We start from the raw sequence: 121,896 nt of genomic DNA on the forward strand, positions 1-121,896 counted from the left end.
ACCAGCCCTGTCAACGGTCCAGCGGTGATAAATTATTTGAAGCTGCAATTCCATTTGCCTCAAATCGATTATCTCTATATAGTCCAGCGGATATGTGACAAAATATTGATGAATTGTGCACTTTTGCACAATGCAGCGTGAAACCTGGCACAGATGTATTATTCATGCCAGAAAATGTTTTAGATGTGGAGCCATCGCAAATTCACCCTTTTAGGGGCGTGGCATCCATTTTAAAAAGGGGCGGGACTCATCATGCCCGCAGTGAAAACGGTTGTTCCCGGCCCCACTTGTCACAAAAGCAGGAAACTTCACAAAGACTTAATTATATAGATTAAAAGTGTTTTCCAGATTCGGAGCCGGCACAAAAGTACCTTTTTGAGGGCGTGGCAGCCATTTAAAAAAAAAAGGGGGGGGTAATTATTATGCCCACCTTGGGAAAAATTGTGCCCACATTTCATGAACAAATAAAACGTCTCACAGACATTTATATTCATGAGGGAAACAAAATTCAGATGTGGAGCCATCTCGAACACACCCTTTTAGGGGCGTGGCAACCATATTAGAAAAAAGGGCGGGGTTAATTTCATTATGGCCACCATGGAAAAATTTGTTCCCACGTTCATAGAGAAATGAAACTTTCCACAGACATTGACATTCATGAGAAAAAAATTCCAGGTGTGGAGCCATCGCGAACACCCTTTTAGGGGCGTGGCAGCCATTTGAAAGGGGGGGCGGGGTTCTCATTATGCCCACCATGGGAAAAAATGTGCCCACATCTCATGAACAAATAAAACGTCCCACAGACATTTATATTCATGAGGGAAACAAAATTCAGATGTGGAGCCATCTCGAACACACCCTTTTAGGGCGTGGCAACCATATTAGAAAAAAGGGCGGGGTTTTCATTATGCCCACCATGGAAAAAGTTGTTCCCACGTTCATAGAGAAATAAAACTTTCCACAGACATTGACATTCACGAGAAAAAAAATCAGAAGTGGAGCCATCTCAAACACACCCTTTTAGGGGCGTGACAGCCATTATCGTAAAATGGGGGGGGGGTTTAGTCAAAATACCCCTATAAAAATGTTGTGCCTACCTTTCATACACGGATTAAACTCCACACAGATAATATATTCATGAGAATCTTTTTTTTTCTCGAATGTAAAGCCATCACAAACTTACCCTTTTAGAGGCGTGGCACCCATTTAAAAAAATGGGGGGTGCTACTAATCATTTGCCCACCATCAAAACTTGTGCCTACCTTTCATAAATGAATAAACTTCACACAAACTTGGTGAAAGAAAATAAATTAAGATGTGGAGCCGCCGCAAACTCGACCTTTTTAGAGGCGTTAGGGGCTATACTCACTGTGCCCACAATTGCAATTTGTATATTTTGTGGCTAATTTCTTATAATGTTGATTGGCCCATAGCCTCTATGTCATTATTTGGTAACACTATGACTTACACCAAAGAGCATGGGTAAGTACCGGTAGGCTAACCAGTTATAGGGTTCAACGTTCGTGTGTACATGCACCTATGTTATCATGCACATCTAAATTCCAGAGTGATTTCATAATTACAAATACACAGCACACAATGGCTGCCCCAAACTCTAACATTTATTATTTAAGGACCAAGGAAATCCTTTTTTAAAGGGGGGGGGGGGGGGAGGGGGATGTCATATGACACTTGGGGCGCTTTTTAAAAGAATTTATAATCACATTTTATGGCCATTTCAAAATTCTTCAATATACGTTAAATGTGAAGTAAAATATTGACTTTCAGTCCATTTTTTTTTCTTTATCTGTTGTCTTTTTCTCCTGGGGGGGGGGGGTGTTAAAATCCCACTACCCCCTACCCGTTGTGCCGCATTGACAGCAGATAGGGTCACAACACGATGTACTCTCCTCACAAAGTGGTGGACACGTCCACTATGACTTCACCTTCAATCAATCTGTGTACCCCCACCATACACCCCCTTAGTTCACGAAAAAATGGTATATCAATATCTCTGATGAGTGTTTTACCCCAACCAAATCCATCAAAACAAATCATTAGCCCTGACAACATTTTATACCTATACATGTTGCCACACTGCATATGCCTTTGGGTCTGTCAGAAAAAAAAAGGCATGGGAAACACATAATGTACTTGAAGAAGAATAGTCTTAAGACTAACTGAAGTACCCCAGTTAATACCCCAATTCAGAAATTGCTGCAGTTGAGAGGTTAACAATAATTTTACAGACGACAGAACCAGTAACTGGGTTAAAGGGAATATACATCATTTGCTTTTGCTGTAATTTTCAGAAATGAATGGAATTGGGGGGTTGGAAATATATAGCAAATATAGTCACACTGACTTTTTTGAGGTTTTGGGTTCGAAAATGCTATAAAAAGCAAGAAAAACAAGCGTTTTCCTGTAGTCTGGTTCCCTGACTCCATATAAGAAGAAACAGAGCAGTTTACATACATTGGGGAATTGTAAGGTCAGGGAACCAGTCTAGCTGGCCTGTACCCGTTCATAGGTGTGTAATCGATTGCAAACAAGTGCGATGGTCAAATGGGGCCAGTATTTGAAAAAAAAGCCAGTTTTTTCCCAACGCTGGTCGGCCGACCAGCATTGGAAATTGATACAAAAATACCACTTTTCTTGAAAATGACAGTATACCAGGTGCTATGATTTTTACAGGATGCTTTACACTGTCATTCACTAACAGTCCAGCAAGGTATTTCAAAATGAATTGGTAGTTTTATTTTTTGATATTTGCAAATGTTGTATTTTCCCTTTAATATAGATGAGGCAAGAATGCATAGTGTAAGAAAAAAGGGTTTGCTAACAGTCACTTCCAACTATAAAGGCGGTCCTATTATAAGAGCTATCTGATCTGATTTTATTATATGAAAAGCGGTCAAAATTTTCTATGGTGGGCATATTCAGTACCCCCCCCCCCCCCATTTTAAAAATGCATGCCGCGCCTCTAAAAGGGTAAGTTTGTGGCTTCACATTCGAAAAAAGGAAGATTTTCATGAATATATTGTCTGTGTGGAGTTTTATCCGTTTATGAAAGGTAGGCACAATTTTTTCAAGGGGCATCATGACTACCCCCTATTTTACTATGACTGCCACGCCCCTAAAAGGGTGCGATGGGTCCACGTCTGAATTTCTTCTCGTGAATATTAATGTCTGTGGGAATTAGCTTCATTCGTTTATGAGATGTGGGCACATTTTTTCATGGTGGGCATAATGAGAACCCCGCCCCCTTTTTTCAATATGGCTGCCACGCCCCTAAAAAGGGTGTGTTTGCGATGGCTCCACATCTGGAATTTTTTGTCTCATGAATGTCAATGTCTGTGGAAAGTTCCATTTCTCTATGAATGTGGGAACAATTTTTTAATGGTGGACATAATGAAAACCCCGCCCTTTTTTCTAATATGGGTGCCATGCCCCTAAAAGGGTGTGTTCGAGATGGCTCCATATCTGGAATTTTTTCCCATGAATATAAATGTCTGTGGGACGTTTTATTTGTTCATGAAATATGGGTACAATTTTTCCCAAGGTGGGCATAATAATTACTCCCCCCTTTTTTTAAATGGCTGCCATGCCCCCAAAAAGGTGCTTTTGTGGTAGCTCCACATCTAAAAAACACTTATAATCTATATAATTAAGTCTTTGTGAAGTTTCCTGCTTTTGCGACAAGTGGGAACAACCATTTTTACTGCGGGCATGATGAGTCCCCCCCCCCTTTTTTTGAATGGCTGCGACGCCCCTAACAGGGTAAATTTGCGATGGCTCCACATCTAAAACATTTTCTCGCATGAATATACATGTAAACATCTGTGCCAAGTTTCACGTTTTTATGCAAAAGTGCACCATTTTTTCACATGTCCACTAGACTAATAGAAGTTTGTCTTCTAGTTTATTTTTTGGGGACAATTATTTTTAAAAGGTTCACTGTGCACTTCGAAATAAAATAAAAAAAATCACGCCAAAATAAATCTTTCTTCTAACTATGTAACGGGTAGATAAACTCGTAATTTTATAAACGGGAGTGTTTAGAACTTGATAAAATTTCACTTTCTGTGAAATTTCAGTTAAAACTTTTGTTCTAGCTGGGCGCGCAGGCGAAAAATCAAAGTGCGCCACCTTAGGGGCCGCGCCACGTTAGGTAATTCAATCCATTCGAGTGGAGATTCACTCCCCCAGTCGGAAACTAGGGACTAGACGTTTTAGAGTGAGATTTCTTAAATCATATAAAGATCGAGTTTTCACTCGAGCTTCGACAGAAGTGGTTCATTTTTCAGACTATTTCAATCGAAAATGAGAGTGATTTTCACTCTAAAACGTCTAGTCCCTAGTTTCACTCTTTGGAAGGGAGAGAGTACATCAACAATAGTAGGCCTACCTATCGAACAGGGCTATGATTTCTCGTTTGATTCAAGTCCCCCCCCCCCAAAAAAAAAAATAACAAAACAAAAACCCAAAGATAGTAAGTGAATCATACCAGGCAAAAACAGGAAGAGTGCCCTGGCGAAACCACATTTCAATCCGATCCATCCGAGGGCGCTTCCTAAACGTTCCACGCCCACCGTTTCCTTGGTCACGACATCTATCAGAGTGTAAATGAAAGCCTGAAAAGCGCCGTAGATAAAGGCGTACGCCATGATCGGCCAGTAAGATTCCAACAACAGGTCGACGAGGAAGCAAGCCGAACTGCCAGTCACTGCTAGTCCCATCCACATGTTCGTTCCAATGAATTGATAGCCGCCAATGAAAGCGGTGACTAAATTTCCAAAGATCTTCCCTACACCAAACACAGAGACAAAGGCGGCGACATCGGCCAGGGAGAAAACCTTTGTATTGGTTGGTGTGAGCTGCGAAGTACACAATCCATGCCGTGGCTGCTACCGTGGTAAATAATGCCATCAACACGACCAGCCAGTATCCAGCAAAGGCAAAGAGATCAATATTGACAGCGTTTTTCATGGATGTCAAGACAGAGAGACACCTAAACTCTTCTCGTGCCGTCTTGTCTTCTGATGAAGTGCTGGTGACCATCTCATAGTCCCCATTGCGTTGGTTTGTCTCCGGGTGTTTCTTAAGCAGTGCCCCGCACACCGCGAGATGTAAGTGTATGGATCCGATAAGCATTAGGGCTCCTCGCCAACCATACACATCCATAAAGAACTGCGTTAACGGCGCAAGGATGACGAAAGACAAAGACGCGCCGATTCCACCAATCGCAAATGCTCTTGTATGTGACCTGGGGAAACATTCACCGACAAGTTCCCTCATAACAATGTTGCACACACCCACAGCAGGCCCTGTTTAATAAATAAACGAAAACTAATTAGACTTGCACATGAAGTAGCATCTATTGCAACCGCAAAACGTTGGAACCAGAAGTACAGCCTCGACTCCATGCGCGTGCGCGTTCCTCGCGCAAGGCAAGATGGGAAACAACATGACGCAGCAAGATCGTTCCCATGGAAACGAGTCTATTTAGTACGCGCTGCGCACACACGTTGGCGTGCGTGCCGCTTTGCAAACTTAATTTGTAAACCTTCACATCAGGCCACTTATTCAAGAGCAAAATTAATGGTTTTCAGTGAAAACGTTTGCTTAATTTTCTATTCATACAGATTCGAGTAAAATAATGCTTAAAAATTCAATGAAAATGCCCGGTTTTAGTCATACAAACTATGGTAATTTTGGGTACTTTTATGAACTGTTTTATATTAATTTTTCGCGATTAACATTAATAAATGTAAGTTTTTTGCGCGGAATTATTTTTGCTTTTATATTTTCGATGTTGCCCGAACCCAGCCATGAAATATAATAAGCAAATATTTGAAATATGAAGCATTTACTCCTTTTTATTCATATGAAACGAAGTAAACACTTATAGTATAGCAAATCCTAAAAGGTCAAAAGTAATTATTTTCAGATTTTAGCAAAATGGTTTTCAGTAAAAGCGTTTGCTTAATTTTCATTCATAAAAATGCGACTAAGTGCTTAAAATTGCTAGTAACAGGACATTTTTAAAATTGATTTTTTTCGCGATTAACATTAGCACATACAGGTAAAAAGACATACATCTGGCTCATTGCCTCATACACTCAACCAAAAAGAAAGTCCCCCCTTCCAATACTTTTTTGTCGAACTCAATAACTACTGAGCTCCTCTCGCTCAAATAACGACTAATCGTTTGGCCAAAAAGAGTGATAATGTGTACGAATGTATGCAATTTATGACAAATGATACGGAAAAAGTGCAACTTTTTTTTAGGTACATGTACCATTTGTCATAAGTTGTTTAATTTTGTACACATCATCACTGTTTTGGGCCAAACAAAGAGCATAGCTGGATTGCTAAGGAATTTCTGTACTGATCAGTCGTAATTTGAGCAAGATGTGCCCAGTAGTTTTTGAGTTAGACAAAAAAGTATTAAAGGGAATATACATGTACATCATTTGCTTTTGTTGTAATTTTCAGAAATGGATGGATTTGGGAGGTTAGTATTTTATAGCAAATATTGTTACACTGACTTTTTTGACGTTGTGGGTTCGTAGATGCTATAAAAACCAATAAAAACAATCATTTTCCTGTAGTCTGGTTCCCTGACTCCATTAAGATGAAACTGAGCAATATATAGACGTTGGGGAATTGTAAGGTCAGGGAACCAGTCTGGCTGGCTTGTACCCGTGCATAGGTGTGTAATCGCTGGCAAACAAATGCAGACTTAGAACTAAATATGGTCAATTGGGGCAAGTACATGTATTTGAAAAAAGCCAGGTTTTTCCAACGCTGGTCGGCCGACCAGCGTTGGAAATTGATACAAAATACCACTTTTCTTGAAAATGACAGTACACCAGGTGCCATGATTTTACAGGATGCTTTAGACTGTCATTCACTAACAGTCCAGCAAGATATTTCCTAAAAATTTGGTAGATTTATTTTTTGATGTTTGCAAATGTTGTATTTTCCCTTTAAGGGGGGACTTTCTTTTTTGGTTGAGTGTAGTTAAACAAATGCCAATGGAACGACCGTGTATAATCAAGCTCTGACACTGTCTTATAGTGAGGTACATTAGTAACAAAAATGCTAAGGATCGTTTAACAGTGGACAAAAGCACCATTTTTTTCACCAAATCATCTCCATGGTATACCTTTTCGAAAAAAAGACGGACGCAAACAATTGGATGATGGAAAGGGCATGTATGACGTCATTATGACGTCATCAGCTAATTATTACATGAAAAAATTTAAATTAATAATAATCTTCAGAACTGCAAGCATCTCAACAACAAATTTGTTATCAAATTAAAGGGGACAACAAGATCTTTCATTTGAGTGGTATGTCATTGGGATGGAATATAGTTGAGGGTGATCTTGTGGGTCAAAAAAACCTTTTTGGTCAAAAGACCTGGGTTTTTTTTTGGCTAAAATCATGGATTTTGGGTAGTCTCTTTGACACCTTGTTTTAACATGCAAACAGTATGTGGTATTGTGAGATGTTGTTTTTAAGTCAGAGAGAAAGGCTCAAATTCTATGCTTAAAGGGTTTTTGTAATTGATTATTAGTATCTTAAATGTTTAAACTTGTTCCAAAGATAAGCGGAAAAGTGAGGTACCTTAGTGATAAAATCGTGACACGGGTGAACAAAAGCACCATTTTCACACCAAAGCATCTCCATTGTTAACCTTTTCGAAAAAAAGGTAGGATGCAAAAAATTGGATGATGGGAAGGGCCAATTATGACATCATTATGACGTCATCGGCTAATTATTACACACTTATACATTAAAATTGAGATATTAGTTAGGAATAAGCCATGGATCTTTTTTTTACATTTAATATACGTTTCTGAGATCAAGGAAATCAGTGCAGTTGCCAATTTTGTTCTTAGGCTATCTTTAAAAGATTTAAATACAAATAGTTTGATAAAATGAGGGATGTTTCATATTTTAATGTATTAAATTAAACATGTATGTACATGTACATTTGACCCTCGCTCCTATCCCCTGTTGTGATCAATGATTCGTTAAAATGCAATGTCTTACGTCATGATTATCTCATAAATGATTACCTCAGGAATGATGCCACGAGGCATTATTTTCCACAAAAGTTTCTACTGTCCCTTCGGCTCCGTATTCTACATCAACTGGCAATGCATTTATTGCCCTAAACCCTTCAACATTAGCCAGGAATTGAGCATATACTTCTCCGGCGTTACAATTCAAACCTTTTTGTGGACAACGTAGTTTTTCTGGTGTAGTTTGCATGCAGATAATACAAGCAGTCCAAAACAGTTCACATAAGCAATAAAAAGGTAGAATGTTCAAACCAATTATACGTTCCAATGTTCCAAAATAATACGTTTTGTGGAAGTTTGTAAACTTGCAAAGGTATATTTTACGCAAGATGAATTATATCTACAATTTCTACAAAGACTTCTTTTCATTTTTACCAAAATCTCTAATAATTAATAAACAAGACTACAGATGAAGCTTTTTTTAAGATTATTTATTTGCACGATCTCAGTCGCAATCCAGTTTTGTGGAAAATAACAAGAAAGGATAAACTACTCACACAGTGGACCTTCAGAAATGTTCTGCTCGTGTCACACAGAAGATGATGTCTGATGGATACTTCAATAGGATAGACGGTCCATCAACGACAAGGATGGTGCATTTAATCGAGAAACACACTTGTGCTTGTGTATCATGGATAATTGTTTGTCTTTTTCAAGTCCCAAACTAAAAACCTTTACAAACTGCAGGACATGACTTGCTGCACTGGTATTGTGTTTGTAATGGTTACAGCCCGATAGTACGAAGGTTCTCTAGTCCGAAGGGTCATTAGTCCAAAGGTTCGTTAGTCCGAAGGTTCAATAGTCCGAAGGTTTGATCATCCGAAGGCTCGATAGTCCGAAGGTCCCATTAGTACGAAAATAGAATACGGTTAATTAATCCAAAGGTTCGATAGTCCGAATAGACGATAGGGTTCGATAGTCCGAATTGAGAAAAAGGTTCGATAGCCCGAATTGAGAATAAGGTTCGATTGTCCGAATGGGCAATACGGTTTGTCAGTATGACTCTTCCGACTATCGGACCTTACTGTTGATTCGGACTATCGGACCTTATTGTCGATTCGGACTATCGGACCTTACTGTTGATTCGGACTATCGGACCATCATAGAGTCTTTTCGGACTTTCGAACCTTATTGTCAATACGGACTATCGAACCTTCGGACTATTGAACCTTATTTTCAAGCCCGCTGGAACAAACTTTTGCCAGGGGGTGCTGGAATTTCTAAAGGACGGACAAAATTAATGTGAACGCGGAGCGCAAAGCCCTTACGGCGTGGCTTAAAGGGCCCCTAACAGTTTTGGAATATGGATGCTCTGTGGTGCAATATGAGGCGATTCCTGGCCACTTTCATATGACTTTTTTAGCAAACGTTTTTTGAGATTATAAAGACACTTTATTTCACTTTTTTGTTTAGAATATACTGTTGCTCTTATAACGTTTCTACTGTACTGAAAAGTCGAAAACCCTGTATTTTTTATCTCCATTCTTTGTTCCATTTAATTCTGGAAAAAGAATTGTATCATTATGCATGACATCGCATGTAAATATTATTGTTGCTAGGCTGCTTTCTTACATTTAGTAAATTCCGTCGTGTATGTTTTGTTTTATTTTTCGAGCTCTTACGGCGTGGGGCCACAGGGCCAGGGGCCTGCTTTAAGGCCCCTGAAAATGTTGGATTCTGGATGCACTGTGATGAAATATACTGAAGTATATACTTAAACTTATAAAACCTGAAAGGATGTTTTTTGGTTCAAGTTAAAACAAAATGGTTCCACTGGAAGCGGGTGAATTTCTGTTCATAAAAATATTCATATAGGCCTAAACGATGTAGCTCTTGATATATTTGCAGTGTTATTTGTTTGTTACAGGGAATGGCAAATATAAAAGACTAACAGAACAAATGCATCTTTATGTTTATGATTGGTAGGTGGCAAGTTTGCGGCTAGGCAAAGATTTATCGGTCTACTGAGTTTTTATAAGAAAAAATTTGCAGAGGGTAACACATGAGTAGCTTTTTTATTAAAACGAAACTACACTGGAATTAGTTTCAATGGAAGCCCGTCCCACTCCTATTAGGTTGGGATGTGTGTGAACCTTTCTATTTGTTAAGGTTGAGTACAGAATGCTAGCAATGCCAATGAAACTTTTAAATGAAAAGAAAAACCTTCGGGGGAAAGGTATGAACTTTGCCCCTATTGAAAGATCGAATGCAAAAAATCGTGGCAAGCATAATCAACTTTGCCACCATTGTCATGGCCGAGGTTATTTTTTTCGGGTCAAAGCTTCCATCAAGGCGGAAATATCATAGACAAGTCATGATTTTAGATTCATTGAGAAAAACAGGGGCGGCAGACCGGGGGGGGGGGGGGGGGGGGGGGCTGGGGGGCCATAAATGTGCCCCTGGAACAGTAAAGTGCCCCCCTAAAGATACAACAAAAATGCCTTTAAAGTATCTGAAAGTATATGAAAACCAAGTCCCAAAACCCATACAATACGGCCTGAAAATGGGCACATAATGCATATTTAGCATATATATAATCATTGGTTTTGAAGAGCGCTCCCTATGTTGGAAGATGGTCCCCCCCCCCCCACTATTTGATTTTACGGAGGCCAAGTGTCCGCTGAAAAAAACCTGTCGACATTTTTTAGCACGGATTTGCAAGTGCCCCTTTTTGGTTGTGCCCCCCCCCCCCCAGTTTCAAACCCGTTCCGTCGCCGCTGGAGAGAAATATCGATTTTGCACTGCCTGAAGATTTAGAAAATACCTCCTCCTGATATTTTACAGTGTTACTTTGTGCTAGACGTTCGAAGCGCCGCGCTTAGCAGCGGCAAAACTAGAAACGAACAAAACGAAGGAGATATTTGTAGAGCAAGTATAATGTATAGCGCAGCGGCGCAATTTCAACGTCGTAGAAGCATATTTCAGCACCCCAATCCAACAAGTTGGGGGTGCTGCAGCACCCACAGCACCCCCCGTTCCCGCGGGCTTGTTATTTTCGTTTCGGACTATTGAACCTTCGGACTGATTAACCTTATTCTCAATTCGGACTATCGAACCTTCGGATAAATAAACCTTCAGACTAATGAACCTTCGGATTAATGAACCTTCGGACTATTGCATCAAATGTTCGGATTAACGAAACTTATTTCATTTTCGGACTAACGAACCCCCTCTTATGGAAATTTTGTGCATTTGAACTATCGAACCTTCGGACTAAAGAACCTTCGGACTATTGGACCTTCGGACTATCGGGCGGCCCCCGTTTTTAATACATTGTTAAAGGACGTACCATCACCATTTCCGGCCACTCTGTTAATCCATTTCAGGTTACCACGTTCCTTTCTGTCTGGCTTCTAACCCATACCTCATTACCCGTAATATACAACACATATAAAAAATTTACGTCTTCCAGCTATAGTAAATGGTCGAAAACAAATTGATGTGGTAAAGACCAAATTCAAGGAGCCGCACAATTTCACACAATTTATCTTCTGCGTGACAAATACCGTCATTGTAGCACTTTTGTCCATAATCAAAAATGCTTAGATTTTTCAAGAAAATTTGAAAATAGTGACGTCACTGCAACAGCAAATCATTGTTACTTAAATGTCACTGATTATATCACTTTTCAATTCCCCGACCCTCAAAATGTCAAATTAATCACTTGGAATCTCAACACAACGCTTCACGACCTTATTTTCTACAATTAATTACTGTACGAGCTCGGTAGTATATTGTGACGTCATTATTACGTCATAAAGTACCCTTCCTGTCATCTGATTTTTTGCATCCTACCCTATTTTTGATCGTAACACATTGGCAAAGCTTTGGTGAAAAAAATGGTGCTTTTAAATACCATGTAACGATCCTTAGCATTTTTGTTACTAATGTAGCTCGCTATAAGATGCCTCACTTTTCTGCTTATCTTTGGAACAAGTTTAAACATATTTATGATACTCATAATCAATTACAAAAACTCTTTTGGCATAGAATTTGAACTTTTCTCTCTAACTTAAAAACAACATCTCACAATACCACATACTGTTTGCATGTTACAAAGTGTCAATGTGACTACCCAAAATCCATGATTTTAGCCTAAAAAACATGTCTTTTGACCAAAAAAGGTTTTTTTGACCCACAAAATCACCCTTAACTATATTCCATCCCATTGACATACCACTTAAATGAAAGATCTTGCTGTCCCCTTTAATTTGATAGTTCTGAAGATTATTATCAATTTATATTTTTTCATGTAATAATTAGCTGATGACGTCATAATGACGTCATACATGTCCTTCCCATCATCCAATTTTGTGCATCCGTCTTTTTTTCGAAAAGGTATACCATGGAGATGCTTTGATGAAAAAATTTGTGCTTTTGTCCACTGTGTCACGATTTTATCACTAAGGTACCCCACTATTAAAGGGAATAGCCTATACAACATTTGCAAACATCGAAAAATAAAACTACCAAGTTTTTTTGAAAAACCTTACAAGGATGTTGGTAAATGACAGTCTAAAGCATCCTGTAAAATTATGGCACCTGGTGTGAAGTCATTTTCAAGACAATGGTATTTTTGTATACATTTCCAACGGTGGTCGGCCGACCACCGTTGGAAAAACCTAACTATTTTTCAACTATTGCTCCAACTTTACACATTTTTCAATCCAAGTTTTGTTTGCTATTGGTTACATGTTCGTGAACGGGTGCAGGCCAGCTAGACCGGTTCCCTTACCTTACAATTTTCCGGCATCTATAAATTGATCCATTTTATCTTTAGTGGAGTCAAGGAACCAGACTACTTGAAAACTTTTGTTTTTTCTTGGTTTTTCCAGCATTTTCGAACACAAAACTTCAAACTTGTCTGTGAAACAATGTTTGATCTATTATACTAACCCCTCAAATAGTTCATTTCTGAAAATTACAGCAAAATCCAATGATGTACATTCCCTTTAACCCTAAAAGGGCGGAATCCACCCCCTCAACTTTTTTCGTGATAGCCTTGAAATTTTTTTTTTCGCGACCCGAGCTGTTATGACTTTTAGCCTCGATCCTTGCGCATCTTTTGATACCAAAAACATAAAAATCGGACAACGGGTTGCTGCGCAGCTACGCTACGCGTCGTGAAAACTGAACTTTTTCATTATACGTCGTTTACACAGAGCACAATTACCATTCATACATATGAATAATTAATTAGCCATAATTCCAAAACCCTTTGACCCATGAAATTTCTTGGGTATGTTCATGATGAGTTGCTCTATGCATGTACCGAGTTTCAAAATTTTTCGTCACTCGATGGCCAAGATTTTTTTTGTGAGGGGCGGAATGCCCCCCCCCCCCCTCTGAGAGATGGTCAAAATAACCCGGCCCTTTTAATTCACATGTTTAAACCAATGGTAATTAATTTACCTGTACAAAAGGCCAGGATACATGTCATCTGAACTAGACTGGACACAAAGGATGACAGGATGAGTGAAAAACCAACCAGCAAACCACTCACCACCACGACCAGTCTAACACCAAAGCGTCTTTTTATAGCAGGTGCGATGGGACCTTTAACATCAAAAGAAACCACTTCTGTAGTTATTGCTATGGCTATGCTATGGTCACGAGACAAATTTTTCCGAAACTTTGACAAATCAGAATAATATATTTTCGCGAATTACACTAGACCTAAAAAAAAGAGAAAAAATGTATTGGTATGAATTCGAAATGGGAATTAAAAATGGAGCACAATCTGGGACGAAATGCGAGTATTTTTTTCGGTGGAATGTAAATATTACAAGTGCTAAAGTAACTGTGAAAATTAACCTATAAAAACAGGGGACAAGGGTGGATCCAGAACACAATTTTTTTGGGGGGGGCCAAATGGTTTTTTTTTTATTCTAGATGCTCTGTGGTGCGATCTGAGGCAATTTCTGACCACTTTAACCAATGTTTTTTTGAGGAAAAGATGGTGGTGTACTCATTGCCTGCCTTTATTGCGATGTCACATAAAAAAAAAAATATTGGTCTCGTTTGGGGGGGGGGGCATGACCCCCTTTGGCCCCCCTGGATCCGCCCTTGCTAGGGGATGCGATGCATAATCCACCAATACTGCAGCACGCATACCTGTTAAATCGACGCTGCCATCAAAGATAGCGATCACCCATCCAACCAGCCACGTGTGACTGTTAAACTGGTCTTGTAGCGCAGGGAGCATCACAGCCAAACATTTCACAGTGCCCATCCAAGTAAACCACGAGGCAAAAGTCCCAAGGACTCCAACCCACCCATGGATGCCGCCATCCAAGTCAGACTCGCTAGATCGCATTTTCGTACTTCCGAGACTCACTATATTCGAGGTACGCAATTGTGTGAATTGATGTGATGTGTAGAATCTACATCAATACTAATAGAGAGGTCCAAACAGTGATCAGTAGATTTGACTCAAGTTAATTTATCGGACTTAAACTTTAGTCGGTAAAGCTGCCACACCCAGTGCCATCACAACAACCAGCCAGCATGTGCGCGCCTGGATGAGCTATTGGCGCTATGTACGGAAGTGTATTTTACGGAAGTGTATTTTACGGAAGTGTATTTAGGACTAGCCCGACTGCGTCTAGTCTGCCCGTACAGTACTATCGCAAGCTCTAGTCTGTATACCGTACTACCAGTGGCGTAGCCAGGAATTTTTCAGTGGGGGGGCTGCTGGGGGGGGGGGGGGGGCTGGAACATTTCATGGAGGGCGTCATGTAGGGGCGTCAATCGCTTCTCAAAAGTGGGGGGGGGGGGGGGGGGGGGGACATACCTTGATCAGAACTGATGCGAAGCGCGAAGCCCTTACGGCGTGGGGGTTCGGGGCCCGCTTCATGGGGGGCGTCATGTAGGGGCGTCAATCGCTTCTCAAAAGTGGGGGGGGGGGGGAACATACCTTGATCAGAACTGATGCGAAGCGCGAAGCCCTTACGGCGTGGGGGTTCGGGGCCCGCTTCATGGGGGGCGTCATGTAGGGGCGTCAATCGCTTCTCAAAAGTGGGGGGGGGGGGGACATACCTTGATCAGAACTGATGCGAAGCGCGAAGCCCTTACGGCGTGGGGGTTCGGGGCCCGCTTAAGGGCCCCGAAAAAAATTTGGATTCTAGACGTTCTGTGGTGTGATCTGCACAAGGGCGGATCCAGAACACAATTATTTTTGGGGGCCCAAAAATTTTTTGGACCCCCCAAAAAGTGGGTCAAAAAAATTACGGCGTGGGGTTCGGGGCCCGCTTTAAGGGCCCCGAAAAATTTTTGGATTCTAGATGCTCTGTGGTGCGATCTGAGGCAATTTCTGACCACTTTAACCGATGTTTTTTTTGAGGAAAAGATGGTGGTGTACTCATTGCGTGACTTTATTGCGATGTCACTTAAAAAAAAAAAAAAAATTGGTCTCGTTTTGGGGGGGGGGGGGGCATGGCCCCCTTTGGCCCCCCCCCGGATCCGCCCTTGGATCTGAAGCAATTTCTTACCACTTTCCTCCATGCTTTAACTAATATTTTCTAAGCAAAAGATAATTATTTGAACATCGTTTTCGAGGTTGGAGTCATTGAATCAGCTATCGGTATTCTGAGCTATAGGCGTGGGGTTCAAAAAAAATTTGGATTTTCGATGCTCGGTGGTGTGATCTGAGGCAATTTCTTACCACTTTAACCAATAATTATCTTAGCACAAAAGATAATAATTTAAACATAATTTTCGAGGTTTTCTCAGCTAAAGGCATAAGAAAATTTTTTGAACATTGTTTTCGAGGTTGGAGTCATTGAACCAGCTACCAGAATTCTGAGCTATAGGCGTGGGGTTCGGGGCCCGCTTAAGGGCCCCGAAAAATTTTGGATTCTAAATGCTCTGTGGTGCTATCTGAGGCAATTTCTGACCACTTTAACCAATATTTTCTAAGCAAAAGATACATTGTAGTACATAATAGGGCCCTGTAAATGAGACACGAGTTCAAAAATCGTGGTCCCGGGGGGGGACATTTGATATTGTGTCCTCCACCCTTCAAAAAGTAGGGGGAGGGACCAGTCCCCCTGTCCCCCCAGGATTGACGCCCATGGCGTCATGTAGATCAATCGCCCCCCCCCCCCACCGTTAATGTACCGTTAACTGTACATTCTTAAACTTGCACAGTCAACTGAAGATAAGTTGTAAATCTACAGGCTTTGTTGTGAATGGCCCCTGCAAACAATTCCATGCATAAATTGGAAAAGAAATGGTTTGTAAAATGTTCAAGTTTTGGGCATTTTGAAAATAAGGTTTCTGACATTAATAACAACACAAATTTTCGCTATAAATTTAAGGAATCTTTTACAGTACATGTAAAGTAATAATGTATCTTTGTGCTTGCCATGACAAAAACAGAGAATTCAAAGAACTTTGAACAAAATACAGCTAAAGCTAAATACCTCTCCGAAAACTGCACAATTTACAGAGTAATAAGTTTTCGTCTCAATTGAAGGATTTTTTTTTTTACAGCGTACTATGTTAATATTGCCTGTGAGCATTTTGGTTATTTCTTGAATTGTGTCTACACAATTGAATGTTCTCTTTGCCTTTTTCAATTTGCCGCTCTGATATTGTATTTTTTTCGGTGACGATTATGATTCAAAGTGAAATAGTATAAAATATTCTCCCTTTTTAGTTTTATTTTAATTTTATTTTTAGTTTCCAGTATTTTAATTCTTATTTGTTTGCTTACATGTATTATTTATATTTTAATGTTAAAACTGAAAATTATATTTTGTTTATCTTTGTTTTGTTTTTTTAATTTCTAAAATTAGCTTTGTAACAATTTTACTGAATTTCGCGTTTTCGCTTTCAATTTTTTGTGTGTTTATATCTAGTCTTAACCCATTTACTTACAGTTTTATTATATCTCTTCCTTTGTTATTTAAGTAATGGCCCGTGAAAAATATAACATTTTGAAGCATGAAGCAAAGAAGTGATACCTGAAATGAATTTGAGAGGGTCAAAATCATATTTTACCATTTTCTTTATGATTTTATCATACTATTCAATGCTGATATGTGACTTTTTCCATTTTTTTTACCAATATGGCGGCCATATTGGCCACCGAATTGGCCGCCATCTTGAATTGAAGCATGATAGCAAAAAACGGATACCAGAAATGAGTTTTTGAGGGTCTAAAACATATAACTAACCATTTTATTTATGCTTTTATCACAAAATTTGGCTGATTTATGCCTTTTTTCCCAGTTTTTACCATTTTTGGCGGCCATATTGGCCGCCATCTTGGATATCTCCTTCGCATCGGATTTTTTCCCAGTTAACATCCAAAATGTGTTTTAGGACCCTAAAAGGCACCCCAAAAAATTGGTGAAAGTTAGTCCGGGGGGGGGGGGGTGCACGGGGGGTCCCCCATACATACTCAACTAACATGCAGGGTCTCCAGTCTGGCGGGACGGCGAGACGTATTCGACGGCCGAGCCACGCGCTCAAGATGCAGACGATCTCGCGGCAACTACGCCCTTCTGATGCGACACACTTTTCTCGTTTTTATTAGCTTTCACTGCACGACAAACAACCAGACAATACAACAAGGTGTTCTGTGACAACTTATCTTTTATTTATTACAACTCTTGACAAAATTTTTGGGGAAAAAACAGATCTGTGGAGGTACTTCGTAAATAAGTCTTATCTGCCCTGCCGCTAAAAGAAAAGAGGAACCCAATATGGCATTCGTGACGCAGGGCAGTATGGAGGGGGCGCTGTTGTATAAACTCTCAGCGAACGGAACCTGCCGGTAAGGGAATATGCAAATGTAGTGGCTCTACAGGTTAAGGCCAAGTTCGCGCAAGGACTAATGGTTAACCATAGTTCGACTAACGCTTGCCCGAACTCGGTCTAGTCGATGGTGGTTGACTACACTAGTCGACTATTTGGAACCAACCTACTGGGGCTGGTTGCATCGCTGGTAACCAATAGCCTTGCGCATTCATAACGCTAGCAGAGAGCCAGGATCCAGAAGTTTTGCGATGACATTTTGACCAGCGTTTGACTAGAGACGTTCGCACGTTGCGCAGGCGTAAGGTACATCACAAATCCTCCACTAGTTGACTAATGGTCCTTGCCTGAACTTGGCCTTGTTGGTTGAGTGAAGCAGACAATGTAGACTCGTGGGCAAGGCCCACACCTTGTGGGCAAGGCGCGCTCCTCTTGGGCAATGCGCACACCTCGTGGGAAAGGCGCGCACCTCGCGGGCAAGACATGCCCTTGTGTGCAAGACACACTTCTTTTGTACAACAGCTAGCTTAAGCTTGGTGCCACTTTGGACATTGGATTACTTTACAATTGTCTATGTGGTTTACGATCAAAACAGTAGAGTTTCCCTTCAAAAATTTGACACATCAAAATTACACAGCAACTGTATACAGCAGACTTGAAGCAGTGTTCAATCAAATACAGTTTAAGAATTGCAACCTTTGTACCCTGTATATTTGAAGGAAAAAACAAGAGGAAAAGTTAACTAAGACATGTAACATGCCATATGATGGCATAAGGGGAGGGGCCAAAGGTTCCCAACAGCCAATCAAATTCTTAGTCCCTCCCACTTATGGCGACATGTAATTAGTTTTGCATTGTCTAAGCTTTTGTCATAATTTGTTTAACGACCAGAATTGACTTAGTAAATTTAAAGACAAAACATGTAAGACACTGTATACCTCCTCTATCATGCATTGAGAACTTAGATTAATTAAAGAATGTTAATAATTTGACTACAATTGATCTCGTAAAATAATTTTAGATTAACATAAATGGTCCTACTAGTTACATGCAATTGAAGTATTTATTTTTAAAATAATTATTGCTTTCAAATAAGTATTAAGCTATTTCATTCAATTAAATAAATACCTTATAAATAATCCTACATAGATTATGCACACAACCAGTTATGCCCAACCCTTCATCATTTTATAGCTGGAAGACGTGATTTACAGACTTGTAGGTAAGCATGGTGGGAGCTAGAATCAATTAGTGAACACTTCGCTCGTACCCCCCGCCCTGCAAACAGGACGCTGGGATACTCCGATGAATTCACGCTCTGATTGGTTGGATTTTGCGTGACCAGTGACCTGCGCGTCATCAAGGTCATGACTCTGCAAGGTCATGACTCTGCAAGGTTTGAAACGGCCGTTGAGACTGATTCATTACTCTTTTATTCCAGTTTAGAGATGTTTTTGTCTCGTTGAAAAAGCGTAATAATGTACGGAAATTCTGTAAAACTTATCTGTGTTGTAAATTTACAATTCCCGTCACTCGCTCAGGCTCCGTTTCGAATCACGAACGGTCGGATTGCATTATGCGACGCTCAAAATTTTGTCCACATGGTCCGCAATGAAACAGAAATCCCATCCGGTATGGAATGTGCGCAATTCTATGTGAAATTTTTGGATAGCATTTGCGCACACACTGTCTAACTGCGGTCTTGAACAGCTGCAGCCAGATGCTTTATACATAGGTCATAGGCCACTTCCTTCACAAGATTCTGTGAAGCTCATCCAGAGTATCCCAGCGTCCTGTTTGCAGGGCGGGGGGTACGAGCGAATTAATGAACACCTGTTTGAGACTGAAGTTCCAGAATGGTGCAGATCCCAGAAAAAGTATCTAGAGCAACCCAGGTCAAGTCTGGCCACTCCTTGGGATACTTCCCAAGATCTCTGAAATTGAGGCCGGGGCTTTGGAACGTTTCGCTGAGATTTTTTGCGTTTTGAGAACACACAAAAGTGTGGATTGCGCATGCGCAAAATGTTAATTGAAGCACTTTTGAGCCCCATTCTTATAAAAACAGGGTCGGTGCTGCTATTTTGATACATAATGCTGATATCTTGGAAAATCGCGGGAGGATTTTTTTTTATCTATATATCTTGATGCTGCAGATCAAGAGCTTTCCAGTGATATACAACATTAACGGGTACCGAGGTCAGTAACAGAAATACAGACCACCGACCTACTTGAAGTGGTAAAACGGATTTGTGAGAAAATGGCATTGAAAATCCTGCAGTTGTGTAACAGTGAATGAACAGTCAAATTATAGTAAACAGGATAAAAAAGGTTAAAAGATGTTTAACAGAGCAAAAAAAAAAAAAAAAAAAAATTAGAGAAAGGTCAAACAGGACTTAAAGATTATGGTTTACTTGAAAACCAAAAATCGACCGCCCCTTCAAATTTTGGCTTTGCCCCACTGTACTGCAAAATGGCAATTTCCGACTTGACGCTCATTTCGTGGTGACGGGTCACATTTTTTAACCAAGACAACAATGGTGTAGGCTTAGCAACTTTGGGTTCAGAAACTGGTTCCTGTTCTTAAAACAAAAATGTGATATTTGGGCAAAAAACTCAAAAACATTCTTATCCCTCATTCTCAGATATTTTTTGTGGGAAGCTTTATGGGTATTCCAATGCTTTTAAAATTGTTACTTGTTGGAATCTTATTACGACTCTTAACTACATGTAACTATGATACATGATGGAGATTAACTCAACAGTACATGTATTTACATCCCTTCGAGTGCCTTTTAAAGGTAGAATGGACCGTTTGTCATTTGTGCATTTTTTTTTTTCTTTTGAAGCAACAAAAGTGCTCAAAATCTAAAGACGGGGGCTTAACAAGTAACCCGATGAGCTGTTTAGCTCCGTGAATGCTGTATTTATTTCGAGAAAACACAATATTCTGGATCTTGATTTTTTTATCCAAAAGTTGCCTAGTCATATTTAGAATAGCGCCCTCTGGTAACACAGTCCCGAAATCGGCATGCGGAACATGATTGTTATTCAGCCGATTGTAGCACGTGATGTCACACACTGAACCGACAGATCATAGCAACTGCATGTTGTGTTGACACTTACACCCATTTAGGATTCGCCCAATTACAAACAAACTACAAATAGAAACTTCCAAATATGCGTCACTTGACACATCTTTGGAAATGACCTTCTTTAGTAGATTTCTTCAAAGTGACAGCATGCAAGAAGGAATAGTTTCGCAGGAAGTTTAGTGCCTTAACTATCGTTAAACCAAGTAAGCTTTCTAACAATAATTTGGTCGATTACTTTTCGGATAGCTGCAAACAGTCAACTCTATCTTTAAGCACACTGCTGAACCAAACATGATCAAACTAAAACCTAAAGATTCCAACATTTGGAACAATAGATTACTTTTGTTCACTTTAAATCTGGTTAAAGCAAGGGATCGAGTTAATCCAATTCTATTCGTAATTACTCACATCAAAATGAGCTTGTTATTACGACAACGATTTCTTAACGTACGTATAAATTTATAAGGCTCTAAATAAGTTGATTTGGAAAGGGTTTTTTCATGACAGAAGATAACGGTATGAAAACAGGCAACAGTGAAGAGATTTCGCTCCTATATACAGATTTTGTATTTTATACAATTCCAAGAAAAAGCCTTTTTTTTTCTAGACATATTTCAGGGTTCCAAAGAAATGGTCTGAAACTACTTGTAGTTAGCTAAAGAAATGAAATACATTCTCGAAACAAAACGCGTAAAAAAATATCAGATTTGTTTGTATTCTGCATTGGTGGATATATATGATTTCAGCCTAATGTAATGTTCATCTAAGTTCATACATTGTAGGTACCAGCACCATTAAGACTCATAACATTTTGTAATATATTTTATAACTAATTTCATGCAAACAAATTATTTTTTATTTTAAATTTTTACTTTTTTCCTTTTACTGCAGCAGAGTTTGTTATGTTTTCTACTCATTTTTATGTAATTATTTTAGACTAAACTTACAAACCGGGGGAGTGTGTGGCCTAGTGGTTAGGATTCGTGACTCATGATAAGGGTCCGGGGTTCGAATCCAGTCGCTGGTCATATATTGTGTCCTTGGGCAAGGCACTTCACTCCCACTTGCCCCTCTCCACCCAGGAGTATAAATGGGTACCGGCATTAGCTGGGGAGTAACCTGCGATGGACTAGCATCGCATCCAGGGGGAGTAGAAATATTCTCAGTCGTTTCATGCTACTGAAACCGGAGATAAACGCCGGCCTGATAAGCCACATTGGCTCGGGACAGACTTTACTACTTTAAACTTACAAACCAGAGCCTAGGTGCTACAGATATCAATTAAGAATTAAAAAGAATTCTTAAAAAATAAATAAATACAATGGATCAACCACTTATTTGACTTGTCGTGCGCGGCAAACCAATGTACTGGCACAAAATGGCCGCTGGTCAAGAAAACGCACTATTACGCTTAATGCCCAATGATCTGATTTCGTCTAATCAAGGCAATTAATTCTATAGTTGAAGAATTCATGAAATTAAAAAAAAAAAAGGTAAAATACATTAACTCCTGCAAATTAAGCAACTTGAACTGACTACAACTATGTTGGTATGAAATACACTATAAAAGTAACAAAACTAAAAAAAAAAAAAGTCTAAAAATGTTTTCACCTAAAATTGAATAAAAATGTCTTGTTAATACCCAAACATTTTCAAATGGAATTTTTTTTTTAATTTCATGTCAGTCTAATCTTTTTTTTCCTTTTAAATTTTTTTTATTAATGAAACAAAAGCACTGTGCCTCCAAGATGGCTCCAGAGGAAACAGTCTATCATTCATATGTGAAAGTTTGATCAAGTATTCTGGGCAACTATGACATTTGGCTTTACAGTTAACAAAAAAATAACAGACTTCTGGTGTTACATGTAGAAGTACATGTACACACCTTCTTGGTTATCTGAACTTAAAAACGAAACCAAAAAATGAAGAAAAAAAAATTAAAAAATATAAAAATAAAACTTACTGGCGGTAGTCGATTCACATAATGTCAGAGTTCAAAGGTTAAATGTCATAGACATTGGGCAAGCTGGAGAAGGTCATTGAGGCCGGAGTTGTCCGAGATGAGTTGTTTGTGGGCGTGGCTTGTGTCATTCTGGGTGTGGTCGCAGGTGTGGTCGAGGGTGTGGTCGAGGGCGTGGCTGGTGAGGAACGTCTTGAGGTGCCGGCGGGCGGGGTCGACGACTCGTCTATTGGGGTCATGCAGGACTTGCGCAGGTCGCGAACTTTGGACTCCACATCCCTGTGATACAAAAATGGTGTTGAAAGGTTTTAAGTGGTGCACACGTACCATCGAGTACTGCTACCCCTGACCATTGTGGCAATGACCCCTTTACCGAATTGTCACTCCTAAATGAAAGAATAACTTGGCTTACACTATGAACATCTTCATCCGTTTAAAATTCATTAAAAGTCCATTTCTCTGTGAAAAGAACTTTATAGAGATGTTTCACGGACATTTACATGGGGCTTATATAGGACTAATCCTGTAAGGGTATTTTCACAGTTTTTTAATGACCCTGGCTCAATGGATGGGCCTATTTGGAGACTATAGGCTCAGTGCGCCGTCAAAAGAGGGCACATTTTTACAACTTTTGAGAGCCCTTTGGTTAGGACTCAAGCGTTCTGTACTGGTTCAAGCACGGAGCAGGCACAACTTATTTATCCTGAATGTGCACAGAGCAAAGACATAGCATCTTTGCACGCAAGGGTCAGGCGTCGTCGGCGCGTGAATACGTTCAAATTTAACTTGCGATGGTCTCCCAGACTAATCCCAGCCCCCAATAACTTTGAATCATTCAAAATACAAAGTGGAGGGACTGGGAACCAGTCTAGGTCTCCCCCAACTCTCCTTTTCTGGCCATTGAAGGGGTACTTGTGCACAGAGCCCATACCCATGAAGTAATATAATGAATGGATTGTCAGCTTACTTCCATGCTTTGGAGGAGTTGTTGACTGCGGAGGTGTGTTCATCCATCTGTTGTTGTAGACCGCCCATCTGATCTTTCACCGACTGGAGGCAGCCTCGTAACGCAGAGAGGGGTCTGGATGGTGATTTACAGTGACAAATTATCTTAGGAAAAAATACCTCATGAAAAATTATCTTATGAATTTTATGAATGTTTGCCACACACTGGTTGACACATCAATGGTACAAAAACTACACTGCAGGTGAGGGTTCAAAGAAGAAAGAAGAAAGTACTCATGGAGCAATTGAGCATACCAGCTGCCGATAAGGATGATTAGCCTCCCAAATTATTAACTCAATTTCACTATTTTTGCGACATATTACACTTTTTTGTGGAGCAGGTCACATTTTCCCCTCCCATACTCCAAGGACTAGTGACCAACAAAATAAGCGTATCAACTCATTTATGCATGAGCATTGCCAGCCAGTCCCATACTTACTTGTTGCTGGCCGCGGTGATCCCGTCCTTGTCGTCACTACTCAGCAACGCCTCGACGTCCACGCTGATCTCCGGCACCATGATGTCATCCGGTACCATGGTAACGTCGCCGCTGGCAGCCAGCCCGGAGGCCGTCTTGGGGTTGGGCGTGGCACTCTTGTCCTTCTGTCGGGATCTCAACTTGGCCTTCAGAAGCTGGGGACAAGAAAACGTAAACACTGATGACGTACAAGCAAATAAAGGAAAACCTAGATGTAAATGCTGTAACGAACGTAGGGCTGTGCATTCATGGGTAGTACTGGAATCGGGCACCCGAGTGAAAAAAATACACGGGTACGTACCGGGTACCCGGGTACCAGTTAAAGAAACCCAGCCCCAAAATTTAAATCTCGGAAGTAATGTTTATATTGTTCATAAAGGTCCACACCATAATACTAGCACTTCAATGCATCCATACAGCAAAATACAAGTGTGTACAGTCAGCTCTATAGTTTTATGGTGTAAATTGTATTTTTTTCCCAAGATTCATAAACATGAATCTGTATTGTTTTTCCATATAGCCTGGTTTTCATTTTGAAAATTCCCCACAAATGACTTTAAAAACCTTCATTTTTTTGTTTCAGTATATGACAGTAAGACAATGATAACACATTAGGCACAGATGTTTTCAATAAGCAGAATTTGGGGGTTTACAATTTGAAGAGAAAAAGCCTAATCTGAAGAGTGTGTTCCTGAAGTGACATCACAGCAACAGCGCCCTCAGTTGTCAGGAAAAGCATGAAACAGTACACTTTGCAAAACAAATTACCAACAAGGGATGTCTCGTAGTTTTTAAACATTTCAAAGGAATGGATATTTGCTATAAATATGTTCCAGTGCAAAACTCATTTCATGAAGCCTTTAACCCTAACCCTGCTGAATCCAACAGGATCCAACTATGTCACATACCCGATGGAGCCTGTTGGATTGAGCAGTTAACCACTTGTGTACATTCCTCATGCAAAATGTTGGATTCAGCTGGCAACTGAACCAAATTGTAACGCCATGTTGGACTCTGTTGGATTCAGCAGACAACTGAAAATGAGGCACAGTGGATTGAGCAGGAAAGTCCAGTTGGACTCTGTTGGATTTAGCAGGGTAGTCCTGAGGAAGCGGGTTAGGGTTACGTAACAACACTACAGACTAATTGGGTGGCCTCAATCGAAGCCGTTACTGAGGTGGAACCATACTCATGTTCAGGTCATGTAGTCAAAAAAAAACCTTCCCAGCATTGAATAATGCCGGTACCCATTTAACACCTGGAATGAGAGGAGTAATTGAGGTAAAGTGCCTTACTCAAGGGCACAACATGCATGGCCACGGCGGGGCTCGAACCCACAACCTCACAATCATGAATCCTGTGCTCCACCGCTAGACCACACGTACCCACAATCTAGTTTCTAGTCATCGATGGTCAAAACTCCTGGCTAGCCGTTGTGCTTAATCACCGATGGAAATCATGCTCTGGTTCCAAATAGTCGATTAGAGCGGTCCAACCACCCTTGCGTCAAAATGATTACCAAAATGGGACACGTGCCTTGCTTTAAGAACACATATGACCAAGCATGGTTCCACCTCAAGTGATGACTTGTACTTGTCTTATCACTGGCTTAGTCTACTAACCTTGTTTTGTTGCAGCGTGGCCTTGAGAGCTGACTTGAACTGACTCAGCTTTCCTTGGTAAGCAAACTTCTCCTTCCGTGTGGCGGCAAGCTCCGCCTTCAACGCCTCCAGCTCCTTTCGTCCCATCTGAAATACAGAGCATATTTTTGTTTAAAAATGACAAAGACAACTGCAAAAGCTGTGACCCAAAAAGTTGATCGCAAGCTATGATTTTTTTTCAACTGTCAGTTTTTGTATACAACTCACAAAAACCGAATCCTTGTGTTTTCCATTAAATTTATTTGTGTAGGAATTTAAAGCATGAATCAATAATTTTTAGCATGAAGTTTTGATAAGGTATTTAGAGCATTGATATGCACAACTCCAGGCAATGCTTGGCCCCTAGAAGTATTTTGGAATCTTGATATTGTGACTTTGGGGTACTCTAATTTTCAGCGATTTTATTCCAAGTTGGACATTCTTCTTTGAGCTTATCCCACATCACAATTACAAATTAGTTGTATGCAATCTGTGTAAGGCTGCATCCAAATCAGGATCCAAATCTGAAGCTAGGTCTAGGTCTGCACCCATTGAAAATACGCGGGGACGCGCTGACAATAAACGTAGCCGTAGCTCTGGAAGCCCGTACTTTCGGATACGGATTAACTTACACGTGCTTTCGCATGAGCAAAACAATGCGTACACACGATTTATCCTTAAATGGCTCTGACGGGTTGGCTGCATGGTGTAAAATTATGTTTATGCATGATGTCCAGTTAAATTACGTTGTGTATCCAGCCATTACAATCATGACCATGTACCTGCATGGTAGCCTGGGCGTTGTCCATCTCTATCTTCTGTCGGTGCTCGGCCAGCTCCAGCTGCTCCTTCAAGGCTTGCGCTTCACGCCCTCGCTGCTCACTCTCCCATTCCAAGGCCTGCCGAGATTAGCACAATACACACACATTCTCGTCATCAGCATTCAAGAAATACGTAACTCGGGTTGGGTTTATCGACAGTGAATGCCTGTACGTGTTCTACATAACCCTCCGAGGACCCACACACAAAGGGAGAACAAAGGGAGAACTTTCAGTCCTCGGGAGTTGGGTCTTTTGTTCAAAACGGTCCTCTGTGGTAGGTTCGTGTGCTTAGTCTATGGGAGAGTGTTATATTACAGGGACAAAGGGAAACACAAGGCATTGTCCTCGGGAGTATAGTAAAACAAGAGTGTCTGCTTTCTTTTGGAAAATGCTGACACACTCTCTCTCTCTGTTGTATGTGTCATAAAGGGTAGAGAAATTGGAATGGATAAGCAGCCGATTTTCGCAAAACAGTGCGCAGCTTACGCCATGCATAGGACTTACGCTACAATTTTTGTTGCGCAGCTGCACAATAAGCTAACGATTGATTTCACAACAGTTGGCGTAGCTGCACAATGTTTTAAGTAATCTAAACACCTTGGCCAAGGATAATAACAGCCTTTTTCGACGGCTATTTGTGTGTGATTTTGTTCAGTCACAAAACAGTCATTGCATCACCTCCGCCCACCATTTTGGTAATAGTTTCGTCCGACTTTCTTCAGAATCGTGCGGCAACTCTAAAAATTCTGTCACAGGTAAAATAGCAGTTGGAAATAATTGCATCTCTGATCATTCCTTGCCTTGATTTGCTCGGCTACTACAGGATCCCTAGAGTGTTTCTCTAGGAGTTGTCGCTTCAATTGCCCTAGTTGACCTTTGGCCTCCTCCAGCTGACCTCTGACCTCATCCGTCTCAGCCTTTAGTTCCTCCTCCGACTATTTGCATTGAAATAAAAACATAGATAGTATTAATTTCAAGCTTGACTGAGAGACAGACACAACATACACTGGAAAGCCACTGCGGCAGTGCGCCAAGCACCCATTTGACGACAAAATGCCTTTATGTGCATTCAGATTAAAAGTAGTATTTTCCTAACAATTCCCATCCAGTCGAACTCCAACACCAGGGTTTGTTGGAATCTGTTAGAGTGAGTACTGCACTAGTAAACTGATTATGCTATACATTGGGTCAGGCGTACCACCAATAATCAGAGGGCAACACTTTTTGTGTACAGTTTATCATATCGTGTTGGAATTTTTAGGAGTAAAAAAGGTTCCCAGTAAATCACTCTAGGGGGTTAGGGGTATAGTCCAATAAGTCTGTAGAAATCAGTTCCCAAAAAAAGGGAAATGCTCTGTAGTTGTGAGATCTTAAAAGGAACAAGGGAACCAAAAGCATGCATGCCGTGTCTCATACGCTAGAGTTCTTGTTATAAAGGGCCCATGCAATGTAATTTTTTTAATGCAATCAATGAAAATGCACCTTTGCGTCCCATTTAACCTTATTTTCAATTATTGTTTTGCCGCTTTCAAGGGTATATTGGTGCTTTTTTTATTTTTGTGGTAATGCAAATATCAATATTCATGAGCAAAAGTGTAGTGTCATTTCAGGCAGAAACCTCAATGTCTGGCCCAATTTTTGATATTTTGGTGTCATAAATTTTCTTTTCTGTGGTGATTTATTGTAGTGTCAGTACATGGCAGTAAGCCAGTGAGCAAACGTTTCTCACAAATGTTTTCAATGAGCACATTTTTGGGTTCACAAATTGAACAGGAAACCCCTTATCTGAACAGTGTCTTCCTGAAATGACATCATAGCAACAGCGCCCTCAGATGTCCGAAAAAGCATGGACAATTGCCAATGTTTGAAGAAATGCACTTTTCAACAAAATAAATCAAAAAGGGGATGTCAAATAGTTTCCATACATTTAAGAGGAGTAGAAAGTTGCACAAAATATGTTCCTATGAAAAATTCACCCGTTAATAATGGTCACCTGAATACTCCAATTAAAATAATGTAAAAAGGTCTCTTTGCAGTTCTTTGAGCACGACACAGTGCTATTGTGTTGACCATATAGAGGTGCGTGTGGACAAACTGGTTTTTGACCATCTTTCGTTAAACCATCACCATTTCTTAATTTAGGTTGTATTTTTTGCAATCCATTTTCACGATATACCACAAAGATACTGCAGTTCAGGAATATCTTAAAACAATTTTACCATGTCTCCCCGAGTCCAAGAAATCTTCATCTGAAAAAGTGTAAACTTTTTTGGGCCACTCATTGATTTCCTGATGCCGTGACTAAAGCTCGCTCGAATCACGTTTTACTGAATGAAGCTATAAACCTGAGTACTTCAACTGCGTTCCTACAGCACTAACTATATATCTCACCTGGATGCTCCGATTCAGTTCTTGCTGGACTGCCTGTAGCTCCTCAGCCTGTTTGTCTTGTAGTGTTCTTGTTTCTTCCAGTACTGCCCCTTGGTCCTGGATGTCGCGCTGTAGTCTACCAATCTCTGCCCTCCCTGATGCAACCTGAAATATTTAATCCAACAAATCTCATCATAAAGTTTTAACAAAGGGTTGTACTCTTTACTGACTTTATCTAAGGATTGTATTGCTATCATTGATAATTATCCGTTGTGAACAATGCCTACTTCTACCAATCTTTGGTTAAAATATATAAATTTCCCATAAAAAGCAACTGTTTTCCAAGGGCGGATCTGGAACAAAATTTTTTTGGGGGGGGCCAAATTTTTTTTTTTGTAGATGCTCTGTGGTGCGATCTGAGGCAATTTCTGACCACTTGAACAAAATTTGGGGAGGGGGGCCAAATTTTTTTTGTTTTTGTTTTGTAGATGCTCTGTGGTGCGATCTGAGGCAATTTCTGACCACTTTAACAAAATTTGTTTTTGAGAAAAAGATGGTGGTATACACAGTGCCTGCCTGTATTGCGACGTCACTTAAAAAAAAACCAATTGGGTTCGTTTTGGGAAGGGCTCATGGCCCCTGTTTCCCCCCCCCCCCCGATCCGCCCTTGCCGTTTTCTACTTGTTTCTTCCCCCCAGACAAGGAACCCTACTTTTGATTTGTCTACGTTCGCTTCCTTCCCCAACACAAGCAACTTACTTCCGACGTTTTGTTTTCTTCTTTACTGAAGACGAGTAAAACTTTTACTGAAGTTTCCTTGGACAAGTAACCCTGCTTTTGACTTCTCGGCTTGAAACTTTCCCTGTGGTAAACCCTGCGTCTCATGTTCCTTGCTTGCTTCTTTTCCAAAAGACAGGCCTAACCTGCTTCTTAGCTCTGCGCTTGATCCTTTCAGAAGGCAAGTCTTTACCTGCTTTTGAAGATCTTTACCGGCTCCCTTCTCTCTCTTGAGTGCCTGGCTTTCCTCCCGCAGCTTGGCCTTGAGTCGGTCCACCTCGGCCGCATTCTCCTGGCTGTTGGAGGTCATCTGGGCAGCCATCTCAGCCAGCGTTGTCTCCCGGCGACCCAGGGCTGCCTCCAGGAGGTTGGCGTGCTGCTTCAGGGCTGAGTGACTCTGCTGGACACCTGCGAAGGAGATCATGAAGCAGATTGTCCAAATCAATATTCTAGATATGGGGAATGTGCAATGTTTCAAAAGAGGATCCGTGATAGCTCAGGGGATAACAAGTCTTTGACCAGGGACCAATTTCATAAAGCTGTTGAGCAGAAAATATTGCTGAGTAGAAAATATATGTACTTTATAAAAATCAGCAGAGAACCAGTCAAAAGTATTTAAGGGAACATACAAAATTTGCAAACATCAACAATCGCAACTACCATATTTTATTATGAAATACCTTTCTGGACTGTTAGTGAATGACAGTCTAAAGCATCCTGTAACATCATGGCACCTGGTTTGCTGACATTTTTATGGTGGCTGGTATGGTGTTTTATAGTGTGCTGGTATATTTGTATCAATTTCCAACGCTGGTCGGCCGACCAGCGTTGGAAAAAAAACCTGGCTTTTTCAAATACTGCCCGCAATTTACCATATTTAGTCAGTCTCAATTTTGTTTGCACACCAGCAAAATGCGTGTTGATACCATAAAATGCCCAGATGTCTTTGCAATAAAACAATAGTAAAGTCATCCGGGTACTCTTTCGAAAGTATGCAATAATCTTATTCAATTTTACCACTTGGAAACCTACTTTAATTTATAAAACTCAATACTGTGACCAAATGATATGGTCTAGACAGAAAATGATATCACTTTCATCAGCAAAGTTTGCTATTTTCTTTACACCCACCTGCCAGCCTTCCTCTTTCCCTTTCAAGGTCAAGAGCCATCCTGCGATTGGCATCGTCGTTTCTCTGTTGTTGCTCACACAAAGCCTTCAGAGCCTGGAATGGGGCAAATGTCATTAAATGAATCGTCAATCAAAATATTTCTGCACTATTTTAAGGTTTACCTTTCTTTCTGTGAAAATTTACTGGAGCACTATCAGGTTAAATGGAAGATACAACGTTCGCAAACATCAGACCATGAAATGATAAAAATTATCACGAAATACATTACTGGATTGTTAGGGAATGACAGTCTAAAGCATCCTGTAAAATCGTGGCTCCTGGTATGCTGACATTTTCAAGAAAAATTGTACTTTTCAAACACTGGTTGGCCGACCACATTTGAGAAAACTGGCTTTTTCCTTGTCATATTTAGTTATTCCGCATTTTCTTTGCAATTGATTACACACCTGTGAAGGGGTACAAGCCTGCGAGACTGATTACATGACCTTACAATTCCCCAAAGTCTATAAATTGCTCCGTTTCATCTTAATTAAGGTCAGGAAACCAGATTACAAGAACATGATTGTTTTTTTGGTTTTTCCAGCATCAACAAGCCCAAAACGTGAAACAAGTCAGTTTAACAATATTTGCTATAACATACTAATCCTCCAAATCCATTTATTTCTGAAAATTGCAGCAAAAGCAAATGTTGTTCATTCCCTTTAATACACAAACGTTGTTAAAAAATGCATGCAGTTAGAGAGAGACTTCAAAAAGTGTTTCATAATAGTGACTTGCCACATGTCTGCCTTAAATTCCATTTTCAACAAACACAAAAACAGAAGTGCAAGGGACCGATCCAGTAAGCAGATTGCTATAATTTGATGCTGACCCTCCACAAATGGACCAATCCAGTAAGCACCGCCCCATGGTATTCTGACCAATCACAGCCGTGATTTATGTCCGACATGCGTGCGGCATTGGAGAGGAGCACATGTTAATTTGCCCACGTGCGCAGTGGGAGGGGCTTACTGGATCGGTCCATTCACAGACAACATTGTACCTGAAGTTGGTTTTCCAGCTCTGCCACCTTCTCTTTGTATGCTGCCGTTTCCTCCTCCATGTGTTGTTTCAGCCCTTCAAGCTGCCTCATCAGGTCATCTCTTTCTCGCAGCGCAGCTGAAAGATCTTTTTTGGCAGCTTCCAGCTGACTGGCAAGTCTATTTTGCAACTCTAAGTTGCTGGCTGCTTCATCCCGACGTAGTGATTGGAGGTCTGCCTCAGCAACTTCTTTGGCATCCATGGCTTCCTTCAGCTTCTTGGTCAAGGCACTTGCAGCAGACTCATAGACGCGCTGCTTCTCCTTCAACTCCTTCTGGGTGGCAGCCAGGTCGGATCCAAGACGCAATGCCTTCGCCCGTTCATCGGCCAGCTCCCTGTGAGACAAACTCTGCGTCTCGGCCAGCTTTTGTTTTAGCTTGGCGTTCTCGTCGAGGAGGTTGGAGAAGCGCTGCTGCTCATCGGCCATCATCTCCAGCTGACCCTCCAGGTGGGCATTCTCCGTCATCGCTGACTCCAGTTGGGTCTCCAGCTCTTTCAGCTCATCCCGGCTCTCAGAGAGCTCCTCCTGGAGGCCAGCCCTGACAGCTTGGGACTTCTGGTTGGCCTTCTTGGAGGATTCCAGGTGCTGACTCAGCAATGCAACTTCGTCTTCCAAGGCTTTCTTGACTCTGCTCAGCTCCGCAAGAACGTCCTCCTTGCTGCTCATGTCTTCCTGGTAGTTGTCCATGCTCTGCTGATTGTACTTCAGCTGCTCCTCAGCATCTCTCAGGTACATTTGGAGCTCCTCCTTGTCCCGCAGTGAGGACTCCATCTGAGCATCCTTCTGGCTCAAATCCTGCTTCATCTGTTTGAAACCGTTCTCCACCTTTCCCATGTCTTGCCTCAGGTTTTGGAGGGCCTCGTCGAAGGCCCTCTTCTCCTGGTTGGCTTTTGCCAGGGCAGCTTCCAGGGCAGCCTTCTCAGCCCGGTGGTTCTGCAAAGACTCCTGTTGTTCCAATGCATTGCTTTGGAGTTCATGCACTTTTGCCTCAGCGTCAATACACTTTTCTTGAAGCGCCTCTAACTCCTTATCTCGAGAAAGGAGTGACTCCTTTTAAAATAAAAGAGTAAAATATAAAGCTCAGTTGACAAAAATTAATACTTAACTTAATACACATGTCATTGGTACTCATTTTTTGAAATTTAAATTTTTGTTGAAATTGGATTTCATTTCTTACCTGCACCAGAGCAAGTCTCTTGACCAATTCTTTCTTTTCAGCATCAAGATTATGAACATCGGCTTGTTTATCTGCCAACTCCTTTTGAGTCCTATCCAACTGTCTTTCCAGCTCAACGCAGTTTGCGATCAAGTTAGAAAGTTTGGTCCTCTCTTCATTCATTTGGTCCATTCTGGAGGCAACGGCTTCCTGAACAGCCACTTTCTCCTTTTGGAGGTCTTGGAAGGCAGCCTCGCGAGCCAGGAAGTCTGCCTCAATGGTCTCCAGGTGCTTGGCAATCAGCTCTTTCTCCTTGAGTGCCTGCTGCTGCGTCTCAGATAGTTGGTGCTGGAGCTGTGCCTTCTCAGCTTTGAGGGTCTCCACGGCTGCCCCTTGCTTCTTGGTCTGAATCTGCGTCTCAGTGAGCTCCTTCTGGAGCTTATTACGCGTTTCTTGAGCTGTCTGCAACTGTTCTTGAAACCATTCCTTGGCACTAGTCAGTGATTCCACGTCTCCTTGCAGTGTCTTGAGTTCAGCCAAATGATGTGTCCGTTCTTGATGGGCCTTTTCAGCCTCCTTTTGCACGGCAGCAATCTTGGCTTTCAATGCAGCGATGGTGACTTCCTTTGTTTCCATGGCTTCTTTGACCTCTTCCATCTTGCCATTCAGCCTCTGACTGGTAGCTTCCGAGGCTTCCAGCTCCCTCTGTAAGGAGTCCAAATCTTCCTCTTTGTTCTCTAAGCTTGTCTGCAGTGTTGCCAGGGCTTGCTCCAGCTGGGCCTGATTTTGTTGGGCAGTAACCATGTCATTGCTCATTGCAGACAGCTGCTGTTGGGCTGTGTCGGCAGCAGAGGCATGTGCCTTGAGCTGAGCCTGGAGCGAGGCAACCTGGGTCTGCATCTCAGCTCTTTGCTGCAGAGCTGATTCTGTCTCTGCTGCCAGTGTCTCCAGCCGCCCCTCCAGGTTAGCCTTCTCACGTAACACACTATCTAGATCCGCTGGATCAACCGGTGTGACACCATACTGAGGACTTGTAGTTTTCAAAGACCCATAAACTGACGTAAGTGATGTCATGGGCATTTTGTGTAAGTCTCTCCGCCGGACATTGGTCACGGGTAGGCTGTTTCCCACATGATTGGATCTGGTGACTAAAGGCTTACTGGGTCTCTGGGAACTATCCCTAGGGATAATAGGGTGATGCTGGCTGGAAGTCTCTCTCAATGGTCTTGGAAGTGATGCTCGAATCCTAGAGTCCGTCTCATCATCAGAATCCACTTCTTTAGGCTGAGAGTTCATTAAGCGGTTATTAGGAGCATCTGGTGTTGTGACCTCTTGTCGTGGAACAGATTCATTACTTCCACGTCTGTACTTGACAGGTGTGGAGGCATGAACTGGTTCGAACTCGGCATGAAAGACCTCTCCAGCATTGCTTCCAGCCGGCACTAAGTCTATCCCAGAGTCGTGGCTTTCTGCAGCTGCCTGCTGCCCAATGCCTGCATATGGAGATTTACCGCGATCCGCAGCATTGTTCTGCAACGCTGCAGTGCCTGAGGATTCAGGGCTGGAAGGTGAGACACCCGAAAGGCTAGAGTCATATTGGGATTGGGGTTCTGCTTCCTGCTTCTTACCCCAATGGAAGAAAGATCCTAAAAAGGACTGTTTAGGTTTGTCTTCCTCGCTTACTCGAACTGATCCAATTTCAGGAGCTTGATGAGCATTTTCCAGCTGTGTGTGTGCTCCGGCGGTTTGATTGTCGTCACCACTGAGGTGTCTCTTTCCAAGGCTCTGAGGGTCTCTCGTAACAATGACCTCTGAGTTTGGTTCTATGCCTACCTCCTGGACCTGAAAGTGATCCTCGGCCGCCGTTACAGCCACAAAGCTCTGCGCAAGCTTGTTTGGCTTCGCGTCTAGTAATGGTTCACCACTCTTAGAAGCTATGGATGTCTTTATCTCAGCTGGGGAGGCATAGACTTGGTTGTCAACCTTCTTGGGGGTACCCCTTGATGCCTTGGTGTCCACGTTCTGGTGATTGGGTTTGTGAACGGCTACCATTCTCCCACCTCGGGAGGTCGTGATGGCTTGTACAGGGCTGCGGAACAGTACGCGCTCCTTGTTGCCTGTCTCAACAGGGGCAGGGCTGTGATCATTGAGGGAGGGCGGCAGCCCGAATCTCGCCCCCACAGCACTGCTGATGGCAAGTCCTGTGTTCTGTGCGACAAGGGAGCCAGGACGCACCCTTGCAGTAGCTGGTAAGGATTTTGTTTTTGTAGGTGCTCCTGGCGAGGAGGCGGTGGTGGGTCCAATGTTAGGATCTGTTTGGTTCAGGCTGTCCTCAGTGTCCGATGCCTGTCTTGGTGGGGTTGCTGGAAGGCGGGTTGGCATTTCATCCAGGTTGTCCTGAAAAAAAAAATCAAAAAAAAAAAAATCAAGTCATTTGAATATTGAATCAGATGTTAATGGTGCTGCTAAAGGATTAACTCAAATCCTCCCTAATCCTAATCCCTAACTATTTATAAATCCAATGGCCCATTCCGGGTATATTTACGAGGCATCAAGCACCATGAAATGAAGTAGTGACCAGGCTCTAGATCTTTTCTCAATCCTATACAATCTTCCAGAACCTCCCTTGTGGAATCTGAAGGAACTGGGAATGTATTAACCTTAACCCTGCTGAATCCAACAGGATCCAACTATGTCACATACCCGATGGATGGAGCCTGTTGGATTGAGCAGTTAACCCCTTGTGTACATTCCTCATGCAAAATGTTGGATTCAGCAGGCAACTGAACCGCATTATAACGCATTGTTGGACTCCGTTGGATTCAGCAGACAGTGAATTGAACAGGAAAGTCCGGTTGGACTCTGTTGGATTTTAGCAGGCTAGTCCTGAGGAAGTACTGGGGGTTACGGTGAGAATATACATGTAGTAAGATGAAAAATTCCTCTGGACAGCTGAGTTCCATTTTCCAGTTGTTACTGATTAAAGAAGTGTGTGCCAGATAATAGCTAGAAAAAAGTAAATATGTTTTTGGCTGTTTCCGTACCGTGTTAAAGGCCGGACTGCCATTGGGAAGTTGTTCAGGACCCTGGTTGGGTGGCTGCTGTTGCTGCTGCTTGTAGTGCTGCAGTCTCTGACGGTACTGCTTCTCAGCTACGGCAATTGCTGCTGCTATTTCTTCCATCGATGCTGGCTTCGTTGGGCTCGAACCTGAATATGGCAGTTTTAAAATGTGCAAAGCAAATCAGAAATTTGTACGTGTACATGTTTTCATAGCAAATATCTGTATGATATCGGTGAAAATTTACAAGTACATGTATGTAATCCTAAAGTTTTTTGTTGAAAGTGGCATCACAAAAGTAACAGTGATTTTGTTAACATCAACTGTAGACAGTTAAATGTGACATATAAGCACTTTACTAAATGTTTCCTGAAATATCCATACGCTACAGTGCTTGGTGGTTTGGGCGGTACCAGGAGTACTAAGCAGGGCGGTTTGGGGCAGTACAGAACAAAATTTTAATGTATAACCATTTTTAAAGTCATTATTATAAATTAAACTGGGATTCAGCCTTTTGGAAGTGAAAGTTTGATACAATAAACCATGAATAATGATAATAATGATAGACTAATAATGATAATAATAATAAAGGACTGTTTACAACGTGTATTTTTGAAAGATTTTAAAAGGACCTCAAAATCAGCTTGCTATAATTTAGTGCTGACCCTCCACAAATTACCAGATCTTGTAATAATAATGACTCAAAAACAACAAGCAACAGGACTTCTCCTCCTCATGAACATGAACAGAGCTGATTTGTAAAACTTGGCCATTTACCAATAACAGAGCGTTGTAAGGCCAAGGCATCGGCCGTGGATGAGAGGCTGGACAAGGAGGTCAACGTGACTCCACTTGGCTGCTGGTGCTCACCTCCAGGGACACCTGACTTACTTTCTGCAAATTGAAATATTGGCAAAACTAAATGTACAATAAACAAGGTGGTTCTAGAACTACGCGTCTCACATTGGTGTTGCATCTTTGAATCAAGTTTCGTTCCACATGGGCTTTAACTTTTCAAATGAGACCAATTTTACATTGTCAGCCTGTTTTACAATTTGACCTCAGATTACCTTGACCTCGGTACGTGACCTTTATCATCATGATCATATGAAGGTTACCATGTTGCATCTGGGTCATTCCATGTCAGACCAACGCACTTTTTTACCTCATGTCTTCCGATTTTGATAAAAATTGCTGTGCTTGTAGGTCCTGATGAGCAATGAATGCACACCAATTTTTAGCCCGATCCGACCTACCATGTGGTCAGGGCAGAAACCACAAAAAAATGACATTTTTAGAGTAAAATACCACCCTTTTGGTATAAATATGTCAAAACTATGGCAATTTTCATCGAATATATGTGAATTTGGTATTAAAATAATGAGGATTGCATGCTCAAAGCACTTCTTTTGTCAAAATTAAATTTTGTGAAAAGTAGGTCACATGACCTTTCATATGCTATCGTGACCTTTGACCCATTTTTTGTAATAATGTATCATTCCGAAAATCAACGAAATAAAAATAACTTGCTAGAGCATGTCTTCCTCTATCAAAATCTACTAAAAATCAGTTGGGGTCTTCAAAATTTACAACTTTATGACTATTTTTGTACAGTTGGTAGGTTACAAATGAGTCAATTTATAGACTTTACATAAGAAATACACCAACACAACTTACTATTCTGTTTCTAAAGTTTCTAAAATATATCTTGGTTTGTGAATTTCTCATTCTGAGGGCTGATGAGGTCTAACCAGACTCATAGTGTAAATTATCAGCAGTGGCGCACCCAGGATTTGGCTTTTGGTGGGGGGGGCGTCATAAATTTTTTTTGGTTCAAATTTCTGTAAAAATAACACAACATATGTACACGTACATTTTTAATATCTGGGGTGCAATATAGCTGTGCAATATTATATAAAATCACACAGTTGTTGCTATAGATGGACTAATCAGGGTCTAGGATTCAAGTTTGCTTGAAGATAATACTTAATATTACAATCAAAGTAACCTTTACTTATTCATCACTGTGCTTCTTGAACTTTAATGACTCTCACAGACTTGGCATTTTGTTCCTTTGAGATGAATTTCACCTGGACGTGAGTCCGCTGTACTGGGTGAAGGCCTGGTTACTGTTAGTGGTTAGCACACTTCCGAGTCCAAATATTCTGATTAGACAGTTTCTTTGGAATCAGAAGGTAGAATTTTGTTTTTCCTGGCTTTGTACTTTATACATAAAAATCTAGATAAATTTTATTAACTTAAGAAACAGAATAGTAAGTTGTGTTGGTGTATTTCTTATGTAAAGTCTATAAATTGACTCATTTGTAACCTACCAACTGTACAAAAATAGTCATAAAGTTATAAATTTTGAAGACCCCAACTGATTTTTAGTAGATTCTGATAGAGGAAGACATGCTCTAGCAAGTTATTTTTATTTCGTTGATTTTCGGAATGATACATTATTACAAAAATTGGGTCAAAGGTCACAATAGCATATTAAAGGTACGTGACCTACTTTTCACAAAATTTAATTTTGACAAAAGAAGTGATTTGAGCATGCAATCCTCATTATTTTAATACCAAATTCACATATATTCGATGAAAATTGCAATAGTTTCGACATATTTATACCAAAAGGGTGGTATTTTACTCTAAAAATTCCATTTTTTTGTGGCTTCTGCCCTGACCACATGGTAGGTCGGATCGGGCTAAAAATTGGTGTGCATTCATTGCTCATTAGGACCTACAAGCACAGCAATTTTTATTAAAATCGGAAGACATGAGGTAAAAAAGTGCGTTGGTCTGACATGGAATGACCCATCTATGACCCAAATTTGGTTTCAATTGGGCTTCAACTTTTCAAATGAGACCCATTTTTTGAAACTTTAACGAAAACACCACATACATTGTACATGTTGTACATATACGTAAAGACATACATTGTAGTGATTGCATGGTCTCTTTCCTGAACTTTATTCAGGCAAGACAAAAATAATAGCAATGCCGTCTTCGGGTCATCTACATGTACAACTCCATCCGGTTTGTTAGTGTGACGTCATCTCAATTCAATCATGCGTACTTCACATAGCATGAATGGAACCGGAAGTTAACGCAACTCGAATGTTTATCCAATGGGCGCGAGTAATCAGTGGCACTAACGAACCGGATAGCATTATTTGCAATTCTTCTCAAACATTGCCATTCTGGTGCTCTACCAACTGAGATAACCCATGGTAACATGGCATATACAGGTTTAGGGCCTTCTGACTAGCCCCCATTGAACAAAGACATTGACAAAATGGGCCACCGCCAACTAAGCTTAGGGCTGGCTAGCTCAGTTGGTAGAGCACCGGAACGGTAATCCGGAGGTCACTGGTTCAAGCCTCAATCAAGTCAATTTTCTTTTTTCAACTTCATAATTAAAAAAAAAATGGGTTTTGATAAAAGAAATACATAGTCCATCTCAAAGGCACACCACTCTAATGAAAGGTCTTGTTGTCCCCTTTAATTTGAGACCACATTTGACGGTGTGATGCCTGTAGTTCTGAAGATCTTAGATTTTCCACTTTTAACTCCAACTCCCTACTGTCTTTTACTAAGTGCTGGACCAAGTCCGCCAAAATCCATCAACCACTGCTTCCAATGCATGCTTTGCTTTAGGCCTCCAGGCCCAAATCCATCATACTCCATCAATATTTAGTCAAACCAGGCCTGCAGGACCAAGTCCCCCAAAATCCACCAAAATGGGGGGATGGATTTTGAAGGAGTTCTGGAGGTTAGGGTTAGCTTCCATAAAAATGAGGTCAAGTATAAATTCAGCATAGGATTTTATCTGTGAAAGCACCAAGTATTTTGTACTTGATGAGGGTCAACTGAAAATCTGAACAGTCAAATTTCTTCCAAGGTTTACCTGGCAGCAAAAATTCTAAACAAGGTTTTCATGTGTGCGTACCATTTACATGTATATCACCCTCCATTTCCATATGAGGAATATCGGCTGGTGTTCCAGAAACCATGGCCTCTAATGGTGGCACTCCATCTTGGTAGTGAACGAAAGTTGGGTGACTGTCTCCCATGGTGTCAGATGGCTTATCTAACAAGGAAGAAGGAAAACGTGGGTTTATTCATGCGGGAAAAGAAAGCAATTGATACGGGAAATAAGTATACATGTACTATTTAAATATGATCAATGTATGGACTTCTACATGTAGATAGCACTTTGCAGCCTATGCAAGAGAGCCTGTAGTCTGGGTATCAGACCAGTGGCGCACCCATAAAGGGGTGGGTGTTTTTTGGGGTTTTTTTGGTAATTTTTTTGATATTAATTTCCATGATTTGCCCTTGGTGATATGTATGTGGCCTATTTTTGACGTCAAATAGTCCCCCCCCCAAAAAAAAATAAAAAAAATAAAAAAATAACTACATTTTGGGCAACATTTTTTGAAAAAAAATTCAAACTTATAAAAAATTTGAAAAACAAAATTGTGAGCCCCCCCCCCAGCCAAATCCTGGGTGCGCCACCACATCAGACATTCATGTGTACAGAGGCGGCCACACAACGAATGTCTGATATATCCTTGCATGCTAATTTTATGCGACCAACGCACCAACCAATCGGGTCAACTTTAGAAATTGTGACGTCTTTCGATCAGAAAGGTGAACTAAGCTGTTGATTGGTCAATTTGGCTACCATGTACCATGAGTACCTGACTGCTATTGTCAGAAACCGGTTCCAGATTACGGAATCAGGTACCCGTAGCCAACTTGACAAATTACTTTGTAATTTCTCATAAAATGTAAAAGAAAGGTTTTGAATGTCATTTGAGGGGAATTTAAAAATGAAAACCAGGCTACATGGAAAACAAAACATAGGACATATTTCACGTTTATGACGCTCATTAAAGTTGCAGTTTAGGCCAAAAAAAAAATAAGTCGGTCTCTGGTCAGCGCGCGCGTCGATTTTAATCATGCGCGTCTATCTTTTTTTTTCCAAAATGTTCCGCGGTAGCTCCAACAGCGCCCTCTATTGCCACACCTCCTCAATTTTTTTTACCAAAGAGCACCAAGGAATGGGAAATTGCACCAAGGCAAATGATCGAAAGCACCAAGGCAAATTATGGAGGACACCAATGTACATGAGGACACCAAAAAAGCAAAATAGTACCCCACCTTGTCTGTCCAATCCAAGCTTGAAGGAAAAAAAAAGAAGCCACGTCGCCGCGTCAATTCCGGAACTTTGGTCTGACCAGAGACCGAATATTTTTTTTTTTGGCCTTACAATCGGGTACTTTTTCCCATATTATTCGTAAATGCGCACCTTATCTATATCCATCGTGCCACATTTCAGGTTTACTCGTCAAAATAACACCTGTTTTTGCCTGGCATTCAAGAGTCGGGCTCGATTATTTCAAATATTAGAATGAAGTTCAATGTTTGAAACAATCAGTCCTCAGTGACATCATCTGACCGATTGACTTTTGCAGTCATTTGACTCCAAAGTCCAGTCAGTTGAGAGTAAGTCCATTACGTTCGCCTTGTATCTGAAAATGAATTGTAATTGGGTCAACTTGAGTTGCTCTTAAGTACATTTTGGCACGATGCCACTTTGGAGAACCACTCTGAAATTGTACACTGGCCGTCTAATTTACCTTGACTTGTGCTACTTTTTGAAGGACGGCTGCCTGACAGCAACCCAGCGATAGGAACAAACTCTGTGGCCTTCTCAGAATAGATCTCCACCACCAATCTTCGCAGTTCCTTCTCTAAACCACTTTCCAAATGTTGTGCCTTCTCGGGTGCTTTGCTCTGCCAATTGGGGACTTTTGGCTGACGGCTGTGCTGTCTGGATGGTGGTTTGTGTACGTGTAAGCCGCTGTTTAGGCAAGGTTGTGGCTGTGGCTCACTGGTACTGTCATCCAGAGAGAGGAAGGTCTCTCCGTCGGATTCGACACTGTTCAGGGTCAGGCGGAGTTGGCTGAAGTGGGCCGGGGAATCCGAGGGGCTTTCAAGGAGTAGATTCTCCGCGGTGCTGGGCAGACTATCAAAATATTCACCCTCGCTAAAGTTGTGGGATGTGTTCCTGCTGTAGACGGGGTTGGTGTGATCAAAACCTGAGGAAAAGAGCGGTTGGGAACCAGTGTCCTGCTGCGGCACGAGTATCCGCAGATACCGGGCGGAGTTTCTGTCCCCCTGGACGAGAGGGTCGGACGAGTTCAGGCGCAGTGGAGCTGTCGGTCGCACAGGGGAAGTCAACGTATCAGGCGACGATGGAACAGAAGCTGATGAGAACAGGTCAAACTGGTGCTGAGTTTCAAGAGGAACTTGTACTCTACTTAGAGGAGCGTTTCCTCCGACGCCAATATCACTGTCGACGTCTCTCACTGGCACTTCCCGAATGTTACCAACTTCGCCACTCTCTACGACGGATACCTCTTGGTAATCCTGTCTTGAGGTGTCTGCAGGCAAACTGATTTCAGAGAGTCCAGCAAGCTCTCTCAAAGTCTCCTCGCTCCTGTTGGTCCGGTCGCTCACCGACTCCGGCAGCTGTATGTCCGAGTCGTAGGCCACCAGGACATCAAAGGATCCGCCTGGGTTCTCCCTCGGTTGTCCCCTCCACTGGATTGCTTCTCTCAGACTGGATGAGTCGGGCTCATCCATCGAAATGACACATGCTCGGCTGAGATTCTGTAAGCCAGCCCACTGTGGTCAGGAGAAACAAGAAAATAGTTTTGTGAGCAGTAATCCAGAAGTACAACTACAACTTACAAACGCACAAGTTTAAACATTTTCTTGAGTGTACATGTAGATGCTATTTTATCTTGGAAATGTTCTGACGTGGTGAGACAATTTATAATCTAGGAGGCAAGAATAACGAGAATGTTGACAAAATAGCCAAAGCAATTAATGAAAACAAAATGTGATCAACAAAATGTGCTGACTGTGAATTGGTCCTTTTAATTCTATTATATTTCAGAACAAATTTCTGGCATTTATTTGGAACGCCGCTATAACGATCATCGCGGGATCCACAGAAAGTGTTCATAACAATGATTGTTCGGTAGCGATTTTGAACCGCTGGTACCTTCTTTTGACCAATAGTGAACTGGCATTTCTCACATCCCACAGCCAATGTGGTTTTCCCTTCTATTCCTTGGGGAAAAAATAGGCATCTACATGTATCATTCTTCAACATTCGAACCAATGTAACTATGGGTCATTTGAACTTAGGGAATTAAAAGTGGCTCAAACAGCGTTTAATACAACTGGTAGATTTTTTGTTAATCTGTTGACTTTTTCAACAACAATGTTTGGTACGTTTTGTACATTAGAACCAGGAGCCAAGAATGACATTCGGTATAGCGGTGTTCGGTATAGCGGTGTTCAGTAAAGCGGTTTTCGGTATAGCGGCGTTCCACTGTTCATGTAACTAAACTATCTTCTCTCTAATTGAGGGGGGGGGGGGGGGGGAAGTCCCAATTTCAATTTCCTTAAAAAATATTTTCCTTGTACTTGCTATCACTGGTGTGAGGCGAAACAGGTCAACTTGTACGCAAGCCAACTCGGACGTCGGAATCAACTAAAAGTACGCAAGCAAGCCCCATAATACCATGCATGTATACAATGTACGTACAGAATCACATGCAAGCCAACTCGTACGCATATTTGCGGGGGGGGGGGGGGGGGGGGGGCTTTGATTAGGCACATTAAAATTTTGGGCACAATTGCAGAATACCCCGCCACTCGATCTATCCACCTCGTAGCCGGCTACGAGGTCACGGTTGGTTGACCTCAATAAACATTCTCAGCGCTACTTGTATGTACTATGCGTCATGCTCCATTGCACTCCCACTTCGTGACCGCGTAGCCGCCAACAGGGTAGTTGGTTTGGACTTACAATATTTTTCAGCAACTCCCATTCATTTTGTGTTGCTTCGTTCTCAAGCATATTCAAGGGGACTCCCACTCCGTAGCCTCGTAGCCGCCAACAGGGTTGTTGGTTTGTACTTACAATTTTTTTCAGCAACTCCCATTCATTTTGTGTTGCTTCGTTCTCAAGCATATTCAAGGGGACTCCCACTCCGTAGCCTCGTAGCCGCCAACAGGGTGGTTGGTTTGGACTTAGAATTTTTTTCAGCAACTCCCATTCATTTTGTGTTGCTTCGTTCTCAAATAATGGACCCCCACTCAGTATCCGCGTAGCTGGCAATGGACTTGAATTGTTTCTTTTCCAGTGATTCCAACCTCGTAGCCAGTGATTTTAGGGGTGTATTTCCGAGTGGCGGGGTATTCTGCAATTACTCCAAATTTCGATATGCGTACCAGTTGACCAACATTTGCGTGTTCAGAATTTGATCCACATTTATGGGGCTACGCCCACACAACGGGTCGCACTAAACAGCGTCAACACAGCGTCAACACAGCGTCAACACATGACAGAAGCGTCAACACACCGTCAACACATCCAAAACACATTCTGAATTGACAAAAAGGGCATATAATTGTGAAACATACAATAAAAGAGAATTTCCATTGGATTGAGTTTCCATTTCGTTGTTAAAAATATCGTATTTTCACGCGAAAAAAATGACCTTAACTTGCACGGCCGTTGTCCGCCATCTTGACTTCGCACAAAGCTTGGACTACACCATTTCAAGTAGGGGTGTGTAGGTAATGACATTATCTTGTCTTGCAATATTATACAATAATGTAAATACCAACGAGCAAGTAAAGAAAATTAAACAACAAAGGCAATTGCAGCGTAAACACAGCATTAAATTGTTAGTCTTTGCAGATATTTTTAACACTGGCGACCCCGGCCGCGTCTCTCTCTGTTGGTTTATTGTACAACGCTATCACCCTTTAGAATAATGGTATGGTCCGCGCTGCCACTGAGGCAACATGGCGGGTGTTCGGCAGCCGATTTCGGAGCGGCACGGAGAGCCAATTTTCTTGAACTAAAAATCGCGATTTTCAGACGTTTAACCTATTGATTTTAAGCACAAATCTTGTTTCTGTCCATACTGTATGGGTTAAATACTGCTTTTGTCAATTTTAATGCATTTTGGATGTGTTGACGCTGTGTTGACGCTGTGTTGACGCTTTGGAGTGTGTTGACGCTGTGTTGACGCTGTTTAGTATGGTATCAGGTCAACTCGGACCCAAACCAAGTCGGACCCATGCCAAGTCGGACCCATGCCAACTCGGACCCACGCCAACTCGGACCCACTACCAACTCGGACCCACTACCAACTCGGACCCACTACCATCTCGGACCCACGACCAACTCGGACCCACGACCAACTCGGTACCACTACCAACTCGGACCCAAGCACGACCAACTCGGACCCAACAATGACTCAATCATTAGTTTTAGAGATTATATTTTTTAGGTGATCTTAATGTTAGTGCTTATAAAGTGAAGATATTCTGTAACTACATTGGGCAGAATGGGGCTTTTAGTTTTGTTGTTTTCTTGTATTGCCGCTGTGTGGAGCGGTATTTTATGATGCGTACAGTAAATACTGTTGCTAAACGCTTATTGTTTTGAACGTCATGAAACAAAACGTGCTTAGCTTTTTGAAACCGTGACCTGTGAAGCTAACCCAAGAGGTTTTAATAGCGTATAGTATTGGTTAGGCATATCGTATGTCATTTATACAACTTGATATATACGTGCTTTTTCAAAATCGCGATTTTCTTTTCCAAACGAAAATCAAAGGATTATAATTTTCAGTAAAATATAAATTACTTGTTTGTTTTTGCAGGCCTTTGTGTCGTGTAACAAGTGGTTTTAAGTGGCACATTTTGTTTCAGTGAGGAAGTTATTAATTTAAAATAACTATTTGGGCCTTTCATTTCATGTAATTGTTTGGGGTTTTTTAATTCACATGCTGGCTTTGAATTTTGTGGGGTTTTTATGAATCTGTTTAACTTTTAATAATTTTTTGATTTAACTCCCCCCCCCCCCCCCCCCCCCCCCCCCCCCCCGTGGAACATCATAGTGGAACATACAGGCAGCTACCTGTAAGGCCTTGAAGGATAATCTTCCCAGAGCTCCAATACTCCTTTTTGATGATTGACATTGCATCTATTTGTAGGGGATTAAACTTGATCATTTTTTAATTCACATGCTGGCTTTGAATTTTGTGGGTTTTTTTTACGAATCCGATTACAAATGTAACTTTTTATACTCTTTTGATTTAACTTTTTTGTTTAATATGGAACCTTTATTTTATTTATTGATTTCTAATGTTTACTTATATTTATTGAGTTAATAATGTTATGTTTGAAAGTGTTTGTTTTAATGCCATACTTTCCAATTTTATTTTTCTATGAAGATCTGTTCTTAATTTGTATACTCGTTATGTTGAAGTTTGGAGTAAAAAAGAAATAAATTGCTGTTAAATTTAGCAAGATGGTGTAAACGATGTAAATTAATATGTTTGAATGAAAATAAATAATTGGTTAAACTTTTAAAGCATAATATGTTTTAATGGAAACAAATAAAAATAATAAATAATTAATTACACTTTTAAAGCGCATTTCAAAATAGCATTTTAATGCGCTTTACAACGACAAAAATGTTATACTGCTGCAATACAGACATGACAGATATGAGATAATTTACCTTACAATTACAATGAAAATTTATACTAAACAGCATCAGTGTAATAACAGATGAGAAGTGGACAAACTTTATGAAATGAATGATTGGAAACGATGTCGAATGATTGAAAACGATGGGTCCGAGTTGGTCATGCATGGGTCCGAGTTGGTAGTGGGTCCGAGTTGGTTGTGGGTCCGAGTTGGTAGTGGTTCCGAGTTGGTCGTGGGTCCGAGTTGGTAGTGGGTCCGAGTTGGCATGGGTCCGAGTTGGTAGTGGGTCCGAGTTGGCATGGGTCCGAGTTGGCTTGGGTCCGAGTTGGTTTGGGTCCGAGTTGGATCGAAACCTTTAGTATGACCGCACACAACATGCACTACATGACGATTAATAATAATATGCCGGGCATGCCGGGTCGCGGTGGCCGCTGCCTTTTGATTTGATGAAATTTTAACTTAATTTAAACCGTGATCTACTGTACTCTTAATCAAACGCACTAACTTAACACATCATACCTTGATATCACATTACTCTGCTCGGTACTTCACAATCTAATCAACCACGCTGATAAAAATGAAGGCAAGTCCGCAAAAAGGAAATCACCAATCGCCCACATGAAGCACTTAACCGAATCTCGTAAATCACGAGAATACGAAAAAGTTCCACGCATTCAATTAACCTCGTTGGAGACTCGCAGCCTACCCAAGCCGTGCGCGGCAAAATGCACTGGGAACGTTTGTGACCTCTAGCTTGAAGTCTCGCATCGCGCGTGAATTGAGATTCAAGATGGCAGCGGCCTTGTGAGAGGGGTTTTTTGAGCTCAAAGAAGTTGTAAGTTCGCATTTTCCTCATAGAATGTATTTATAACGTAGGTACAAGACCCACAAACACGCACCGGAAACTGATGTTAATATGCAGAATAAATTATAATACCTCAAAAGGGCCTGAAGACTAATTAAATTTGAAATAAAGAAGTAAATGATCGTGCCCAGTTTTCGGACACAACGTTGTTTAATAGTCTAGGCGATCTTGTAGTGTAGGGACCGTTTCCCATCAGGCAACAAAATCCACTTTTAAATTATTTGACCAACCAAACTAGTTTGCGACATTTAAGAACATATAAGTATGTCATGGATAAAGGGTAGGGTTTGAAAATTAAATTTTGAGGGAAATTCGGGGGTAAAAATGACGATGACATTGTCATTGACAACGACGAATCATAATTAGCCTAGCTAGGCCTACACTAACAGTAAGCCTACTGGAAAATAAGGAAAGATTCCCATATCTGGCCATCAGTAATTTATCCCTAAAATGACCAGGTATCAGAAAGTGATAATATGTCCTAAAAAGTCAAAATTAGCAGCGACAAATTTTGAATTTTTACTGGGAAAACACTTAAAAATTTTCAGACCAGTCCCATAGGGTTTGTGCACAGGGTTACAAGTGATGGCCAGATACACTCTTCATGTATGGGAATCTTTCGGAAAATACTAGATGGCGATCACCGCGATGTACTTTGTGTACCGTGAGCACACAAGTCGTGCTGCACGGCACCAACCGGACCGTAAACCACATCGGAAAACTCGTAATTTCTACCCTAAAAAACTGTTCAAAAATTACCAAAAAGGTGTCAAAACATTGAGAGAAGTCTGCTTTAGGCTGACAGTGTCATTTTTTTGAAATAAAAAAAGTTCTTGGACTTGATTCTCATTTGATCGAAACAAAACAGGGGCCCTACACTACACGATCGCCAGAGTCTATATGTATATTTACTTTTATGTATTATAATACTTGAATTTTCTGCTAAACCTTATACCTAAATGTTGTCATTTAATTTCACACTTCTATAATTTCACATTTCTTTAATTAATCACTGTGTACATAACCATCAAATATTATACTACTGACTTTTTCCATCAGTTGTCAAAGAAGTGTTCCTCTGGCGTCCTTTTACTCCTATAAAATGTGGTCTCTTTAATTAATACATGTATGGATTTATATAACCTTACACGTGATCTGTGAGTCAGTGTTTCATACTCATAGCAAAGTTTTCTTTTAAAAAAATTTCCAGCTGATCATTCTGCACAAAGTAGCAACTCATTAGAACCAGGATGGCTGTCAATGCCAGCCTGTGGCTCAAGTTTGATCCGTTCCACATCGGTGCACTCCAAGTGTCGCCACATCCAAAACTCTCCGTCCATGTAAGTATGCGATTCAATATGGAATACATTTAAGCAACGTGATATGTAATGTTTGCTGAAATGTCAGCTCGGAAAATTAAACCAACAGGAATTTTCTGCTAGAAACCTTACTGAAATCTCCATAAAACAGCCTTCTGTAGGAACCATTTGACTCATTTGTGCTTAACGGTAATATACAATATTTGCTTTTGCTGTAAATTTCAGAAATGGATGGATTTGGGGTTAGTATTTTGCAGCAAATATTGTTACACTGACCTGTTTTAAGTTTTGTGTTCGTAGATGCTGGACAAACCAAGAAAGAAATGCTGTTCTTGTAGTCTGGTTCCCTGACCCTACTTCAGATGAAACAGCCATTTATGATCACCCAATTTATAAACGTCTGGGAATTGTCAGGTCAGGGAACCAGACTAGCTGGCTTGCACCCGTTCAAGGATGTGTAACCAATTGCAATCAAAATGTGGACTACCAAAATTTCGTGAATTGAGGGCAGTATTTCAAAAACTTCAGTGTTTTTTCCAACGATGGTCAGCCGACCATCGTTGGAATGGATACAAATATTCCACTTTCCTTTAATATGACAGCACACCAGGTGCCATGATTTTTACAGGATGCTTGAGACTAATATTCACTAATAGTCAAGTAAGGTAACTCGTAGTAATTTGGTAGTTTTAGTTGTTGATGTTTGCAAATGTTGTACAAAACCTTTAAACGGAGGGGGGGGGGGGCATCTAGCATGATTTGAAGAAACTCGGCTCTGTCTTCCTATATATCACGTAAAATCCGCCAAAGTGTCTTGGTACAATTTGAAGGATCTGAGAAGGGCAGGAAAAAAATATATTCATATCTGACTTTATCAATTAAATGTGAAGCTTTCAACTTTCGTCTCTTTTCAGTACTTACGGAAGATAGCTGTGTATGCAAAGACGAAAGGCAAGGCAGGATTTCCCAATCTGAGTTACCCTGTATGGAAACATATTGCATTGAATAAACTCAACATATGTGAAGACCTAGCATGGATGTAAGTTCTCAGTTACTATATCCGTTTACTATATCCGTTTGCAAGTCATTGGCAGTATCCTTGACTAATGTATGACAAACAGTATGTCCATTTATATGTAGTACACTGCAACTTTACCCTAACCTTCCCAAATCCTCCAAAATCATCTTTGCAAAATGGAGGATTTTGTAGGATTGAGGCTATATAGCAAAAATGTGTGGCTGATTTTGGAGGATGCACTGTTAGAAGGTCTTGGGCCGGTCCTTGTGTTGTTTTTGCTTAGCCATGCATAAATAGAGGCGTGGATTATGCTTGAAATCCTCCGCACTGCTCCAATATGTCACTGTCTCTGCCTCAACATATGGACAGTGATTGCTGGAGGATTGTGCAGGATTGAGGCAGTGGTCACCCCTCAAGGATTTCATTCTAGAAACAATGGAGGATTTTGCAGATTTTGCGGCTGTAGCAATTAGGTTTCATCCTAACAAAAATGCCTAGGCGGGAGTTAAGGTTGAATAGTACATGCTCCGCAAAAGATTCAGCCAAATCTTAGCTGCATTTGTATATATGACATGCATAGGTCTGTCATGCCATAGCAGATACTGTTATTCGAGCTACGCATCATTTGAAAGAGATCTTTAGATAAAAAAGTGAAATTCAAAGATTCTTTTCAAGCTTTTGTTTCCCTTTTCAAATGCTAGGTTCTTTGAAGGTTATGACCTGCTTTGCGAGTGTCCAGCTGAGACCAGACTAAAGCTCGCTGAGAAGCTTCAAGGTTGCAAAACACCTCAAGAGAAAGGTATTTATTACCTTTTCAAATTTTTAGACCACAAAGTTATTTTCTTCTGACCCTCTTTACAAATTGAATATCTTGAGAAGCAATTTCTGTATGTGAGTGTAAAAATTAAGTTTGTATTAATGAAGTGTGTTTTGTCTTTTTTTTTTCATTTATATAGAATTTATCAAGAATCAGGCATCGGTGGATACCCTGGAGTTCTTGATTTATTTGTTCATTCAGCAAGTCCACAAGATATCGCTGCGTTCCTCACTAGTCTCTGGAGAGGAGTATCCTTCAGTGTAAATCAGTGTTGTAGTCGAGACCGGATGGTCCGAGACCGAGACCAAGACCGAGACCTGAAGATTCGAGACCGAGACCGAGACCGAGACCAGCCCCTTCAAGGCGGACCGAGACCGAGACCAATATGGTCCGAGACCGAGACCGAGACCGAGACCGCTGATAATAAATAACAATAGTCGAAATAAAAAAAACAAGACACGTTATTATAGTTGAAAAATGTAACCTTTCTATTCACAAAGAATACAGACCAAAATTTTGACCAGTGGCAATGTTGACAAATTGATACATGACACCTTACTTGAGCAAAAAGTAGTTACACTTAAGAAATATGGGCTTTGGTATGTTGTCTGCACCCAATCTTGACGAAAGGTTGAAGGTAGATGTTTCATCTGTTATAGGAACTCGGATCCTAAACTCCACAGTCGCCCCCTTGGTTTCAGCTATGACTTCTAAGGGATATTTAAAGATGCAATTTTAATTTTACATTGCCTTTTTTTTTCCTAAAATAATTTGGAGTGCAGTATGTAGGTGAGACTAAGAATACGCTCAAGAAGCGTTTCTATGCCCACCGGTCAACGGTCAACACCAAGAAACTAGACACCCCTGTTGGTCATCACTTCAACCTGCCTAACCACTCCATTTCTGATATGATTTTGCAGGGCATTGAATCTCTTGGCCATCGCAAGGACTCAGTTCGCCTCAGCAGAGAGAAAGTGTGGATGAATCGTCTTCGAACTATTCAACCACATGGTCTCAACATCCAACTTGGAAATGATTAATATTTTTCTTCCTCCATTGTCTTCTGTTACAGATAATCCACCTGGTCTTCATTGTTTGTGTTTCCCCATCTTTCCCCATCTTTCATCCCTTTCCACCTCCATACTGTTCCCCCCCCCCCCCCCCCCCGCATAATCCCCCTTCACTCCCACACTCTTTTGTCCGTTCCCACTCCCTGTGACCTTTGATCCTTCCCCTTTCTGGTCCCTCCCCTGTTCATACCAGACCCCTTGTGGTTTGCCATCTCCCTTTGTTTCTTTGTTCTCTCATCCACCCTCCCCTGCATCTTTCCACACCTTTCCCACCTAATCCTCCTTTTGTGTTTCTTCTTTCATCCCTGCATGTTTGTGTGCACCCCCATGTTAATGTATGTACCTCTGTCATTTCTGTTTTAGCCTCTGAAGAAGAACTTGCTAAGTTCGCAACGTCAGGCCACATTAATTTTTAGATTTATATATTTCAGGTCCACCCAGTCAGTAAGCAGTTTGCAGCAGTCTTACTTTTTTCATAAAATAAATTTAGGACTTAACTTCTAACAAGACTTGTGTACTTGATTTAAAAAAATGGGAGCTAGAAAATGTTGAATTAATTTTTAAATTTTTGTCATAGAATGTGGACTTGTACATGTAGACCCACAAGTTGCGAGGTGGTAGCCATAATGTGCCAGATATGGATTTTTAATTTTTTTCTGAACGGGATTTTTAATTTTTGAGGAATAATGGGGTACTTTAAAATGAGCAGCCAGAAAATGGGGTCTCATCATACACTCTCATGGCAACAGTGAGTGGTAACTGGTAAGAGTGTGTGAGTTCAAAGCTGGAAAATCAGGTAGAAAAATTTACTTTTTCTTCAAAATACTGTCCCAAATGAAAGAGAACATTGTGTGGGGTCAAAAATATAACTAATTTGAAGCACCTCATTTATTATCAGAATACGAAATGCAAGTGATTACGCCCACAGGGGTGGGCTAAACTACACAATCCCCGAAAATGGTTGACCCTTATTGCATAAATTGTTACAAGTTTATACTTTGCTTTATGTGGCCGACTCAACAGATAAATGCCGAACTTGTTCCAAATCGTTCAGGTGACTGTACTGCTGCAGTTTAACATGTACTTTGGGGACTTTCCAACGTGCAGTCGAGTCCAAACCGCGACCGCGATATATAACAAGCTTGATCTACGGGCTAGCAAATGTTTTAGATAACAAGGGTACTGAACGAAGTGAACACAAAGTAATCGATCGAGCTGTAAAAGCTACATATTGCCTGTCTCGACCCGAGACCAGCCAAAATATCGAGACCAAAGGGGACCGAGACCGAGACCAAGACCGAGACCACAGCTTCCGAGACCGAGACCGAGACCGAGACCAGCAAAAAGTGGTCTCGAGACCGGTCTCGAGACCGAGACCGGTCTCGAGACCTACAACACTGGTGTAAATCATAGTGATTTTTTAACCCTGGTTCACTTACATTAATCCTGGTTACCTCAGGTTAAATCATGGTTAACTCAGGTTTTTCCTCGTTAAATTATCCCTGGTTAACTATGTGTAACCCTGGTTACATGTAGCTCTGTTTAACCCTGGTTAACTCTGTTTAACCCAACCCTGGTTAACTCAGGTTAACCCTGGTTGACTCAGGTTAACCCTGGTTGACTCTGGTTAACCCTTGTCAACTCAGGTTCACCTTGGTTAACTCAGCCTTACATGTACCTGGTTTATTCAGGTAAACCCTCATTAACTCAGGCTGTAAACTCTGGATAACCAGGTTAACGTTGCCAACCAGCAAGATTTAACCATTTGAAAAGTTTTCAATGTGATTTGATTAGCCTTACATCAAACTATCAGATGGCCAACACGACCGCGATCACCCGATGTAGACAGCAGGGGAGGAACAATCAACTCCAAGGTATTGGTGTTAGTGTTGCATCTTAGCCTATGAATGCTGTGCTTTTGTTTCTGCACGCCATTGTCAATGGTACAAGTATCCAGTAGTTGGTACAGCTATCAATAAGCAAAATACACTTTGCTCACAAACGTTTTGCGGACTAAAACAATGGAAGTTTTGGTATTAAAAGCTTCCTTTGTGTACAGTTGATTTAACTTTCTTTTCCTTTCCGCAGTCGTCATCATCATTCATCATTTCCATTTAACATCCATTTTCCTCACACTGTGGGGTGGGTCGTTGTCTTTCCTTTAATGGCCCTATTCCACGCAATCCAATTTCTGACATCCACATTGGCGAGGTTTGACAGTCTGAGGTTTTTCTGCCTGTGTCTCATCCCAGCACCGGATTTCACGAAGCGCTGCGATGCGTCGCAACTCGAGTTAGGACTTGTAACACGTTGCAACTCGCGACGCGTCGTATAATCCATTTCACGAAACATGCGATGAGTTGAACGCATCATAAATTCCTTGACAATGGCTTAAAACACTTCGCAAGTTATGACGCGTCTAGTGGTCATCGCAAAAAAGAAGAGTCCTTTTCTTAGCCAGTTTTATGCCATAAACATTACAAGATTATTATACCGAGGCAGTGTGTGTAAAGTTGTAAATAGAAAATTCATTGAGTAATTATGAATTAGCCTGGAATATTGCAGTTGAAATTTCTAAGTAGCTATACAGTCCACTGAGAGCTTGTTTTCCTTTAAATTTGCATCACACGGCCGCCATTTTGTTTTACGTTTTAAAAAAATTTCAAGCGGAGATCAGACGACTCTTTGTTGAATATCAGACAACTATTTACTGTACGCTGACTAAATACATAAAACAGTCACCGAGTTGTGCTGTAAATACACCTATGACGTGTCGCATGATGTGTTTTGTGAAGTGGATCGCAAGACGCGTCGCAGCGTCGCAGCGCTGCGATGCATCGTAAGTTATGATGAGTTTCGTGAAATCGGGTGCAGGTCTTCCGTGGCCTGCCTCGTGGTCTCGGACCAACAATTTCAAAGTCCTGCACCCAAAATGTCTGATTCTGACTACTACCAACATTTTGAGATTTTCCCTTTGGAAGGTGAAACGACTTATCAATCGCATATCGTGAGAAAGAGAATTTGATTTGACTTGTGATTGTTTTTCTGCGCAGAGTTTGGATGAAAACACCCACATGACCTTCCTACAGACTCACCTCAGCGACATGCTGTCACTGCTCGTCGAAGCCGGTAAACTAACATAAAAGTTTATATTGTTTAAAGTTAAATTCTCAAAAAGTTAGAGAGGTCTGATATATTTGGTCTTTAGCAAAGACTTAATCACACCCCACCAAAAGCGCTGTAGTCTTCAATTGTGAAGTTAGCACTCAGTTGGAAGAAGAAGAAGAAGACTTCTTCAGAGGTCTTTGCTAAAGACGAAATATATCAGGCCTCTCTAACTTTTTGATTTGTAAACTTCAGGTCAATCCAGTCAGGGAGCAGTTTGCAGCAGTTTTTACGTTTTTTTTAAACGTATTTTTCACGTTTTCTAATTCTCATGATATGTTATTTAGTCAATACTGAGCCAAAACAATATGTTTGGGACAAGTTGCGGACATTGTATCAGGTATAAGTTGCAGGATTCTGAACAACTTCCCCGCAATCTTCCCGCAATCAAGTTATCAGTATTGGTGAGTCAAGCAGTCACTAAATGAGAATTGTTCGGGAATATGTACGGCACCAATGCAGAGCTTCTTCCGGGAAAAGTGAATGATTCTACTCGCAACTTGCCTGAAACTCAACCCTCATGTGAATTGAGATGGGCGCTTACAGTGACAGGGCTTCACGATACTAAATACAACAGGGCTCGTGTACATGGAGCTGTTAAGAAGAAGAAGAAGCAAAAATCAACTGAGCAACTGAAAATTCGAAAGCTCGTAGTTTGGTTCCCTGAACTGACATTTCAGACGAAATGGAACAATTTATAGAAGTCAGGTAATTGTCATGTAAAGAAACCAGACTAAGCTCGTTCAGAAATATGTAACTGATTGCAAACAGAATGTGGACGAACTAAATTCGGTCAATTGGGGGCAGTATTTGAAAATAGCTGGGGTTTTTCCAATGATGGTTCGGCTTACCCATCATTGGAAAATGATACAAATTACACTTTTCTTGGAAATGCGGCACACCAGGCACCATGATTTCACAGGATGCTCCAGACTATTATTTACTTACTGTCAAGTAAGGTATTTCATAGTAATGTGGTAGTTTCATTTTTTTTAATGTTTAAAAAATGTTGTGCATTACTTTTCACTGATGGATTGCTTGGAATTGCAGATCCCTATGCTGGTTCAGCCACCGATGTTCTCATGTCTCTTCAGTCAGTGCAGGCCATGAGCTTCATATTGGAAGGATCGGCGGATGGTAATAAGTAAGTGTGTGAACTCTTCATTGTCACCAAAATCTGGCACGGAACATGAGTAGTTGATTTGCAGGTATCCAAATCTTTGTGTAGTTGTAAGAGCAGTACACATGCACTCATATGTTATATTGTGATCGCAAAAAAGGTGACTACCTGCCTTTTCATGTCTCTTGATTAAGTATAAGACAATATCTATAATTAGGGAAAATAATGAATGTACTAGGAGAAAAGTCTTTATTCAGAACAATAGGTCTCTCTTAAATGACATCGCTGCCTACAGATTGGCACGTGCATTGTCTTTTTTGTGGCGTGCATCGGCTGTGCCGCGCCGTATTTTGAAGAAATTTTGAGCAACATTCGTGCGTTTAGAACATTTGCACACTGCATGCGCACGTACTTGATGACGTTGAATATGAAGCTGTAATCTCCTACGAAGATGCCGTCGTATGGGAGGGGTCTATATGTTACTAATATTTCAAATATCTCAATTTGTTTGATCCATTTCTCAGGACAGTGAAGCCTATCCATGACCTGGCCAAAACACAGGGTCTTCAGCTCAGGAGCGGCTACTCAAAGGTACATGAAAGTCACTTCCTTTTGATTGATAGGTGGCCAGTTGATGATATGGATTCAGTTGGAGGAAGTAGCCAAGCAGAACATAGCGCTAGCCAATTTTAATGCTAAGCTAAAGCAAGCTGAGGACAACTAACAAGTGTTGTGCATCACAAGGTATTCGGGGTGTCAAGCTGTTGTTAAGCACATAGTTCTGTGCTTAGCAAATTTCTATTCTCAGAAGTTCAGGGGTTCAAATTCAGCTGCTGGTCATAGGTTGTGTCCTTGGGCAAGCCACTTCACCTCCACTTGCCTCTCTCCACCCAGGAGTTTTAAAAGGTACCGGCATTAGCTGGGGAGTAACCTGCGATGGACTGGCATCCCATCCCGGAAAATAGAAATATGGGTCATGTACTGATTTGCAGGGGAAGTGTGGCCTAGTGGTTAGGGTTTGTATTGTGACTCACGATCAGAGGGTCAGGGGTTCGAAACCAGCTGCTGTCATATGTTGTGTCCTTGGGCAAGCCACTTCACCTCTACTTGCCTCTCTCCACCCAGGAGTGTAAATGGGTACCAGCATTAGCTGGGAAGTAACCTGCCATGGACTGGCATCCCATCCAGGGGAGAACAGAAATATTCTCAGTCGTTTCGCGCCAGTGAAATCGGAGATGAACACCGGCCTGATGGGCCACATTGGCTTGTGACAGACTTTACTTTTTTACTTTACTGATTTGCAGATGCTTACAGCAGTTCACAAAAGTTTCAAGTGTCAGCCATTTATCAATGATATATTTTAAATATGGATTTCCAGATCACGTTAGCCTTCACATGTCGCACATTCGAGTCTTGGATCAGGACTAGTCTGGTTGCCAATCCATATGGTGTAGCTGCATGCATCTCGGCTGGGCACAGACTCTCTTGGCCTACTGCAGGTGAGCTAAACTGTAAACCGTTACAATTTCAAGAAATTGTCCATCATTGCATCTTCAAGGTAACTGTCATCTTTTAGACCATTACCACAATTTTATAACCTGAGTAAGACGCACTTGCTAATCAACGATGGCTAGTCTAGTCTAGCCTACTATTTAGAAACATGTTTTGTCCCAATGATGGTAAGGCCTACCGATAGCCATACATTAGTAAGGGAATAAATGTGTGACTGGGAGGTGTTAAACACTATGTTTAAGATCAGCATCCAGACTCCAACCAGTCTTAAACATAGTGTTTAATACCGACCAAGCACATATTTATTCCTATTCGAAATACCTTTTTGGTCACAAAAATCTAAACTTTTCGGTTCAAAAGTGAAAACAAGTCAAAAAATTTAAAGTTCAACTATTTTGTTCAACAGTTTCACTTCAAGTTTTTCAAAACACCCCTCTAGCTATATAATTGAGTGTCCAGCTCGCGAGTAAGACGTAAACAACACCTTTATGGAGATTGATGCGCGTGCGCGTATCGCGCCGATGCAGTTGTGGGAGTGCGTTGTGAATTTAGGACTATGAAATACCGACTCCCTGGTAGTAGTGCGCATGCCTACGTGAGGATTGTGAACATTCAACCAATAATACGGTATAAGGCACCGGATTTCATAGGAGTCCAAATTTCATGTGACACTGCATAAGTGTTTAAGACCAGCCAGCCATGTCTTTATCATCCGTTTAAGACCGACCACGTGACGGGCCCTCGACCAATGGAAATGGTTAAACTGTCTTAAGTATTTATGAACAATGTTTAATATTTCAATAGTAGACTGTAACTGCACAATATATCAGAAATGAACCACTTGTCACCGTCAGACTTGCGCTGTAAATTGGTTATCCGATCGTTTTCTTTGAATTCTTGCAGGTGCTGATGGAGATGCAGCAAAGAGGGGTCGCATGGCAACAAACGCACAGAAAGCTCCATCCAAGTAAGCACCAATCACACCATTGAAAGAGGAAAAGTACTTATTTTCCAAACCCAAAGATAAATACATGGAAAAATAATGAGAATAATATGTTCCAGTTTTTCGCTAACCAACTCCCTTACAACTTAAAGAGTGATGATGATCTTCTTCTTTTTTTTTCAGAAGCAAGTTGGTGATATTATCGCAGATCTGTAAGCAGACCCTAGCCAAGGTAGGCTGGCTCAATGTTGTCAAAGACTCCCATTTTAACACCTACATAAATGCAGGGTTCCCACAGCCATGGGGAAATCATGGAATCTAAATCTCTCATGAAAAGTCATGACATTTAGTTATTTTACAAGGAGTCGTGGAAAAGCTGATATTCCAAGAACAAAAGTCATGGAAAAATCATGGAATCCTGCACAACCCATACGTAATGATGTGTAATATTTGGCTATGGTAGTCTTCCAGTTTGCATTCAAGTTTACTGTACTTATGCATTTATGCTCTATACTTGTTGCATGTTCAGTTATTATTGTGATACCTTTGTGGTGTTCAGTGGTCTTGTGTCAAATTGGAAGGCTGAAAGGGAGTGGTATCCCTTGCCTCAGTGTGATGACTGGCCAGTGAATTGTAAATAGGCTGCCAAAATAGTTGGTTAGAGAAAGTCGTAATTTTGTCGTGGAAATGTCATGGAATTTCATTTAAAGATTTCTGTGGGAACCCGGTAAATGGCTGTGTTAAATGGCTGAAAAAATGAAGAACAAATGATTTCTTTTAATATATGGAGCTGTAGACCCTTGGCAGAAGTGTGTTACTTTAATGCAATAACACTGAATATAAATAAAAGTACAGAAGATCTACTCATGTGTATCCCTATGAAACAAAAAGCACTTCACCTCCAAGATGGCGTCCACGCAAAGGTTCTAAATTCATTCTTTACTTTTCAAGCAACTCATCAGCTCTGTTGTTCAAGCTTAACCCTGTTTTGGTTTTACTGCAGAGCTCTGCAACACTTGTCAATGCTCGGGTCAAAGTTCACAGATGCCATCACGCCTTCATCTACCTATTGTCGCCCCTCAAGTAAGTTACAAAGGAAAGTTACAAATAACCCATCACCGCTATGCCCATCACCGCCTCTCGCCCACGAAGCGGGCAAGGCGAAACCTTATCAAAAGATAATACTGAAATATGGTATTTTAACCCATTAGCAACAGTATTTCATAGAGTTCTAAATTCACACTAGACCAGCACCGCTGCATTCTGCGCCACATCGCGCAGTATGTGCCACGCACATGCCAATATGCTTATAAGGAAATTTTTAAGACTACTCGCGCGAGGCACATACCATAAACATAGCCAGAGGGGTGTTTCATGAAACATAAAGTAAAATTGTTGAACAAAATTGTCTACAAAATTTATCACTTTACACATATTTTGACTTTTTGACCGAAAGGTATTGATGAATGGAAAAAAAAATTATGTGCTTGGCCGGTATTAAACAAGTACGTTTAAAACCAGCTAGGGGCCTGGATGCGGAAAATCGACTTGGAGTATTATCAGTGTCGAGGCCCCTAACTGGTTTTAAATGTACTTGCTCAAAAATTGCATTAGGAAAGCAAGTTTAATGGAATTATGCAAATGGTAATGTGAATTCCAATATTGGTTCTTTTCACTGTGTTCAAATTGTTTGGGAGTAAAGTTTTCTAGACAGAATTAGGGCTATCTTACATACGTTGTGAAGATTTGACCCATGAGAAAATGGCACAAGTTTATGAATATTTATTAGAGGTTTATACCATCATTCTTGTGATGCAGATTTGTGAGCATAGAGAAGTGTCGTCACTCCACCATTGTGCTCGGGGCAGTGGAGACCACCGTGCATCTGAGTGGATGTGAAGACACCAAAGTCATCACTGCGACACGAAGATGTAGTGTCAGGTAAATTGAGTTATAAAGTTGTGCAAACCCTGCCAGAAACTGATATCAATTAAAAAGATATAACTGCAAACCGACCTCTTTCGATCAGTTTGCAGTTAGTGTCGATTTAGTTGTGTCTGGTCAGTTGTAGTTCAGATAGGTTCAGTTAAGCCATAGTATGAGAAATCTTGGGGAAAAAGGGAATAAAAAGAACAAAATCGCACCCACTGAAAATATCCCGTCATGAGTTCCACACTCAAGTTGGCTACAATACATCAGGCTACAATATATTTCCACCGAATGGCACACATGCACCCTCCTGCTATGTAAGCAGTCACAGACCGTCAAACTTCACTTCACCTGCTAGACTTTTAACAAAGTCAGATCATATGTCAGGCAAGCACTGTGACTAGTCAAACTGGGTCAACAGACGAAGCAGGCAAGTTGTGGTCACAGCTGTTTTATCACTCACCCGGAGTCACAGCATTAGCTGTATCAAGTTACTTAAACAGTCCCAGCCAGTCAATCCTGCTTTATGTAGGCTGGACATTCTTAACTGTTGAAAACAGTCACTTGATTGACTTTGACTGAAAGGACCACTTGGCACAGAATGTATGTTTGCATAGGAGGGTTAACAACAGGATATTTTGTTTGAGTCCGATACATACATTCAGCTTAGGCCAAAAAAAAAAGTCTCCGGTTTCTGGTATGGAGCTTGCCCAAAAAGTGGTGCGGCGACGCGGCTTTTTTTTTCTTTCTTTTTTTACTTTTTCTTTTTTTCAAATGTCAGCTGATGGCTGACTGAATTTAGTGCAAAATGTATGGGAGCCCAGAGTGGCCACATAAAGCTTAAACTCGATCGAAACCCCATCAAAAAAACACATTAAATTTCAGTCAAACCAGGGAGCTTGGCGGTTTGAGACATCATCTTACATTGAAAAAAACCTTTTTAATTTTGCCGACGCGCATGGCTACGGCGACGCACGTGCATACAAGAAACTGGAGACTTTTTTTTTTGGCCTTATTCACTTTGAGTTACTTTTGGTCAGTTCACTTCAGGTCAGTTTTTGCCTTGACAGTCCAAGGGGTTGGGTCAGTTTGTGATACAAATGGGATAATGTTTCCATCGTCCATCCACAATGTTTCAGGTCCGTTTGGGTATGATCAAGTGATATTCTGCTTTTCTGCTATAACTACAATTCAGCTCTACACCACCTTGGTAATGTGGGTTATTGTGTATGTTGATTGTTTATGATTTTGCTTTCCAGCGGTTCGACCCTCTGCACCCTCCACCTGCTGACGCCCACCCGGCCCCTCCTACTGGGTGGGAACGATGCCATCACCCTAGCCCCCTACCACACCCACTATCCCACAATGCAACAGGATATGGCCCAGGTAGGGGTCGGCGAGCATCCCAATGTGTGGGATCAACCCCTGTGCATTGGTGAGTGAGTGGCTGTGGCTATGTTTGAATAACGTGGCTGTGGCTAGCCGTAACACATGCACCTTTAGGAAGTGGTGGATCCATATAGCCGTAGCCTCATAGTTTCAACTCAGCCTTTGAGTGAGAGTTATTGCATTCCAGCATGTAACTAATACACACAAGCTAAGGTTTAAAGGGAATATACAACATTTGCAAACATCGAAAAATAAAACTACCAAGTTTTTACGAAATACCTTACTAGGATGTTGGTAAATGACAGTCTCAAGCATCTTGTAAAATTATGGTACCTGGTGTGAAGTCATTTTCAAGAAAATGTTTTTTTTGTAAACATTTCCAACGGTGGTCGGCCGACCAGCGTTGGAAAAACCTAACTATTTTTCAACTACTGCTCCAAATTTACCATTTTTTTTTCAGTCCAAATTTTGTTTGCTATTGGCTACATGTTCATGAACAGGTGCAGGCCAGCTAGACTGGTTCCCTTGCCTTACACTTTTCCATCATCTATAAATTGATCCATTTTATCTTTTGGGGAGTCAGGGAACCAGACTACTTGAACATTTGTGCTTTTCTTGGTTTTTCCAACCTTTTCGAACACAAAACTTCAAAAATGTCAGTGTAACAATATTTGATCTATTATACTAACCCCTCAAATAGTTCATTTCTGAAAATTACAGCACAGGCCAATGATGTACATTCCCTTTAAGCTTCAAGTTTACCAGTGAAAGCAGTGTAGTTTGAAATGACAGCAACCTACAAATGCTGCCTGTTCATGGTTAATTTTGAAATAAACCGCAAAGGGTAGAGCATTGGAACGGCAATCCGGAGGTCACAGGTTCAAACCCAACTCCAGTCAGTCTTTCTCGTTCAACTTAAACATGGTTAATTTTGTTTCAAAATACACACACAGACACGTGGCTCATTCAGCAATTCATCCTTTTTTAATCCAATCGTGAATGATGACTTTAATTTTTCAGCTGAAGAAGAGAAAAAAAATAACGTTATCAAAACGTCATTGAATACGATTTAAAGAGGTTGTGGAATGCTCGAAGACATTTCCGTCATTTTTCGGGTATATGTAGCCTAAGGTGTGATGAAATAAAAACGACTATTGTGTCTGTCATGAAATGAGTACAAAAGGTACTTTTGAGAGCTGTTTTTCAGGTCCTGTTTCGACCCGAACGTGCAATTTGTGTAAAAGTCGTCGATAGGGGCAGCAAACAAAACATAGTAAATCATGACGTAATAAACAGGACTCCCGATGCAGCGTAGTATAAACGAGTCCTGTTTATAACGTCACGATTTACCATGTTTTGTTTGCTGCCCCCAACGACAACTTTTACACAAATTGCACGTTCGGGTCGAAACAGGACCTGAAAAACAGCTCCCAAAAGTACCTTATGTACTCATTTCATGACAGACTCAATAGTCGTTTTTATTTCATCACACCTTAGGCTACATATACCCGAAAAATGACGGAAATGTCTTCGAGCATTCCACAACCTCTTTAAAAAAAAAAATTTAATTGAAACTCACTCAAAATATTAACGATATTAAGATCATAAACTGAATAAAACGTTTTGCATAGCAGTACTGAAAATGAGCAAAGCCACATGGAATGGAACACTCCATCTGTCACATCATGAAATTATTCTTACCATTGCACTCATAAACATTCATTATTTGTATACTACCTTTTTTTCTATTGACGCATTCTTAGGACCTGATCACCAAGAAGACAACCCAGTGTATGAGCTGATGAAACCAAAAGACTTCTTCACTTTTGTGATTCCCTTTGAAATGCAAGGAGAAACAACAGTATGTATCTTAAGCACAATTAGTTTCCACAACGAGTATAGGTAAAACAATCAGGTAGCAGTGGCTTAGTCTTGTCCGTGACAATACTAACCTCAAATGTTTTAAGTTCACAATTTTCTGTGAAAATTCACTTTTTATGCAAATGTCAGACATTTCATCCCAACCAAAAAGATTTGAGGTATATTTTTAGATTCATGTGTTAAAGGGAATATACAACATTTGCAAACATCAAAACACAAAACTACCAAATTATTATGAAACACCTGACTTTATTATTTATTGAATGATAGTCTCAAGCATCCTGTGAAATCAGGGCACCTGATGTGCTGTCATTTTCAAGAAGAGAGGAATTTTTGTATCAATTTCTGACAATGGTCGGCCGAAAAACCATACCATCCCCAATTTACCAAATTTAGGCTGCATCCGAATCAACTGTCTAGAGCTAGGTCTAGGTCCGCGCCCATTGAAAATACGCGGGGACGCGCTGACAATAGACGTAGCTGTAGCTCTGGAAGCCCGTTTCGGACACGGCCTTAGTTAGTCCGCATTTTAGCTAGTCTGGTTCCCTGACCTGATAAGTCCCCAATGTCTTTAAATCTTCTGAAGTAGAGTCAGGGAACCAGACTACAAGAACAGCATTTTTTTCTATGCACACAAAACTTTAAACAGGTCAGTGTAACAATTATTTGCTACAACATACAAACACCCAAATCTATCAATTTCTGAAAATTACAGCAAAAACAAATGTTGTATATTACCATAAAAATTATCAGCCCAATTTTAAGAAGATGCCATCAGAAAATATAGCTTAGCAAATTATTGTGCCAGCTTTTAAGTCAGTTAATATCTAGGCTAAAGCATCACATGGCTGTAAAGCAAATACATGTACGTATTTTCCAGTCTTAACAAATTTCTGTGCTCAGAAGCGCCATAAAAATATGCCCAATGAAAAAAAGAAGAAACACACCATGTACAAATGACTGTAATACGTATGTCACTTTCTTACTAAATCTCTGCCAGGAAATACCTGGTGGATTGCCAGCAAGATTTGAGCGGGCCCTGACGGAACGCAACCGACAGATCCAAAGTTGGCAGCAGATGGTGAAGGAAGCCGGCTTGTCCTCGGCCAAACGAAAACAATTCCAAGCTCTGGTGGAGAGCAGATTTCAGGTGATTGGTCGATTGTTACATCTGCTCCCAGAATGCCTTGCTGCTGATCATGTGCGATTTTTAGCTTTCCATTTATTTGAACACAGTGGTTTTTTTATGAAACTGAAAAGTTTGGCAATTTAGCTCCAAGACCCAAACACTAAATATTTTTGATTTGAAAAAAAAAAACAATCAGATTTTCTTTGTATTCATCCATAACTTCATTGTTAGCCAGCTAAAATTATCCGCTGCCATAGTAACCGTTGACCTTTTTTGTTAATTTTTTTTGTTTTGGTTTTAACTCCCACACCACGCAAAAAGTGAAAGTTTGAGATCACCCAAATTTAATACCCCCCCCACTTCGAAATCATTTTAAAACAATATATATATTTAAAAGTATGTTAAATTGACCTATCGCCGTTTGCGAATTAGCCACGCCCCTAATAGACAACCCTATGGAGTTTTTGCACACTAAGTTTTGTTTGTCTCAGATTTTGCGCATTCCGCGTCCATTTGTATATCATGAAATTGGACAATATTTCACAAGCTGCGTTGACGCAATTCTAATGCGATTCTACCGCGATACTGCGAATTTTTAAGTTAGCCAAAACAAGAAAAATTTTAAAGCATTTTAAGTTAGCCATGATAAGCAAATGTACAACGAATAAAAAATCATAAACTGTGAAGCTTCAATGCTTTAGATTGATTGTTGGGAGTGACCATTTAATTTCATTATAATATGAGTCAACCACACAAATTTCTTTCTTGTCTCCTGTCCAGTCACCATGTTTATATTTTACAACGCGATTGTTTTACAGGCTTGGTTGGAAGAAAGTGGACACAAGAGGGAGCTAGACAGCCTTGTGCCTGCACATGCCTCACTGGCAAAGTAAAAACTATTTACAGACGCAATTTCCCATGGAATGGTGGTGGCACATGATGTCGTACCTGAAGAAGATCACTTAACCAGTTCGCGCCGAATGACGTGTATACACGCAAAGGTTTTGCGGTATTTGGAACGGATGACAGATAAACACACAGGGAGCGAGGCCGGAAATATGCGAAGTTACGGAGTTTTAAACACAACCACCGTTTTAAAGTTCTGTCTACGGATCACAAAAAAAGGTGTGCGTTCTTTTCAGCAAAACGAAAACAATGCACACACATCCTTATGTGATTTGTTTTTGTTCTGCTGAAAGAACACTGAACTTTTTTTTGTGATCTGTGGACAGAACCTTAAAACGGCGGTTGTGTTTAAAATTCCGTAACTTGAAAAGTACATAAGTGATTTGAATGATTTTTGTACTAAAAGAAAGCTTATGAATTGGGCTTTCATATCCTAGATTTTGAAAGTGCTACATGCAGAACTTCACTTAAACAATGGTCCCGACATTTGGGTTTCGTTTTATGTTTCCAATTTGTTGTTTCATCATTGGCTTTGGGCGATTTCTTTTACAGCTCTTGGATTTTAACCCTGGCTTAATTTATGCCCTTCTTCTACAAATTTTGGTATGAAGTGTTCAAATATTCATGACTCGAATTGACTCGAGCTAAATATTTGACTCGACTCGACCTAATGATTCGACCCGACTCGAGTCACTGCTTTAAAATGACTCGACTCGACTTGAATCATTTCTTTAAAATGACTCGACTCGACTCGAGTCACAAAAATCAGTGACTCATTACAACTCTGGTGTACACGTGCCTAGGTGCAGAAATTGAAAATAGTGGTTGAGTGGATAGGTTTGACTGTAAGGAATATGTGTCCTGAACAAAGCCTTAAAGCCCAAGTCCATCATTTGCAGCTATCCAAAAAAGTAACCGGCGTAATTATTGTTGAAAAACATACTTGGTTGAAAGATAGTAAGGGGACTAAACTCCCTGTGAAATTATCTTTTCTGGCAAGCTCTCATTTTGAAGAAATCAACGAAAGAAGGCATTTCCAACGGTGCTTCTTAAGAAGCACCGTAGGAAAATTTTAATTAGTTGTTCGTTTTGTTATTCGGCGCAGCGCGCACAAGCATTGGAACGACGCACAGGCGCGCGCGGTTGCTATAATTCGTTGGATCAGTGCGCAACATCGTGTAAAGCTGCAATTCAAAACAATTCGAAACATGATTTAGCAACTTTTGATTTTAAATTGAGATCCTAGAATGCTGTTTTTCTCGGAATATGAAGCTGAAGCTGAGCTGAAACTTCATCAAGTAAGTTGTTCAGTATCCTTCATTAGATTTTGAACACTTTTGTTGCTTCAAACGAACAACATGCACTAATTACAAATGATGGACTATAGCTTTAAATAACGGGATGCGGAACGTTCTTGCACTGAGCATCCATTCTTATATGCTGTGGAATTTGCTGTGGAATTATCAATTTGTTTACATTAGTTCTCCAACAGTTGTAATATTCTACCAAATATTTTGTGTTGTTGTTCTTACACCTCAGATATGGCATGGGTGTGTACTAATTTTGAAGTTGTTTTTTTAATAGAACAGTACTTTAATTAATGTGTGCAACATTTGTAAATATTATGATAATGTACATACCTGAGGTTATCATTATGTATATATGAAGCAGACAATTTAGAAAGGTAATAAATATGGAATATCACCATATGAAGCTTTTATTTACTTGTTTTATAAATATTTGTTATTTGTGTTCTTCTTAATTAAGGGTATGGTGGCAAGGATTTTACGGGATATTTTTTTTAGACGTGAGTTTCAGTTGCAATGTGATATTCAATTAGAAACTGGCTAAATAACGGAATCGAGTAATCTTTATAATCCTTTTTTGTGTGTGACAACCCTCGGCAGTTCAAAACATAACAAAAAGGGGGAAAGTGATGTTTTTTCAGCATTGCACAGTGCTCACACTCCATCTTGTAATGCAAGAAATCATAATACATGTATATGGATATGCTTTGGGGTCTATTTAAAGGGAATATACATCATTTGCTTTTGCTGTAATTTTCAGAAATGGATGGAATTGGGGGGTTGGAAATATATAGCAAATATAGTTACACTGACTTTTTGAGGTTTTGGGTTCGAAAATGCTATAAAAACCAAGAAAAACAATCATTTTCCTGTAGTCTGGTTCCCTGACCCCATATAAGAAGAAACAGAGCAGTTTACATACATTGGGGAATTGTAAGGTCAGGGAACCAGTCTAGCTGGCTCGTACCCGTTCATAGGTTTGTAATCGATTGCAAACAAGTGCGATGGTCAATTGGGGCCGGTATTTGAAAAAAAGCCAGTTTTTTCCAACGCTGATCGGCCGATCAGCGTTGGAAATTGATACAAAAATACCACTTTTCTTGAAAATGACAGTATACCAGGTGCCATGATTTTACAGGATGCTTTACACTGTCATTCACTAACAGTCCAGCAAGGTATTTCAAAATGATTTGGTAGTTTTATTTTTTGATGTTTGCAAATGTTGTATTTTCCCTTTAAGTTTGTTCAACCTTGACTGGAATTTTGTTTTCTGAGATTTGTTGACCCCTTGTAAATTTTGAACGAATGACGCATTCATTGAATGACCTAAGCTAGAGTGCCATCTCGGTGATGTAATGAGGCTAGAGGGAGGTAACCACGCACTTATTGAATGACCTAATAGCAAGCTATTGCATAGAGACGAGTGCCATCTAGGTGAGGTAATGAGGCCAGAGTGAGGAAACCAACTGAAAATAGTCTTTGTTTAAAAAAAAAATTAGGTATGTGCGTAAGTTCTTGTGTGTTATTCAATTTTTGAGAAAACAAGTGAGAAAACTGTACAACATTGACGAATAAAAACGAATGTCGGACACTTCGCCCCATTTCCACGTCGCCCCATGTCACTTCGCCCCTAACCACTTCGCCCCATCCCCACTTCGCCCCATTCCCACATCGCCCCATTCCCACTTCGCCCCATTCCCACTTCGCCCCATTCCCACTTCGCCCCATCCCCACTTCGCCCCATCCCCACTTCGCCCCAGCCATTACATGTAAAAAAAATCTCATCTATTTTTTTGGCTTAAAAAACAATTTCAACAGATTCACTAATTGCTAACCAACGGAAAGAATTAGCAATCACCAAATGAACAATTCATAACCAACCTCTTAAGCTAGGCTCTCCTCTACCGAGAAAAAAGCTTGAAGTAAAAGATCCAACTTTGTTCCCAACCCGGCTATCACCGTCTCCATGGGCGTCGCCAGGATTTTCTCTAGAGGGGGGCAAACATTTTTTTTGCCAAAAATGCTTGCATTTCTCAACATATTCTCGATTTATCAGTTTTAAAGGGGGGCAGGGACATTTGCCCCCCCCCCCCCAGCTCATTAAATTTACACCACTTTGTCTTCGCGCCTCTTTTTCTTTTCTTTTTTTCTCTTTTCTTCTTCTTCTTCTTTTTTTTTGCTTTTCCGGGGGGGGGGGGGTTTGCCCCCCCTTGCCCCACCTCGCGACGCCCTTGACCGTCTCCCACTTATCTGAGAACGACAATACCTTTGACATCCTAATTTCACTCTTGGAGGAACCAATCTCATCTAAATGAAGTTGTAAGTGTCACATATCAGACAAATTTGGACGGAACATTTTCCTCAAGGCAGTGAGTTCCCATACCTACGGATTCTTTTGAATCCAGCGGCTGATGATTTTATTCACAAGCCAATAGGAGAGGCGTCTCTGAATGGGATAGAGCCATCATTTCTCTCATCTGTGTCTCGAGCACCTCATCAGAGAGTTTGTATTTTCCTAAGTTTCTAGAATTGGGAGCATTTATTATCTGGGGTCTAAGTTGGCAGTTTGTTTTGGTCTGCACCCCTAGCCTTCACCTTTTTCATACTGCATGGGGCGAAGTGGGGATGGGGCGAAGTGGGGATGGGGCGAAGTGGGGATGGGGCGAAGCGGGGATGGGGCGAAGCGGGGATGGGGCGAAGCGGAGATGGGGCGATGTGGGGATGGGGCGAAGTGGGGATGGGGCGAAGTGGTTAGGGGCGAAGTGACATGGGGCGACGTGGAAATGGGGCGAAGCGTCCGACACCCATAAAAACATATGAATGTAATCAGGATGGTAAAACTTTAGAAATTCTTTCCGAAATGATATCAGAATATTTTGCCTTTGACAAAGGTCTTGCTACGAACTGATCGAGTCGTTAGGCCCTCTGATTTTGTTATTTCAGTTAAATTGATGAATAAAGTGTTGGCATTTGATACCAACAAACAAGTTTTTGAAACTAGCAAGCCGTACCGAGTAAGCTGGTAGCCGGCGCAATCCTATATGGAAATTCACAAAATCAAAGGAGACCATTTAAGTTTCCGGAAACTTTGGTCATAATACCTGTCTCCCAAGGTTAATTGACAAGGTAAACGGTTCTGGGAACCTGACTGCGTGACTTAAGGTTACAATGACGTCATACCCGGTACATCCCGCAGAATACACCCCATAAAAGTCCGAGAAATTCCTGAAACACGCTGTTAAAAATTCCGATCACCACAAACATGGTTATAAGAAGAGAATTGTGAGTATATAGATCGTTTGTAAACCATCATGTGTGTATTACATTAAAAGAATTTAACGATCTGGGGATAATTCTGAGGCAAAATCGATGTAAAAACAATTCCACGCACGTTGTCATAAGAAAGTGCATGAAATTTATGGGAAGATCACCGCAACACGATTGCGTTGCCTGCGCCTCCACACTGCGCTGCGTGATCCCTTATGAGTCATGGTATTTGCAAAGACGTAAACAAAGGCAGAAACAGATATATTGAGATAAGAGAAATTCTCTTATTTCTAATCATGCTAATCTGTAATCATGTTAATTAGGCCTAACATGATTAAAGTAATGTAAACAAATTTGTCATGTTTGTGACATGCCTGATTTTGATTTTATGGCAAACCTAGCTCTACTGAGTGGAGCGTTGAATTACGGGTACCCCTCCATACCAACGCTCCACCGATTTGCCATACTTTGGTGACACCGTCACAGTAGCATAGTCACAAACCCACGCGAGGACAAAAAGACCCCCAAAAAACCGGTAAAGAGAATACAAATGAGAGAGACAGTTATCCTGGATTGATCTATACATTCTTGACATTCCATGAGACCCCTTATATTGTTCCCAAACAGCGAAAAAATTTGAAACAAAAACAGCAAAATAGTCTGAAAACTTACAGCTCAATGTGTTTGCAGGGAGGCTCAGTTCTTGAATCGACTTGTCAAATGAGGGCGTCTGACGTGACGTCACCGTCGTGGCTCGATCGCGAAGAAAAACAAGTCGCGCTTTATCAACGACTGTTTCGTGTAATAATACGTGCTCCGATCCGCGCCGCGCCGTACGACAGTATGGGCTTTGAACACACCCAAGGAGCACAATTTTTTTTCCGAGCAGAATAGGTCTCACTTCCTATAGATTGTTACATGTACGTACATCAGCATTTTGGGCGTCAAATGTTCGTGACGCACATCAGCTGCGCCATATTTTGAAGAAATTTCGAGCAACACGTATGCGTGCGCGTGTTTAGAACAGTTTGCACACTGCTTGCACTCACACCTGTCTGTGAAGTAAACATCTAACAAATGAAACTTTGCACTAACAATGGATGTTCATTGTTAGTGCACCATTTTTCTTTTATTAGATGTTCACAGTGTGATGGTGTCGAACACGCAGTTGTAATTTTCCTACAAAGATGGCGTCCTACAAGAGAGATCTATACCGCGTGCCAATTGCTATTCAAATGTTCTTCAGCATGTATTTAGAAAAGCCTCTGCATAACATATTTGGCAATTCACATTTACCAGATCACTGGCAAAGATCATAATGTGATACCTTAAAACTTCTGATTCTAATGTACACGATATCATTTTCTATTTTTTTAATGCAGCCGGATTGTTCTACCATTGACTGTGGAAGAGGTAGGTGACATTTTTTCTTTCGTTCAAATTCAATTTTGTTCATCATTGTTTTGTGCTTGAAATGAAAACAAACCGTAACCCTGCCCCTTCCTGTTCCTTCAAATTCCACTAAGAGATTCATTTTGGAGGACTTTGCAGGGTTTAGGAAGTTGAAAAATAAACAGGCCAACTTTAGTAATTCTGAATCCCAAAAAAATGTCCTTAGCTATTAACTCCCTACTTACTTTTACGAAGTAGAAGCCCATGTCTGCCAAAATCCATCACTCACTCTGCTTCACATAATGCTTCAGGACAAAATCCGTTGAAATCCACCAGTGGTGCTGGTGGATTTTGGTGGATTTTGTTGGATTTTGATGGATTTGGTACACATGGCTTAAATGACAACAGCAATACTTCCAACGCTGCTTGACCAAATCCTTCAGATTCCACCAGCACTGGCAGTGCTTCAGGCCTCCTGGCCCAAGTCTGTCACACTCCATCAAAATTTAGTCAAACCAGCAGGAGTCTGCAGGACCATGTCCGCCAAAATCGTGGGATGGATTTTGATGGAGTTGGTAAGGTGAAGGCTAGTTTTCATAAGGCAAAGGTGAGGTATTAAGTATTCCCCAGCTAGTTTGAACTCTCCTGAAATTCAAATTTAAGGTGGAGTTTTTTTTTCAACATTTAGCACCGGACAGTGAAGCCAAATGATTTAACTGTTTCTTAAAATGGACTGTGTACTGGTTGGGTTGCATGCCTGTGTACAAAATGTACATAGATGGAGACCAGGAACCAGATATCGCTTTTGATGTATACTTGCCTCAAGCATTACAAGAGAAGTGTTGGACTTTTAGTTTTCATGTGCCAGTCTATGCATGCTGTCAACAGTGTAATTCTTGGTACTCTTGTTATGCCCCAACTACAGTGAAACGCTCCTATAAGGAGCATCGCAGGATCCACAGAAATAGTTCGTAATAGCGCTCGTTTGGTATAGCGATTTTAAGCTGCCGGTGGTCCGGTACTCACTTTTCGTTAAATAGCGCCCTTCAGAACTTTACCCTGCACGCCTGGTAGTTTATACCGAAAGACGACTTTGAACACATGCCAACTATTATTGAATCATGTAATTACACAGTTTCTGAGCTTACTAGCTACAGCAATGGGTGGCTTTTCCCTTCTATTCCTTGGGAAAATAATTTTTATAGCCACTTGTCACTCTTACATGTACATGTATGTTGACAATTTTCAACAACAATGTTCGGTACTTTTTGTACACAAAAATCGGGAGCCAAGGACGATGTTCGGCCCTAGGTTGGTGGTTCCCCAGTTTATCAATATCCGTGTTCAAGGGGCGTCCCTTGAGCAAAGATATTGACAATTTGGGGAACCGCCGACATACATGTAGGGCTGGATAGCTCAGTTGGTAGAGCACCGGAACGGCAATCCAGAGGTCACAGGTTCAAGCCCCGCTCCAGTCAATTTCTTTGTTCAACTTTGTAAAAATGTATGTTATCCGAAGACATTCATGATGAGAAAATGAACACCTACTGTACATTGTAAGTTAATTAAAATGGCCATTGTACATGTTGTAAGCAACTGAAGTATGTAAAAACTGTCATTTTAAAATGTTTATCCCACGGTATTCCCCAGTTATATTTTCATCATAAGTGTGTATTTGAATCTGGAAATAATCTTATCACAGGATAAAAAATCTACGTTTTTTTAACAATTTCTTATTAAAGATTTCATCCTCTCTGAATTAAATGGCCCCTTACATGGTGCATTCATAGTACATATTCGACTCGGGTCCCCTTTCAGTCCGAGCTGGTCGCATATATTTTTGTCTGCAGCCATGGACTTTGATCAGCCCTTCCCTGACATGCCTGACCGTGATTGCCTGATATATTACTAGCCTACTCCATATAATTATTACTCAACTTAATCTTGTTGCTACCGGCTGCCTTTAGCTGTGTTAATGATATGGAGCATTTAATCAAGGATTTACATACAGTACAATGTAATGTACATGTACATGTACAGTGTATGTTGAATGTATATTTTGTACAGTGTGAGTAAAAAAAAAGCGGAACCCAAACCCCAAAAATTATATTTGATATAATTTAAAAAATATATGTAGCACCAAACATAATAATGACTGGAAAGCCAATTTCATAAGCTACTTTTAGATGGAAAAATTACTGCAATTGCTCAATCCGTTAAAAGGATATCACCATTTAAACACAATGGCCCTAAAACCTGTTTCATCCAAAAAAAACAAAAAACAGTTTATTGTGTATTCTGATTGTTTGGAACAACAAAGAAAATGACACAGAATACTTGTTTCAACAACTGCCAACGACTGAATGCACAATATCTTTATTAGCAACCCTGGTAAGGCAAACAATAGGCCCTATGATTTATAAAATTCACTTTTTAAAAGATGGGCCTTCAAAAGAACTTTGTTGAATATTTTTAACTTTTAAACTGAGGTTTTATCGCTGGTGATGTTTGAAGACAATTGTGACGACGATTCTTGAAATCGCATTTTTGGATGAAAGAGGTTTTAGGGTCATTGCCATGATTGCGTTTAAATGGTGATATTCTTTGAACGGATTGAGCAATTTCAGTAGTTTTTTTCACGTAAAAGTAGCTAATGAAATTGGCTTTCCAGTCATAATTATGTTTGGTGCTTCATATTTTTTTTAATATGAAAAATAATTTTTGGGGTTTGGGTTCCGCTTTTTTGGACTCGCCCTGTATTTTGCTTCACTCTGCTGATGTACTGTATACATTTTGTGTGAATACATGTACATGCATGTGTACAAATGTATGCATGTATAAAGCACTTAATGCAGTACTGTTTGTCCTTGTAAAACCACCTAGGATAATTTGAAATTAGCCGGAAAACTGCACTGATTTAATTACGATTTAATTTGATTTAGGAGTGCCAGCGGGGGACACACCGCCTGTGTGTACTGGTTCGCGAGAGTATGGCGCGAAGTACGCACGACCAATTCTATTCTCAATGCATAAAAAAACGATAGTGTCTTCGCGTGAGCATCGGGCGTTGTAAGCAGTGCGTCACTCTCTGGTCTCCCCGAACTCTCCATTTCGCACCGCTGAGGGGGTACTTGGTCACGGAGCCCGTTTTGTCTTTTACTTCGTTTCTTAAGCTTGTCAACGACCCTCGCTCTCCCAAACTAACTAAATTTTGACAACAGTTTTGTGATGATTGGAAAAATTTTGAAATATACAATTTATTATCTTCAAGTAAACCTGAATCCTCGATCCTGATTGGTCGATCCATGGCAACAAGCCGTGCTACATATAACTATGTAGCGCGGCCTTGGTCCATACCGCACTCCGCGTATTGCGCATTTCTAAGATAAATAATAATAATAAAAAACATTCGTATATAGCGCATATCACCGTGAGGTCCCTATGCGCTCTCATGAAATCAACAATTATACAAATTGAACAGATATGTCTTGACCCGGGTTTTGAATTGCGAGCGCCATTCTGTACAACACGCAGCATGCGCACGTGCAATAGGATAACCGCTGCGGTTTTTTTTGTACAACGTGTGTGTTCCATCTTAACTGTGCGTCAAGCTTGCTTGAAGATAAATTCGTTAGCACGCTCGCGTTCGTGGAACACGGAAAATGTAGTGCGTCTGTGTCCCACATACCACGAGGCTGAAGGACACAGACGCACTACATTTTTCCATGTTGCACTCGCGCTCACGGGATAACTTAAAAAATAGTTTACAATATTTTTATGTACGTGTGCGTTACATGTACATGCACATGTATACACTTTACACATTAAACATTCACTTTCTTGTGTACACTTACATACAGTCAACTCTCGTTAATACAAACTCTATTAATAAAAATTCTGGTTACAGTGAACATACATGTACATGTACATGTAAGGCCTTGGTCCCGAAGGTGCATTCAAGTGCACAACAATGGGACAGACACTCATCTTAATACAAAATTCTCATATATCGGTACATGTATAGGCCTACATAACAACCATTGTGGCCAGGTCTGGTTGAGTTTGTACTAACGATAGTCGATAGTTTGTGCTTAATTTGCATTTTTAACTGTGGTGCCCTATTTTGTTGACACCCATGGCTAACGATTGTGTTTTATTATTCAGACAGCGATTGACAATTAGCTTGATTTGTTCAGTGCCCCTGACCATCTGTCTACACACTGACATATAATGATATCCATACATGCGTTTCCTCCTTTTAATATTTAAAGGGGCACTGTTCTTAAAGTTATCATTTTCAACAACTTGTTGAAATTTTAATGGTATGAAAGTTCCTACTTAATTAATGCCATAAATTTAAAATGAAAATCCCCAAGAAATTCAGAAAGAATTTTTTTTTTGGCTTGTCATCATTGGCTTTCCGAAAATTCAAATATGTGTTGTTGGTTTTTTTTTGCAGACACCTTAAATGTAAATAAGTAATATCAGTTGTAAGAATAGTGTAAAGAAAATTGTTTTCTTTTGTCATGTTTTTAATTTTTTTAATAATAAATTTGATACCGGTAGGTACAATATCTTGAAATTGTGAGATTGAACCCTTTGTTGCCCAAATACATGTAGAAGGAAGTGTATGCCCTTTAAAGAATATTGATTCAATACGGTCCGAATGCAGTAAGTCTCGTTGAATGCTCTATGTATGCAAATGTGTCTATTGTGTCATAGCAATACATGTACTTGTACAAATGTATTGCATACAAAATGTATGTAGTCCTGTGGGTAGGCCTTCCAGTACGTGTATACAGGAAATATTTTGAGATTGGGAATAGAAATGACTGCGTTTAATAGACATGAATGAACTCATTAATTATTCGGGCACAAGGTCGGCATTTAATTCTGGCACTTAAATTGAACTGACAGCGACAGACAGCACACCTGTAATTATGTACGCTGGTCATTAGGCCCCCCAAAAATAATGTTGTGTTTCCGGTAACATTACCCCAAAAAGGGTCGGTAGGTAGGTATTTTTATTTCTTCCTTTCTTATGTTTAATTTATTATTTGGTAAAGAATACATGTGTGCATATTGGAGGATAAGTGGGCAAGTAGACTTTCATGTACTTGTCAGTACAATCAAGGTAAATTTTTTGGCATACAAGTATTTACATGTAAGACTTCAAGTTGGGGTATTTTTTCATCTCTTAAAAAATACACATAATTGAATAAAAAAAAAAAATTCAATTCTAAAACAAAAAACAAATATAAAGTATAATGCACACCGTAGTATACCACATTTTTTTAAAGGGAAAATACAACATTTGCAAACATCGAAAAATAAAACTACCAAGTTGTTATGAAATACCTCACTAGGATGTTGGTAAATGACAGTCTAAAGCATCCTGTAAAATTATGGCACCTGGTGTGAAGTCATTTTCAAGAAAAGTGGTATTTTTGTATACATTTCCAACGGTGGTCGGCCGACCACCGTTGGAAAAACCTAACTATTTTTCAACTACTGCTCTGTGCTCCAAATTTACCATTTTTTCCAGTCCAAATTTTGTTTGCTATTGGTTCCATGTTCATGAACGGGTGCAGGCCAGCTAGACTGGTTCCCTTACTTTATAACTTTCCGGCATTTTTTATCCTTTTCATCTTTAGTGGAGTCGGGGAACCAGACTACTTGAACATTTTTGTTTTTCTTGTTTTTTCGGCAATGATTCGGCAATTAATTATGCAGCTAGACCTCGAGAAACTGACCAATCAGCATCGCCTTCTACAATGTATACGCGCGTAATTTGAGCTCCCTGCGTGCGTAAACATCACCCCACGATCAGTAGCATGTTTGTACAGGTTGTCATTACAAAAACGCGGCATCGCAATTGACCAATCACAATCTTAGTCCTGATTTCGGAATGAAAATGACATCACACATGCTAGACAGGAGACGTGGCTCCGTGGATAATGGGTGATACTTAGACCACGTTTTTTTTTCAGGCCCGGTCAGGTTAACGGAAACATTGTCTTTTTTATTTTGGCCTCATTGATCATTGAGTGATCTAATAGTCACTGTGACGCGTTTCGTCAATGTGTAAATTCATTATTGCGATACCTAGAAAATATGGATCCAATTTTTGTTTTTCTCCAAGAGTAATGGAAAAGAAAGCATGTGTTTTTTTGGTTCAAGTGCTGAATCTAAATTGTTTTTTGATTTTTGCAAATGTTGAATATTACCTTTAACAGTCTGGTACATTGCCTAATCAGGGAACATTTAATTTGTCTCCAGATCAGGCAACACATTTCCAAAAAAAAGGATGCAAATCACAAATATCATATTTTGCTCATAACTTTTTAAGCACATTGAAAAAAATATTTTTGAAGATACAATATTTTCGATATCACTTATTGAACAAAATGAAAAAACTATTTTTTTTTAATTATTAATTTTACATATATTTTTTTCAAAAAAGAACATTTCAAATTCTCATATTTTTAGTCTGCAACACGTCACCGCTTAGGCACTTTGTGAAATTATTCAGTCATTCATTAGACAAAAATACCATATTGTTGATTTATCGTTATATATCGTTATATAAAGATATAGATCATTAAAAATGGCAGGTCAAAACAGTCAGATGAAATTAAATTAATGTTTCCTGAACAGGAAGCACTCTTTTTTTTACATCACGGATGTTCCCTGTTTGGGAAACATTGTAAAGTGTCTCCAATTTTGGAGATATCTAATTGTTTCCTGTTCAGGCAACAGTTAAGGCATCTCCAGTTCTGGAAACACTTTAAATGTTTCCTGATTTGGGAACATTATTGATGTTTCCATAATTGGAGTCATCTGATTGTTTCTATTTTTGGAAACATGCCTGCCATGTTTCCTGTTTAGGAAACATGTATCTTCTTATGGCAACACTTTTAAATAATATGACATGATGTGTGATTAGGGTATTGTAATTAAACTTCAACAAAAAAAGGCAGTGCAAAGACTTTGTGTGTTGCCTGGAACACCAAAATAGCCATTTACAGCGTATGCAGGGTTTGACCTTAACTCTTTTTTTTTTCACTATCTAGCTGGGCTACTGAAAGAAAAAGAAAATAGAAGATTTTTTTTTTTTTTGAGAGTGTCTCTCAAACAACAATGTGCACACATGTAAAACGTGTATCCTGTGACAATCTTATAAGTGTTTTATAAAATTAGACACAAATTGATACAGGTTTGACAAAGTCAACGCCAAAAGATGCCAAAGGGTGTAAAGACAATCTAAAGTGTCCCCCCCCCCCCCATTAACTCTTTTGTACAAATTTGTGTTTTGCAGTACCAGGTTGCTCAGCTGTGGGCTGTTGCCGAAGCAAGCAAGAATGAAACGGGGGGCGGGGAAGGCATTGAAGTCAGGGAGAACCATCCCTATGAGACGGAGTCGGGAGAGAAGGGCCAATACACAAACAAAATCTACCATCTAAAGTAGTGAGTCTAACTGTAGCATCTGGGTGTTGTACGTGCGAACAGATTCAGTGATTTATAATGCAAAACGAGACTGCGTCTTGACCTCGAAATTCTGACCATTCAGCGGGCCCCTGTTCCGGATCTACCGTAGCCAGTTATTAAATTTACAAAAACATGTCAGCCAAATTGACCAATCAACAGCTTAGTCTATGGTTTCCGATCGAAACGACATCAAAGTTTCTGAAATCGACTCCGCTTGGCTGGCACGTGGGGTAGCATAAAATTTGCATGCTATTTGTTTCAGAATTGGCCGTTTATGCGCGCTTGTGCTCATTGGCTGGATGCAGCAAGGTCCCACAGAGTTTTACACCTGAGACACTGGGTTACGTTTGACAAGGTTACCTTTTTCTTTTTGTAACAGCAAAGTTCCGGTGTTTATCAGAACATTGGCACCAGCGGGGGCTCTGGAGATGGTAGAAGAGGCTTGGAATGCATATCCATACTGCAAAACAGTCATTACCGTAAGTAGCTTGACCATACCAAATGAGGCCAATTTCTCACTGGCAATGCACAAAAAGATGGCAAACTTTGGTGACATTTGCTTCAGTGGAACGTACCCCAGCTCCCACAAAAACCTGGGCAACGTTGATGAATTGTCCACAGTCCTGAGCTTCTCGGCTTTCAAACGATCCTGTCATCCAAACGATCTTATCACCCATCCTAACCATGCTAACAGGCACGCTATACATGACTGCACACATTGAAATGTAATTTTGAAAATTTCAATCAGGGAGTTTAGAAAAAGGCACATTTCATTGTATCTTTGAACCATGGCGGGATTATTTTTGGCCGAAAAACACCAGTTTAGAAAAAGACAAAATATATCGGCCAAAGTCAAGCACTGCACATACCAACTTCGTGAGAGTCATTTGTCGATGTTTATACGATACTTTATCACGGTAACTTCATATTTTGCAACACTTCACGGCCCTGCCACGGAGCGATATTTGCCACGACGACAGGCTGTGTACATTGGCCAAGTTCAAGTTCAACACACGGTGCTTACAAAACCAATGGGAGCCACTGACATGTATACACGTCCACCGCTGGAGACTCGCGGAAAGCTTGACAATTTTACCGGTCACCAACCCCTACAAAAATACATTGTCAGATCGTGTTTACACGTCCTACAACATTAACTGGTTAACCCCATGCGTACGGGAAGCGGTCATGGCCGCGGCCGCTAATCCTCATTGGAATGCAGTTGCCAGCTGTGGTATGCCGTGGCACACGGCTAGTGGGTAGTTCCACAGCTGCTGCTTTTGTGCAGTCCCGCTACCACACAAAGGCTGTGCAGTCATGCGGGCCACTTGCTCTATGTGTGGAGAAATGTCCCCATTACACCCCGTCCCTAAGGGGTTAAGAGACTTTGTTTTACAATTCACACAAATTGAAATTCTTTTTGTAGAAATGTTACCTCTTTAAAAAAAAACATGCTTTCGCTTGATGGATTATATTCATATTTTTGGAGATTTTTGTCAATTTATAGTTGCATATTCTGAAAACTTCGAATCCTACAAAATGGTAAATTCCACCCCGAAATGACTTGTTATAGCCTTTGTGCGAAAATAACACTTTCGCCTCTTTCTTTTTTTGCCCAACAGAATCCTGATTACATGGGAAAAGAAAAGATGTCCCTGACAATTGAAACATGGCACAAGCCAGACAGAGGAGAGCTACACAATGTAAGTATACAGAGTTTAAAAAAAAAGAGAAAAAAAGAATCCCAAATAGCGCCCCCATTGTGTAAAGAAGAAATTTTGTAAAGGATTTCTGCATGTAGCACTTTCCAGATCTAAGATGTGAAAGCCCAATTCATAAGCTTTCATGGTATTTGCCTTGTGTGCATAGTGCTAAATACCTCCTTTTATGGAGATAGAGGCTCAGGCTGCATGATGTGGCGCAGAACGCAGCAGTGTTTAAAACCGGCCGTTGATTTTATCTGCCGTTTAAAACCACCCACATGACATGCTCTTGACCAATAGAAATGGGTAAACTGTCTTAGTATTTATGAATGGATGTTAAAAACCTTCACCTTATTTTAGCATTGCTTTAAAAAAAAAAGAGGTTGAAAAATCCCACAATTTTTTGACCAGACTGTTTCTCATGAGCTTTATGTTTGATATTAATTGAACAATTTTTTTTTTTTCCCTAGGTTCACAATTTGCCCCCTGAAAAGTTAGCGAAGCGAGACGTTATAAATATTGATATAGCACACGACAAGATCAAAGATAGCGTAAGTATATGCAGACACATTGGCAGATGCCGGACAGTTGTGTATTTGGGCCAACTGCCCTTTGTGTTAAGTTGTTACCATCTGAAGCTTATAAACCTAACCTTCCCAAACCCTCCAAAATCCTTTTTGCAAAATGGAGGACTTTGCAGGATTAAGACTATGGCAAAAATGCGTGGCTGATTTCAGAGGATGCACTGTGTCAAGGTCTTGGGCCGGACCTTGTGGTGTTTATGCTCAGCCGTGCATAAATTTAGGCCTGGATTATGCTTGAAATCCTCCGCACTGCTCCAGGATGTCACTGGCTCTGCTTCAACATATTGACAGTGATTGCCGGATTTCGCAGTGGATTTTGCAGGATTGAGGCGGTGGTCACCCCTCCAAGGACCTCATTCAAGAAATAAAGGAGGATTTTGCAGGATTGATGGCTGTATGCATTTTTTACATGGAGGCAGTGGGAGGATTTTGCAGGATTGAGGTTACATCCTAGCAAAAATGCCAAGGGAGTTAGGGTTAATATTACAGTGTAGCAAAACAACTGCAAGATCTAAATCTATTCCAAGTTTGACATTTCTGGGGTGGTTTTCGACATTATGGGGAAGTTTCCATGTCCTGTGCAAATTACATCTTAAGTTCAACCGAATCCATTCCCTTTCAGTGATATTTCCAGTACTTTTCAAAACAACCTCACAACTTTCATGCCTATTGGGAGCATCTAAGCATTGGATCACAGTGCTTGTTGTTCTTAGGCAAGACACTTTACTACAAGTGCCTCTACCTGTGAAGTGTTTTGTATGTAAAGCACTGTATAGGCAATGCATTCTTCACCAGAGGAAATGTTATTTGTAACTAATCTTGCTAATTTTGTTTTCTCCTGTAACCAATCCACAGGACTACAAACCAGAATTTGATCCAAAGAAAGTTGCTTCTGCCAAACTGAATCGAGGGCCTCTTACAGACCCTAACTGGCGAGTAAGTACATGTTAATCTATAGTATAATGTCTTGTGTGTTCATCAATGATAAATTCAACAGTGTTGTAGCTTCAGTGAGTACAGGGTGAGTTTAAAAATGAAACCCATATGTCGGATTTGTATTTTTTTTTTAAGATTGAAGTTCTTGCATGTAGCACTTTCATAATCTAGGATATGGAAGCCTAAATTTATAAGCTTTGTTTTAGTACAAGAATCATTCAAATCACTCATGTACTTTTTAAGTTACAGAATTTTAAACACAACCACTGTTTTAAAGTTCTGTCCACGGATCACAAAAAAAAAAGATGTGCGTTCTTTCAGCAAAACATAAACGGTTCACACTCATCCCTATGTAGTTTGTTTTTGTTTTGCTGAAAGAACACTTACCTTTTTGCGATCCGTGGACAGAACTTTAAAACGGTGGTTGTGTTTAAAATTCCATAACTTGAAAAGTACATGAGTGATTCGAATGATTCTGGTACTAAAAGAAAGCTTATGAATTGGGCTTTTATATCCTAGAATTTGAAAGTGCTACATGCAGAACTTCACTAAAACAATGGTCCCGACATCTGGGGTTCGGTTTTTTACTCACCCTGTATGTACACGGTCAGGCACCTCTTAGTCTACACCATCACACGATTATACCTGTCTGCTAATTTTGCTCAAGACATTTTTGTTTCTGATTCCTGTTTTTACCCCTCAGCCGAGAGGCTCGAGGGGTATTGTCATCGCCTAGGGCGTCCGTCCGTCCGGATGTATGTATGTCTGTCCGTCCGTCCGTCCGTCCGTCCGTCCGGGCAGCTTAGTTTCCGGATGATAACTTGAGTTAGAAATGTTGTTTGGGGTTGTAACTTCGGTAGGGGGTTGCCCTTGGGAGTAGGCAAGTTGGGATTGGTTTTGAGGTCAAAAGGTCAAAGGTCAAGGTCACCGTGGTGAGTTAAATGTAAATGGTTTCCGGATGATAACTTGAGTTAGAAATGAGATTTTGGTGTCTAACTTTGGTAGGGGGTTGCCCTTGGGAGTAGGCAAGTTGGGATTGGTTTTGGGGTCAAAAGGTCAAAGGTCAAGGTCACCGTGGTGAGTTAAATGTAAATGGTTTCCGGATGATAACTTGAGTTAGAAATGAGATTTTGGTGTCTAACTTTGGTAGGGGGTTGCCCTTGGGAGTAGGCAAGTTGGGATTGGTTTTGGGGTCAAAAAGTCAAAGGTCAAGGTCACCGTGGTGAGTTAAATGTAAATGGTTTCCGGATGATAACTTGAGTTAGAAATGAGATTTTGGTGTCTAACTTTGGTAGGGGGTTGCCCTTGGGAGTAGGCAAGTTGGGATTGGTTTTGAGGTCAAAAGGTCAAAGGTCAAGGTCACCGTGGTGAGTTAAATGTAAATGGTTTCCGGATGATAACTTGAGTTAGAAATGAGATTTTGGTGTCTAACTTTGGTAGGGGGTTGCCCTTGGGAGTAGGCAAGTTGGGATTGGTTTTGAGGTCAAAAGGTCAAAGGTCAAGGTCACCGTGGTGAGTTAAATGTAAATGGTTTCCGGATGATAACTTGAGTTAGAAGTGAGATTTTGGTGTCTAACTTTGGTAGGGGGTTGCCCTTGGGAGTAGGCAAGTTGGGATTGGGTTTGGGGTCAAAAGGGCAAAGGTCAAGGTCACCGTGGTGAGTTAAATGTAAATGGTTTCCGGATGATAACTTGAGTTAGAAATGAGATTTTGGTGTCTAACTTTGGTAGAGGGTTGCCCTTGGGAGTAGGCAAGTTGGGATTGGGTTTTGGGTCAAAAGGTCAAAGGTCAAGGTCACCATTGTGAGTTAAAGGTAAATGGTTTCCGGATGATAACTTGAGTTAGAAATGCAATTTTGGTGTCTAACTTTGGAAGAGGGTTCCCCTTGGGAGAAGGCAAGTTGGGATTGGTTTGGGGGTCAAAAGGTCAAAGGTCAAGGTCAGCATGGTGAGTTAAAGGTAAATGGTTTCCGGATGATAACTTGAGTTAGAAATGAGATTTTGGTGTCTGACTGAGGTAGGGGTTTGCCCTTGGGTACAGGCAAGTTGGGATTGGTTTTGGGGTCAAAAGGTCAAAGGTCAAGGTCACCGTGGTGAGTTCAATGTAAATGGTTCCGAATGATAACTTGAGTTAGAAATGAAATGTTGGTGTCTAACTTCGGTAGGGGGTTTCCCATTGGTACAGGCATGTTGGGACTGGTTCTGGGGTCAAAGGCCAAAGGTCAAGGTCACCACGTGAGTTAAAGGTTAATGGTTTCCGGATGATAACTTGACTCTGGCTGAGGGGTTTCAACAGCAACGCTGTTATTTTTGAAAATGCTTCTTCTCGCAGAAAACCTGTGAACCTCATATGTGTGCGTACAAGCTGGTGACCATCGAGTTTATATGGTTTGGTCTGCAGGGGATGGTGGAAAGCTGGGTCCAAACGGTAAGAACTGAAAAAAGCAGTGTGTGAGCTCTCTTATTTAGGGCCAATGGTTGTCCACGATCGGGAGGTAACACACTGAGTATACAGTGTTTATACGTTGGTGAAGGGCAAAAACCTAATTTGATTTATATCACCCCGACGCAAAATTCCATCTTATAATAGTTTATGCGGTACCCGCTGCTATGTACATCAGATATGAACCAGCCAACCGATCCCGTTAGCTCGATGGTCGAGTGGTAAGACATCTGCACTAAAAAGCAGGAGGTCGTGGGTTCGAGTTCCCGTCCCACCCGAGTGATTTTTTCCAACTTTCACTCGGGAGGTACATGTAACACACTGAGTATACAGTGTTTATACGTTGGTGAAGGGAAAAAAACTTAGTTTGATTTGAATTTTATCCAGTTGCAGTTGGTAAGCACTGGCCATGAGATAGTTTTGGCCTTAATAATAATACATACTTATAATAGCACTTTTAACTAAGATCAAAGCTATTTATATTATTATTTTTCCTGATCATCGGGCATATGAAACATTTCAAAGAGAAACTCAGCTCCCTGGAGAGTATACAGCTCGATGCTGCCATTTCGGCGCAAAGCAGCTAAAATCAATCACAATAACCATCTCTGCCCTCGTAGGTACCCATCTACTCTTGGGTGGAGAGAAGCAATGAATGACAAGGTGCCTTGCCCAAGGGCACATGCACTGTAACCGCAGGCTGAACTCGAACCCACAACCTGCAGAATTACCCGCAGACTACGAGTTCAATGCTCCAGACCACGAGGCCACTGTGTTCCTTACAAGTTTTGACCCGCTAGGTCTTACAAGCGAGCAGGCGTCTAACTTTGTCAAGTGTTTTGCTAGTTGCCTCGTACCTTAGTTAGTATTTACTGTGTGCATTCAATCCACAGACCACTGGAAGACTGCAATGGCACTCAACTGAGCCATCCATTCCTATGCCTTTAGTCTCCCAATTAGTCAAGGTTTTGCTGATTGAGGCGCTTGCATAAGTGCCAATAGGTCCCACATTTAATGCCTTACATTCCAGTGTTTGTCTTCGTTCACTTGTTACTCTAGGCGGAGAGAAAGGTCTTCACAAACTTCCATCGCCAGGTGTACTGCTGGATGGACAAGTGGGCGGGTCTGACCATGGAAGATATACGGGCCATCGAAGACCAAACACAGAAAGATCTCAACGAGGTAATGACACACACACACACCCTCAGTTTGAGATTTTGTCTGCTTTTCTGCATGTTTTCCAGGGCATGCAGAGATGCAAAGTTTTCTGATTTTAATCCGACTTTTTCAAAAGTTTTAAAATTCCGATTTTTCTGACCATCTTTTCCCCACAAAATCTGATTATAGAAATTAAATTTAAAGCCAGAGTCCATCATTTGTAGCTATCCAAAAAGTAACTGGCGTAATCATTGTTGGAAAACATACTTGGTTGAAAGATAGTAAGGGGACTTAACTCCCTGTGAAATTATTCTTTCTGGCAAGCTGTCATTTTGAAGAAATCACCAAAAGAAGGCCTTTCCAACAGTGCTTCTTAAGAAGCACCATAGGAAATTCAAATTAGTAGTTCGTTTGGTTATTCGGCGAAGCGCGCGCAAGCATTGGCAACACGCACATGCGCGCGCGGTTGCTATAATTCGTCGGATTAGTGCGCCACATCGCGTACATGTAGCTGCAATCGGCTCAGTGAGAACGTGTTTCGGACGCTGAATTCAGGCCCAATTCAAAACATGATTCAGCAACTTTTGATTTGAAATCGAGATCCTAGAATGTTGGGGTTTTTTTTGTCGAAATATACAGCTAAAGCTTCATCAGGTTAGTTGTTCAGCACCCTTCTTTAGATTAGGGCTGTGCCGAATATTCGAATATTCGGTTATTCGATCGATAATCGAATATTCGAATATTTATTTTCGAATAAGAATATTCGGTGGTGATATGCAATGACATAAAAAAGTGGAAAAAACTTTTTTTTTAACAACAAAAGTGAATTCTCAAAGTTAAGTTTCAAGTTGCTGCAAAAAAACCCATAAAAGTAGCTTGTATATATGCCAAGCAATAATGCCATACATATAATTATTACTTCTGCTTTGGGAGTGCTTGCACTTGCAGTAAAGCCAACCCATTTTTTTAACGCCGGACTGCAACATCAATCGCTGATGCTTCCGACAAGATAAACAAGACATTTTGTCTTTCATGTCTTTACAAAACACTTCCTGACACCTTTTCATATCAAACTTCTAGCATGAGTAGTAACGTTTCCGTTGTCCGTATTTTTGTTTGTTGTTGTCCTACTTACAATCCCTACTTTCAAAAGAAAACCGCCGCTGTTTTCCCCGATGCGATCCTGGCAAGTTTCCCCGCGCGTTGGTGTTACATGTACATGTGTGCAGCATAGGAAAATGCAGCGTGGCATTAATTGGAGAGGAGCACGTGTTAATTTCCCCACGTGCGCAGTGGGAGGGGCTTACTGGATCGGCTATTGACATCGCGAAAATGGCATGCCAACATCGATGTAGAAGACCTCTGCAATCTCATGCAAAGAACTTGATTTCTTTTTTCTGTGTGGGCCTTTGTATTTTCCGTTTTCATGTACTTATTTTGAGGACGTACTGGTCGCACAAGAAGCGGTACATTATACACTGATACAGCGAAGCCAATTCCCCCCAAAGTTTTCCATCGCCTGTTCAATCGTGTCGAATGCACGTGGTTATAGGGAATCGCCTTGCACGCAGTATGCTGCCCACAGCACGTGGCGGTGTTGTAGAAACTTGTCATGAACATTACATTAAAACGTTTTGAAAACCTTGTTTCATTTACGTTACGGACTCTGTGATTTTTCTAAAAGAATTTCTTGTTTACTTTTAGGGGTAAATTTATTATGGCTGTTAGATGTTCGCCTCAATGCCTCCGTAATTATATACATGTACATGTACAAAATAATCTAGTTCTCTCAACTGATCAGAGCACCCTTTTATCGAACACATTTTCGTTCGCTGTCCGTCAGCTTTGTTCGCTGGGTTAGTCTGCTAATTGCACCCAATATTTGCACAAATAAAACATACATAAACACTTCAAAAACTAGTTCAGCAATTATACTTTCTGTAATAATAGCGGGAACCTCTGGCTTATGTCCTCCAAGTCGAGCAAAACGCAAGAAAAAGGGCAGACAACAGAGAGGATTTCAAACTCAAAAGAGCTCTCATTTATTTTGCCAGACAGACTTTGCGGTCAACTCACCGCACCGTACCCCTGATTCCCAGCATAGAAAACCACAGCTAGACAAAATGTATCAAAATGTTGCAAGTTGGAATATCCAAACCTTTTAGTGGCCTATTTGTTAGAAACTTATCTCCAGAGCACGCACTTAGCCAGACAAAAGAACCGGGTCAGCGCACCTGTGCCCTAATTAGCCCGCCAACAATGCGCCTGCCGGAGCTCGGCTGGCGATTTTTTTTTTTTTGGCTGAAATGTCACCCTTCGTGTTTTGGGTACACAGCTTATAATACATCCCTGTGGGCAAACAAGGAAATACTGCTTTGCACGTGTCAAGCTGGGGTGTGTGTATGCCGCGCCCACGCCCATTATTTGCATAAACTTAAATATGCATTTACAATTCAAAGACCCATATTTCATTGAATAAAGACATTAAATATCATAGGTTTTTTTCTTGGAGTTTTTGGTTGTTGAGAATAAGTTTATTTAAAATGATATAAAATGATTTCCTCAATTCTTGGTGACAAAAGTGCGAGTTATTATTATAAAAGTGATTTTTTATCCTCAATACTGTGACTAGGAAGTATACCGTTTTGTAGACTTCAAGAAGCTTCCAGTAATAGTTATGCTCGGTTCCTGTTTGCGAGTTAAGGGTCGGAGAGTCACAATAGCTGACGCCACCCGCCGTGTTTGGGGTTCACGGCTTAATACGTCCCCCATGCAAACAAGGAATCCTTCACTCTAGCTTCTCTGGTTATTGTTAATCTTTAAATTACTGACGACTGAAGAACAACTGATTGTTGTCAAATACCTGATTTACCTGTGAAGAAATCATGCATGGCATGCTGATGTGCGCACGTACGTTGACTACATGTACCTGTATGGCATTTTTTGCTTTTGAGGGAATTTGGAATGGCCAAATAACCGAATATTCGAATATTCGATCGATTGGAAGGTCGAATATTCGAATATTCAATTATTCGAATTGACTCAGCCCTACTTTAGATCTTGAGCACTTTTGTTGCTTCAAACGAACAAAGTGCACAAATTACAAATGATGGACTATACCTTTAAATGGAATATGATGAAACAGCACCGCGACATCTGTAAAAAAAATTTATTTTTACCCATAAACAGATGCGGAAAGGAGGGGAACTGAAAGGAACAAAGGAGAAGTGATCACCGGCTTTCTTCTTAGACGACTCGCCATATTCCAAGTGGAGAACGATACGAGAGCGGGGTTTGCTAATGTAAGGCCTCCAAAATAATGATATTTAAAACAATGAATAACCATGTTTTTAGTGATTTAAATAGCCTCTTTTCAAGTCTCCATTTATGCTGTCATGACTGTCGATCAAGTAAAATGTAAGTGTAAAAGTGCCCTAAAAAAATCCGTAAATTTAGTTTGGTTTTTCTATTTAAACGCTGTACAGCAATTAATTTTGTTTACCCAATGCTATTATCGAATGTTTTTCGTGAGCAAGGGCGGATCCGAGGAAGGGGTGGGGGGGGGGGCATGGCCCCCTCCCCCCCCCCCAAAAAAAAAACGAATCAATTTTTTGGGTTTTTTGTGACGTCGCAATAAAGGCAGACACTGCGTACACCACCATCTTTTCCTCAAAAAGAATGGATAAAGTGGTCAGACCCCAAGTGGGACCAAAAAGTGTTTTTGCCCCCCCCCCCCCAAAAAAAAGTTGTGTTCTGAATCCGCTCATGTTCATGAAAATGAGTGAAAAATTGACCCGAGTTTGAGTACGAGTACCACATATAGAGATTAAAGTCCGTACATGTTGCCGAGCTCAATACTGAATGAGATACTCGCCAAATGGCAAGGCTCTGCTAAACCACAGAATTCTGGTTAGAAATATGACACTATTCAGCACTACATTCGTTATTAAACCACTGCCAACCCAGTGAGAAAAGGAATTGTCAGTAATAGAACGTACGCGGCACACAAGCCAACATTCGTGGTTAGGACTCTCGGCTGTATTTTAATTGGTACTTATGCTTGAACTAGAGTGCAACCATCGAGCTATTTTAAAGTACTAGAGCGCTAACTCCTCATTCTTGCGTGCGGAGACGCTTTGAAAGCCGTCCTGGGCGCAGACATTTTGAATTCATATGCGTGTTTGTAGAGCATAAAGAAATTTGATGGATTGAATTTTGAAAGTGTACTAAAAATGCAACGCGCAGGTAGAATGTTCACATAACAACTTAAGAGCGTTATGACGGTTAAAAGAAACACGTCACGGTAACATCTGCAGTGGATATATACGCGCACGAGTTGCACTGTTCGCGTAGAGCAAAATGAAATGCTCATTTACTGATCGTGTGTTACGGTTTTGGGCGTATCAGCCTCGGTAACTCACCTGTATAGAATACAAACGCAGATATGCAAAAAGCCGTACAAAAGCTGTACAAAATTTCGAGTTGTCCGTAGGTTTGTGCACGAACATGGATGAGCCCAGCAGGCATCACTTTGTACATGAGTCAGCGCTCTAGTAATTTAATATAGCTCTATGAGTACAACACTGTGTGAGTATCCGGTTCATAAGTGACTGCGTCATACGTGCGGGCACCATGGATTACTAGCGCCCATTGGCAAAACCATGCCGCTTTGTACTACTTCCAATGGTTCCAATAGTTATAAAGCTACTCTGTGAAGAAATTACGTCACACTTAAAGGGAAAATACAACATTTGCAAACATCAAAGAACGGAATGATCAAATTATCATGTAATACCTTACTGAATTGTTAGGGAATGAGAGTCTAAAGCATCCTTTAAAACCGTGGCTCCTGGTGAGCTGTCATTTTCAAGAAAAACTGTATTTTTCCAACGCCTGTCGGCCGACCAGCGTTGGAGAAAACTGGCTTTTTTTCAAAAACTGTTCCTACTTTTTTATATTTAGTTAGTCTGACTTATCTTTGCAATTGATTACACACCTGTGAAGGGGTTCAAGCTTGGTAGACTTATTCTCTGACCTTAAAATTCCCCAAAGTGTATTAATTGCTCCGTTTCATCTTAAGTGGGGTCAGGGAACCAGACTACAAGAATATGATAGGTTTTCTTGGTTTTTCCAGCATCTACAAGCCCAAAACGTGACTTAAGTCAGTTTAACAATATTTTCTATAACATATTTATCCTCCAAATCCATTTATTTCTGAAAATTGCAGCAAAAGCAAATGTTGTACATTCCCTTTAAGAACCGGATTAGCACTTACAACCCAGATGAGAACTACGACTCTTATTGCAAGTTGACGCAGTGTTGTATGAGCAGAATCCGAATGCAACATTATTGAGTAATGCAACACCCTTACACCCAACAGATGATACATGTATATTTAGTGGCGAGTATATTTAGTTAGGTTTTTTTTATTGATATTTAACTATTCGAAACAAAGAAAAAAATGTTATTTGTTCAGCATTCCTGTGTAGTCTTTCCTATAACGAAAAAAACTTTGAAAAGTTGAACAAGGAAATTGGACTGGAGCGGGGTTTGAACCTGTGACCTCCTGATTACCGTTCCGGTGCTCTACCAACTGAGCTATCCAGCCCTATGTTGGCAGTTCCCCAATTTGTTAACTCTTTCAGTGCCAAACTCGTACATGTACGAGGTATATTTGTTAGTCCAATAGCGCCAACCTCGTACATGTACGAGGTAATGTCCGTAAATGTTCGTACTTAAAATTGCCAAACCTCGTACATGTACGAGGTAGAGTAAATATGTTATCAAAAGGGGGCGCTCTTGCTCTTTCTAATGGTACCATTTTCATGCATGTACGACCTGTATTTATTTTTTCATTCGAGTTCTTGCGAGAGGGCGCAGTACTAAATCTCGTATTTTCTGCAAAAAGTGCGGAATCTCCCTGTGTTCAGGCCAGTGTTTCAGGGTGTATCACTATGTTTGTGACTACTTTTGACTTACCAATATATCAAGGATATACCAGAGAGTAACAACAACAAATTTAGTGAGTAAAACCTATTTACTTTTTTTTTTTACAGAATTTTGAACAATTAACAAAAACGCTCGAAGTTGGGCGCTTTAGGGTTAAACTTTTCAAATTTCGCGGGCACTGAAAGAGTTAACATCTTTGCTCAAGGGGCGCTAGCCCCACAGAAGCACATTCTTTTTAGTGAATCTGGAAAGTTGTTTTTTTCCCCTACAAGGATTGATTATTAGTTTATAATTTTGATGACAATTAGTTTGGTATTGCACGACGTCTATGCATTTTCTGGCTTTCACAGCTTCTTACCAAACAGCTTCTTACCAACTTTACATGATTTTCAGCGTTTTTTTTTTTTACATATGTGTGGCAATTTTCACATCTAGGTCAACATTTGCCTGTACTTTGAATCGCTCGAATATGAGTCAATATTTAAAAGGGACTGAAGAACTTTTCATTAATATGACACCAGTAATAACATATTGCAATAAGCCAGTTTCGTATTTCAACTGTGCATGATAATATAGGTCACATGTCATTTGTGATAATCGAACGCCCATCAAAGGCGCTTAAACTCGCAAAGTGACGGTTGCACAACACTTGCGCGTTAATTACGAGCAGAATGGGTGTTTGCGTTACATCGCGTCAGTGAGTTTATCTTGAATGACCTTTGACCTGGACTACTTCATCGAGATACCTTCGCTCGTACCCCCCGCCCTGCAAACAGGACGCTGGGATACTCTGATGAATTCACACTCCGATTGGTTGGATTTTGCGTGGCCAGTGACCTGCGAATTATCAAGGTCATGACTCTGCAAGGTTTGAAATGGCCGTTAAGACTGATTCATTACTCTTTTATTCCAGTTTAGAGATTTTTTTTGGTCATTGAAAAGCGTAATAATGTAGGAAATTCTGTAAAACTTATCTGTGTTGTGAATTTACAATTCCCGTCACTTGCTCAGGCTCCGTTTCGAATCACGAACGGTTGGATTGCATCATGCGACGCTCAAAATTTTGTCCACATGGTCGGCAATGAAACAGAAATCACCTCCGGTATGGAATGTGCGCATTTCTATGGGAAGTTTTCGGATAGCATTTGCGCACATTGTCTAACTGCGGTCTTGAACAGCTGCAGCCAGATGCTTTATACATAGGTCATAGGCCACTTCCTTCACAAGATTATGTGAAGCTCATCAGAGTATCCCAGTGTCCTGTTTGCAGGGCAGGGGGGGAGGTTCGAAGGAGATACCGAACTGGCTTATTGCGTCTGGGCTTAGTTTCAAATGCCTGGTGGGAAAACTTGTTTGTTTCCATTTCATTGCCTAGCAAAGCGTGGCTCAAAAGTATTTTCCTCGGGACAAGTTTAAAAAACTCTTCAATGGATTAATACTCAAATTTTATGAATTGCACTTTTAAAGTAGCATTGTGGTGATGGTTTGAAAAACTTGTGCTCGGCACTTTGAAGCCATTTTGTGTCCGATTCCGTGTGTGCAATAGAAAGCCACTGCACATATTTAAGAAAAAAATGTTTTAATATTTTCCAGACTATTGTTGGTCAAGCAATCTAGCAAGAAGTGCCCAAGGTTGCTAGGGCTACTTTTCGAGTTACAGGCATTTAAAAAGTCTCGCACAAATAAAAAATTAGTATCTCGCTGTTGTTGGATCACCTAAGTAATGTCCATATTCATCAGGATGTCAAAACCGAGTGAGGTTTCAAAATTGATGGGTAGATGATGCTCGTTTTAATGGTCAAGGAAATAGTGTAAGTTACCAAAAAAAGTTGTGAAACAAGTCTAATTTGAATTTTATCTTCTCTGGACTACATGAACATTTCGTGGCAAGTCAAAGACTACTATAATTTATCCGTTCTGGTTATTTAAACCAAGCAAGAATAAGTGGAAGAAGTCAGTGATATGCAAGCAAATTTGTCGGGTTTTTTTCCTGTAAATGTTACATATCCGACGATAATAAGAGACTTGATTTATTACATATTGTTGGCAGTCGTTAGATTTCAAGTACTGTAAAGTTTAGCTGGTTCCCGGCCATTTCACTGCTTGGAAGTCAGTGATTGCGAGTAGCAGCAGTACCAGTTGTTTCGGTTGTGTTCGCTCAATAGTAAACCATTGTGACTGTTAGAAGATACATTTGTCCATCTTAAAATCAAAATCCCTTGAAGAAATGTGACCTGGCCCGACTGTAGCCCATAAATGGCGCTCAAATACTGGACTTCCTCCATATTGTGAGCTACATAGTGGTCATATGCTATTTGTGGGAAAGTTGATTTTAAGGAAATTGAAATCGGGACTATTTTTGTTTTTACTTCATAGTCAATATGGAAGATACTTACATCATTAATAACCAGGGAAAATTAAAAGGTCAAGTGTACATGACCTGTGACCCAGAGAAAGTTACTGCACTCTTTTTTGGACAAACTCACTGTAAATTTTGCCATAAAATTACAGGATAACTAAACAACTACCGAAACAGAATTTTATTTTTGCTGGCTAATAAGCAGGCAAGTATCTTCCATGGTGAATATCAAGTGAAAAAAATAGAACTGAAATTGGATTTCCTCAAAATCAACTTTTCCCCATAAATAGCACAGGACCACTGTGTGGCTCACAAACGGAGGAATATCGGTTTTTGAGCCACATTTATTTGTGGGGCTAGTTCAACTGATACAGTAGTTAATTGTTAATACTATTCACACAAAGGAGAATTCCCAAGTAGAGTTCGCCAGGTACCAGCGAAATTTGCTGTAACTTGTACAGAAAAAAAAATCATCAGCAAAACTATATCTAATGTCCAAAGTTGTAGGGTGTAATAATACCGAGAAAAAAACTGGTGTGGTTGTGTGTTGTGTGTCGAGGAATGGAAGTTTGTCTGTAATGAAATTTGAAACTGTAAACTTCGATGAAATAATTATATGCATACCGTTTTATGTGATCTGTAATGTAATATTGAATGTACAGAAGGCCTATATGCAAGACTATCCACTTACTGTAATAGTTCATAAATGGACCGATCCAGTAAGCACCGCCCCATGGTGTTCTGACCAATCACAGCCGTGATTTATGTCTGACGCGCGTGCACTAAAGTCCGACATGCGTGCACGCGCGTATGATGCGCGCGGAAGGAAAATGCAGCGTGGCATTGGAGAGGAGCACGTGTTAATTTGCCCACGTGTGCACTGGGCGGAGCTTACTGGATCGGTCCATTCCGGTAGTGTGCGTGTGGAGTTTAGTTTCTTTTGAAATTGAAACCCTAGAAATGCCCATGCCATCTGGACACACATTTACAACGATAATCATAGAAAGCCAGGAGTTGTTTTATTCTGTGTAATTAGTGGAAGTTAGATACAATGCACTCGGTTTGAAGCACTATCTTTTTTTGTGTTGAGCGAGATACTGCAGCAATATGTAAAAAGCATCATTTTACTTCAGGACTCTTGTGAATCGTGCAGAATTGTCCGTACAAAATGTTGGGCTCTTTTTTGTGTGTGTTCTGTGCACAAAGCTGTATTTCTTTCCCTTTAAATCAGATTGGTTTTTAACGAGGAGAGTTCACCGTATTATAAAAACTACAAACAAAACTGGCACCGGAAATTCCGTCCGAGAAAGTTCGAAAAATGTTGAGTCTGGTGTTGCTGTAAACGAGTTAGAGTGACAGAAATTAGATTATGTTGCCGTAAAAAAAAATGAAGCATGCTTTGTTCCACTGGAGTTAGTAAAACCCGTTGGAAATTTCCTGGATTATTTCTGATGGAAAGTCGTGGAACCTCCGTCCCCCATCTTTTTGAGAAATTAAAAAGCCTGTAGAGGAGACCATGGGCAACTTCGCTCACATGATAACACACTCCGTTTCCAATGCTAACTTTTTATTGAGTAACAAAACTTCTTGAGAGAAATGAAGTGGGCATTCTCTGAGCAACTTTCGAAATGTGATAATTTCAGCTTTGTATTACGCTTCTCGTTAAGTTTAGTACCTCTAAGTTTACCCAAAGGTATAAACTACCGGCACGTGAGAGTTTTAAATATGATACAGAATTGAACTTCGTTTTATATTTGTGATTATTTCTACTCGAACTTACTAAGTATTTAAATCATGTAATAAGAACATTGCTTCATTTTACAACTTGAAAATGTATTTTCTGGCGGTAATGTATATGATTTTTTTTTTGGTTCAAAACCGTCTGGCATAGAATGGCATTTCAAAGTAATGTGGAATATGTGTACGCATAGCATTATAGCAATCAAAATAGAGGTGGGTTGTAGTGGCATACTTGCATAAATGGATTTTAATTCTTTCGTTTGAAGATTTTAGGGTACATTATTTGCCATAATTATACTCTGTACATTGATCCTCTTTTGTTATAATTGAAGAATGAATACTGTGATCCCATATACACTCAAATAAAAGTGGAATATTTAAGTGGAATTATACCGAGTCGGTGTATATAGTTGTCCTGTTGAATGGCTTCCGTCTGCAATAATATTTGTTCTTCTTTCTGCATGTATCGAGTTACTAATGTTGTGAGCAGATTATTTTCGCTTCACAACGCGTATTTCCAACTTGCTTTGTGGGGAAATAAACAGCAAAGTTTACAAAGACTCTTCAGGGTGCACACCGGTAAATAGGCCTAAATCCATCCGCCGAGCTCATGATCAACGTTTTACCCTCAAAATATTCTATATTAGAGAGTTCTGGGAGCCATAACATTGGGGAATTGAAGAGATATTGCAATGAACCTCTGGCCCGTACTCGGGGCTTCCAATTCTGAGCATTTTGGATACAATTGGGCTCGAAAGTGGCGCTATTTTGCCATGTTGTGGAGGGATCGTTTTTCAAGATGGCTGCCGTTCCGCTTTGGGGAAAATAGGGGTCGTCTTCTTTGGGCGAGAATTTCTCGAAAAGTCAATGGTCAACCCACCAAAAAATGAAAAGAAATTGAAAGACGACATGTCGATCATCATTTTTCTGTGCAACTTAAATACCTGTGAGAGTTCTGAGTATTTTTAAAAGAATTTTGAAGTATGGGCGTTTAGCACTAGTGTCTATGGGAATTTATTTGCAGGGTTGCATCCTTCAGCGTCAGCGTAACGCAGAGACCACTGCGCATGCGTCACATACTTTTTATGATTGGCAAGATTATCAGTACTTGTTATACCTCTGTCTTCAATACTATATTTTCATTGGCGTGGAACGATCACGTGTTAAGTTTATAAAAAAGTCATGGCACACTTCACGTACGTGATATCATCCCACAGGGAGTGTGCTATATGTATGTACGCTTTTATCGTTGGTACCCAAGCTATTTTCACCATGTTTTCACTCATGAGCGGGAGCAGCGAACTCGGCAGCAGACGATCAGCTGTTTCGAGCACGCGACATGCACGTGAGTTGACGTTCGATTGTCATGATTGTTGTGTTTACTACTTCAGTACTTGCTGTTTGTTTTCGTGATTTTTTTCATCAAACTCCAAAGAATCCAAGACAGAGGTATGATAAAACAATTGTTGACTGCTGTCATGTGGGATATGACGTTTTGAACACTCTCTGGGGTTGCATAGCACCCGTCAAAACATCATATCACATCACAGCAGTCAACAATTGTTAATTATAACATTCTGATGCATATATTGTTGATGTACCCTAACGTGGCGCGGCCCCCAACGTGGCGCACTTCGATTTTTCTCCTGTAGCGCCTACCTAGAGCAAAAGTTTTAACTGAAATTTCACAGAAAGTGAAATTTCATCAAGTTCTAAACACTCCTGTTCATAAATCGCGAGTTTATTTACCCGTAACAAAGTTAGAAGAAAAATTTATTTTGGCGTTATTTTCCGATTTTATTTTCAAGTGCAAAGTGAACCCTTTGAAAATACCCTGAAAAATAAGAAAATGATTTTCTGACAAACATCTGGCTGGGTATGTAAGTAGAGATAATAATGATTTATCAGAATTTTTCAAGTTAACAGAAATTCTTAAATGTTAATTTGGAATTTTCCGAGTTTTATTTAAGTGCGCCACGTTAGGGAACACTCCGCGAATTTGTGCCCAATTTCCGGACGCCACCGTTTTTGAATTTCGGATTAAATTTTATGAAACCGAAATTGTTCACAGAGGTTAAATAGCACGCATTAATAAGGTAAAAGTACCAGTATTTTACTGCATGAATTTGAGGTTTGTCAACAAAGAGGTTTGGCAACACTACACGAGGAAAGTTGCCAAGCTTCGAAGTGCGCCACGTTAGGGAACAAAACTATATAAATTTTCAAGTGGCTGAAATTGAGGCCTGGTTATAAAGGAACAAAACGCCAAAACAATTCTGCAATTTAGATGAAGATCCGCAATTCACTACCACAGAACATCTCGCCAGATTTTCACTGACAAGCGCCGTTACCACCTGAATATAGCACGTGTGAATATAGGGCAGTATAGATCGATGGGCTAAACTGAAGCTGAACAAGCTTTCCGGCATCTAGCTAGTAACAACACTTAAGAAAAGTTACCTGAAGCCGCTATTTTTGCCGGTGAACCACTGAAAAAAAAGTTCAATTGTCATTTGGAGTTCTCATATTGCGCTCACATCTAGGCCTACGCCGTTTATTTACAGCAACAAAATGCCCCCTATCAAATCCATTTTACCTGCCTTACGTAGGTCCATATAATTCTTGTACTTAAATTTAAACAGACTTATAAGTCCGAATACATAACCTTACACTTCCATAATTCGTTATTGTCTCATGTCGTCTAAATACAATAATTAAACAGTTTTTAAAAATCGTATTTATAATTCCTTATTAAAGGCCAAGAAAAATGCAATTTCCAATTTATAGAACACATTTACATAATTTTACAACGTCAACCGTTTGATACACCTTGGGGTCTTCGACTTGCTTTATAAGCACGGAATAACGTTTGAGCATAGGGCTTTTAGCCTATTAAATGAAAAAGGGGTCAAAATTACATACAGCAAGACAAGACAATTACAGTTTATACCAAAATAAATTTTATATTACAAGAAAACACCAAAATGGTTGTTTCCAACCTCGTCCCTGTGGCGTCGAGCAGTACGCTTCCGCTAGCTGCTCTCGCCCGGTACTGGATCATTTTGCATATTATCCAAATACCTTTTTACATAATGTGAAATTATTATCAATTTAAATTTCAGTTTTACCTATGATAATACGCAAACTGAAAAGAGAGAATATAGTTTTCGAGTAGGATTGGACATAGTAATTCGTAATGAACATTAAAACACGCAATAGGCTACGCATCGAGAATAAAATCACAGTGTTGTCTACTATTTTCTTCGAGGTTGCAAGAAGAGCCTGAGAACGAAGTTGGGTTGTTTGAGCAGCTGCCTCAATAGACCTATATCATGCTTCTCCCATTTTAGTCATGTTCCCTGTATCCAATAACAGTACTGAATGATAGTGTTTTTGTGTAAAAAGGAACCAGACTATTTTTCCCTCCAGCCTCGCTTTGGTTACATTGATTTGAATGGCAAAAAAATCAAATGGCTGCAACATGAAAATGGTCTATAGGCCCAAGACTATCACGAGTCAGCCATATTCATATTATTAATATTAATCATTTCTGGTAATGAAACCAAGGCTTCCTCAAAAGCGCCCTTATAGGCACTGTGTAGCTCGATCTAGCCTGTAAAGAAACCTGTAGGGAGAAGACAGTGAGAACAAATTACAGTTTTAGAGGTGGGAGGAAATCCCCAGAATGACGTTCTAGGGAAAACCCACGGACTCAGGCAGGGACTGAAAACCAAATCCATATATTGGCCGAGGCAGGATTCGAACCCGGGTCACAGCGGTGGAAGGTGAGAAAAGTACCGCTACGCCAACCTACGAGTTGGGGGAGTTAATGCACAGTCCCCTGACGATGACTAGATCATGCTAGTCGAAACGTTGAGACCAAAGACAAATTCGTGTAGAACTAAGTAGCACTTGTCTTATCAGAACTAAAAACTACTTAGCGAAAGTTGGTAATAAGCAGGACAAGTTCTTATCAGAACTAAAAACTACTGAGCGACAGTAGTTATTACCACATGGTGTTACCGCAAACCGAAACAATACTCTTCAATTTTGGAACCTGCGAGAAATGAAAGCAATCAAATAAAAGTTAATGCCAGTGCACTCTGATGAATCTTCTAAATTGCGATTAACATACTCTAATTAATGTTTAAGCCACATTTAAAATAAAAACATCGAAAGCGAGACTTGGAACGCACGCCAATCATAAAGTAGTCTGGAACCATCCCAGTCAACAGTTTACAATTTATAAAATAGATTCAGGGAACACGATCGAAAATGGCTTCCACTTTAATAAGGTTTATATTCCACGCTATAGCCCAGGTGATTTTACTTGTCTACGTCGTATAGGCCTAGACTACCCTGGCAAACTACGTTTATACTATTTGGACACATGTCATCAGCCAATCAGATTGTCTGCGTAGACTTTGGACGTTTTCCTACACACTGAATATTCATGATTCTCAATGTATTGTACGAGGTCTCTTTTTTTCCATGGAGCTTGTTAGCCAATAGGAGAGCGTGTTCCATGTAGCCTTTTTCGTGCCTGAAGAGTTAGGCTCCTCGGGGTAAGATTTATCAAAACAAATCGTACTTTCCAATGTGCTCCACCGAGAGTGAAGGTTACCTTTTAAATATAATTCTGCAAAAATCTGTGTAAGTTTGCACCGATATTTCATTGATTTTAAGCCTGTCACAAATTGTCTTAATTTTTAATATGCAAAAAGAAAATTAACAAAGAAGATGTTTTAACATCCTGTACATCTTAAAAGGCCTCATGTATTAACCATTATTTAAGTTGATCTATTAATCAAAATATCATTGCCTGTTATTTTTTATTTTGTCTTACAGGAAAACATGTTTTTGAGGCAACAAGAAACATGGCGACCGTTGTGTAAGAATGAAAACGAAAGGTCGAGATTTGTTTCAGAGTAGACAGCCATGTCGTGATCAGCAGAGAATTTTCGTTCAGCGTAGCTCCTGCTAACGGGAACCTTGTGAGGGCGATGGAGTACGGGAACTGCGTCTCATTCTCTCGGCCCTCTCTGACCTGATCGATGATCGCCGCTGAGGCGGAGGAGACGGCGGGCGAAGTGTCTTGGATGTCTCGCTCAAGTCGCGGTTGCTGTCACCATGGAGGAAGTCATCCCGCGTGCTCCCATCGTGGATGGCAATCTCCGGTGGTTGGTCTTTCAAGCCGATTTGCCCGAAGGCTAGTTGTTTGGGGGGTCTGTCCAAAAGGGAACAGATAAGGTATTCAGTTTAGGCCTACAGCAAATATTGTACGTTTTGGCACCGATACACCGTACTGGAATTGCATTGTGCTATTGGCTATACAGGGTGAGTCACAAAGAAAGTGACCCAGAATTTAAGTGTTTTTCTTCAAAGCAATCAAATTTGATACACCAATTAAGCACGTCTTTAAAGAGCATGTTCTTCCACTCATTTGAAAAAAAATACTGAAAATTGATCCATGCTGTCAGAAGTTGTGCATGTTTTAATAAAATAACCCATTTTTATAGCTGTCTATGGAATGCCATTGGAAGCTATTGAGCGTAGTGAGGATTACAGATTACACACAAGCATTCAAATACAAATGAAGAGTTCATGACTGAAACCTTAGTTTAACATGCCAGTAATCTCTCCGTTGGCCAACTTACCTATTTGCCAATCAATATTTAGTTGGAACCTATGATTCATTGATTATTTAACTCGTTTACAATCATTGGAGCATAAGTTTAGGTTGTTCCTAATCAATATAAGAGCAATTGCTTGCGTGTTGATCTCCTTTCATTCACTTTGCTGCAAATTGGACCACATTGACATATCATCCCTTCCAGTTAACTGTCTACATCTCTGGATGTAGGTGTCCAAAATGAAATAGGGAAAACAGCATTGTGTTGAGAAATAACCATTCTTTAAGCGTATGTAAATTTTTATTTAAACAAAAGTAGGAGGTCGTATTTTAAATATTTTTTCTCTAAATGTATTATTTTTAAACACACTACACTGCAAAAACTGGAGTGTTAAATTTACACCATTGGTATCTATAGGACCATCTGGTGTTAAATTTTACTGGTGTTGTCCTATATAGATACCGAATGGTGTTAAATTAACACTACAGTTTTTGCAGTGTATACTTCATTCTTACTTTGTTCTTTGGATGACAAAATGGCTGAGGAGTTTCACCAGGATAAGGGCTACGACAGCAGACCCGGCTGCGATATAGATGACATACTCTGTTTGTTACAAGAAAACAAAATCTGTTTGTTACAAGAATAAGCCATAGATCACACGAGGATAAATAGATCGCATGGGTCGTCGTCCTTCCTTAACCGTTAACTATCAGGATCCCTCTTGAAGTCCAGAACTTTATATTGATTTTTAAGTGAAACTGTTAAACTTGATTGAGCCGGCTCGGCTTTAACTTCCTAAATCCTGCAAAATCCTTCCGTACCTTCCGGTGTATGTGAACGATCTTTTCCCAAGAAAAGCCAGCTATACATTTGCCATGAGAGTTACCGAAGGCTGGATCTTGCACACAATTAAAATGCTTACCATTTGGGACACAATCTACATTTTTACATTCCTCGCCGTCGACAACCTCCGACATATTGCAGGGAACGCGTTGAACAACTAGCGTCCTGCTGCAGGAGTATTCCAGTTGAGTCCCGTCGAGTCCCGGATACAGGCAAGTAATTTCCTTGGTCCCCAGACCCACGGGCCAGGCGAACGAGTTCATGTCGGCAAAGCCGTAGGCCAGGGCGATGAAGCTTTCCCCTCCTTGAGCTGCCGGCGCGATGGTGTGCACCCCGTGGGTGAGGTACAGCCCAACGCCGCAGTAGGCGGAGCTATCCACCCTGACGATGCGCTGCTCCGCCGACACTAACTCGCGGATGACCACGCCATCCATGGTCAAGTTGCCGTAGTACATCTCCGCGCAGGGAGCGTAGATGTTAACGTAGTTATGCACGGTCTGCATGTCCTTGGTGGTGTTGTAGGTCGGGAACCTCACCGTGTTGAGGCTCTGCTCCATCGGAGGCACGATACTCATAGCAGGATCGCCACTCACACCATCCGCGTCGTATCCCTTGGTGTACTGCACCACCTGTACGGGGTGGTTGTGCGACTCGACGAAGTCGCTCTGACCGACCGCCAGTTCGAACTCCAGGTAGTGCTCCTGGTTCACTCGCATCCTCTGCGAGTTCACAGTGATCTCGGTACCGTCGCGGCCGCCGATGACGCGGTAGATGATCCCCGTGGATCGGCCAATGAATGGCATGACGACGAACTGCCTCCCCCACTGACTGAATGGCGGTAGCATCTCCACCAGATGATCGCAGGAATTGACACCGATTGGAAGGAACGCGCATCGGTTGCCGGACAGCACGGCAATGGGATGATTCGATCTCGCATAAATCCTTGTCCCTGTCAGATCCATTCGTCCGCTCAGTAAGAAAGCATCATGTTGCTGGGCGTCCACCAAGATAGTATCCCCTCCCTTCACATTGCGATCTTTGTACATGACGGTGTTGGACAGTTCAATCTCAACCTCAGTTTCATCGTCTATGGCCACGATAACGATCTGGGAGCGTAGCGAGGGAGTGTAGGACGCCACGTAGTACTCAGTGCCCAGGGAGCTCACGGGTAGCACGGTGAAACCATCCATGGAGCGATCGTGTGCGTCGTTAATGGCGTACACGCTCACGGTATCGTTCGCTTCGATAATGACGGCCACCATGTCCAACTCAGGACTGACCGGGACAATGTCCCTCGGCAGCGGGACTTGCTCCGTGTGACCGAACCCTTGCAGCGTGACAATCTGCAGCAGCCCGTGTACAGGCGTTTTGATGGTGACGCTAACGATGGCGTGGTCCAGCGGTGACATGTTGGTGATGAGGACCGTCGGGTCGGCATTCGGCCGGTAGTTCTCGGCGAAGGCAAATACGAATTTCTGGCCAGCGTTGGTTTGGGCTAGAAACGGCAACAAACAGATAAATCGCATTAACAATAGACCATTTGCTCTGAGAGGCCATCTATGGGGTGTTTTTTGATTACACGAAGGTTTAGGCCCCTACTCGTAAAAATCCATTTGGAATACAAAAGCACATAAATATACCTCAAAATGGCCGTAATGCGAAGGATCTGTGTAAAGTGGTTTGGAGTAGCACAGCGCAATAACCGTAAACACGACGGTCCCCACCATAATCGTATTTACCATGACACGTGTAGATGAAAGTCTCACATAAATAGGCCTATTTAGATTGGTTCCATGCATGCGGTGGCTAACATATTCCCAAATCCCCCAAATAGGATTATTTTAAATAGTGGATCAAGCCCCCCCCCCCCTTTGTTTGTTTTTTACACAAGCGAGCCCTCTGTGTCAGCAATAACGTAGGTCTAACTCTGTAACTATTGCCCAAAATGGTACAGTTGAACCGTCTTTCTGTCGTGTTTTCTAATTGTATGCGTGGTTGTGAACATCGGGTGACAGTTTGCTTCTTTTCCATTCAAAGTAAGAGCACAACGGTCCTAAAGAGTTTCTGGTTAAGCTGTTATTTGTGATGAGTTATGCGTGTATCAATGTTGTCCCCCCCTCCAGGCAGCCCCACCTAAGACGTGATGGGGATTCACTTTTGAAGTGACAAAATCGCCCACCCCTACGCGAAATTTAAGTGACAATATCCGATATATAAAGGTGGAGCGCACTGAACTGATTGCTGCCTTTCAAATCTAGTGCACCAATGGTAAAAATGCCAGACCAAAATGTCCACCCTGGGGCTTAAAAAACGTGGCCAAACCCCGACATAAGACCCGGACAGCGTGGGGGGGGGGGGGTAGGGTAGGGGTAGGGGTATAGGGAGACATCTGATAGGTGCATTACCATTCATCACTCCAGACCCAAGAACTGTTGAGTTGTAAATAAAAAAAGTCTAGGAACTAGACAAGGCAAAATGTAAGAAGTTCCCGGATGTCCCCGCCTATACCCATACATACTTGTTTTTATAATTGCTGTATAATTATCATCATGCGTGCACATTAGTCATAATAGCTAATGGCAAGTTTAAATGTTACAATTTACGCGTCGCAAATGATGAGAACAACCGATGATTGTGTGACAAGTGGCCATCTGGTGAGCGGTGAGCTTGCAAATATCGAAAATCCTGGATTGCACTTTCCCAAACGGTTGTTAGCTTGAGGCCGTACGTGCGCTACCACAAAGAGAGAGTGTGTTCCCTCTGATAAAGGAATGCGCCCGGGTGAAACGAACAGACGACCCGGCATACTTCTCTTTGTTATTCAGTTTGTATGAATTTTATTCTTTGGGTTTTCAAAGTCTAGCTTATTTTAACGTCATGTATGTTACTTACTTTCGACTGAAATGATCTGAAAATATTCCCGGTTTCCCTTATAGGCCTACTTTGTGTCCAAACCATTATCAGCAAAGTGGCGTCAATATAAAGACCTACTATACTTTCAGAATACTAAACTCTATCCCTTGTTTCAGTAGTCTGTATTTATTAGTGTAGCAATGACCCGGCCCAATGGGACACTCCCCTACAGTTGGGGCATATCCTGTCCGTAACTTTGGGACTCTCAATACTGTGTATGAGAGTCCCAAAACTTAAGTTAGTGAAAACATGCAATACAAGGAAACAGACTGCCAAATGAAACAACCAGTCGAACACCCCTTTAGTACGGCATTAATCAACTGTGTCGAAAGAAACAACTGGTGTTATAGTCTCTTTAAACCATTGCTATGACGTCACTATTGTTAAAAGTGTGGATTCGGAACTACGAATCTGTTATGGTAGGCCTACACTGGTTACAAAGTGTGGATTCAGAATTACGAATCCACACTGTGAACATGTCGGACAAAAAGTCTCCAATTGAAAATTGAATTGAGACCTCCAACTTGGCTGGTGAAATACTGACGACCTTGTCTTTGCCTCATGAAAATTTTGGAGAGTTTTGTCGGTTGAGTGAATAAAAGTGGTAAGATTTTGTTTTGCATTCTTTTCTGCACTCAAGATCCCAGTCTGGGAAGTCTCCCGACTCTACTTGAGACAATCCCATATAATGCTGTAGTTGGAACGATGCTTTAGTTTAGGGCGTGAATATTTCCAACGATGTGACTGTGAGAAAAAAGAGTGGCATCAGTGTACTGCATTTTTATCCAACCTTGCTCCTTGCAATGACCTTCATTGAGATGATATATGAAGAAAAAGTGGCGTCAGGTTGCAACATTTTTTCCCATTATTTTCTCCATAGTCAGCCACCAGACTAATGAATTAGAGGTCAGTCTTTTCAAACCGTTGGACCATGGTTGAACATGTACTAGTCTAGTCTTTGTCCTCACATTGATACCACTTGACTTCTCTCCCAGGTGCAAAATATTGAGGACAAAAAATGTTTCCTTTCAAAGTTGAGTTGAGACTTCAAACTTGATCGTTGAAATACTCAGGACCTTGTATTTGCCTCTTGATAATTTTAGAGGATTTTGTCCGCTAAAGAGTGAGCAAAGTTGGCTTGATTGCGTTTTGCATGTTTTTGAGCACTCAAGGTCCATGAGTACAAGAGTCCCAAGTGTATAACCACAGCCACTCACCTTCAACCATGCAGTTGCCAACCAAGTTTCCACCCGTCATCAGGAGCGTCACTAGTTGTACGATTATTGGTATCATTGTCGTCTGCGTGTCCCAATGGGTATGTCTCCTCGTGCGAAACTCAGAGTTTAGATCAGAGACGTATTTTAACGGCATCAAAAACTGGATCAAACTGATGGCGACTCTCCCCTCTATTAACTAGTGTGGAGAAAGGCGAACGTTTTTCCAGTTCTGTCTCGCCACAAAAATAGTTCAGCGAGGATAGCTTTACAGTTTGCTTATTCATGCGGCGAGGTCGTTACTGTGGGCCATGAACGCCAACCTGGCAGTACCTGCCGCCGGCTGTAATACATGGCCACGCTTGTGTGAATATATCCCTTCATGGTGAAAATGGAGAAGAATGATATGCGTTGAAGGCTATACACATACAATATTTTCTTTTTGGATATCTTGCATTTCCTCGTTTATAGCCAATTTACTGTGACGGTTTAAACTTTCATTGCAATCTATAGTCTGTCTATGCCAACTGCTATATCACGATTACTAGTACTCAGTAGGCCTACATTGCCTTACATGGTGACTACGTTAAAGCCTATGGGTCATATTCTAATATGGGTCAGACAAGCAAGTTGTTGTTTTTTTATCAACAATTATAATTGTGACGGGAATTTAGGCTAAACAATGCCATGAATACAGTGCCACCATGATACATGTACTTCGAAGTAATACATTCATACGTGCGACAAAATGCAAACAGGGCTTAGCATGAAGGATGAATGATATTTTACCTGGTATTCAATGTTTATACGGTAATAAAATAGCACACTCGAATGTACGTTGTCCGTAGTGTTTCAAAGTTTGCCCAAATAATTTGGGCCCAATCCCTTCGGGATGTACACCGGTAGGCCCTAAATAGGTCTTAACCCATCCGCCGTCGAGCTCATGAATAAAAGTTATACCCTCAAAATATTCTATATTAGAGAGTAATTCTGAGAGTAATCCAATTGGGGAATTGAAGAGATATGGCAATAAAACTCTTGCCCGGACTGGGGGCTTTAAATTATTCTGAGCATTTTGGATGCAATTGGGCTCAAAAGTGGCACTATTTTGCCATGTTATTGAGGGATCGTTTTTCAAGATGCCTACTTTTCCGCTCTGGGGAAAATAGGGGTCGTCGTCTTTGGGTGAGAATATCTCGAAAAGTCAGTGGTCAACCCACCAAAAAATGAAAAGAAAATGAAAGATGACATGATGATCATCATTTTGCTGTGCAGCTTAAATACCTGTGAGAGTTCTGAGTATTTTTAAAAGAATTTTGAAGTATTGGCATTTAGCACAAGTGTCTATGGGAATTTTAATACAGGGTTGCACCCTTCGTTGTCAAACTGCTGCGCCGCACCGTAGCGCCCCTTTTGTTCGTACCGCGCAAGAGGAAACAAAACACAGATCGAGTTCCCGGATCGTCAACTCGTTCATGACAACCGTTATCGGAAATTCGACGTCACGTGAATTCAATGTGCATTCATATCGCTGTCGGGTTTTTTTGGAAGGGACAGACCTTAGTTTTTATTGCGGGGAAATGGCCACAGTAACATTTCAAAAATATATATAGTCTGAGGATCAGAAATTCACGTGTGCAGAGCCACACCACTACGACCTTCTGATCATATCCTTGTGCGCAAATTTTATGAGACCCCGCGTTCCAGCCAATCGGAGTCGACTTTAGAAAATATGACGTCATTTCGATCAGAAATGTGGGCTAAGCTGTTGATTGGTCAATTTGGCTGCCATGTTTTTGTAATACAGCAACGCGTTACGCAAGACCCGATAGAAGGCGCCCGTTCAAAGGTGAGAATATTAAGGTCAACTTCGCAGTCTTGTTTTGAACAGTATAATTAATCGCCGAATCTTGTACCAGCTTAAGTTTTTAGTATATTCTATTGGAACTTCATACTTTTAAAGGCCTCCCAGCGTTGTTCAAACAAACTAATTATGCTACCAGCATTATTTGTCAAAGTTACGTGTTGTTACACCAGATGATATTTTCCCACATGTACAGTGTGTTAGGGATTATATCGTTCTCACTTGTATTAGGCATATAGGCCTATATCTACATGCATTATTGTCTATTGTATCGAAGGTATTAGTCCAACCAAGAAGTCTTCCTTTCTTCATCGTAGGCCTATATTAATAACAAGCTCAGAATAACTTCACCGAGAATTCGCATAAGTCCACTAAAAAAACCCGTTATCACTGGAAGCTAAGTTCCTTTTCAAGCGGATTATAATCAATTCGTTTAAAAAGCTGCACCGGAACAACTCTCGGACACATTTCTTTTGGGGCTGTCTGCTCTAAATGTACTGTAGTCTTTAGAGTTTTGAAGACGTTTCGAAATCATGAAGGTTCTTGTACTTCTTGCACTCGTTGCCGGCTGTGTGGCTGTCCGTTACGATGGGTATGTACCAGTGATGTAGTGCCTTGATGCTGGGCCTTGGCCTTAAGGCTGCCTTAAGGCTGGATTTTAGGGCCTTGGCCTTGGCCTCGAGGCTTGAGGTCAAAAGCCTTGGCCTTGGCCTTGGCCTTGAGGGTTCAGGGCCTTGCAATTTTGAGTCAAGGCTCTTCAAGGCCCATAGATTTTTGCATTTTCCAGATAAATCTGTTCGAAATTTTGCTGTTACCATTTTAATCGTATTACCATAGAGGAGGGAAGCGCCCTATAGATTTGTGTGTTGGGCACACTTCCACTTTTGTAGCATCACATTTTGTTACCATTGTAGTAGATTTGCTGCAAAAATATTCCGTACACTTGTGGGGCTAATGAGATGATCACTTTAATTGCATATAACTATGGAATAGATCTGATTGGTTGTATGTCTCCCTGATAAGTGCTAAAGATTTGCATGTATCTGTTTTAGATAATGCTGATATTTCTGACCATGTTGGGCCAGCAAATAAACATTTCCCAAATCAGTTTCTTGGATCCCCCTTTTGTTACACTTGGGAGAATTGTGTGTCAATATAGAAGTAAATCATTATTTTGTTTAGTTAAACCATATTGAAGACCTGAACTTATACTTTAATAGGTACAGTGCAGTCATAAAACGGTGTAGGCCTATGCGAGCATGTTGATTGCAATTAAAGAAATGTTGTTCTTCGTAATGAGCAATTCGTGATGATAAGGGCGGTCCAGGGGGGCCAAAAGGGGCCATGCCCCCCCCCCCAAAAAAAAAAAAACGAAACCATTTTTTTTTATGTGACGTCGTAATAAAGGCAGGCAATAGAGTACACCACCATCTTTTCCTAAAAAAACATCGGTTAAAATGGTCAGAAATTGCCTCAAATCGCACCACAGAGCATCTCGAATCCAAAATTTTTTCGGGTCCCTTAATATTAAAGCGGGCCCCGAAGCCCAAGCCGTAATTTTTGGACCCACTTTATTGGGGGGGGGACCAAAATTTCTGTGCCCCCCTCCCCCAAATTGTGTTCTGGATCCGCCCTTGCGTGATGATGTGTCACTCATGTGACTATAATTAGTTCTATATCAGTGGTCATGGCCTTGGCCTTGGCCTTGGCCTTGAGGGTTAAGCCTTGGCCTTGGCCTCGAGGCTTGAGGGTCAAAGCCTTGGCCTTGGCCTTAGCCTTGATGGTCAAAGCCTTGGCCTTGGCCTTGGCCTTGAGGGTCAAAGCCTTTGCTCCAACACTGGTATGTACACATTCTAGATTAATTTCTAAATGTAAAGGATACATGGCTCGTTTGTATTTGATATTTTTCGACCACTTTCACGAACAGCAAGGTAAAACAATTCACTTTTCGAGAAAACCGTGTCGACAACAGTACTTTGATAATAATAGTACGATTGGAGAACCAGCAAACAACCAATACGCTTGTACCTATATAGGCAGCGTGCCACAGATTTACAGTTGAATAATTATGAGACGCTTGCTTATTAGGCGATGAATCCGGACCGAGCCGGAGTTTGTTTTTCTCCACGTTTTTATTCCTCTTTGTATATCTCAATGATCGACTCACTGACTGGCCGATCCACTGTAAATTTGTGAATTAGACTTGCCTAAAAGCGGCCTTATCATTGCCCAAAAAGTATTCCTCAGGAGCCTACCTAGACCCTTGGACCAAATTACCACAGAATCTGCTTTACTATAGCTCGACTAAAATCATCATCATCATCAAGGCGCTTGCGCCAAGTAGATCTGACATCGCGCACTCTGTAAGTGTCCTCCACTGCTCCCTGTCTGATGCCACGTGCCAGGTGTGTCGATCTTTGATGTTGACCCCGTGGTTGTCAGGTCCTTGTTTACTCTCTTCGGCCACGTGGTTCGTTGTCCACCTCTTGGCAGCTTGGTCTTGCGGATTGCCTCTAGAAGTGCTTGCTTGGCAGGAGTTTCCTCGGGTAGTCTCAGGAGATGGCCTGTCCACCTAAGACGTCTTCGGGTAATGGCAGTACTCCAAGGGATCTCGTTGGTTCTCTTGTACAGTTCTGTATTGGTGATCTTCTTTGGCCATTTGATGCCATGGATGGAACGCAAAAGTCGTGTTTAATCAGTCGATTCAGAATGACTATTCACTAGAAGTCCTGTCATGCATGCTCAAAGCAATGGTTTGGAGTAGCCCTGTAAGGGTTCAGGCCAGTAAATAGGCCCAACATTGCCTACGCGGGCCAAATCACGATGTGTATGTCCTCAATTTTGTTTCAGTGCAATCAGAGCATTTTGTGGGCCATGAACTTGGGGGGTTGAAAAAAGAAGGGTAAAAGCCATGATCAGTACTGCGACACTGGATTTTTGTGAAATTGTGATGAAATTAGGCCCTAAATTTGCTGTATTTTGCAACGGAGCTTATATGCCTAGGCATCATTTTTTTTCTTTTTAGAGGTGATCAACTTTGGATATTGTTTTCAGTCATTGATTACCCCAAAATAAATTGAATAGAAAATGAAAGATAATGAAATAAGCTTTAATTTGATGGGTGTCTCAGACACCTTGGAGAGTTGTATTTTTCTGATCACGAGAAGTGGGTCACAGCTATTTATCATTGATGTCTATTATGGCAGTATATGCTGTTCCGTAACCGTATGCCTATATGATGGCACTGCCCGACTCTATTCACCTTTCAACAACCAGGCCTCAGGCTAAGACACAAGTGACAGTCTGTCAGTCAGAGAAACATAAGTGGGACACTAGGCTGGTCCTCTGGACCAGCATAAAGGTATACAATTTTGAAACATGTATTTTAATAACCCATTTGATAATTACACACCGTGCTCTATTTGTCTCATAGATACCAGACGCTGCGCGTACAGCCACGTGACTCCATTGAAATCGAATGGCTGAATGCGATGAAAGAGAGACTGGTCGATAAGGTAAGACTATTACAACTTTGTGTCAGGTGAAACAAAGCAACTTCCCCGTAACGGATTATCTGAACAAAAGCAAGCACAATGCTTTCGCCATTGAAGGGGGTCTCCGTGATGAAATTGAATGCGTGCCCGGATTGTTTTATAGCCCAACCTGTTAATACAAATAGTCGTAAGCTCGAAAACTAACGGAAGCAACGTAGGGTAATAGAGGAGCAAGTGATGAGCAAACACCGAGTGGGCCTGTTAATGGCTTGACACAACTGTGCTGTTGATCTTGCGGGCGAATTCAGGCAATTAACGACAGGTTTGCTCAAATTCAGTGTTAATTTGTAACTTACTCTTCGTTGAACAAATTTCAACCCACGTTATGTATTATGAAAGAGCTGTTTACGCAAATTATTCTCTTGAACACGCTTGAAGATCTAAGGTATAATAACATACAATGCAATTATTATTCGTGGCCTTTTTCAGTATTAATTTATTATTTTATGTTTCTTAATTTGATATAATAATTTTTTTGCTTTCTTCTAAAATGCAGACCCTACAGCTAGCAAATAAATACATGTATTCTTTACCACTTCAAGGATCCTTATTGACCGAAACCTTTTGCATGGAATTGAGAACCGCATATACAAAATCCACTATTTGGGGGACTTGTTGGATTACTAAAAACACTTTTACACAAGTCAGCTTACAAGTAACAGGAGATAAATAATGACAAGGAATTGTGTTATCACAGTTCACTCGAGGACCTTGTCGTTACAGCATCTTTAAAGGGAATGTACAACATTTGCTGCAATTTTCAGAAATAAATGGATTTGGAGGATTAGTATGTTATAGCAAATATTGTTAAACTGACTTGTTTCACGTTTTGGGCTTGTAGATGCTGGGAAAACAAAGAAAGCCAATCATGTTCTTGTAGTCTGGTTCCATGACCCCACTTAAGATAAAACAGAGAAATGTAAAGACTCTGGGGAATTGTAAGGTCAAAGAATCAGTCTAGCAGACTTGTACCCCTTCACAGGTGTGTAATCAATTGTAAAGAAAATGCGAAATAACTAAAAATGAAAAATTAGTAGCAGTTTTTGAGAAAAAAAACCAGTTTTTCCAACGCTGTTCGGCCGCCCAGCGTTGGAAAAATACAGTTTTCCTTGGAAATGTCAGCACTCCAGGAGCCACGATTTTACAGGATGCTTTAGACTGTCATTCCCTGACAATCCAGTAAGGTATTTTGTGATAATTTGATCATTTTGTTTTCTGATGTTTGCAAATGTTGTATCTTTACTTTAAACTGTTTACTTAATTATCAATTTGTGTCACCACCACAGCTGGATTTCTGGCAGAACACGGGCCGTCTGGACCGCCCCGTGGACATCATGGTCCCGCCCACCGTCCTGTCCTATCTCAAGGAAACCTTGACGAGGCGTGGTCTTTCCTATGACGTCATGATCGATGACGTCCAGGCTCTGGCTGATTTGCAGATGAAGCTTGACGTCAGTATTAGTGCCATGGCATTCAACTACAACGTCTATCACACTTACGACGAGGCGAGTAACGAATGTTTGCTATTCCGCCGCGTTGTTCAGTTTTGCCGGTGTCATATGAAAATCGGACTCTTTTTCTCTTTTATTGGTTAAACCCTCTCACGTGACCGGTCCCTCTCCTAATTATCTATGCATGAGCATGCGCAATACCACCAATGAGTCTGTATTTCATAAAACCTAAATTCATGCTACACCGGAAACATCACAATTCAGACAAAAACATTAATAACGCTGAATTTTGACATATATATATTTGCAGTTGGGAGAGATAAGTATAAATATCTCGATTTTGCAATTTACCGACGAAAATATATCGAAGCCCAATTATTTAAACAAAGGCTCCGCTCGCCTTAACCCGATGCACATCAGCGAGTTACTTTATAATATGTTGAAATAAATCATGATGTCACAGCCCCACCCCACCCCAATAAAACACCCCGATTTCTTTGCAACCTTGATCTCTCCTTAAAAGTTTCACGCTAGCATTACATGGTTTCATAATTTACGTCCTATAACGTCAAAGTGTCGCATTTGTTACATAATTTAGTTAGGTTTATACGACGTTGTGATAGAGGGTTCAGTTATTATTTTTTTCTAATGAAATATTTCTTTTGACAGATCCAACAATGGGTGTTTGACTTCGCAGCGGAGCACAGCAGCCTTGTGGAGCAATTCCAGATTGCAACCTCTTTTGAAGGTCGCGACATCAATGCCATCAAGGTATTCAGACATTTGCTTTTACCTAGGTCTATCGTGACAAAGACTCAGATCGAGTAATATTAATTAATCATTGAAATTACCCAAGAGCCTGGCCGGTAAAATTCTGAAATTAACACTTCATTAAACAACGTCATCCCATGTTGATCCCAATGACATCTGAACGTGCGAAATGTTGTGAAATTACTTCGTCCATTTAGGCCTAGGGCCTAGTATTAGAGGGTCAAAAATGTCTACCAATTTTAGACATTTCGTCCAAAGAGATTTCGGACACTTATTTGCATCCGTAGTAATTATTTAGGCATGATGCTAATTTAATACTGCAGTTACTTGCAGTTAAGACATTAGAGAGGGGATTGTGGTCATTTGCTACTGAATCTCATCTTTTTCATTTTCATTCAAAGATGGGGTCTGCTGGATTTAACAAGCCCGCCATCTATTGGCAAGGAGGCATCCACGCTCGGGAATGGATCTCACCAGCCACTGTCATGTACATCGCCAAACTGGTATGTATAAGTTGCAACAACGTAATGGCAGGATTTTGTTTACAAAATATCAACTATAAACCTAGCCCAGGTTTGACACCATCTTCCATACATAAAAAAAGGATTCACAATTATAACAAAACCCTGTTAGAAGTCGGAGCAATGGAATTAGGCCCGGGTTTAAAGTGACATCAGATTTCTAGTCAGATTTTTATTACAGCAGTTGACTGTGAATTACAAAATGGCATGAATGTTTCTCTGTAGCTGGCGGAAGGATATGGAAACGACGACACGGTGACGAGGATGCTGGATACTTTCGACATCTACATTGTGCCCTCGCTGAATGTCGATGGCTACGCGTACACATGGACCGATGTACGTATGCGCAAAACTGAACATACATCTTTCGAGAAAAATCCTAAAGAATGTTTAGCATTGAATCGCAAATGGCGAATGAGCGAACTTTATTCTAGTTGGCTCACGCAGTAATCTCATTTAGACAACTTGACCACGTTTCATGTAGATACTACAATTAAATAGGACTAAAATGTTCTTCAAACACTACAACGTTTGCATGTTTCTGTATACGCAACAGTACACTGATATCGCTTTATATCAGGTCAAATAAGTATTGTTACTTTCGAATGTTTATATTTATACAGGATCGTTTGTGGCGTAAGACCCGTTCCACGTTTGGCCTACAAGTCTGCGTCGGTACCGACCCCAACAGAAACTACGACCACGAGTGGGCAGGTATGTAACGACCGACAGATTTTGGCATGTTTAGCGAATATAATTTGACTAGATTGAACTAGAGCCTGTCGAGACGATTGAATATCTCACATGCTTTTGTCTGTTAACAAGATAACTCAAAAAGTTATAGACGAATTTGCATGAAAATTGTTTTAGGGTGGCCCGTGGTACAAGTACAAATCGATTAGATTTGGAAGTGATCCGGATCTGGGTTTGGATGCAGGATTTTTGTAAAAGGATTCTTCACCATTTTATGCGAGTATTTCTTTTGGGTGTGCTGACAACATGGCGGGGAATTGTTTAGCCTTGGCGGAGGTTTGCGCTCTCTGAGTGCTTTCTAGTTGCATATACATGTATTATACTTTTTGGAGTCAGGAAACGCTGCTTGGAACCTCGACTTCATTTGCAGATTTTCAGGTTAAAGAATTTGTGCCAGATTGTCGCCAGTCTCTGTTCATTCATTGCTTACGGAATTTCCCTTTCACACCAAAATGTAAAACATGTGGAAAAAAATTATTTATTTATATTTCATGTGGCGAGAGTAATTTTATCTGTGAACTTTCAAGAATAGGCCTAACGGTGACCACTCTTATCGTAAAAGTGACATGGCCGGCTGTGAGGTAATTAATGCCCGTTGGTCATTTCATAATCAAGTTGATACTATTAAAGTGTAATGCTATTATAATAGTGTCAATAAATTAATTCATCCTCCGTTGAAATTATACGCTTAACTTTTTATCAAAGTCTTAAAGGTACATGTATGATAAAGTCTAGTATTGGTTGAATCAGATGAAAAGCCCTCCAGTATTTTTGGTTACGGTTGAGGCCCACATTCACTGCTTTGTTGCAGAAATGAAATTGGATTTTAGAAACACACAAAGTTGAGCCAAAATTGCCGATTCAAGGAAAATGCATTTATGCTAAATGCTTTGTTCATGTTCTTTTAACAGTATATGGGACCTATGAGGATATGATCTAACAAACACGCACGAATCGCATCGCAGATATAGTATTGCTAGATGACTAGCCGATACATGTATAGGGAATGCGGTGTCTTTTCACATTCTGTTGAACAATTGTCGCATCTTCACGTTTTGTTTTAAGGCTATAAGGAGGCGCATTGCCTTGCCTTGCCTTGCCTTGCCTTGCCTTGCATTGCCTTATCAAGCCTTGCCTTGCCTTGCCTTTTGGTGTTCCTCTTTATAACATCTGATGAAGTGGCTTTTTCTTACAGTGAATATCGGCTTTAAAGAGCGGAGGACACCTTGAAGCAGAGCTGTAGTCGAGTCTATCACACTGGTCAAATTTCAAGTCCATCCACAAGTCAAAAAAAATTAAGTTCATACTGAGGATGTATAAAATAACAGTTTGCGTGTTGAGACGAACGATTAGTATATCACTTGGATTGAAGACTTGACCACAATTAGCTGTGAGGTACTGTCATGATGGAGACCCATTTTGATGCAGGGGTCATTTTCTGTAATGTAAGGCGGATGTCGTACCCGGTACCTTAAACATTAACCTGGCACAGATGTTCTTTTATTGCGCAACGAACAAAAACACAAGATGCATTCTGTGCCGAGTTCCGCGACTTTAGTACTTCAGATTTGTACACCAGGCCGGCAGGCCCCATTATATTCTTGAAAAAAGGGGTGCAATTAATGTATGAACTCATAGGGCTCATTTAACACTAATACATTTACCGGTTGCTGGCTCAATATACTCAAGTGTTATCTTTATTAAACGCAATCCATCTGATCATTACATGGTGTCAGAAGTGGGATCTGCTTCTAGGGGGTATAGCAAATGACTGACCTATGTATTTTACCGCACCCAGGTCAGGGAGCCAGCTCCGGTAAGTGCCAGGACACCTACCACGGACCCTACGCCCACTCAGAGCCAGAGATCGCCGGTACCACCTCCTTCCTCCTGGATCAAGCCAAGAGACAGAAGTTTGTCAGTTTCATCGATTTCCACGCGTATTCGCAGCTCTTCCTCTCCCCGTGGTCCTACTCACAGTTTGCTCCTTTGCCAGTCGAGAGCGCAGACCATGTAAGTAAACATCATAAACATTATACACATGAAACTTGTTTCAACGGAAGGCATTGTACGTGCCACTTCTGATACCAAAACAGGCATGATGAACGCAGATACATAGAACTCAAGTGCTCGCCACTAGATTCATCCCGAAATAGGCTAAGGCTCCGTACGTCCTCAGTTAATCGGTCAATTTGGGTAATTCTGTACAAGAAAAAGAAGAAACATCGTTAATAGCATTATTGAGAGCACTGGTAAGGTCTAGGAGGTAAAGCCATAAGGATCTTTTCTCAGCTGAAATCAACCGTTCAAGATTTAGGGTGTTTATGCCTAGGCTAGTTATATATATATATATATATATATTTGTTTAGTAGGCAAGAGACAAAGAACACATCCTAAATAACTGTAGTTCGGAAGCCTGAAGAAACCCAAAGAGGAAAGACCAAGATAATACTCCGGTTTAGAAGTTGGAGAGAAATTTCAGCGAATTTCAGCTAGTTTTTAGGGCCATAAGCTGGTCAACCTTTATATGAAATTCGTTTGGAAACTCATAGCCACTTTATTTTGTGCATTACGTTTTATTGCAGGACGCAGCTTCAGTCAAAACTGTTACCGCCTTGAAGTCTGTGTACGGTACCACGTATACCTACGGCCCGTCCGCACGCACGCTATGTAAGTAGGCCTATATCTGAATAAATATTTGATGGGAAATTCTTAATAATGTGCTTTAATACCTAGGTAGACAGTCCCAAATTTAAGCTTTAGGGATAAGAATGTCCGAAAGTACATTCGCCGTACCCGTCATCGGTGACGGGACAAGGACACATAATTATAATAAGGCCTATGTATGCGCGTCCGCTGCTTCAAAAATTCAGGCGTGTGAACGCGTTATATAGAACCCCCTCAACGGTGAGAATGACAAAAAGTGACAATTATCAGCACAACTTTGCCATGTGCTCAGGCGGTCGACCCGGACGACGCTATGTGTTTTTGTATACAATCCAACGGTTAGTAAAAAACGGGTCTTTCCCCGACACTTCAGAACCGCAAGTTTAAGACTGCCGTTCCTGAGTCGCGCCCAACTTCACTTGTGAACTTTATTCTGCGACGTTTAAAACAAGTAATAAGGAGCATCTATACACTATAGGGCCTAAAGCTCAAACGTTGCAGTCGTTCGAAACGATTCCAGGATCTGGAAAATTGATACAATAGAGTTTGCTTGTCTGAATAACAAAATCCATGCAGTGGGTCCTCTCGAGTCGCTCCTATTTACATTTGGGTCCGGCACGACTGTGGATATACCAGTTTGAAATGGGTGTTGACAATCCACGCAGAGCTATCTACAATTTCTGTAGGGCACCAACACGGTACGATCATCGAGATTTTGTTGGTGTTTTTTGCAGATGCCGCGTCCGGCTGTAGCGAGGACTGGGGTTTCGCCGTGTTGGGAGCCAAGTACTCCTACGTGATGGAGCTCCGAGATACCGGACGGTACGGCTTCCTGCTACCGGCGTCTCAGATCGAAGAGTCCGGACTGGAGACCTTCGAAGCCATGAAGGCCTTCGGTGAACATCTTCTGACCGAGTTCGCATAAAGCTGTCTTGGCAGAAGGACCTGGAGAAATATTCGTAGATCTGATAAGAACAGAATTATGCCTAGCACAGAAAATAATTCGCTTAGCAGAAACAGCTTTACCAGCCAAAATGTCGTGCAATAGACATTACTTGAGAGTGGTTCTTGACTTTTAGTTTTACATATAGCACAGGTATATTACTGTTCAGCAGCTTGGTGAAATTGAGCCCTAGGCCAAATTTCGTAGATCTTTTAAGCAAAAAATAATATGCTCAGCACATTTTTGTGTACTTTGAAGAATAAAAACACTGGGAAAACTACATAATCAATGGCTGGTTATCTGTTGACAAATCCTTTGTTTGCCTGCTATGAAATTGGCCTTTAGGTGAGATAATTGTATACACAGTGATCAAAGACGATAATATTAAGTGAATACGTTAGACCAACAATAAACAATCTTGAGTCCTCAAACTTTAGTCAAATCGAGGCCAGGTTGAAGAAGCCAACTTGCCTTTGTCGCTGAAAACCATAGAGCACGGAACACTATCCTAGATCATTAAGACTACTTTGGGTGTAAAAGTTTCGGCAGTTATTAGTGAAACCATAGAGCTAGCTCCATGGTGAAACTCAGGTTGTGGACACAAGTACTTAATACAGTACAAAAGCTTTTCTGATCATTTCAGCATTTCGTTGTTAATTGTGATATGTTTAGATTTATTGGAGAAGTTGTGGAGTACCAATTTCCAAACACGTACTGCATCCTATACTCATAATGCTTTGACGATATATTTATGGTGGATAAGAATTAAACAAATTGACCTTTCGTGTATTTCCACGGACTTATCACGATGGCGATGTTACATATAGGGTGCCATGATTGTGTCTCTGGGGTTGGTATATACACAATGTCCCACATATCAGACAAAGAGTGTTAGGTTATAATTACCATGCCAATAAAACAAAATGAATTAAATGAATCTCAGTGTAGTTTGGCATTCCTGTCTGACATGCACTGTTGCTGACCCCCCGGAGTGGCACTTGACTTAAGACAGTGACGGTATTCCAGACCTTTCCAATACATTTTAAGATTGATACCAATACATTTTGCTGGTCCAAGTGGATCAGTCTAGTGTCCTCGCTGTGCCTATCTCATTCACTGACTGACTGACCGACGGACGAACGGACGTCAGCACGGGCCGACTGACGGACGGACCGACCGACCGTTCTCGATCGAATGGGTTAGGATGTGCTGGGGACGAAATGGGGAATTGAGCAGGGCCTCCCCCACAAAAGATCCCAAATTGTTTACCACGGTGCGCGTTACCATTAGCCTCTCCTAACCAAATCCTATACTATCTGGCTCCTCCTGTCGTCCGTTTCCACGGATTGACAGATGGTGTCCGCGGGATCCTGACGCTATAACCAGGTGCTTTGGGTAGACCAAGTTCGTCAGCCTTGGGTAGCAGTCCATCTAGGACTAGGAGAGGTACAACTCTGATTTCAAAGCCGTGTAGGTGGAGCTCATTAGCTGTGGTTGGCAATTCCCCCATATAGGAGGACAAGTCTGATCTCAAACTCGGAGAGGTGGCGTTCGTTAACCGTGTCTGGCAGTTCAACCCGGCAGTGGGCAGCAGTATTTTACAAGCAAGACATGACAACTTGGCTCCTGTTACTGCGCTAAATCAAGTTCTTCATCAGTGTAATTAAAATATCCAAAAGGAGGGCATCTGTTAGAGCAGAGCAACAACAGAGCAGAGTCTTAATTGTCAGGGATACTTAAAAATGCGAAACTGACGTGAGGTGGAGCTCATTAGCTGTGGTTGGCAATTCCCCCATATAGGAGGACAAGTCTGATCTCAAACTCGGAGAGGTGGCGTTCGTTAACCGTGTCTGGCAGTTCAACCCGGCAGTGGGCAGCAGTATTTTACAAGCAAGACATGACAACTTGGCTCCTGTTACTGCGCTAAATCAAGTTCTTCATCAGTGTAATTAAAATATCCAAAAGGAGGGCATCTGTTAGAGCAGAGCAACAACAGAGCAGAGTCTTAATTGTCAGGGATACTTAAAAATGCGAAACTGACGTGAGGTTTTGGAACGATGCCAGTTATCTGCACATACAACCGTTTGCTGACAGACTAGGCTACCTGTGCTCCGCTTTCCAAGTCAGTTCGCCCAATTTCGAGAGAATCAATTTCGGTTGACGGTATCAAATTTGTCGTGAGATCCACAGAGCAAAGAATTCCCGTTGCGGCTCCCAACAATACTCCTGGATGCGGCGGGCAACGAATTTCATTTCGATGGTAATTAAAGCGGGCACGGTAGCCGCATTGCGACTTGGGAAGTACAGTATCAATGTTTGAGACAAGAGACGGGCAAGCATGATCCCTGCCACAAA

The 121,896-nt window shown here is 40.9% G+C and overlaps 6 protein-coding genes and 1 long non-coding RNA gene across 10 annotated transcripts in view; 3 read left to right on the forward strand and 4 right to left on the reverse strand.

The window, feature by feature from the left end:
- Positions 1 to 14,660, reverse strand: part of LOC119727634 (monocarboxylate transporter 1-like) — a 19,680-nt gene extending 5,020 nt beyond the window's left edge. Inside the window, exons 1-3 of the mRNA XM_038199606.1 lie at positions 14,211 to 14,660; positions 13,509 to 13,652; positions 4,508 to 5,327 (exon numbers count right to left, since the gene is read on the reverse strand). Of these exons, the coding sequence (XP_038055534.1) occupies positions 4,508 to 5,327; positions 13,509 to 13,652; positions 14,211 to 14,412 (1,166 nt within the window). The 5' untranslated portion in view covers positions 14,413 to 14,660. The remainder of the gene's footprint in view (positions 1 to 4,507; positions 5,328 to 13,508; positions 13,653 to 14,210) is intronic.
- Positions 14,661 to 22,886: 8,226 nt separating this feature from the next.
- LOC119727640 (golgin subfamily A member 3-like) lies at positions 22,887 to 43,125 on the reverse strand. Its single transcript, XM_038199620.1, has 15 exons — positions 42,079 to 43,125; positions 40,383 to 40,523; positions 37,208 to 37,324; positions 36,416 to 36,579; positions 33,393 to 35,768; positions 32,177 to 33,265; positions 31,134 to 31,227; positions 30,196 to 30,410; positions 29,247 to 29,390; positions 27,656 to 27,790; positions 26,817 to 26,933; positions 26,017 to 26,142; positions 24,356 to 24,549; positions 23,878 to 23,991; positions 22,887 to 23,189 (listed from the first exon to the last, which is right to left on the reverse strand). Exons 1-15 carry the CDS (start codon positions 43,085 to 43,087, stop codon positions 22,952 to 22,954), a joined length of 6,273 nt encoding a protein of 2,090 aa, XP_038055548.1. The 5' UTR covers positions 43,088 to 43,125; the 3' UTR covers positions 22,887 to 22,951.
- Positions 43,126 to 47,553: 4,428 nt separating this feature from the next.
- LOC119727645 (TBCC domain-containing protein 1-like) lies at positions 47,554 to 66,228 on the forward strand. 3 transcript variants are annotated; one of them, XM_038199641.1, is made up of 18 exons: positions 47,554 to 47,861; positions 49,102 to 49,231; positions 50,125 to 50,249; positions 50,930 to 51,027; positions 51,185 to 51,293; positions 53,929 to 53,989; positions 55,169 to 55,244; positions 56,331 to 56,424; positions 56,925 to 56,991; positions 57,779 to 57,899; positions 58,816 to 58,879; positions 59,039 to 59,087; positions 59,859 to 59,938; positions 60,674 to 60,796; positions 62,044 to 62,219; positions 63,937 to 64,034; positions 65,055 to 65,204; positions 66,002 to 66,228. In XM_038199641.1, the coding sequence occupies exons 2-18, from the start codon at positions 49,142 to 49,144 to the stop codon at positions 66,074 to 66,076; spliced, it is 1,656 nt and encodes a 551-aa protein (XP_038055569.1). In that variant the 5' UTR covers positions 47,554 to 47,861; positions 49,102 to 49,141; the 3' UTR covers positions 66,077 to 66,228. The 3 variants fall into 3 exon arrangements, with proteins under 3 accessions (XP_038055569.1, XP_038055577.1, XP_038055561.1); XM_038199649.1 differs by having other exon boundaries at positions 47,554 to 47,830; XM_038199633.1 differs by having other exon boundaries at positions 47,846 to 47,898.
- Positions 66,229 to 70,528: 4,300 nt separating this feature from the next.
- LOC119727665 (phosphatidylinositol transfer protein beta isoform-like) lies at positions 70,529 to 89,701 on the forward strand. The gene is made up of 10 exons (XM_038199662.1): positions 70,529 to 70,678; positions 72,046 to 72,076; positions 79,374 to 79,522; positions 79,923 to 80,022; positions 81,166 to 81,246; positions 81,717 to 81,797; positions 82,686 to 82,766; positions 85,098 to 85,193; positions 86,268 to 86,390; positions 89,556 to 89,701. The coding sequence occupies exons 1-10, from the start codon at positions 70,659 to 70,661 to the stop codon at positions 89,595 to 89,597; spliced, it is 804 nt and encodes a 267-aa protein (XP_038055590.1). The 5' UTR covers positions 70,529 to 70,658; the 3' UTR covers positions 89,598 to 89,701.
- Positions 89,702 to 92,579: 2,878 nt separating this feature from the next.
- Positions 92,580 to 96,825, reverse strand: LOC119727672. Its single transcript, XR_005270994.1, has 2 exons — positions 93,614 to 96,825; positions 92,580 to 93,061 (listed from the first exon to the last, which is right to left on the reverse strand). It is a non-coding gene; the product is annotated as an uncharacterized LOC119727672 (long non-coding RNA).
- A 2,108-nt stretch (positions 96,826 to 98,933) lies between these two features.
- Positions 98,934 to 107,606, reverse strand: LOC119727679 (IgGFc-binding protein-like). Its single transcript, XM_038199681.1, has 4 exons — positions 107,021 to 107,606; positions 102,970 to 104,385; positions 102,563 to 102,650; positions 98,934 to 101,641 (listed from the first exon to the last, which is right to left on the reverse strand). Exons 1-4 carry the CDS (start codon positions 107,172 to 107,174, stop codon positions 101,395 to 101,397), a joined length of 1,905 nt encoding a protein of 634 aa, XP_038055609.1. The 5' UTR covers positions 107,175 to 107,606; the 3' UTR covers positions 98,934 to 101,394.
- Positions 107,607 to 109,141: 1,535 nt separating this feature from the next.
- LOC119727687 (carboxypeptidase B-like) lies at positions 109,142 to 120,478 on the forward strand. 2 transcript variants are annotated; one of them, XM_038199702.1, is made up of 10 exons: positions 109,142 to 109,473; positions 112,315 to 112,399; positions 113,725 to 113,940; positions 114,556 to 114,657; positions 115,059 to 115,160; positions 115,404 to 115,514; positions 115,802 to 115,892; positions 117,730 to 117,944; positions 118,517 to 118,601; positions 119,333 to 120,478. In XM_038199702.1, the coding sequence occupies exons 1-10, from the start codon at positions 109,415 to 109,417 to the stop codon at positions 119,521 to 119,523; spliced, it is 1,257 nt and encodes a 418-aa protein (XP_038055630.1). In that variant the 5' UTR covers positions 109,142 to 109,414; the 3' UTR covers positions 119,524 to 120,478. The 2 variants fall into 2 exon arrangements, with proteins under 2 accessions (XP_038055630.1, XP_038055621.1); XM_038199693.1 differs by having other exon boundaries at positions 109,143 to 109,473; positions 112,315 to 112,396; positions 113,722 to 113,940.
- Positions 120,479 to 121,896: the final 1,418 nt, after the last annotated feature.

The sequence above is a fragment of the Patiria miniata genome, unplaced genomic scaffold (assembly GCF_015706575.1).
Source record: "Patiria miniata isolate m_02_andy unplaced genomic scaffold, ASM1570657v1 HiC_scaffold_1, whole genome shotgun sequence".
NCBI lineage: Eukaryota > Metazoa > Echinodermata > Asteroidea > Valvatida > Asterinidae > Patiria > Patiria miniata.

What these genes read in the sequence shown, in the direction of transcription:
- LOC119727640 (XM_038199620.1), bottom strand. Translation starts at nt 43,087, where the DNA reads ATGGATGAGCCCGACTCATCCAGTCTGAGAGAAGCAATCCAGTGGAGG. An exon ending in AGAGACTTGCTCTGGTGCAG is followed by an intron (nt 33,266 to 33,392) that starts GTAAGAAATGAA and finishes TTATTTTAAAAG; the next exon opens with GAGTCACTCCTTTCTCGAGA. An exon ending in AACTGAATCGGAGCATCCAG is followed by an intron (nt 27,791 to 29,246) that starts GTGAGATATATA and finishes CAATGCAAATAG; the next exon opens with TCGGAGGAGGAACTAAAGGC.
- LOC119727645 (XM_038199641.1), top strand. Translation starts at nt 49,142, where the DNA reads ATGGCTGTCAATGCCAGCCTGTGGCTCAAGTTTGATCCGTTCCACATC. An exon ending in GTCACTGCTCGTCGAAGCCG is followed by an intron (nt 55,245 to 56,330) that starts GTAAACTAACAT and finishes TTGGAATTGCAG; the next exon opens with ATCCCTATGCTGGTTCAGCC. An exon ending in ACACGAAGATGTAGTGTCAG is followed by an intron (nt 60,797 to 62,043) that starts GTAAATTGAGTT and finishes TTTGCTTTCCAG; the next exon opens with CGGTTCGACCCTCTGCACCC.
- LOC119727665 (XM_038199662.1), top strand. Translation starts at nt 70,659, where the DNA reads ATGGTTATAAGAAGAGAATT. An exon ending in AAAATCTACCATCTAAAGTA is followed by an intron (nt 79,523 to 79,922) that starts GTGAGTCTAACT and finishes TTTTTGTAACAG; the next exon opens with CAAAGTTCCGGTGTTTATCA. An exon ending in ACGACAAGATCAAAGATAGC is followed by an intron (nt 81,798 to 82,685) that starts GTAAGTATATGC and finishes ACCAATCCACAG; the next exon opens with GACTACAAACCAGAATTTGA.
- LOC119727679 (XM_038199681.1), bottom strand. Translation starts at nt 107,174, where the DNA reads ATGCCGTTAAAATACGTCTCTGATCTAAACTCTGAGTTTCGCACGAGG. An exon ending in TGGCAACTGCATGGTTGAAG is followed by an intron (nt 104,386 to 107,020) that starts GTGAGTGGCTGT and finishes TGCCGTTTCTAG; the next exon opens with CCCAAACCAACGCTGGCCAG. An exon ending in TGTAGATTGTGTCCCAAATG is followed by an intron (nt 102,651 to 102,969) that starts GTAAGCATTTTA and finishes TGTAACAAACAG; the next exon opens with AGTATGTCATCTATATCGCA.
- LOC119727687 (XM_038199702.1), top strand. Translation starts at nt 109,415, where the DNA reads ATGAAGGTTCTTGTACTTCTTGCACTCGTTGCCGGCTGTGTGGCTGTC. An exon ending in GTGGCTGTCCGTTACGATGG is followed by an intron (nt 109,474 to 112,314) that starts GTATGTACCAGT and finishes TTTGTCTCATAG; the next exon opens with ATACCAGACGCTGCGCGTAC. An exon ending in TCTATCACACTTACGACGAG is followed by an intron (nt 113,941 to 114,555) that starts GCGAGTAACGAA and finishes TTCTTTTGACAG; the next exon opens with ATCCAACAATGGGTGTTTGA.